The 144179-nt window shown below is 36.4% G+C and overlaps 1 long non-coding RNA gene across 1 annotated transcript; it reads right to left on the reverse strand.

The window, feature by feature from the left end:
- Positions 1-38673: 38673 nt before the first annotated feature.
- LOC123583601 lies at positions 38674-102928 on the reverse strand. Its single transcript, XR_006704973.1, has 2 exons — positions 102454-102928; positions 38674-39276 (listed from the first exon to the last, which is right to left on the reverse strand). It is a non-coding gene; the product is annotated as an uncharacterized LOC123583601 (long non-coding RNA).
- Between the last annotated feature and the right edge of the window lie 41251 nt (positions 102929-144179).

Raw genomic sequence — 144179 nt, forward strand, 5'->3', positions numbered from 1 at the left:
TATTTTTCTGTTGTTGTTTGCCTTTATTTTTAGATACATAAAGAGCTTCACTTTCAAAAAGAGTGAACCCTCAGTCTGTTTTCTGTAAACACATGAAGTAAAGGCAGAATAGGAATATGTCAAAGATACTTGTTTAATTTACAATAGGGCTGTCATAAGACTACTAAGAATTTGATGTATTATACCATAGTCTCTTTCATTTTATGGGGTTTCTTTGTAGAAAAGAAACATTACTGTCTCTTCGTGGGCTTTTACTACCTTTTCAATCTACCAGCCCTGCCACAAACATCAGATTACTGTAACTTAAAAAAATATTGTTCCCTTATAGCACAATTCATGCTTCTGCAGATTGTGCAGACTGCATCCTTTATGGATTATACTCCTGAGATAGCACATATGTGGTTAAATTTTCTACAGCTCTGGCACTCATACTAATTCTCTTGCTTTGGCTGGGTTTTGTGTTCAAGGGATTTAGAAGCATGTTTTTCCCCCCTTCACAAATAAGAACATGCATAGCAAATGTGGGTATTTGTTTTTATAAAAATATCTAGATAAACCCATGCCTATAGCTGTCCATCAGCAGTGTAGGAATCAGCCTTAATCTCTCTAAGAGCTCACATTTTTATTTGCATAAATTCCTATTAGTAAAAATAGAATAATCAGTACTTCTCTTTGGAGGAAAGAATTATACACCTAATGAAACTTTGTATTAAATATAAAAAAACGTTAATAAATGTACAGATGAAAAGTATCTTAAAATCTATACATTGAAATAACTTGTGGCCCAGTACCCATATTATTAGACCATCTATATTTTGTAATTCACACCGTGTGATACCTGACTGTGGGTATAAATCTCATTTCATAGGAAAAAATAAACTTCCAAGGGAAATATCAATTTCACATCTTGCTTTCCAAAACTTTACTGTATATAAAGTCATTTATAATTGTCACTGGTGAAGTCATCATCATTTGTTTTCCTGGTGTCTGTGGACTGGCTAAACCCCTTTTGCTTTTCAACTTTATATTCACCTTTTCCTGTTTCTTCTGGAGAGTGAGCAAAAGGAACTTGTAAAAGACATAAAATGAGTCATCCTTCAACAAAAGATTTCTCCTGAGATGGTACTTGTGAGTGTAAATTGCCTTCTTTCTTGTCCGCTCAGAATAAGGACTAAGGGCTGTTTATTCTCTCTACTGCTTTCACTATTGTGCCTATAATCTCCCCCCTCCCCATCTCTGTTAGTTTAGTAGATGGCAATTATGTATTGTTTTTCTAGGTGCCAATTTAACTGCCATTTTGCTATCTCAGTCGTGGGAGGCAATTGTGTATCCTCTGTCTTTTGAAAAGGGTATATATAATCTGTAATTCTATCTATTACAATGGCAAGTGGGTGGTGTCTACAGCAGACTCTCATTTTTCAAAATAAAATGATATATGTGTTGGATGTCCAACTGTTAAGTGAACTAGAAACTTAAAAAAGTCAGAAAATCAAACGATACATTATTTCAAAGTTTCTTTTTTGTTGTTTACCATAAAGAGAATCACATGGAATTTATAGTGAGACTGTATAGAAAGTCAGATATACATTTAAAGTACCATGAAAAAAATTTGCAAAGGTATTTATCTTTAGATAAGCAAATCTGGTATATATTGATTAAAAATTATATTTAAAGTTGAAGATTGGGGCGCCTGGGTGGCTCAGTCGGTTGAGCCACCCAGGTGGCTCAGGTCACGATCTCGCGGTTCCTGAGTTCGAGCCCCGCGTCGGGCTCTGGGCTGATGGCTCAGAGCCTGGAGCCTGCTTCCGATTCTGTGTCTCCCTCTCTCTCTGCCCCTCCCCCGTTCATTCTCTGTCTCTCTCTGTCCCAAAAATAAATAAACGTTAAAAAAAATTAAAAAAAAATAAAATAAAGTTGAAGATTGCCCTTCCTTTTTATACTTATAACTTGACAGCATGACATAATGAATTTTTTTGTTCTTTTTTGTTTTGCTTTTTTAAGAAGATGAGTTGACATAGTTTAGTACAGGCGTCTGTAATTTTGAGAGCAAAGAACCACCCAACGGGTGCATCATGTCTCAGAATTGTTTTATACTTGGTTGTTGGCGACTAGAAATAAGCACTCTGGAATAGGGAATTATAAACACTCCAGCTGGTGTTCTAGCAAATCAACCTCTCTGAACTTCAATTTTCTAATTCTTAGAATGAGCAAAAATACTTTTCTCGTAGGGTTATTGGGATGATTAAGGGATACTTAGAATACAAAACACTTAGCCCAGTTCCTAGGATAAGTTAAAACGTGATATAAATCCTCTATCTGTGGTTGTGAGATAGTAGTGATGAAATGTGAGAGAAGGATGGCAGAGGTCTTGATTTTACACAAGATCAGAGATGTAAGGAAATATGACCAAGGTCACCCAGTTGGTGGCAGAGCATTGCTAACTCTCACTTAGATCAGTACTTTATGGTATTTTACTATCTTACTCTGCAGGATTTTCCACCAATAACTCAGAATCCCATATGCTGTCATCATAGTGCTGCTATTTCATGATAACTTTGTAAATGGCTATAATCCTGGCTGCAGCATTTTTGGTTATAAGCAGTGAAGAGAACAAGTGAGAATTTCAAAGAGCAATGGTCTCTACTGCTCAGTTTTCTTTCAGTGAATCCTTGGAATTTGATCTGTGTTGGGCTCAAAGGCCAATCAATAGCAACTAGGGACTGGGGAATGGGTTCAGATTCCTTAACCTGACTACTAATGTACATTACCTCTGATCTGAGGCTAGTGAAGAATATTGTTCTACTTTTTATATATCATTTAGACATTTTATGTAATCTCAAGAGAGAAATATTTGTTTTCATTTGTAAAAGGAAATCAGTTTTTGACTCTAGAAATCCTTGATTTGTTACAACTCATTACTGAAACATTTAAGTATAGTAATATCAGTACTTTAAAGGCAAGTTTATATCTCTGTCTGGTGGTGTTGGTTTGGATTGATTCACGATAGGTACTAAAATAATTTACTTACAGAGGTCTCATCAATCCGTAGTGCTCATTAATTCCCTATATTAAATGAATACCGAGTAGTTTGATATATAACCATTCTATCCAAATTATGTCCTACAAAAGTTCATGATAAAAAAAAGCATTGTATTTAGGCTGTATTATTTGGTTAGAATACTTTCTGCTAATGGGGTAATGGAAAAGTCCTAATCCCCAAAAGTTTAAATAGAAGAAACTTACTTTGCCACGTAGAGTAGGGATGCTCCAAGGTCAGTTAATTAGGAGATGTAGTGAAGTCATCAAGGACTCAGTTTCTTTCTATCTTGTCTCTCTGCTATTTTCATTATGGTGGCTTCTTTCCCACATGGTTACAAGATGGTTGCTATAGTCCCAGGTATCACATGGAGATAAAATATCCAGCAGCAGAAATGGGGCTATGCTTTCCTTGTGTCTTTTTCTGACCATAGAAACTTCTTCCAGAAGCCTTTCTGTAGATTTGTTCTTCTGTCTCATTGGACAAAATCACATGTGTCAATGCCAATGGCGAATGGAACTACTATGATTGGCTAGATTATTCAGGCTCCACTTGTGGCCTAGGGCAAGGACCATTATTTGTTAGAAAGGAAAGGGGCAATGACTGTTGGATAGGTAACCGAGAATGTCTGATATATTAGAGCGAGCTTGACAATAAGTGATGGTAAAACTAGGAAAGAAAAGAAAATAATGGAGAAGTCTGAAAACCATAAATAAAGTTAACGCTTATCTTCTAATTTATCTGGAGGAAAAGGAAAAGAAATATAACTTAATTGTGCCATCTAAATGGTTTCTTGTTCTGGTAAATTGTCCTCCTGCTGTTGATGAAGACAATTATTCCATTCACATATTAGAGTCCTGCTAGCTTAATAGATCCCTAATGAAATTAGCAGAGAGTTTGTGCTTCATTATGCAACTTTATAGGCAAAAAAAAAAAAAGTTATTAGAGACACCTACAATTATTTTCATGCTATGCACTTACATGTTTTTATTTTGCTTTATTTTTTGTTATTAAAGACCATTTGTCTGTGGTCTTTATAAGAATCCTTCATTTAAAGAGTTGCAAAATAAATTGTATCTTGTGGGATTTTTTAAGCACTTTCTAGCATTAATTTGGCATCAGTGTCTGAAATGTGTGGGTGTGGGTGGGTGTGCGTGTGTGTGGTCATCACAGTAGTAGTGAGAATTTGAAGGCAGACTATTAGTGTTTTCAAAGCATAGTAGTTTGGAGTGTGCTTATTATCAAAAGTAAAATAAATGTCTGTTCTATGAAGCCTAAGACATTGAAGATGAAGCTAAGGCACAGGAAAGTGAACATATTCACACATAAGTGAATCCTGGAAGTAGAAAAGTAGAGAGAGATGGGTGGTTAGAGGGTAAATTACTTGGTAAGAGTTAGGGGATATGGCTAATGCAGTGTGACCAGGATATGGGAAGATAGGTTGGAACAGAGACCAGTAGAAAGTCAAGAAACTTGACAGAATTTAATCTTGATAAAATGTGGTCTCAGATATGCCCTGTGTTTTTAGAATAGAAAAAAGAAAAAGGATCTAGATACGTTTTTGGTATATGTTCAGTTTTCTTCTCTAGACTTTCTTTGTCCTCATTATCTACTCATGTTATAAGACTTTGCTTTCCCTGATCCCATTGTATCCTGTGGTTTCTTCATTGTAAGCTTACCATGCTCTATTATAAACATTTGCTGGCTTGTTTTTATACTTCCATGGACTTTGGGAATAGTGCTTCTGCCTCCTTATTCTGTTTCCAGTATGCTGCAAAGTATGACATAGGTATGTAGTCTGAACTCAATAATGAATGAATTCCTACACTGATGCACAGGTTCTAATTGAAGAAAATAAACTCAAAATATGATATCCTCTTCATGTTTTGTCTTCAGTTTTTTCTTATAAAAGGATCTTTGACCTAGATGTTACTTTTCACCTTTTGAGGTAGATTGACATCCCCAGTTATTAGCTTCCTTTTAATCTTGTCCTGCAAAATCTGCAAAGATTTTGCAAACTCTTACTTTTGAAAGGTTGATCTATTTAATTATCTTAAAGTTGGGCCACTTTAGCAATTTTCTATAGACAATAGAATAGGGAAGAGAGCCATTGTGTCAATTTGGATCCTAGGTCTTAAAAAAAAAAAAAAAAAACAAAACTCTTCTGCTCTTTCTTTGAGCCCTGTACCTGCTTGTGAACAAGCCTGGGCTGGTCTGATGGAGGATGAAGCATCATGTGCAGCCCTCTTACCACTCCTTTTCAACATCATACTAGAAATTCTAGCTAATGCAATAAGACAAGAAAAGGAAATAAAAGGTATAGAGATTGAGAAGGAAGGTATGAAACTGTTCACAGATGGCATGATATCTATGTAAAAAAATATGAAATAATAACAACAAAAAACTCCTGAAAATAATAGGTAATTATAACAGGTTTATAAGATATAAAGTTAATATACAAAAGTCAACCACTTTCCTATATTCAAAAATGAATAAGTGGAATTTGAAATTAAAAATGCAATACTATTTATATTAGTGAACCCCAAAATAAAATAAGTATAAATCTAACAAAATGTGTACAAGATGTATATTGAGAAAACTTCAGCACTCTGATGAATGCAGTTAAAAGAACTAAATAAATGGAGAATTATTCCATATTTATAGGCAGAAGACTCAATATTGTCAAGATGTCAGTTTTTTTTCTAAGTTGGCCAAAGATTCAATGCAATATCAATTGAAATTTCAGCAATTTATTTTGTAGATTTTGATAAATTGATCCTTAAGTTTATATAGATAGACAAAAAGTCCCAGGATAGTTGACACAATATTGAAGAAGAACGAAGTCAGAGGAATGACAGTACCCAACACCAACACTTTCTATTAAACTACAGTAATCAAGACTGTATGGTATTGGTGAAAGAACAGAAAAATAGATCAATGAAACAAAATATCCCAGAAATGGAACTGTATAAATATAATCAATTGGTCTTTGATGAGGAGCAAAGGCAATGCAATGGAGCAGCAGAGATAGTGTTTTCAACAAATGGTGCTAGAATAACTGGACATTCACATGCAAAAAAAAAATAAATAAATAAAATAAAGACCACAGACACAGACCTTGCACTTGTCACAAAATCTTACTCAAAATTTATCACAGACCTAAATGTAAAACAAAGTGATAGAATTCCTAGAAAATAACATTGGAGAAAATCTAGGTAGGAGGAAATCTAGATGACATCAGTCATGGCAGTGATATAATGCTAAAGGTGTTCTTTAATAGAAATCATTGATAAGCTAGACTTCATTAAAATTTAAAAAAATCTGCAAAGGACAATGTCAAGAGAATGAGAAGACAAGCTATAGACTGCAAGAAAATATTTGTAGAAGATGTATGTGATAAAGGATTTTTACCCAAAATATACAAAGAACTCTTAAAACTCAACAATTAAAAAAAATATCCCTATCAAAGAATGGGACAAACAACAGACACTTCACCAAAGAAGGTATAGAGATGGTAAATAAGCATAAGAAAAGATGCTCCACATCTTATGTAATCAGGAAAATTAAAAGAACAATGAAATGCCACTATATACCTATTAAAATGGCGAAAATTCAGAATAGTGACAACACCAAATGCTGGCAAGGATGTAGAATAAAAGGAACTCTTGTTCATTCATTGGTCATGGGAATGCAAAATGGTACAGCCACTTTGTAAGACGGTTTGGCAGTTGGTTGCAAAACTGAACATGCTCTTATCATACAATCCAGCAGTCATGCTTTACCCAAAGGAGTTGAAAACATATCTACATGAAAACTTGCACATGGGTATTGGTAATAGTTTCGTTCATTCCAAACATGGAAGCAAAGAAGATGTCCTTCAGTAGGTGAATAAATAAATAAGCCATGATACATTCAAACAATGACTATTGTTAGTGGTAAAAAGAAATGAGCTATAAAGCCATAAAAAGGCATAGAAGAACCTTAAATATGTATTACTAAGTGAAAGAAGCCAATCTGAAAAGACTACATGCTGTATGATTCCAACCATATGATATTCTGAAAAGGCAAAGCTATGGAGATGATGAAAAGATCAGTGGTTTCCAAAGGGATGGGGGAGATGAAAAGGTAGATCACAGTGGATTTGGGGGCAATTAAAATACTCTGGATCAATCCATGTCATTATAAATTTGTCCAAACTTCTAGACTGTACAACACCAAAAGTGAAAAATAATATAAATTATGACATTTGGGTGATTATGCATTAATGTAGTTTCACTGATTGTAACAAATGTGTCATGATGGTGGTAGAAGTTGATAATGGGGGAGGCTATGCATGTATAGAGACAAGAGGATGTATGGGAAATCTGTCCCTTCCCTCAATTTTGCTGTGAACCTAAACCATGTCCAAAAAAAATAGTCCTAATAATAATAATAATGATAAATCACATGAAGGAGGATCCAGTTGTTTTGTCTGAGGCAATTCTGGGTCAGTCTTTGTTGATCAAACCCAAAACACACAATGGTGTGATACATTTATTATGTTTGAGAAATGTAAGCTCTTATTTTGTCCCTGTAGATTATTACACCTAGAATTTCTTCTCTTTGACAAAATATGCTTGTATGACCAATTTTGGTGGTATGTATATTTCTAATTATCTTTGTAATCCTCTCTCCTCCATGTGGTGATTGATAGGATTTGATTGTCAGCCATCTAGTTTAGTTTATATATACATTTTTACTCAGAAAAATGTTGCTGTCTTCATGGTTTTAATTAGGTGCAATATGCAGATAACTAATTATAGGTACATTTATAACCACCCTTCTTTAACTATATATATAAAATCTACTCAACTTCCAGTCTTGTGTATTCCCTTAGTAGATCAAACTCAACATGGACAACGGTTCCTAACCTATTTCTTTTTCAAGCAACCCTATTATTGAAGCTAATCACCCTATAGTTATTTTTGGCCCTATCCTCTCTTTCCACAGAGCCCTACCATTAATAATTTTAAGCTGTGTCCTTCCTTTTTAACAAAATTAAATATAAAGCTTTTATGTATTTTCATTGCCACCTTTCTATTATAAGGTAAGTTTTTTGTTTTCTTGTCCATAATTTTGTTTCTGAAACCTCTAATATATTCTATATACTATTGCAGTGATCCTACTGTATTATCAGGGAGCCAAAGGAAAAATAAAGGAGTTAACATTCACTGAGTCCCCCACTCTGGAGGGGATGCTGGGCTGCATGTTTTATTCACTCTTTTATTCAGAAATATATTTTTTAAATGTTTATTTTTGAGAGAGAGCACAAGTGGGGGAGGGGCAGAGATCGAGGGGGATAGAGGATCCAAAGCAGGCTCCATGCTGACAGCAGAGAACCCCATGTGGGGCTCGAACTCACAAACCATGAGATCATGACCTGAGTTGAAGTGGGACACTTAACTGACTGAGCCACCCAGGCAGACCAGAAATGTATTTTTTAATAATAACTACCAGGAAAATTGTGGTTTTAGGTACTAATAATAAAAAGATGTATTGTGTGAAACGTATATAATTTCTGACTTCACAGAGCTGTTAATTTGCTAGGTGAGAGACAGACAATGCCCAAGTAAACAAGCCAACAAAAAAAGGTTTTTTAAAAAGAAGGCCAGTTATAAGATCTGGGTAGGAGTACATGCCAAACTCTTCTTATACCCAGAGAAATGATAGTAAAAATATTCTTAAAAAGTTAACTAATACATAACCACTTTTCAGAATGAGAAAGTAAATTCTCCTTGGACTGAATATTGTGAAAACCACCCATGTGGAGTAAAGCAGGTAGGAGTTTCCACAGTAATCTATGGATGGCACCTCAGATGTCTGCTTCATGAGGAACTGATAGGGCCAAACTCTGTGGTGAGCCACCAAAGCGTAGGAAAATTCTATTGTGAAGAATGAGCTCACAGCCCCAGATCATCAAAGAAGTAATGAAGATCAATGTTAAAAAAAGCATTACACAGTAAGAGTAGAGGAACTTGGGCCTAAGAAAACAGAAGAAATTTCTGTACCTGTTTTTGAAATTTAATAGACAAATGGACAAGGATTAGAAACAGAAAGGAAATTCCACATATAGCTAAAAAATAAGGAAGAGATGCTCAAACATATGGTACTTGGAAAAATGAAAATTAAAAAACAATGGAATATCATTTTATACCTATCAGCAGGAAAAAAAAATAGGATAAATACCAAGTATCATTTGGGACATGAGACTATAGGAACCCTTGTGGGAATGTGGATTGGAGCAGGCATCCTGGAGGGCAATTCTGCAGCACTTGGTCACAATAAATAATGACATTTCCTGTGTTCTATAAACTCCTGGACTTTTCCCACCCAGGGCACCTGGGTGGCTCAGTCAATTAAGTGACTGGCTCTTGTACTGTCAGCACAGAGCCTGCTTGAGATTCTCTCCTCTCTCTGTCTCTTCTCCACATGCACGTGCGCTTGTGCTCTCTCTCTCTCTGTCAAATAAACAAACATTAAAATGTGCACGTATATTTGTTTCAGGCTTGTTAGTGGTAGTGGGGATCACAAGGCAACCAATAGATCAAATACAATAGAATAGTGTGTAGCACTTAGGACCAATGGCTAGATGGACAGAAAACAACATCATTAGAGTTCTAAAACATGTAGCTATAAAAAAGGCAAGAAATCGCATGAAGTCTGCAAACCAATAGCAGTTATGTAAAGTACACATCCATACCCACGAAATAGCACTGCATATTTAAAAGGACACAGATAGTTATAGAGATACGTATCTAAAGCATTAGAATGGCAGGGGCGCCTGCATGGCTCAGTCAGTTGAGCGTCCAACTTCAGCTCAGGTCATGATCTCACAGCTCATGGGTTCGAGCCCGACACTGGGCTCTGTGCTGACAGCTCGGAGCCTGGAGCCTGTTTTGGATTCTGTGTCTCCCTCTGTCTGCCCTTAACCCACTCTAATTCTGTCTTTCTCTACCTCTCAAAAATAAACGTTAAAAAAAAAATTTAAAGCATTAGAATGTCAACAGAGAAGGGCATGGAGATGGAATTGGGGAAGAAAGGGAGTTTAAAAAGAGAAAACAGACTAAAAATAAAAAATAAATGGTCTGATTACTTTAAGCAATAAAAGAAGTAATCATTTCTAAGAAGAACAAGAGATTAGGAAATTGAACCAATTAGAAGTTCTGAATGTGAATATGCACTTGAAACACAAAGTACTGTGAAGGGGACAAGTCATATGCTCTCATAGAAAATAGTGGTGGCAATGTAGGAAATGGACTCTACCTGGTGAGAAAAGGGCTCTCTGAACTGGCAAAGTTTAAGCCAAAACCAGTAGGGAAGAGAAGCAACCAGCCAAGTTAATACTCTTGAGAAGAGCCTCCTAGACACACAGGTAAGTCTGTTCTAGACATTGAAAGGAAAGCGTGGCTGGAGTGAGGTGAGCAGGAAAAGAGTGGTCTAAGAGAAATAATCACAGGTTAAGGCATGTAAAGCCTTTAGATTTCATTCCAGTTATAATGAGAAGCCCTGCACAGTATTAAGCAGATGTTAAGATTTGGTTTACATTTTTAATTTTTAGGAGTTTACTCTGATGAGTAGAATAGAGTAGAAGGAAATGACAGAGGGAATAGGAAACTGGTTGGGAAGGATTCCATGAGAAAGATGATGTCTCATAGGGGTGGCCACGGAGATGGAGACCAACAGAGACAAGATATAATTTGGAGGTAGAATGAACAGGGATTACTGATGGTCTCATTGGGGAGATGAAGGAGAGGGGAGAATTAAGGCTTTCAGGTTCTTAGCTTACCATTCAATAGAGAGGAAGAGTAGGTGAACACATATTTTGAGTTAAAATCAAGAATTTGATATTGGATAGACTACCTTTGGCCTCTGGTGAGATATCCAAGTAAAGGTGTCAAACAAGGTATTGGATAAAAGAGACAAGAATGAAAAGAATATATTTAAACTAGAGATGTAAATAGGAGAGACAGTTTTCATGTAGACCATAGTTAAGCTATGGGAAAGAGGAGCCAGACCAAATGTTTACAGGGGAAAAAATAACAGTTATGCAGCATTCTCATCATTTGGATGTTTAGTATAGGCAGAGGAGCTCACTAGTAAGGAAGACTGAACATGGGTAGCCAAAGTGGCAGGAGGAAAACCAGAGTATTTCACAAGGGAAGGAGCTGTTCTCTCTGTCAAATTCCCCTGAGAAATAAAAGGAGTACATAAAAATGGGCCCGTTAATTTGGCAACATTGAAGACTTTGGTGATCTTAATAGGAGTAATTACATGTTGTTTGAGGGACAGAGTGGAATGGATTGAGGAGTGAATGTAAGACAAAATGGAGACCTCTGTAGACAACACTTTGGAAGTCTGAGTAACTGGGGAATAGGTACAGGTAGGGAATGTCGGCTTGAAAATAGTGGTCTGTTTAAGAACATTTACAAATTGATTCGAAACTCAATACTTTGTTTATTCTAGCCATATCTGTTCACTCATTCTCACAGGCCAGGCTGAATGGAAGCATTTAGTTTCCTCAAGTAAGATGATTACCAGGGCAGGGTAATAATTTAGCATCCCATAAAACTAATATTCTTGAAGTTATCTCTTCAACACTGTTGGGAGTGGGGTCTACAACAAAGATTTTGTTTGCTTGTTTCATTTTTATTCCGGCTAGGTATTTTCTTCTTCTGTGGGAGTAGGATCAAACTATATGTTGAGACTTGAAGAAGTTGAGACCTGAGTTCTTGGCATCATATTTATGATTTATCCTGTTGACAAATTAGGGACTCCTGTACATAGACATTAGGACAGTTTCCTAGCTGACCTATCACCTTAATATAGCTTTCTTATCCTAGTTCCTTTGCTTTTCGTTTTATGGAGATAATAGGACCATCTGCAAGATCTCATCTTCTCTGCTCCCTCATGCCCTTTTGACTTATATAATTTCTTCCACATCTAGGTTTTCCTCTCTGACCCAGCTATGTTAATGCCCCCCTTTCTTTGGCCTTCTGCCCTTCTTTTTGTCTACGATATCTATTTAACCATTATGTTTGTACTTTACTTGCAAATGTTTTAATATTATTTTTATGTACCTAAATGAGTACTCATTTTTAATACCCAGTGATGTTTTTGATTGGCTCCTGAGGAATTTTTAGGATTGGCATTTATTTTGGCTTTCTCTGTGACACCTATCTATACCCATGTATTTCCTCAGAAAGTATACACAGTAGGTGACATCAGATATTAGACTAGAAAGGAAATTTTGTATAATGACTTCTTTCCCCTTGTGTTATTTACATTAAAGAAATTTAAAGACAATTTACTTATTTTCCTCTCACATCCAAAATGTGTCATGCTGACTTCTTAGTAAAAACAAGGAACAAAAATTTGATAAATTTTTGAAAATCTGGAGTCATGCAGACCTGCTTTAGAACCCTACTTCTGTCTTTAACAAGCTTTGCAGCTTAAGGTCATGTTCATTAATCTTTCTGATCCCTGTTTCTGTCCAGTGGAAATAATAACCTATTCTTGTGTGATACATTAAGTTAACTTTGAAAAGCTCATAATAAGGGTGATCACCATGACTTATTAATTACCATGAAAATAGTAATAAAACAGTCAAAAATTTTGGTTGCCCAAATTGAAATTAGGCCCCCTGGTCTCTCCAGCTTTATGCCTTTGGTATAATCTGGGTGATTCAGATCAAAGGGCTTATTTGACCTATTTTTCAACTTAGGTAGGAATTTTCTCACAAACACAGTGCTTTTTACCACTTGAAGAAATTCAATATGTTTCTGTTGAACTGAATTTCAAGTGATCATTTGGTCTGCAAATGTCTATGTGTGACCTGATGTTAGCATTTCTCCCCCCTGCACTTGTCCCTTCAAAGATGGCTTCTCACTAGGGTATCTAGGGAAAAAAACCTGTATGTATCACGTCCAGTTCTAAGTCAGTTCTATGCTATACTTTGATCTGGTCTATGCTAAAAACCTGGGTTAGTACTGGAATCTTCTCACAATTTCTTTACTACCATTTTTCTTCTTATGATGCTGTTACCACATTGACTCTTAATGGAATGAATGTGGCAAAGCCTCTATTCTATTTTATCTTTACTAATTCTAATTTACCATTTTAAAGTCTAGATAGCTATAACAAGCTTAATTGAGGAATTGATAGAGCTACTAGAAGTTACTATGTGGGAGATACAGAAATACATTTTAAATCTAATTTTGAAATATCATAGTACTCCTAAATAATGGCAAGATAACAAAAAGGTTAAATCTATTTTAGATCTTACAAGTGTACTACAGAACCTTATTGTTCAGGACCATTTCAAAGTATTTCGTTTATGAACACTTCTGCATGTAAGTCTCCATCCCCCTTTAGAAAACCCCACTCTTGTCCTTGTTCCTGTTAAGTGATATAAAAGTTTCCCAGAAGTCTGTGAGACTGGGTTTTAGCCCTCCAAATCTACTTCTTTGGAGGACTCTCTCCAATGAGATATACTCATTCTTCTCCATGGTTTTTCAGTGTCCAATGGGTTATGCACACATGCGTAAATACAAGTGGTAAAACCAAAATCCATGTTACAAATGGAAACATTTTCCTCACTTTGATTGTAATCCCATGGAACCACCCTTCAACAAATGGGGGAAAATGAGTCTTTATGTCATTATGTTGAGCAGTGTTAGGCATTTTTTTGTTTTTTTTTTTCCTATTGTGTTTAGGTTGTGTCTCAGTCTTTCCAGTACAAAAATCAGGAATTAGAAAATTGTATCATTACTTGGTGGGCAATGCTTCTTAACTGTGCAAAACCTCTGCACTAACTCTGAGCTTTTATGGATCTTTTTCTTCCCTCCCTCCCTCCCTCCCTCCCTCTTTCTTCATGTCAGATTGATTCTTGGGTTATGGTAAATGAAAGAATGACTGCATAATCATTATCTCTCATCCAAGGAACCTCTAGGAAGTTGGAAGGATGTTTTAAAGGAAGTAATCAACTAAAATTTTACCAACTGTAGCTGTAGAACATATCAAGAAAAAAAGATCAGGACTCACAAAACAAATTATTGTGATAAGATGTCATTTATTGTAGAAAATCTCAAAAAATAGGTTTCTAGACACATAAAGAAGAAATAAAAATAAATCGCATGGTGAAGATATAAAACCACTGTGAACATTTTGGTGAACATTTAGGTCTACCAAACTATTATTTTTTTATTATCTGTATGAAATATTGATCAAGTTATATTAATCATTTTATAATTCAATTCTAAATATAATCACAATGATTCTCACATATTAAATATTTCTGAGGACTTGATTTTTTGAGTAGGACATTCCATTCATAAGTATGTGCTGTGATTTAAATTATTTAATCATTTATTCCACAATTAGAAAGTTTTTGAGGGCTAGTTTACTTTACCAAAGTTCATTTTATATTTACTTTTACCACAGTAGTTGACTTGGTATCTTTGAGTCATTTTCTTGCAAAATAGACAATTGAGAATTTGAGAAAGTTGAATTTATGACTAAATTCACAGATCTTAGACCAATGAATAAATTAAATTTAATAAAAAAACAAGTTTAACTTATGGTAACTTATTTCTACTAGTAATTTTCTCTCGACTCTGAAAAATAGGAATTTCTATAAGTGTAAATCATCTTCATGTTTGTGTGTGGGGACCTTTGAAGCACCTTTAAAAGTAAATATACCATGGGGTACCTGGGTGGCTCAGTTGGTTAAGCATTCGACTTTGGCTTAGGTCATGATCTCGTGGCTTGTGAGTTCAAGCCCCAGGTCCGGCTTGTGCTGACAGCTCAGAGCCTGGAGCCTGCTTTGGATTCTGTGTCTCCTTCTCTCGCTGCCCCTCCCCTGCTCACGCTTTCTCTAAAAAATAAATAAACATTAAAAAAAATTAAATATACAAGAAAAAAAACAAGGAAATGTTAGTATTTTTCAGTGGGTCAGGAATAATAGAGCATGAATTGAGCATAATAATTTTTCGTTGTTGAGAAGATTCAATTTCTTTGTTGGTCATTATGTTGGTCTTTCCAGCAGGTGGCGTTATTACACTAAAGAATCAAATAATATAGGAAGTCATTCTATCAATAAATGAAAGGAACAGGGAAAGGAATTATTACTTATTGAAGTCTATTAGGTCTTGGTGCTTTTATGTGTGTAATTACACCTACTGCACACAGTGACCCTTATAGACAAGTATTATTATAAACTGAAGCTGAAAGAATTAAAGGCATTTAGTGTTCACAAAGCAAGTAAATGACAGGTCCAGGATTATAATCTAGATCTGGCTGATTGAAAATACCTGGATGCCTACTATAATGAAAATATTCTTTCTATAGAAATAACTTAAATGAGGTTGATACCTTCCAAAATTCAGTGGGGTGGGGGGGGGAAGTTTACAGTTGTGTTATTATTTTAATGAATTAGTCTCAAATTTTAAAAATTGTGGAGAGGTATTTCAGTCCTGGTGGAGCAAAGACCTCTGAAAATCTATTCTTTTATAAAAGCAACAAGAACACTGCCCCTACCCCCGAAAAGTGAAAATCAGTGGTGTTCCCTGGCACCATGGTAGTTTTGAAAACCAGCAACCTTATAGCCAAAATAGTTGTGAAATCCAGCAATTTAGAGATAATTAGAGGAAGTATGGGTTTGAATATCTCCCAAATGCTCTATTTCAAGAGTGTTGTCAATATTTGACCTGTCTAGCAGATCCCTGGAAAAGCTCTTCGCAGAATTTGTTTGTATTCAGTCTGACTCGGAGCTCACTCAATGGGAGAAGCTTTTACCTCTGGAGTCTGTCAAAAATCCATTAGCATAAATTATTTAGCTTCATAGCTACCTGAGAAAATACCAGTTGACCAAAACAAGAATCTGAATGTAAAAAGCCTAAATGAAAATTCAGGGAGATAGAATGTTCACAGGGAGCTTTTAGAAGCTTGAATTTATTACAGGAAATCTTAAAGTCCATATGCGTGTGAGAGCTATAAGCATACCTGGACAGACCTGAGATAGCACTGATTTCTCACCTCTGGATGAATGTAAAGTTCTACACAGGCTGGAAGCAAAAACTATGGTAGAGTTGTAAATTGCCAAGCATTGAAGTTTTGCCCTGATATACACAGAGAGACCAACAGCAAATAGCAAGAGATTTACTGGCTCAATGTATTTAAGGAAATATGTCTAGTCATTAGCTTGCCATTCAGCTAATCAAACAGACTTCAGTGGCTGTGGTTATACACACACACACACACACACACACAAATACAAATAAAGATTATAAAGAATTAGTTCAGGAAAATTCCAAGAAAACAGCAGCTAATACTACAACAAAAACAACAAACAGCAATGGAAATAAATACTTGGAAAGGGGGAATCTCATTTTTAAAGTTACCACATTATAATGTCATAACACCAGTTTTTGTCAAAAACATTAAAAGGCAAGGAGAGAACGGGGCAATAGCATCCATACAAACGGGGGAATCAATCAATGAAAACTGTTTATGAGGGAGTCCAAATGATGAACTTAACAGAGGTGGAATTTTACTATGAATAACTTTAGAGAACTAATGGAAACCATGTCTTAAAAAATTAAAGTATGGCAATGATGTCTTGCAAATAATAGTGATTCAATAGAAATTATAAAAATACCTAAACAGAAATTACAGTATTAAAAGTTAATACTAACTTAGCATTATTTTACTATTTTAGTATTTAATATTAAGTATTTAAAAGTACAATAATTGAGATGAACATTCATGAGAAGTACCTAACAGCACATTTAAATTGGCAGAAGAAAGCATCAGTGAATGTGAAGATAGGATAGTCTAGGCAACCAAAAATTAGAGTGAATCAAAAGTCAGAGCCTCAGAGACCCATGGGACACCACTAAGAATACTAACATGTAGGGGGAGGAGTCAACATGGTGGAGAAGTAGGGATACCAGAATTTCTCTTGTCTCTCAAACAGAGCAGTATTGGTGTCAGAACACTTAGAATTCCAGCGATCCAAGCTATAGTCTGACAGACACATCTCCAGGGGCATTTGGAGACAGCTGGATGGTTCAGAGGTTCATCTTTATAAGTGGGAGAGATAAAATAGGTGCAGTAGATGTGGAGAGCCACTTCAGTGGAGAAACAAAAGGAAGAGAAAGAGAAGTGGTAGAAGTGTGGGATTGTATTTGGATAAGAGAAAAACCCCTCTGGATCACAGTCTGGAAAAGGAAGAAATTGAAGAGAGCCAGTTTCTAGTTTGCAAATAGCCTTAGGAGCGAGGATCGGAGATTTCAGGGTTGGTGGGGACTTTCCTGGACCTGAGCTGCTGTGGTGCATTTGCCAGGTGAGGGGGTTGGGGAAGAGGAGAGCCAACCTCTGGCTTGGAAACAGGCTCTCGGGGTGGGGGTGGGGGATGCACTGCGAGAAAGCCATTCCTAACAGTTCTGTGAGAAGAGGGTTTACTGACCCTCCAAGAACAAAAGACCTTGCAGGTGCCAACCAGAGGCCTGTTGTTGGCTGGATACAGTGGCGCTATTTTAAGGCCTTGGATTTTTTTTTTTTTTCAACGTTTATTTATTTTTGGGACAGAGAGAGACAGAGCATGAACAGGGGAGGGGCAGAGAGAGAGGGAGACACAGAATCGGAAACAGGCTCCAGGCTCTGAGCCATCAGCCCAGAGCCCGACGCGGGGCTCGAACTCACGAACCGTGAGATCGTGACCTGGCTGAAGTCGGACGCTTAACCGACTGTGCCACCCAGGCGCCCCAAGGCCTTGGATTTTGAATCCCAGTTGAGGGCTGGGAAGGTGGGGAGACTGTGGAGCAGGGAAACCGGGCCTGCCTGCCCATTATATGTATTTCCCCTCTGTTCTCATTGCTTAATTAGGGATTTTTACTATATTCCTTTTACACCTTTTCTGTATCTCCTTTTTTATCTTCCTCTCCTCTTTCTGGATTAAGCCCTATAAATTCTTTGATTCTCTGCCTGGTCTTTATACCCATCCCTATCACTTCTCTCTTAGTTTGGAACAGGGTTTCTTTCTACCACCCTATCCATCTTCTCCCAAATCAAAGCATACATGGTGGGTGGTCCAATCCACCACTATGAGTAGTGAGATAAGCAGCCAAGACACAACAACAGAGTGCATGTAACATACTCAAGAAACATTTCCTGAAGTACCAGGCCCTGGAATGTGTATGACCCCTTTTTAATATAGTAGTACTCATGGGTGCAGGACACATAAGCTATTAAAACATGTAAAGGACAGAAAATTTGCCAAAATGATGAAACAGAAGAATTTTTCTCAAAAGAAATTCCAGGAAGAAATGACAGCCAGAGAATTGCTCAAAACAGATATAAACGATATATCTGATCAAGAATTTAGAATAATAGTCATAAGACTAATAACTGAGATTAAAAAAACAAAAACCAAAAAACATGGAATACAGCAGAGAATCTATTGCTCCAGAGATCAAGGAACTAAGAAATACTCACCACGAATTAAGAAATGTTGTAAATGAGGTGCAAAGTAAATTAGATGCAGTGACAGCAAGGATGGGAGAAGCAGAGGAGAGAATGGGTGAAATAGAAGATAAAATTATGGAAAATGAGGAAGCTGAGAAAAAGGAGAGAAAGGAAATTACTAGGCCATGAAGGGAGAATGAGAGAGCTAAGTGAGTCGATGGAATGAAATAATATTCATATCATAGGAGTTCTGGAAGAGGAGAGAGGGGCAGAAGGCTTATTTGTACAAATTATAGCTGAGAATTTTCCTAATCTAGGGAAGGAAGCAGCATCCAAGTCCAGGAGACACAGAGAACTCCTTCAGAATTAACAAAAACAGGTGAACACCACAATATCTCATAGTGAAACTGGCAAAATACAAAGGTAGAGAATTCTGAAAGCCAGGGACAAATGGGCCTTAACCTAAAAGGGTAGACACATAAAACTAATAGCAAATTTATCCACTGAAATTTGCCCTTCCAGAGCAGTGGGGTGCAGGCAGGCCAGTTTTCCCTGCTCCACAGGCCAGAAGGGAGTGGTAGGAAATATTCAATGCACTGAATGGGAAAACTATGCAACCAAGAATCCTTTATCCAGCAAGGTTGTCATTCAGAATAGGAGAGATAAAGGCTTTCCCAGACAAACAAAAACTAAAGGAGTTCATGACCACTAAACCAGCCCTGCAGGAGATCCTAAGGGGGACTCTGTGAGTGGAAAGCAGCAAAAACTACAACGGACCAGAGATAACACCACAAGCATGAAACTTACAGATAACACAATGACACTAAATCCTTATCTTTCAATAATCACTCTGAATGTAAATGGACTAAATGCCCCAATCAAAAGACATAAAGTATCAGAATAGATAAAAAAAAATCCATCTATATGCTGCCTACAAGAGACTCATTTTGGACCCGAGGACACCTTCAGATTGAAAGTTTAGGTCTAGAGAACCATCTGTCATGTTATGGGATGTCAAAAGAAAGCCAGGGTAGCAATACTTATATCAGACAAACTAGATTTTGAAACAAACACTGTAACAAGAGATGAAGAAGGGCATTATATCATAAGGGATCTCTCCATCAAGAAGAGCTAGCAATTATAAATGTTTATGTCCCCAATGTGAAAGTAACCAAATGTATAAATCAATCACAACCATAAATGTATATATAACAATACCATGATTGTATTGTAGGGGACTTTAATACTCCACTTACAACAATGGACATATCATCTAGGCAGAAAATTAGTAATGAAACAATGGCGCTGAATGACACATTGTACAGGATGGACTTAACAGATATATTCAGAAATTTTCATCCAAAAGCATCAGAATACACATTCTTCTTGAGTGCACACCAAACATTCTCCAAAATAGATCACATGCTGGATCACAAAACAGCCCTCACCAAATATAAAAGGATCATACCATGCACATTTTCAGATCATAATGCTTTGAAACTTGAAAGCAACCATAAGAAAAAAATTTGGAAAGCCTGCAAGTACTTGAAGGTTAAAGAACATCCCACAAAAGAATAAATGGGTCAACCAGGAAATTAAAGAACTTAAAAAATATATGCAAGCAAATAAAAATGAAAACACGACAGTCCAAACCGTTTGGGATGCAGCAAAGGCAGTCCTAAGAGGAAAATACATTGCAATCCAGGCCTATCTCAAGAAGCAAGAACAATCCCAAATACAGAATCTAACCTCACACCTAAAGGAACTAGAAACAGAGCAGCAAAGAAAACCCAAAGCCAGCATAAGAAGAGAGAGAATAAAGATTAGAGCATAACAGACAACATAGAATAAAAACAAAACAGTAGAACAGCTCAATGAATCTAAAAGCTGGTTTTTTGAAAGAGTAAACAAAATTGATAAACACATAGTGAGACTTATCAAAAGGGGAAAGTACCCAAATAGATAAAATCATGAATGAAAGAGGAGCGATCACAACACCACAGAAATACAATTATTAGAGAATACTATGAAAAATTATATGCCAACAAGCTGGACAACCTGGAAGAAATGCACAAATTCTTAGATACCCACACACTACCAAAACTCAAATGGGAAGAAATAGAAGACTTGAACAGACCCATAACTAGTGAAGAAATTAAATTGGTAATTGAAAATCCCCCAACAAGTGGGAGTCCTGGGCCAAATGGCTTTCCAGAGGAATTCTACCAGACATTTAAAGCAGAGTTAGTACCTATTCTTCTCAAGTTGTTCCAAAAAATGGCAACGGAAGGAAAGCTTCTGTTCTCATTTTACGAAGCCAGCATTACCTTGATTCCCAAGCCAGACAAAGACCCCACTAAAAAGGAGAAATATAGGCCAATATCTCTGATGTACATGGATATAAAAATTCTCAACAAGATACTAGCAAATCGAATTCAACAGCATATAAAAAGAATTATTCACCATGATCAAGTGTGATTCATTCCTGGACTACAGGGCTGGTTCAATCTTTGCAAATCAATCGTGATATGTCACCTTAATAGAAGAAAGGATAAGAGTCATATGATCCTGTCAATTGATGCAGAAAAAGTATTTGACAAAATATAGCATCCTTTCTTAATAAAAACCGTCAAGAAAGTTGGGATAGGAGGTACATACCTTGACATCATAAAAACCATATATGAAAGGCACACAGCTAATATCATCCTCAATGGGGAAAAACTGAGAGCTTTTCCCCTGATCAGGAACAGGACCAGGATGTCCAGTCTCACCACATAGTGAATTTAACATAGTACTGGAAGTCCTAGCCTCATCAATCAAGCAACAAAATGAAATAAAAGGCATCTAAATTGGCAAGGAAGAAGTCAACCTTTCACTTTTCACAGATGACATGATACTCTACATGGAAAACCTGAAAGACTCCGCCAAAAAAATCATTAGAACTGATATATGAATTCAGCAAAGTCACAGGACATAAAATCAACGTACAGAAATTCATTGCATTTCTATACACCAATAATGAAGCAACAGAGATATCAAGGAATTGATCCCATTTAAAATTGCACCATGACCCATAAAATACTTTGGAATAAATGTAACCAAGAGGTAAAAGATCTATACACTGAAAACTATAGAAAGCTTATGAAGGAAATTGAAGAAGACACAAGGAAATGGAAAAACATTCCGCGCTCATGGATTGGAAGAACAAATATTGTTAAAATGTTGATACTTACCTAGAGCAATCTACACATTCAATGCAATCCCAGTAAAAAAAGCAGCAGCATTCTTCTCAGAGTTAGAACAAACAATCCTAAAATTTGTATGGAACCACAAAAGGTCATGAATAGCCAAAGTAATGTCGATAAAAGAGAACCAAAGCTGGAGGCATCACAATACCAGACTTTAGCCTGTACCACAAAGCTGTGATCATCAAAACAGCATGGTATTGGCACAAAAACAGACACATAGACTGATGCAATACAATAGAGACCCCAGAATTGGACCCCCAAATGTATGGCCAACTAATCTTTGACAAAGCAGCAAAGAGAATTGAATGGAAAAAAGTCTCTTTAGCAAATGATGCTGGGAGAACCAGACAGCAACATGCAGAAGAATGAAACTGGACCATTTTCTTACACCATACACAAAAGTAAGTTCAAAATGGATGAAAGACCTAAATGTGAGACAGGAAACCATTAGCATCCTGGAAGAGAAAACAGGAAACAACCTCTATGACCTTGGCCACAGTAACTTCATACTTGATACATCTCCAAAGGCAAGGGAAATAAAAGCAAAAATGAACTATTGGGACCTCATTAAGATAAAAAGCTTCTGCACTGCAAAGGAAACAGCAAAGCTAAAAGGCAACCGATGGAATAGAAGATATTTGCAAATGACATATCACATAAAGGGTTAGTACCAAAATCTATAAAGAATTTATCAAACTCAACACCCAAAAAATAATCCAGTGAAGAAATGGGCAGAAGACATGAATAGAGGTTTTTCCAAAGACATCCAAATGGCTAACAGACACATGAAAAGATGCTCAATATCACTCATCAGGTAAGTACAAATTAAAACTACATTGAGATACCACCTCACACAGGTCAGAGTGGCTAAAAATTAACAATTCAGGAAACAACAGATGTTGGTGAGGATGTAGAAAAAGGGGAATTCTCTTGCATTGTTGTTGGGAATGCAAACTCGTGCAGCCACTCTGGAAAACAGTGTGGCAGTTTCTCAAAAAATTAACGATAGAACTACCCTACAACCCAGGAATAGCGCTACTAGGAATTTTTACCAAGGATACAGGTGTGCTTATTCATAGGGGCACTTATACCCCAATGTTTATGGCAGCTCTTTCAACAATAGCCAAATCATGGAAAGAGCCTAAATGTCCATCAATTGATGGATAAAGAAGATGTGGTTTATATATACAATAGAACACTACTCGGCAATGAAAAAGAAAATCTTGCCATTTGCAGCAATGTGGATGGAACTGGAGGGTATTATGCTAAGTGAAATAAGTCAGAGAAGGATATCATGTTTTCACTCAGGTTGAAATGGAGGAACTTAACAGAAGACCATGGGAGAAGGGAAAGAAAACAAAAAGTTACAGAGACTGAGGCAAACCATAAGAGACTTTTAAATACAGAGAACAAACTGAGAGTGGAAGGGTTTTGGGGGGCAGGCAAAATGGGTGATGGGCATTGAAGAAGGCACTTGTTGGGATGAGCCCTGGTTTTAAGTGATTAATCACTCCCGAAGCCAAGAGCACACTGTGTACACTGTATGTTAGCTAACTTGACAATATAATGGGAGTCCCAGAATGAAAGAAGAGAAGGAAAGGGGTAGGAAGAATATCTGAAGAAATAATGCCTGAAAGCTTCCCAAATTTGATGAAAAATATGAACCTACACATTGAAGGAACTCAAGAAAATCCAAGTAAACCTAAAGATATTCACATGTAGACACATTGTAGTCAAACTGTAGGAAGCTAAAAACAAAGAGAAGCGTCTTGAAAGCAGGAAGAGAAAAATGATTTATCAAGATATCTTCTGTAAAATTAACAACTAACAACAAGGAAAAGGATATTTGAACAGCAATTAAACCAGTTAGACATAAATGATATCTATACGTAAAGAACAAGCTAAACCCATAGGTGAGTAGAAGAAAGGAAGTAATACAGGTTGGAAAAGAAATAAATGGATATTGAAGGCAAAAGAGAGAATCCAGAAGACAAATATTTGGTTCTTCAAAAGATCAACAAAAATTACAAATTATTAGCTAGAATAAACAAGAAAGAGCTAGGCTTGTTACTAGAGTCAGGAGTGAAAGTGGGTATCATTACTGACATTACACATCTGAAGATATTCATAAGAGACATTGTGAACAACTATGCCACAAATTGCATAACCCAGGTGAAAAGAAAAAAGTCCTTAGGAAGATACAAACTACCCAAACTGACTCAAGATGCAGTCTGTGTTCACAGATCAGAAAGCTTGTTAAGATGGCAATACTCCTTAAATTGATCTACAGAGTAAATGCAATTTCTATCAAAATCCCACCTGCCTTTTTAAAAAAATGGTCCTGACAGTCGTATGGAAATGCAAGGAAGCTGCCTTTTTTGAAAAATTGTCCTGAAAATCATATGGAAATGCAAGGAATCTAGATCACAAAAACATCTTGAAAAAGAACAAAGTTGGAGGATTCACATTTCCCAATTTCAAAACTTTCTACAAAGCTAAAATAATGAAAACAGTGTGTTTACTGGCACAAGGATAGATAAATGGAATAGAATGTACATTCCAGAAATAGCTTCTTACCTTTGTCAATTGATTTATAAAGAGTGTCAAGACAATTTAATGTGAACATAATAGTGTTTTTAACAAATGGTTCTGGGGCAACTAGATTTTTATATAAAAAAATGGACTTGGATCCCATGTCACACCATATAAAATATTAACTCAAAATAGATCAAAGTCATGCATTTACAGCCTATATAGCTCTTGGAAGAAACATAGGAGAAATTTTTCATGATCTTGGGTTAGGCAATAGTTTGTTATATTATAAAAAGCACAAGAGACAATATTATATGTCAACTATACTCCAATTAAAAAAAAATTAAATGCATGAGACAAAAAAAAAAAAACCTGACTCTACCAAAATTAAGAAAAACTTTTGTGCTTCAGAGGATTCCATCAAGAAAAAGTGAACGGGCAATGTAAAGAGTGAGAGAAAACATTTGCAAATCATTATCTGACTTAAAAGATTATGTCTAGAAGGTAAAACTCATCAAACTCAAAAATAGACAACCCAATTAAAAATGGGAAAATGTTTTGAATATATTTTTCTCCAAAGAAGATATAGAGGTGACCTGTAAGTACATGAAAATATGCTCATCATTAATTATTAGAGTACTACAAATTAGAAGCACCATCAGAGATACTATAGCTTGATAGCTAAACAGTTCCACTCCTAGACATATAACCAAGTGAAATAAAAATATGTGTCAATACAAAGCCCCTGTCAACTGATGTTCAGAGCAGCATTATTCTTACTATCCCAAATGTAAACCACTCAAGTGTCCATCAACTAATGATTGGATAATTAAAATAGGGTATGTCAATAGAGTGGAATATTATTCGGCAATAGACAGGAATGAAGTGCTGATACATGCTACAGCATGGATGAACTTTGAAAATATTATGCTATGTGAAAAAAACTAACAAGAAAGACAATGAAAGACAATATATTGTAAATTCCACCAATTTGTCCAGAAGAGGCAGATCTATAGATCCAGAAAGAAGACTCATGCCTTGACTTGACATGTGGAAAGAGAGCATTGGACCGACTGCTAATAGGTATGGGATTTCTTTTTGGGTTAATGGTTCACAATTCTGTGACTACACTAAAACACACGGAAACGGACACTTTATTCTTTAATATATAATTTACTGTCAAGTTAGCTAACATGCAGTGTATACAGTGTGCTCTTCGTTTTGAGGGGAGATTCCCATGATTCATCGCTTATATACAGCACCCAGTGCTCATCCCAACAAGTGCCCTCCTCAGTGCCCATCACTCATTTCCTCCCTCCACACCCTCATCGATCCTCCGTTTGTTTTCTGTATTTAAAAGACTTTTATGGTTTGCTTCCCTCCCTCTCTGTTTGAAACTATTTTTTCCCCTTCCCTTCCCCCATGGTCTTCTGTTAAGTTTCTCAAGTTCCACATATGAGTGAAAACTGTTACTCATTTTTGAGAGAGAAGAGAGAAAGCGGGGGAGGGGCAGAGAGGGAGAAAGGGAATCCCAAGCAGGCTCCATGCTGTCTCCACAGAGCCTCATGTGGGGTCAGTTTCAGGAGCTGTGAGATCATGATCCCAGCCAGTATCAAGACTCTTGCTCAACCAACTGAGCCACCCAGGCACCCCTGAAACATACACTTTAAAAGAAAGTGGACTTTATAATTGTGGGTATTATCTCAGTAAAACTTATAAAAATATATACCACAAATGCAGGGGTTCTTCTCAAACAGGCATAAAGTGTCCCTATCCTTTGGGATGTGTAGAAAGAATATCTAGCATATATTAAATACTTTCTTTGGGTAAATGACTTTACACATGCTATATCTCTTAAAATGACCATCTTTGTCTTTATTATCCTTGTCATTTTACGGATAAGGAAATGTATGTTAGAGGTTAACTACTTTCCATAGGGATACATAGTAAGTGCTAGAGCCCAAGTCTGTCTTTTTTTGCAAAGCCTATATACTTTTTGTCCTCCATTCTTTGGTTCATTGAAAAGATGTTTCATTGTTTTCATCATGTTGTATGTTGTTATGTACATATGCATGTTTTTGCTCTAGGAAGGGTGATATAGAAGCACTAACTGCTCCATGGGGCACCTGGGTGGCTCAGTCGGTTGAGTGTCTGACTTTGGCTCAGGTCATGATCTCACAGTTCGTGAGTTCGGTTCGTGAGTTCGAGCCCTGTGTCGGGCTCTGTGCTGACAGCTCCGAGCCTGGAGCCTGGTGCACAATCCCCACTCATGCTCTGTCTCTCTCTGTCTTAAAAATAAGTAAATAAATAAAAAAGAAGTACTACTCCCTTTTTGATTATTGGCAAAAACAAGTTGAGAAGAAAATGTGCATTTTCTCTTCTCACACCACTTTATTAATTGCTAATTTCAAAGCTGGCCAGTCTGTTTGGTGTACTAAATAGAATTGGTGCTGTGTCGACAGATGCTTCTTGTCTGTTTGTAAACTGAAATTGGACTCCCAAATAAAGAAGATGAATGTTTCAGGGGAGGAGATTTTCCTTGCCATAAAAATAGAAATTTGCTCTCAAGTTGGTTAATAAGGTAGGCCTTCACTTCCACAAAGCAGTTTAGAAAAGCATGAAATAATCTTAATTTTCAAATATGTATATGCATTGGTTTTGGAGTTGGTATTGTCATATTAAAGTTGAGCTGGTTTTGGGGGGTACCTGGGTGGCTCAGTCAGTTAAGTGTCAGACTTCACTCACGTCATGATCTCATGGTTTGTGAATTTGAGCCCCTCCATTGCGCTCTGCACTGATAGCACTCACTTGTTCTCTCCCTCTCTCAAAAATTAAAAAAATAAAAATAAAAAAAAAAAGTTCAGCTGGTTTTGAGAAAATTATATACGTATCTATGTGGGGTTTGTTAACATTTTTCAATTATAAAAAAACATTACATTTAGTATTCTTGTAAGAGGCAGACTACCTTAATACATTGATAATGATTCTCCGTCCAGAATGTTTGAGGAACAGGGTACTTACTCTCCCTGGGTCTCATTTTCTAAAACGAAGCACTGTATTAGCTAGTCCTGAGGGTCCTTTCCAGCTCTTTGATTATCTAACACTGACTAGCATACAGGCACACCAGCAAACCTGCCGAGAATTCCTCAGAATCATTAATGATTATTCATGGCAAGGGAAGCAGGGGTAACATTGACTCTGAAAGCCGATCCTTCTCACTGTAGAAGTGCGCTCTTGTGTTACAGTGTTTTTGTATATGAGAAATGCCACCTGCCAGTACGTGAAGGTCTCTGAGCACAAGGTATCGACTCAGTGCCCTTCATGTTAAAACATCTCCTGCAAGCCTTGCACAGTGTACCTGTGGTGAGGGCAGTAGTATGGATGCTCATATTGATGTTTTTTTAGAGCGTTTGCTACACATTTCCAGCTTGATCTTTGTATCTTACCAAAAGATTCATGACAAATCAAAGATATCTTTTTTTTTTTTTTTTTTTTTTTTTTTACTATAGATTATGGCTGTTTTGCTTTTAAGCACAATTTTTTGAGATACACTAAACTGAAAGTCCTTTCCTTACTTTTCATATATCTTTAGTGCATTCTATGGTAAAAAAAAAAAAATATTTGAAAGAAGAACAAATGTATGCTAATATTGTCTCATAAAGAAAAATTATAATTGTTTCACAGAATCACAAGGTTTTTTTATTGAACCTCTTTTTGTCATTGTAGGACAGATTCATTTTTAGGGATATAAACTAAAAATTATTCATGAGTTCTCTACCAGTATAACCAATAGTCTAAATTTAGTACAATAGGTTAAAAATTTAGGACAATATTTTAAATTTAACTTTATTTTTAATTAGCAATATGAGATAAAGATAGATTATTTACATTATTTACAACTCAAATTTACTTAAAACGTTGTTCCTTTTGTTTCAGTTCCAAGGATAGTTTACCCTAGGACCGGGAGGAGTCAAGGTTGCCAAAATGGACAACCATATACTGGAAAGGGTTGAACAGGATTTCTAGAGACTAGTCTTTTCTGTTGCTGGAAGTAGTAAGAGCTAGCTATGTTCTAAATTATTGTTAGTTATAACTTCAACAGCTTCAAGAACCAGAAACCAATAGCACCAAACTAAAGAGACACCATTTTGAACCTTGGAACTGTTTAGAATTCACAAACCATGCTGTTCCATAATCACATCTTATAGTTAAAAATTTTTTTCCCTAAGGTAATAAGAAAAATATACACTTAATGCAAAAATTTTGGAAAATACAAAATAGAGAAGAAGATTAAAAATGTTCTTGCTAACATTTTGGTATGTTTCATTCTAGCTATGATAGTCTTTTAATAAGCTTTTGTACTTTATGAATCTGGCCTGTGTTTGTGAGGAATTTTGCCAAAACACTAATGTGAGGTAATTCTGGGAGAGTTGTATCAAATGATTCTATATACTTACAGAAGGCTGTGTCAACACAAAATGAACAAACCTTTTAGAGTTTCTCAAAAAAAAAAAAAAAGTTTTATTTGAGCCCAACTGAGGACAGCCCTCTGGGATACATCATCTTCACAAAGAGAGTGCTCCAGAAAAGAATGTCTAATACAAGGTTACATTTTTTTTTTTTTGTTGTTGTTACATCAAGAGTTACAAATCCTCATGATGAAGGACATTTCAGAAAATTACAAACTTTATCTGATTCGTTCAGTATGTGCCGAGTTGCAGGCTTCAGAAGTGTGGAAACAGAATTTAGGGAGATTTTTTATTCTTATCTTTAGTTTGAAATGTTTCTTTTAGGTTATTTGCTAACAAAACAGATGTACAATGTGTGCTCAGGGCTGAAATAGAGCCTGTGCTTTGAAGTTTGGTAAAGTCATTTTGACCTTGGTAAAAGTATAGCTTCCCTGGGAGCCCAGGGGCAGGGCCCACAAATATTAAAAGTTGAAAATTTCTTTTATCATGTGTTTACAATCCAAGAAATGTATGATAACACCTGGTTCATCTATTTTCTGGGCCTTTTATAGTACAAGCTTCTGGGTTGTTTACTTGGGAAAATTAGGTGCAGTTAATGGGCTATGCTTTACAAGGTAGGCAGATACCTTGGCATATGGAGAAAAAGATACTGTAAAAACCAGCACGGGATAAACACAGGCAAGGATGTCTGGAAGGAAACAAATGTTTAAGCAAACCTTGAGATGTTGTCCTGTAATTTAGAAAGACTGTTTGAACTGTGTATCAGACACGTCTTTTTCACTTTCTCAGATTTTTATGATCTCATGTGTGTGTCACCCTTGGCCACTTGCTCCACCTCAGTCACTGCTATGGTGACATACTTCATGCAGGCTGAGTGATACCACTGCCTGAAGCCAGCAACCGTATACCCAGACTCAGACATTCCCAAAGAATTAAACATGCAATTTGGTAAGTATTATTTGGAGCATAAAAGAACACTACAGGAGGCAAGGAAGGTTTTACCAGGACTTGAAAGTTTAATTTCAGAGTTTATCAGATGAACAAATTGGAGAGGAAGGATTGCCATGGAGAAGAGGACAGACCTCGAGCTCAATTAGAAAGTTGTTGCAGGGGCACCTGGATGCCGGTTGAGTGTCTGACTTCGGCTCAGGTCATGATCTCATGGTTTGTGAGTTCAAGCCCCAAGTCAGGCTCACTACTGTTCATGTGGAACCTGCTTCGGATCCTCTGTCTCCTCTTCTCTTTCTCTCTGCCCCTCCCCCACTCACGCTCTCTTGGTTTCTCTCTCTCTCAAAAAAAAAGTTGTTGCAATAATTCTCATACCAATGAAATAAAACTATGAGTGGCTTGGGAAATGGAATAAGAGAAGTAATCTGAAACATAATTATGTGATAGAATTGACAAAATTTATGAGCTTTGAAAGGATGTAATAGGAGGTGAAAGTAGGTGAGAAAAGGAATAGCTAAGAGGAATCCTAGGTTCCTGGTTTAGGCAATTAGGTTGATAATGCAGCTATTAATCATGGTATTTAGGTAGAAAACTCTTTAGGTTACAGTGGTAGTAAGATCATTCTTTGATATTTTACATTCATTATGCTTGTAGCATATCCAAGTGGAAGTCTGTAAGGGGCAGTTAGGCTTTAGAGAGAAATAGGGGGAAAGATTAGAGCTAGGACCTTTGACTTCCAGTTAATTGGAGACTGGGTCTGTATAGGCATGGAAAAGAGAATATAAAATGAAAAGGGGTATATAACCAAGGATGGAAATTCTAGGCAACACTAACATTTATGGTGCAGGAAAAGGAAAGTGAAGTAAACTAACTGAAAAGAAGTAAGGAGATGAAAAGATAATGAAATGACAGAGAAATTATTTAAGAAGTGCTAGTATCCAAGGAATTTGAGGGTCTGTGTTCTCATGATAAACTGTAAAATTCTAAGACCAACAGGAATTGCATATTAAGATAAATTATTCCCAGTTCTTGTAAGAATACTTCAGGATATCTGTTGCTGGTTATGGAGGGGCCTTCTAATAATATCGGTTTCTTAGGTTTGAATACTTAGTGGCATAAACCAAGTGTTTTCCATGAAGCTTTTATACGGTCTCTGTTGGTGACTGGAGGCTTCTTTGTGTTACATTCCTATCACACTTACATTCACTTGACATTCAACAAATGTTGATAGAGTGCCCACCCTGTATGAGAGATAGGATACAGTGGTGAATTAAAGAGGCAAAGACACTTGTCCTTGAGAGCTAACATTCAAGAGACAGAACGAAAAATTAGCACAATACATGTTTTTATACAGGGTGATAAGTGCTATGAAAAAACTAAAATGGAATAAGTAAGATCAGAGGTATAGTGGGCAGAGAGGTTTGCAGCTGGGCAGTTTGCTATATTAAATAGTGTGGGGATCTCACTGAGAACGTGAGGTTGATCAAATACAAAGAGGAGAAGGAGTTAGCCAAGTGGATACATGAGGATGGAGTATTCCAGGCTGAAGAAAAGATACAGCAAATGCTCAAGATAGGTGCGTGTCCAGCTTGTGTCGGGATCTGGGAGAAGATTGTGGATATAAACGGAATAAGCAGGGAAGAGAAGGTAGATTACATAGGGCCTTGTCTGACTCTTATTAGCAGTAAGAAAAGAATCATTTGCAGGTTTTAATCAAAGGAGTGACCTGATCTGACTTGCCTTTCAAAGGATTATTTGGCTGCTCTGTTGAGAATAAATTTGCCTGCTTTTTTGGAGACTTCCATGCTTACTTCTTCTCTGTGATGCATGAAAAGAAATAGGAGACCTAGGAAAAGATTACATACAGATAAAAGATGATAATAATTTCAGGGTGGTATCAGTGAAATAGTGAGAAATGGATGGACTCTGGACGTATTAGGTATATAAATTCTACAGTGTTTCCTTTGTAATAATGCAATCTTGTATAGTAGTTGGCTGTTCCAAACATTTGGCAAAGGACCTTATGAAAAAAATATTTTGTGAGGTGTTTTAATCTAGTGCTAATATGTTACAGTCAAATTCACCTTCTTCCTAAAATTTATCCTAACTGGCATTGCAATTATTGCTGTTTAAGTCACTAGACTCGGTAAATATGTGTCTGTTGGGTTTCCTGGTATGTAAAAAAGATGACTTATAAAGTGATAGGAATTATACCTGTAGTTTTTCAATGGCTTTAAATCTCACAGATTCTGTACTTCAAATCTCTGAATATCTAAATAATTATCTTGATATGACTCTCTAGGTTATGCTGGTCCAGTTGGTATACTTTGCATGTTGCAAACTATAGTCATTTTAAGTTAATGCCTTTAAATTATGAGACATGTAGTATTGTATTATTACTGGCCAAGGCCTTTGTGAGAGGCTGTTATGAATGCAAAATTTGGTTCAATTAAGAGGCACATTTGGATGACTTCATAAATATCGATTAAAATACATGCTGGTCCAAGAAAATTACAATTTCCATGGTTTGAACAAATAATGCAGTTCTGCAACAATATTGATTTTATTTGCCAAATTTGAGTTTTCTTCAACAGATAGTATTTGAGTGCTCTTCTGTTTAAAGTTAGACGTGGCACCGTATTGAATTGTCCAATTATCTTTTAACGGCATCTTTACTACAAAACAGGTATGATAAGCAAACCTTCAAAGCAAGTGTTTTTACTTTTATTTTACTAAAATAAAAATAGTAAAAACCACTTTTGGCTAACAATCTAAATTGTTACAACATATAAGCAAATGAGCACAATGTATATGTGCATGTACATGTGCACACTGATGAGTGTTTGTGTACACATACACATATACAAGCCCATGATGTTTAACTGTATCACCAGCTAATGGAATTAAGCTCAACATAGCTATTAAATTTGTATCCATTGTGTCATGTGTTTTCATTAAGTACAATTAAATGATGAGATGCATTGGTTTTCTCTAGTTAGTAACTAAGGCCTATATCTCACATTTAACCTGAATATTATGAATATCGGTTTTTGATTAAGGGCATGACAAATGTATCATTTGTTTTAAGGTTAAAAAGAGTAGAAATTTAAAGATGTTACATGAATCGGCAGGTCACATTTCTTGTGGTTTGTAATATTATAAGCGACTGAATTATTTAATTGCCTACATTTTACTTTCTGAGACAGATTTTGCAATAGCATGGTTATCAAGGAATAATATTAAAATTTTGAGTTAACTTTTTGTTAATACCTCCATTTTGTTTGGGTAACAAAACAGAGCTGGAGTGAAAAACAGCTATTTTAAAAACACAACGGAAGGTCACTGCTCTGCCCCTGTGGGAGTGGCGTAATTTCTCTCCTAAAGTACCTGGACATTTTTTAACAAGACACCTTGAGAGACCTCTTTCTGTTGGAAAACAAGAGCCCTCCAGGGTATGGTTTGAAGGAGACTGATGGCTGGACTGCTCAGCATAAGAAATAAACGGTTACTTGAAGGTGGGAGTGACCCAGGAGAGAAAAAGAGAGGGTCAGAAACACAATAGCAGGTAGGGGACAGTAGAGAAATATCAAGACTGAGAAATTCCTAGGAGAGGGATGATTAAAGGACTGTCCTTGTTTTTGGTGTTGAATATCGGGAGCGTAATCCTCCACATCTTGCTCTATCACACACATCTTTAGTAGTGTCTGCTCTATACACAAATTTCTTGACTGAATGGTGTTTGACAAAACAAAGGAAAAGGTTGTATATCTGTGATGGTTGCTGAACAGAGAAAGGAGAAGAAATATGTTGGGTCAAACATAAGTGAGAATTTAGCAAGAGAAGAAATCAGAATTAGAGATAACAAAAGGCAAGCTTCCAGATTTGGGGAAAATTCTCTCTTAGGAGATTTCTTCTCCCTGGACATGAGATAGGAATTAGAGGAAATCATAAAGCAGAGGATGACCTCAGCTGATATCTGGATTATATTTGCCTTGGTTGTTGCTTTGAATCTTCACACAAGTCACTTCTGTATTCAAAAAACTTAACCAACAATTTTGCATGTAGAAGGATTTGTTCTAACCCCATTAATGGAGGCAGCTTGGCATTCCTGGGCCCCTTGCAGTTTGGGAATCTCTGAGATTTTTCAAACATTCAAAAATTCTAACAAAAATTGAATAGCTTCTCATGATGAGGTGACATGAGCTAACGAATCTGTCAAATATCTCCTCTGTAATAGAATTATATCCACTCAGTTGATAATTGTGTAATGGTATCTCATGCCTATCAGAAGCTCTGATTAGCAGTTAGATGTCTTTGAAGGAAAAGGAGGAGAAAACAATTATTAAAAATTTCAATTCTATTTCTGCTCCTTCCTCCTGGGTGAGGTGAGCTTTTTCATTTTGAAGTCATCTGTGTTCCTTGAGCAGACAATAAGACTACAGAACTGCAGCAAAGACAGAGGTCTGTTAACTCCTAAACCCAATCCCTTCTTAGAAATCTATTTCACTGTGAAATGGGTGGAAATGGCCCAGCTGTCTTGTTAACTATAGGCAGCTTCTCAAGGAAGTTAATAAAACTCTCAATAGAAGCATCTACAAACTTATGGTGGTGGCTGCAGACACAGAGCCCTTGGAGATTTCTCACATCTCCTATTGTGGTTTGAAGAGTGTGCTTCAAAGGACCTGAGATGATCATTGTCTAGTCACCAGCAAAAAAAAAAAAAAAAAAAAAAAAAAAGATATGTGCAGCCAAAAATATTCAGGCCATCCTGCAGTCCTGTTGTCTAAAACACGGATCTCAGCCAAATCTCTTACCGATTTCCACCCTTCCAACACTGCCAGAGAATTATGCAATATGCATTGTCTTTGAATCAGTCATTGATGTTTTGTTTTGTTTCAAGGTTCATTCTTTAAAACTGTAGTCCAGAATCTGACTAATTGATTTTTTTAAATTTATATTTATAAATGATTTTGGTGGATAAAGAACACTTTTTTTTTAAGTTTATTTATTTGAGAGAGACAGAATGCAAGTGAGGGGAGAGGCAGAGAGAGAGGGAGAATCCCAAGGAGGCTCCTTGAGGTCAGCACAGAGCCCAATGTGGGGCTCAAACTCACAAAACCATGAGATCATGACTTGAGCCAAAATCAAAAGTCAGATGTGTAACTGACTGAGCCACCTAGGCACCCGTTGATTTTTTTTTTAAATACAATTTTCACACAGCTATTTTAAACATTAGGTAAGAACTAGAAAGCATCCTTGGCCTAGGAAAGATATCTGGTCACAGTTTTCATTAACTAGCTTTTATTGAACACCTATTATGTGTGAAATTCAAGAAGGTGCATAGTGATACTTTAGGGACTATTTTCACCCTCTAAAATTTGACGGCCTTGAGAATAAGCATCATCAACTTAAAAATATTTTAATGTTTGTTTATTTATTTTGAGAGAGAGAGCACTAGCAGGGATGGGCAGAGAGAGAGGGAGAGATAATCCCAAACAGGTTCCATCCTGTCAGCACAGAGCCCCATGTGGGGCTTGAGCCCACAAACTGTGAGATCATGACCAAGCATCATCAACTTTTTATTCTTTGCCTGACACAGTGTTCCATACATGTGAGATGGATGAGGAGGTTTCCTTTTTCCTTTCTAGAGACTTAGGGAATGAGACTTTGAAGGAAGAGGAGGAGGGACAAGGTATTAAAATGGAGGATTTGGGGGAAAGACTGGCCCCTGGCTACAGCCAACAACAGATCTTGAATCTGAGGAAATATCTTTGTGACAATTCGTTACCTCATTTGGGACATTTCTATCAACTTGTAGAGCTCTTAGAAATGAATCCTGCCAAAATATAGATCCTTCACTGAATCAGAAATAGAGTGTCAAGTGACTCATTTATTCTTGTGAGTACCCTGGTTAAGAATTATATTCTAATTTGGAGGTGTTTTTCAATTTCTGTGATCTCTTTCAAAACATGTTGATAGAGTTCATGGAGAAAATTCATTAAAAAGATACTTGAAATCAGCAAATCTGACTTCATCACTAATTAGCAGTGTCTGTGCTGACATCCCATTGATGGTGTTTTGAGGACCATAACATGTTAAAGTTTTGTTATAAATTTTAAGGTGCTGTAAAGGTTCAGATCTTGCATATTATAGAATAGTAGTTAAGATCCTGGTACTTGAAGTCAGATCCTGGATTTGAGTCTTATTTCTGCCTTGTGTTAATTGTATAGCTTTGGGCATGTCATTTAGCCTCCCTGAGGCTCAGTTATTTTATTCCCTTGACACCTACTGAGTGTCAGGTATTATTTATAACCATGGTATTGTTTTTTCTGTTGCAACTTGTTTTAAGGAAAATTTATTCTGTAAAATAATATAAAGAATCTTGTGCTGTCAGTCATTTTTTGGGGCAAGCATATAGGGCTAGTTTTCTTGGGACTGCATTATAAGGTGATTAATAGCATGATTTTGAAAAAAACCCAAAACATCTCAGAACAAAGAGTAGAGAGTCTTCTATATTGGGTAAAAAACAACAACAACAAAAAATAAAAAAAAAAAACAAACAACACACAAAAAAACAAGAAAACAAAAACAAAAACATTACACTAAATTTGTCTAAGTAAGACGTACACAAAATTCTACTGTGGTACATAAACTATTCAAACAACATGCATTAACATCTTTTCGTACGTAGGGACTTTAGGAAAGAAAGAGTTTAGAGTAACAGCCAAGTTATTGTATATTTCCTTACAGATAAAATACTGGCAACAAGGAAATGAACGCAAGCAAGAAAAATCCTGCCTGTGCCGGCTGAGGTGTCCAGAACAGCCCTGTTTTCTGTACTGCCAATTGTGGTAAGTAATGGCTGTGGTACAGGCAGTGGTCTGTGTGCAGAATACTATTTCACCTGTCTGGTTTTATGGAATTGCTGGAGAGCAAGAAAGCAGCTGTGTTTAGGGAAAGGTCTTGGATGTGAGCAAGATTGGCGTTAGAAAGGTTTTGTTTGACTAAGAGGACATATTATTGACAATATGTGAAGACAATTATTCGGGTTGCCCTGAGAATCTACATAAACGCGGACTATGAAATAAAATTGAAGAATCTTGAAGAGTTATGTGAGACAATGGTCTCAGATTTCATGGCTCTTTAGTATGGGAAGTGTTAAGGAAAGAATGGAGTTATATTATTAGGCAGAAGCTCTGTCAAGTAAAGCAGCATGTGTTTTGAGGGACAGTGCCAATTCCTGGTAGATTTGACAATATTCTCTGATTTTTATAAAAAATCAAAATCTTCCAAACTTCACAAAAGACGAATTTCATTGTATTTAAAAAAATTTTTTTAATGTTTATTTCTGAGACAGAGACAGAGCATGAGTGGGGGAGGGGAAAGAGAGAGGGAGGCACAGAATCAGAAGCAGGCTCCAGGCTCTGAGCTGTCAGCACAGAGCCCGACACGGGGCTTGAACTCACAAACTGCGAGATCATGACCTGAGCCAAAGTTGGTTGCCCAATAGACTGAGCCACCCAGGTGCCCTCTTTTTTTTTTAAATTGAACTTGACATGTTTAACTGATATGAAGGTGGTAACTAAAAAGAACTCTCAATTCAATATTAGGAAACATCATTGCCCTTTTAAAATGCAAATAACCATTTTGTTTCCTTAGTCTCCCTCATTCCTTCTTTGATCTGCTTCTTAAAGGTGGATGATTCCCATTTTTTCTTCGTAGTCTCTCCATCTTCCTTTTTTTTTTTCCTAGTAATTACATTGTCGTTTAAACATTATGTTAAATATTCAAGGCACCATTAGTTATAAACAATTAAGAAGGCATGATTCTTTGCCCCAGGGTTCATGTGTTAGGACAGAAAGGTAAGACAGTTTGTAATAATATAATGTGATAAAGGCTACGTGATTTGGAAACACAAAAGAGGTGACATTTGAAGTTCCATAAAATCTAAATGAGTCTTGAAGAAGGGAGCATTTCAGGAATGGGGAATGTGCAAAGACTTAGCATGGGGTGTGAAAATGCATAGTGTCTTGGGAGACCCCTAAGTCATTTTGTGTGTTTGGAATATAGAATGTATGTTGGAATGTGCAACAGCTGAAGCTAGGTAAGTGGTTAACTAATCATTTTCTATGTTATCCTGCAGGTAGTGCAGAGTAATAAGAGGTTTTTAAGCACTCAGTGGGCTATCTCATTTCTTTTCATGGCTTAACCAGCATCCCTAAGTTAGTTATTCCCAAATCTTTACCTGCAGTTCTGACTTTGTTCCTTAGTGTCATAATCATATTCAAAACTGTTGCCTTATTATTATCCTGCTGTTACTCAAATGAGTCCACTCAAAAGAACTTACTTTGCTCCTTTAAATTCTTCCTTGATTTCTGCTCTGTTTCATGTTGCCATTTCTCTCAAGTCAGTCAGGCTGAACATCTTAGTGCCATTTTCACCTTTCCTCTTTATTTCCATTTCCTCATAGTCTTTTGTTAACCAAACCCTATGGTTTTGCTCCCAAGCACCTCACACCCATTTCCCTATTTCTGTTCCTACTGACACTTCTACAGGGCTCAGACTCTCCTTCCTTCTCATCCTGACTTTAACAATGACTTTAAATGACTTTAACATTAACTTTAAATGATTTGGTTATTTTCTTTTTCATTTCTAATCCATTTTGAATATAATGGCACCAGAATTTTCTCCCAGAAATATGGATCTCATAATTCCTATGCTCAAAAACATTTAATGATTCTTCACTTACGGAATAAAGTACAGATTCCTTAGGGTCACATTCAGGGCCCATGATCATCATCTGTGTTTTTTCTTTCTAAAAATATCTTCTTCCCATTTCCTTCTCCTTTTTCTAATCTTCCTCATAAGTATTTCTTGTCATAAATCCATCATTCTTGGTGCCACCATAATATCAAAACAAAACAAAACTCTTCTTGCATATCTTACCTTATATTAAACTTTATTCCTTTAATTGAGTATATGTTTTTAGAAGAAAGAGTATATTTAGTTGTCTATTGCTGTGTAACTAATTGCCCCCACATTTAGCCCCTTAAAATAACACACATTTATTATCTCACGGTGTCATCGGGTGAGGAATCAGGTACAGTTTAACTGGGTCCTCCTGCTCAAGTCTCTCAACAAGGTTGAAATCAAGGTGTCAGTTGGAGCTAGAATCATCTCAAGGTTCAGTTGTGGGGGGGTGGGGGGTCTGCTTTTGCACACTCACTTGTGGCAGAATTCACTTTCTTCCAGGTTGTTGGACCAAGGGCCTCAATTTCTACCTTGTTGGTCAAAGACCGGCCTCCATTGTTTGCCATATGGGCTTCTCCATAGGGTAGCTTTTAACATGACAGCTTGTTTTATCAAAGAAAGAGGGAGAAAAGGAGGGAGGGACAGACAAAAAAGGAAGTCATAGTCTTTCATAATCTTATCTTGGAAGCGACATCCCATCCTTTTTGCCATATTCTGTTCGTTAGAAGCAAACAGAAGTGAAATGAGGTGAAACCTTCTCGCTTCATTTGGTCAAGATGGTCACAACCCGCTAGAGAGAGAGAGTATAGTGTGAGGGAGATTACCCCATGATACCATTTTCTTGAATTTCACTTGAGGTCAACAGTAAAAGTACACACTGGAAACCAGTTCCAGGTAATTTCTAATTTTTTTCAATATTTTAGGTTTCTTAATTTTTATGTAGTTGTTTCTTTAAGCATTTTAAAATGTAAGGAATTGCTAAGTTTGAAGTGATTTTTCTCTATAAGGTATAAATTTGAGGTATTAATAGTTTTGAAATTTAATATTGTTTACTTAAAAGCTTTAGAAATACTATGGTTTTCTTTACATTAGTTTAAAATAGTTAACTTTTTATGTCATCTTTAATAATAAGCAAAAGAATATTTTGATAGGTATTATAGGCCCAACTCTTGGGGACTATTATTATATTATAGCTACTTCATTTTATAATTCAGAAATATTATACTTTGACTCCAATGAATTATTTTTATATGCCTTTTCAATGTTATAAACAGATTAAGAGAGTATAATGTGAAGAAGAGAATAAATTCCTTTAGAAATATTCCTGGTTTCGCTTAAGGTTTTATTCATTACTTGGTTCAAAATAACTTTGGCTTGATCTTTTTCTATGTGTGTATGATCTATTTTTGAGATGTTTGAGACCAAAAGAATAAAGCTTAAGTTCCCAGGAGCAGCCAAATAATTGCATTTTGAATTTGTAAAATCCTTTCTTTTTAAGCTGACAATAGTGATGAAACATTTGCATTTGAACCTAGCAGCATGTAGATTTGAAAGTTTGTAATGAATAAAATTGTGAATTAAATGAGGGAGAGAAATGTTACTCTTTTTAAAAAACCTTTAATGGAACCATTAAATATGGATTATAAACCAATTTATTTTTCAAGCAACACGTTACATTATCAACTTTTTCAGATCTTTATAAGTTTATTCATGTATTTTCTTCCCTAAACTTCTCTCTTCAGGAGCAATTTTAAATGAATGTTTTCAGTTCTGTTTAGGAATATATTATCAAGTCCTAAAACCAAGCCTGGTTATATATATTTGCCTTTTGTACCTCTTTCTCAATTTGAGTTTAATGATAAAGCCCATTTAGAATTTAAGAATTTGGAAGATAGCACAAAAATAAATTTTAAGTTGATTACAGGTAATGCGTATTTTACCACATTTCCAACTGTTTCTCCCTAACGAGAGATTAAGGACAATGTCAAATATGTACTAAATTTGATACTTCTTAGTGGAAAGTGAAAAATTTTTTTCTAAATATTAATGGTTACATAGTTACCAAATTATCAGACTGGCTTTGAGATACATTTGATCACACTACATTTTGAAGAAACATAAGAAAAAAAAAAGAATATCCATAAAAATCTGTGTTGATTTTCCTCAACTGACCTGACAGTTCAGTTGTTCAAGTTGATAAGATTAGCTAAGAGTATAGAACATATATGAAATATAAAGTTTCAAAAACAAATATAGTATTTTTTTGACAATGGATAGTTTGTCTTCATCCATTCTAAGAAGACATAAATTAATTGTTTTGAAATGTCATTCAACCAGATACATTCAAATTTATTTCAAGATTAGGAAAGCATATCAAAGCAGCATAAAGCTTGGCCAAATAATTCCACCATTCCCCAATTTTAAAATATCAAAATGATTTTCATAGCCTAGTGAGTTATTTATAACTCATTCCCATTTATAAAAATGGGAAGAATAACTATAAACTGAATAGGTATGAATTAGAAATAAGAAAAGGAAGCACCATGGCGAGACTATGAAACTATTTATTGTATTTCCCTGTGGGAGTTACATTGCTGGGAATATGATTATAAGTATGATTCTAACCTTTATTCTCCACTGAGAATTTTGTTATGGCATGTGTTCATACATGTATACATAATCAAAATGTGTAAATTGCTAAAGAGGGTACAATTGACATCACACAGTTCAGAGACATGGAGATAATTCATCCAAAAGAATCTGGTGGTAACTTGGTTTTATGAACTATGTATCAAAAGAATGTGGTAATTCAGTACCAATGACTAGCTATGTGATCTTGGACACATTACTTAGAATCCCTAAGCCGGTTTGACATCTGCTAAAGACATACAATCATAGCTTATCTCTCATGGAGGCTGTGGGGAGTTAGTAAAAATAATATATTGCATTATGACTAGCCTAATCCATGATAAAAGTAAGCATTCACTAAATGTGGGTTATTATGAGTCCTTTCATCCACAGGTTTTATTCAGCACTTACATATGCCATGCAGTACTCTAAGGTCTGGGGATACAACAGTCAACAAAACAGATGAATGGGAAAGTACAGTGTATATAAATAACCAAGATCAATAAGTAAAATAAATGCTAGATTAGATACTGATAAATACTTGCAGAAGAATAGGGCAGAGAAGAGAACTAGAAAGTACATTGAGATAGAGGTTGTAATTTTGAATAGTTTGGCTAGAGAAGGCATCACTGAAATTATGGCATTTTAGTAAAAACCTGAGGGAGGTGAGGGAATAAACCATGGGATGTTTGGGAGAAGAGCATTCCAGGGGGAGGGATTGGGCATGTACAAAGGCCCTGAGGTGGGAACAATAAGGAATCTATGTGGAGTGAGCAAGGGTAGAAGAGTAAGAGATGAGATAAAGAGATAATGGGGGCCAGATGTTGTGAGCCCAGAAGAAGGCTGCTAAGACTTTGACTTTTTCTTTGAGAAACTTGGGAAGCCATTGGAGGCTTTTGAGTAGAGAGATGTGACCTGTGATTAACAGCATCACTCTGGCTGCTGTCTTGAGACCAGGCTGAAGGGAGATGGTTGGAAGGCTATTGTCAGTCTAGGTGAGGGATTGTGCGTTAGAGATGGTGATAAACAATGGAGGTTGTGAGCAGTGGTAGGATAATTGATATTTATTGAATGTTAAGACAATAGGTTTTATTAGAAGATTAAGTTTAGAGTGTATGAAAGAAGGGTCAAAGATGACCCAAGGTTTGTGGCTAAACAACTAAAGAGTGGCATTATTACTGAGAAGGAAAAGATAGAGTGTGTATGAGCAGGGAAAGATCTGAAGTTCAATTTGATGAATGTTATGTTTGTGAATTTTATTAGACATTTAAATGAAGTTGTGGAAATGTAGTTGGATTAATTCCACTGGAATTCAAGAGAAAGATCTGGGCTGGTGGTAAAAATTGTAAGAGTCTTATGCATGCAGATGGTTTCTAAAGCCATGAGACAGAGTGAGATGCCCAAGGGAGTGAAGTGGATAAAGTAGAAAGATGAGGAACAAGCAAAGAAAATTGAGGGTGAGGATATTGAGGTAGGAAACAAGACAAAACAAAAGACAGGATGATATGCTAGAAGCTGAGAGAGGAGGAGTGAGTGAAATGCTAATGGGTCGTGTAAGCTGAGGACCAAAGAGTAACCATTATATTCTACAACATGGAGGTCATTGGTGACCTTATCACTAGTCTGATTGATTCTGCCCTCATCCAGCTGTTGTAACCTTTTTCTGAACCATTTTTTTTTATCTGTTTTTTCTGCTTCTGGACTCCTGTTCATCACCTACTCTCATATAGGTTTTGATTATATTGTAAAAGACTTTTTCTGTGTTTTCATTGTGTCATGGAATTCTGTCTTCACATCCTGGTGCCTTTCTGTACATGGGTTTATATAGCTCTTGTGAGTGGAGACCCTGTTCCACTCTGCCTTTGAGATTCCCTATGATTGTTCTACATACAGTATTAGCATTAGCATTAGTATTAGTATTAGTAATATAGTATTAGTATTAGCCTTGTTTTATTGCCACCTGCTGCTTGTAACTCAGCAGTTTTGTTTGTTTGTTTGTTTATCTTTAAGCAAAAACCTTTTGTCTTCTGGTGCTAATGCTATTCATCTAATTACACGGCCTGTTACCGCCTCAGTACCATTATCTCCTGGCATTCCAAACTGCTACCCACAGTTATTGGATATTTCGCTGTTGTGAGTCTCAGGCGATTTGAATAATTATAAATGGTCCATTAGAAGAGCTCATAGTTTGTCAAGTGTTTATTACACCATACATACATCCCTCATATTGTCTCTAAAAGACAACACTCGGGACACCTGGGTGGCTCAGTCGGTTAAGCATCCAAATTTGGGTCAGGTCATGATCTCACATTTTGTGGGTTTGAGCCCCACATCGGGCTCTCTGCTGTCAGGACAGAGCCCACTTCAGATCCTCTGTACCCCCCCCTCTGCCCCTCCCCCACTTGCACTCTCTCAGAATAAACTTAAAAATAAAAATCAATAAAAGACAACACTCATTTACATTTATACAGTCTTCTGTGACTTACATACACATCTCATTAACTTTAAAAATACACATTTCATTGAGAGCAGATGTAGAGACAAGATACTTGATACATTACAAAAGAAAATTCAATTTAGTTCTATAAAAATATACTAAGTACCAAATACGTGCTAAAGTTTAAACTAGGTGGTAAAGCTTCAGAATGAGTAAGACAGGGTTTTTGCCCTCAGGGAGCCCGTGGGGTGTGTGTGTATGTGATGTGTTGTGGGCTACACAGCACTGAGATAGGCTAGAGACAAATACATGGTCAGAATCTGATGCTTGTCTGCTACGTGCATGAAGAATTCAGGTGATCTAATTAATTTTAACCTGTCTTTGTTGGCTACTTCAATACCTCACACCTTAGCTATCTTTAGTCTGGTTCCCCTCTGTTCCTGGCACTAGTTGAGAATTAGGTGAGTGGCATAGATGTGGGGGTGCTCTTGCTGACACAGGGTTTGATAAACACAGGGACTGGGAGGAAGGAGAAAAGGAAGGCTTGGAGTGGGAAAGTACTGACTACTGAGTCAGAGAGGGGAAAAAGTGTCTTGAAGTTTCCTTCCTCCTACACCTATGAAGAGTTTTGAGTCAGAAAGAGAAGTGCCTGAGGAAGAGGTCAGTAGAAAGCAGCAGATAAAGAAGACTTAATGGAAACAGCTGGTAGGGAATATAGGTATGAATAGGAACATGGCTGGTCAGAGGCAGACTGAGCCTTTTACTGTAACTCCTTTTATTTTTTATTTTTTTTAATTTTTTTTCAAGATATAAAGTTTATTGTCAAACTGGTTTCCATACAACACCCAGTGCTCATCCCAAAAGGTGCCCTCCTCAATACCCATCACCCGCCCTCCCCTCCCTCCACCCCCCATCAACCCTCAGTTTGTTCTCAGTTTTTAAGAGTCTCTTATGCGTTGGCTCTCTCCAACTCTAACCTCTTTTTTTTTTTTTTCCTTCCCCTCCTCATGGGTTTCTGTTAAGTTTCTCAGGATCCACATAAGAGTGAAACCATATGGTATCTGTCTTTCTCTGTATGGCTTATTTCACTTAGCATCACACTCTCCAGTTCCATCCACGTTGCTACAAAGGGCCATATTTCATTCTTTGTCATTGCCATGTAGTACTCCATTGTGTATATAAACCACAATTTCTTTATCCATTCATCAACTGTAACTCCTTTTAGAGACTGCTTTGTATATGCTAAGGACTTGACATATAGTTGCTAATTTTTTTAAATTTTTTAAAATCTTTATTTATTTTTGAGAGAGAGACAGAGTGTGAGCAGGGGAGGAGCAGAGACAGAGGGAGGCACAGGATCTGAAGCAGGCTCCAGGCCCCGAGCTGTCAGCACAGAGCCCAATACGGGGCTTGAACCCACGAACTGTGAGATCATGACCTGAGCCGAAGTCAGACGCTCAACCGACTGAGCCACCCAGGCGCCCTATAGTTGCTAATTTAATTATTGTTAGGATGCTGAGTATATCTCCACTTTACAGATGGACATTTAGAGATTATGTAACTTCCTCAAGATCACGTAATCCTGAAGTGATAAGCCATGACTCTGACACAGCATCAGTATGCTACAGCGTCATGCCATAGAGTTAGCTCTTTATCATACTAGTAATGAGGGAAGGGTACATGATTCAAGGGTCCTTGAGCAGGACACAGCATGAATGAACAAGTAAACTTGATGGGTATCATCTGTGTGTGGAGAGGAAGATGGCTTAGGGGCCATTTGGTGAAAGGAGCTTAGCTCTGAGGACAGTCCTGCCCATCATTCTTCCCTGAAATGATCAGTCCTATTCTCTTATTCCCACATGAAACAAATAATTTCATCTGAATTTGGAAGATTTGTTGTTCAGTTTTCTTCCGCCACCAGTAGATGATGTTACTGTGCATTAGTTGTCCATATGCATGTATGAAGTCTTCTGTTGTGTTTCTTGTCCCTGGAAATGAAGCACTTTTCCATGACTTGTATGTGAAACACTGATTCAAGGGTGTAGATGCAGAAAGCCTCTCTTGGCTTGTTCTCTGATGCCACACTGGGGACAGACTGTTTACTCAACTGTTACTGAAATGGTATTCTGCTTCCAATTCCAGTATTGTTCCATGTGAACATAGCTTTAGGATTTGATTCCTTGTGGAATGGGGTGAATGATACCACTCAAACCGCCCAATCTCTACTCTGCACCCCTCAGGTAACTCTTAAAGGCAGAATATGTTTTGCATAAAGGTGGAAGAATAATGGTTGGAACCTGTGTAGCGTGGAAATAGGAGAATGTTCAAATCGCTTCTCTCCTAGACCTGTGGTACTTTGGGTACTAGAATTGTGCAGTCACCATCTATGAGGCTACAAGAGAGATGGTGACACTGGGTGAGTGAACATTGTGATACAGAAGTAGAAGCAACAGGCAACTCATCTCAAAATCCAGAGGTTATCTGCCCCTCTTTTGTTACCTTTGTTAGGAAGTTAGTTTTTATAATAGGAGTCTGAGATATATTTTCTAATTGTCAGCATATACTGTATGACATTAATAGTGTTTTTCTGAGGGGTGCCTGGGTGCTCAGTCAGTTGGGTGTCCAACTCTTGGTTTTGGCTCAGGTCATGATCTCACAGCTTCGTGGGTTCGAGCCTTGCGTCAGGGTCTGTGCTGACAGTGAGTAGCTTGCTTGGGATTCTAACTCTCTGCCCCTCCCCTACTCACGCTGTGTCTGTCTCTGTCAAAATAAATAAATATACTTAAAAAAAATAGTGTTAATCTGAAAGTCAAGGTCAAATCACATTAGTTTTAACCTACTCTATGCAGAGAGTATTCAGGACAACTGAATACTGTTGTAATGGATGTTTGTTCATTTTTCTAACCTTGATTATCTTTACAACAGTAACGCAGCATTGATTTGACTTTCTGTTTTGAACTGATATTGTTAAATCTCTTAAAATGTCTTTTGTTATAGGCAGTAAAACATTTAATAAACATTTTTTAAAAAGACAAAATCAGAAACAAAATATGAAATAAAATCAGTATAAGATCTAGGTCTTATACCAGGGTCAGGGACAAAGTTCAGTTCAGTAGAATTCAAGTTATTTTTATAATATTGTCCTTTACTTTGTGAAATGTGTATGTGTTCCTAAGAAACTGCATATGCAGTGCCAAACAAATGTTTTAAAATTGGAGGACAATGTTCATGGAAGAAAAATCAAATTAGCAACAAGTTTTAATATTTTTAAAGCATATAACTTGAAAAGGAAGGTTATGACCTTGTGTAAAAGTATATACAGTATATTAGAAACATCTTAATATGTGAACATATTTAGCTACCACATAGCTGATATTTTTTAAATAAATTTTTAAAATTGAGTAAAAATACTCAATTTTGATTTCATGTATGTTTCTTTTTAATAAAGGGGATTTTTAAAAGTATGGTATTAAAGCAATGAAAAACATATATATGTCTATGATAATGCTGCAGTGTGTTTCTGGGTACTTCAATGAAAGTTAACAAAAAGTTAACAAGGGCTTGCGGCACAGCAACTAACCAATGGCCATTAAGAGACCACATTTAGCTACTCTGCAACTGGTGTGGCCTGAATGAATTTCAGAAGTGCACTTTTATAATGATGCCATTTTTAGAAATGCAATTATTGCATAACTTGACATCCAAAAGTAAGTGAATGTAATAATTTTTTTTATATGTAAACACACGCTCAGTTTCGTCATATTCATGAAAATAAGAGAAAGAACACTGGACTAAAAATGTGGCAGCCCTTATTTGTAAGCGTTTAGACTACAGAGAAAATATAATAGGATGTAAGGTCGCTGACACGATTCCCAACTCCTGGCGTTCATATCCTTGTGGTGTCCCTCTCCTTTAATGTGATGGGACCTGTGAATTACTTCTTATCAATAGCATACACAGATGTGATGGAATATATGTGATTATATTACATAAGATGTAACTCTGGTCTTGCTGGAGTCACTCACTCCCTTGTTGACTATGAGGAAGAAAGTTGCCACGTTGTGGGTTGCCTATGTTGAAACATCCATGTAGGAGGGAACTGAGTGTGGTCTCTGGCCAACAGCCAGCATGACTGAAGCCCTCAATCCTACAACTGCAAGAAACTGAATTCTGCAAAAATGGAATGATCCCATTCTGCAAAAATGGGATCATTCCCTGGTTGAGTCACTTATTAGACACCACAGCACCTGCCAATGCCCTGATCCCAGTTGATGAGACTCTACCCAGAGGACCTAGATGATATGCCAGTCCCTGGCCCACAGAAATGGAATAAATGTGTGTTGTTGTAACCTAATATGTTTGTTAAACCTAATATATGTTTATATTTATATCTACATCATGTCTATGTCTCTATGTATATCTACAGCTCACACGTATCTGTATTAGTGAAGGTTTTCCAGAGAAGCAGGACCAAAAGGATGTGTGCATGTATGTATACCCAGCATATATGTGTGCATCCACATATCTGGAGAGATTGATTGATTGATGTACCTTAAGGAATTGGCTCTCATGTTTATGGAGGCTTACTGAATCTAAAATCTCCTAAGTGTAGGCCAACAGGCTGGAGGCTAAGGGAAGAATTATAGTTTGAATTCCAAGACAGTTTCCTGGAAGAATTCTTTCTTGCTCAGGGAGGGTCAGTCTTTGTTCTCTAAGGCCCTCATCTGATTAAAAGGGGCTCACTCACATTATGGAGGGCAATCTGCTTTACTCAACCATTAGTTTAAATGTTAATCTTATCTAAAAGAACACCCTCACAGAAACATCCAGAATAACGTTTGACCAAACCTCTGAGCACCATGGCCCTGCCAAGTTGACACATGGCGTCAACCATCACAGCATGCAAGATAGAATCTCTAGAAAGGGATATAATCTTAAACCTTCTCTGCATGTGTGCTATCTACATAAAACAGCTAAGTGAATGAATGGAAAATAAGAGCCCACAAATTAAGATAGTTCCAAAGAACACTACACACTCCATCAAACATGAGTAAAAGTGAGATTTCTATCAAATATAAATTGAAACAAGTGTTTTTGTATAAGTCTTCACTTGTGGATAAAGTAATAGAAGGATATTTAAGGACAGTGATATAAAATAGCAATGTCCGTTGGAAAGAAGAAAAAAGTAAATAATAGAAATGTCTTTAAGTGGAATAAAAATAATAAAAATCCTAAATGTGATCAATTTACAGATTAAGCTGATTACAGAATAATAAGAGGATATTAAAAATAAAACTGGAGGGTGCTTGGGGACTCGGTTCAGCATACAACTCTTGATTTTGGCTCCGGTCATTCTCTCACAGGTTTCTCTCTCCCTCTTTTTCTGCCCCTCCACCTGCTTGCATGCATGTGTTCTCTCTCAAAATAAATACACTTAAAAAAAAAAAAAAAAAAGACCAGGATTGTACCTGATCAGTACTTGGACCCAAACCACTTCTTCTTATGTGCAGTCTGGGATGAGAATTATGCCAACCTCTGACTACCTCACCTTTTTAAGAACCAATTTACTCCAGTTCAACTGAAGTCTGTGGATCTTGCATTGGAAATTGGTGCTGACTTCAGGAATTGTGTTGATACCACTATTCAGTGGTAGCTCTTTGAATACTACACTGTGGAGGATAGTTTGTCTCATGCTTTGAGGCCTGGGTCTGTGGAGCAGCTGGGGCTTTATAGCTACTTATTCTGTGTCTGATGGCTGCTTTTGAAGAGTAAGGAAAGATGTGAGATGCCTCTTTACTTTCCTGCTTAGTACCAACTCTTGCCCAGGGTTCTATTGCTTCTGGTCACCTTAGTTAATGCTTTCTTGTAATTGAATTGACTTTTCAATACCTGTATAGAATGCCTCATTCTTTGTCCTTCCTCAGCTTTATAGTGGCTTGTCCTCACAAATCTGTTTTCTCTTTGAGATCACTTGCTGTTTACTTTCATATGTCTTGTGGTAGTGCTGGGGGTGGTATGGTTTTACCTCATTCTGGAAGCCAATGCCAGGGACATATCTTTTTGATATCTATTGGATATCTTTTGGAATCTATTTTTTTAGCCTCTTGAGTGATAATCCAATGGTTGGAATCTGAAGATCAGTAAACTTGAAATAATACATACTCCAATAACTATCCTAAATAAAAAACTTAGAGCTGGTTTTCCTGAAAGCATTATTACTTTATATTTTCCTCTTGAAACCTTTAACAATTATACATTGCCTATTCCTGAGATATGATGTGAAATTTATACCATGTTCCCTGCTCCTGTTATTTTCTGGAATGTTCTTTTCCCATTCTTTCACCTCTTTTAATGTGTGCACGTGCACACACACTTAATATACACATCCACTTCCTCTTTCCTTCCCTCCTTCCCTTTGTCTCCTGAGAGTGCCACCTAATCTTTAAGGTCCCATTTCATTTTCCATGTTCTCTATGAAGCCTTTCCAGATTCCCTTAAGTAAATGTTACTCTCTTTTTTTTCAACCTTCATTGGTTGATTTGTTCCTCTTTTATGGTGCTTCTCTTAGTCTTATATTAGTGGTTTGTTGTCTTTATTAGACCATAAGCTATTTGGAGGCAGGGATTGGACAGTTATGATCCTTATATTAGGATTTGGATCAGTGCCTTGCACATAATAGATAGTAAATGGTTACTGAATTAAAATGAATGAACTCCTTTAAGCTGTGGTGGAGGCCTTGACAAATATGACCTGATGTTCTATCAAAAAGGATATCTGGGGCACCTGGGTGACTCAGTAGGTTGAGCATCTGACTCTTGATTTTGGCTCAGGTCATGATCTCACGGTTTGTGCATTTGAGCCCCTAATTCTGTTCCACGCTGACAGTGTGGAATCTGCTTGGGATTCTCTCTCTCTCTCTCTCTCTCTCTCTCTCTGTGTGTGTGTGTGTCCCTCCCCTGCTTGCACTCTCTCTTTCTCTCAAAATAAATAAATAAACTTAAAAAAAATTAAGAAAGGGATATCCAGTACACTTGGTCATGTAGTTTTCACTCGTATGTGGCAAAATGAGGAAATAAGGTGGTGAGTTTTCCATAAAGCTAAATTTATTTCACATATAGGAATGTCTTTTCTGTTGCTATCCTTCCTGCCTATTGAGAATTAAAATTTATCCTTTCTTTTGTGTTGGTGGGAGGTGCTAGTTAGAAGAACAAAGGAAACCATGTGTTAGTCTTTCTCATTTTATTTTCTTTTATTTGTTATTGATCAGTGATATATGAAGTTTTAAGAACTTGTGATCTAGGGTGTTTGTATATTCCAAGGTCAGCAAACAAAAGGGTTGAGGGATTCTGGTGAAACTAGATATGGTGAAAAAACAATGAGCTAAAATATAGGACAAGTAGTGGCAGCAGTAGCATCCTCTCCACTAGTTGTGTGACATTCGTGTCAGCCCTGTGTAGTTATAAGATTACCTTTCAAGGTAGTTGTGAGACCCAAGTAGATAATCAAGTTGTGTAATATTTTTGTTTTTAGTGTAGTCTACAAGGAAAGGATTGTGTTAGTTATTGATAGTGCTTCTTTGTATCTTTAGTGTCAACTCTACTTCCTTTAGAGCCCTCTATAACCCAGAGAAAGGGCATGTCTTTCCTAGAATCAGTATTACAAATTGTTCCTCATCCTTCTGGTGACATTGACTTGATTACATATCATAAACCATCCAGCAGGATTTTTATTGTCAGATTAAAATGAAATAATAGTGTCAGCATCAGAATGCCAGTGGTAGATATTTGTATAAGTGATTCCAGCTGAGAGGTTATATGGACATTGTTTCAGCTTTTGCTGTGCTCTGGTAGGGTGAAAGGTGAACTTTAAGTCTGAAGCACCCTTATGAGGATATTCTATATGAAGGATTATTTCTGTAATGAAAAATTGCCTTTCACTTTGCACAAATCACATTGAATCAACTGAAAGTGATTGTATTAATGCCTTAAGTGATTGCACATCTACTCTGTGAAGATATGTTGCCAAAATATGCATTGCAGGGATACTTATAAAATTCCAGAGTACAGTAGGGTTAGAGCTAGAAGGGTGAAAGTGGCCACTTATTCCTCTCTTCTCTGTCATTGTCATTGTTATTTAAATCAAACAAACAAACTGCACAGGCCGCACACATTTTAGAGTTGATGAAATTTATCTCTTGTCTCCTCTATCTTCCCTTAATGCCTGAATGCAGTTTCCTGTAAGCATTAATTATTACTTTTTTTTTCCTTACCTCCCAGAACCAGGGGTGCTCTTTGGTTTTGTAAGGACTGCTAATTAGGCCCCACCCCGTGGTGGTTCCTTCGAGGAAGTGAATGCCACAGGCTCCTGAATGCACCTTTTATCCTATACTTCTGGTCTAGAAGAACCATACTTACTTACTTACTTACTTATTTTTTAACGTTTATTTATTATTGAGAGACAGAGAGAGAGCATGAGCATGGGAGAGGCAGAGAGAGAGAGGGAGACGCAGAATCCGAAGCAGGCTCCAGGCTCTGAGCTGTCAGCACAGAGCCCCACGTGGGGCTGGAACTCACAAACCGGGAGACCATGACCTGAGCCAAGTCGGACGCTCAAGGCACTGAGCTATCCAGGCGCCCCATAAAACCGTACTCTGTAGGGCAGTTGATCTCAGCTAGATGTTAGGAAAAAGAGCAATAAAATAAATTCACATTAAGACGCCATTGCTAATAGCTAACAATGGGTTAGGCATCTCAAGTTCTATTTGTAAGACCCAAAACTGGACTGGCCACTATTGAAGTCATCTAAAGTCATCCGCCAGAGACTAACTTAATCCTACTTGAGATGTAGCCTTTGTTCCTGAGTTAAGATTTGAATGGATCACTGAGTAATAAACAGAGGATGTTCTGCATCTAAAGCAAATTTTGTTTGTAGAGAAGGTCCTTAAACTGGAAGATTAATGGGAATCCAATCTAATCTCCTAGTAAAGACCATATGAGAATCCTTGCTGGGATTAAAAACAGTAGTCTGACATGGGGTCCTGGTCTATGTCCATTTAAAACAGGTAATAGAAGATCAAAAGGAACAGAAAGGGGATAAAGGATAGGGAATTGATGATTTTGTATGTATCAAGTCCTTAATTATTATTTATCAAACATATATTAAACACAGAGTAGGATACTAGGGTTTCAAAAGTGAAAGACTTGGTTCCTAAGCAAAGGAAGCTCACTCTCTAGGGAGCAGGTCTACAGCCAGATATTTACCTTATAAATGTTGATACATGCTGTGATAAAAGTAAGTACAAGGTATTCTGAGTGTTCAAAGTAGTACCTAGTTTAGACTGGAAAGCTTTTATTTGGTATGTTAACATTAACTGAGTTTTAGAGGCTGAATAAAGGTTAACTAGAGGAATAAAAAAAGATCTCTTCCATTAGCTTGTTCCTTATCTTAATTAGAAAGTCATTAACGCTGAATTAGTCCATTTATTTGTTTTTTTTTTTTAAGTATTTTCTAAGCTCACATGCATATTGCAGGATAAATTAAAGTTTGAAAAGCAACTGGAGCAAAAAATAAAAAGCTTTCATATTCCTTTTGAATGCCCAACTGTGTGTGCATTTTGGTAATTATAGGCTCAGTTACTCATGTGTGCATTTCTACCAGTCCGGCAAATGATGGTTAAAGGAGACGAGCATAGTAAACTCAGAAACTATCTTAAGTGGCTCAACATTCATTAACTACAAAAACTCTAAATTAAAACAAGTGAGGTAAATTATGAATATGAATTCAAGATGTAGGTATGGATGTGCAATACAATACCTAGTAGGAGTTCTCATACCTTTTTGGGTTCATAGTAATGCGCAAAAACGTTATAGAAACTTCATGATGAAATTTATGTCTATCTAGAGAATCACTTTTACTGAAAGATTTAGGAAAATATAGTTAATGGTAAAACAGAGATACAAAGCAATCCATATTGAGTTGAGATAATATTTTTATGATATATAAATCTATATACACACATACACATGTATTTCCTTTACTTCTGTGGTTTATTTATGAAGAACAATTTGGGGGAAAAAAACCCAAAAGACTAAAAGACAGAGGGGAATGGCAAAACTATCAGGTATGAGACAGCCTTAATCTTTATTGAATCTCTGTTTCCTTCATTGTTCATGAATATATGCAAAGTACTGTTAGATTCAGGGTACAAATACTGCATCATAACTCATTTCTCACTCCTTGTAATTGCTGCACTTTAAAGGTCTTTTAGAAAAGAACATTTTGACTTCTCTCAACTCTCTTGGCTGACATTTGCTTTCACTCCCTCTTTTTTTTTGTCATTTTCAGTCATCACAAAGGCTGATTGAAAAAGTATGAAAAAAAATAAAGCAAGACTGTTCACCTGGTGTCACTCACACAACTAACTCTTGGCCTAAATTTTTCATTTTTGAGTAGATTATAACATGCATAACTTTGACATGATCCTGAATATATCTGGGGATTTTTAAGGAACAAAATAACAAAGCAGGGATAGCCACTCCACACTCTTTGACCCAGGGGCAACATGTTCCATTAGCTTAAAGCTATTGACAAAAGCTTTAAGCAGGCATGGGACTGAAAGCAGAGTATTGTGATGTAGTCTTGCTTCTTTCTACATTTGTGCTGTTGAGTTTATTCCATTTGACTCTGATGACCAGTGTCAAGTACCTTTTTTATAATGTATGCAGAATTAGTGATGCCAGAGTTGGGCAGCTCTTCTTGGTTTGTACCATTTTCCAACAATATCTCTCCTATCTTGTTCTAGGTCTTAAAAAAGGAATAAAAGTAAAGAACAGGGAATATAAATATTTACTTAATTACAAAGAAGTTTCTTTGCTTTCCTTCTCCTTCATACCAAATATCTATACTCCCAATTCAAGTGCAGAAGATTAAATCTGGCTGTGTATTCTGCCAAAGCAATGCCCTTATAACGTTTAACATTACATTCGCAATGGATGAATCCCTAAATTCTATGCCTGAAACTCATATTACACTATATGTTAACTAAGTGGAATTTAAATAAAAACTTGAAAAAAAATTTGGCAGTGATTAAGAAGATAATTCCATTCAATGTAACATCATAAATTGTCAAATTTATTCCTAAGTATTGTACTAAGAGTACAAGACTTGTATGATGAAAACTGTAAGACATTGTTGAAAGAAATAAAACCTAAATAAATAACAATATATCTCATGATATTGGATTGGAAGACAATATTGTTAAGATGGTAATTCTTCCCAAATTAATCTACAGATTCAACATAATCCCTTTCAAAATCTTACCGGACATTTTTGCAGAAATTGACAAGCTGGACTTAAAATTTATATAGAAATGCAAGAGACTCAGAATAGCCAAATAATCTTGGAAAAGAACAACAGTGTTAGATGATTCAACTTCCTAATTTCAAAACTTGCTACAACAATAGAAGAAAATGTAGAGTAAATTTTCATGACTTTGAGCTAGTCTATGGTTTCTTAGGTGTGATACCAAAAACACAGGTGAGGAAAGGAAAACAGAAAAATTGGACTACATATATATATATATATATATATATATATCCATATACATATATATGTATATGGATATATATATGGATATGTGTGTATATATATATATATATATATATATATATATATATATATTGCCATCAATAAGGTGAAAATACAGCATAAGAATGGGAAAATGTGGAAATCATATCTGTTAAGGTCTAGTATCTAGAATATATAAAGAACTCTTAGAACTCAACAATGAAAAGATAACCCAATTTATAAATGTGCAAAGGAGAGGCGCCTGGGTGGCTCAGTTGGTTAAGTGTCCGACTTTTGATTTCGGCTCAGGTGGGGATCTCAGTTCAAGCCCCATATCAGGTTTGGGATTTTCTCTCTCTCTCTCTGCCCCTCCCATGCATGCTCTCTCCCTCTCATATTCTCTCAAAAGTAGATAAATAAAATTGGCAAAGGATTTTCATGGATATACTTCAAAGAAAATATACAGTTCACAAACCTATGAAAGGATGCTCATGGGGCTCCTGGATGGCTCAGTTGGTTAAGCATATGATTTCAGCTCAGGTCATGATTTCGCAGTTTGTGAGTTTGAGCCCTGCATTGGGCTCTGTGCTGACAGGTCAGAGCCTGAAGCCTGCTTCAGATTCTGTGTCTCCTTCCTCTGCTTGCACTTTGTCTCTCTCTCAAAAATAAACATTAAAAATTTTTTTTTCAAAAGAAAGAAATTGCTAGTCATTAGGGAAAAGCAAATTAAAACTACAATGCAATACCATTTCAAACAACTATGATTACTAAGATGAAAAAGATAATAAAAGTGTTGAAAAGATGTGGAGAAATCGGAATCATCAACATAGCTATTGGGATTACGAAATGGCTAATACCACTTTGGGAAAACAGTTTGGAAGTTCCTAAAAAAATTAAACCTAGATTTATTATATAATCCTGCAATTCCACTCCTAGATACATACCTGAGAGAAATGAAAATGTATATCCATTTAAAATCTTAAAGAGGAGTGTTTATAGCAGCATTATTCATAATAATCAATAAATGAAAACAACTTAAATGTCCAACTGATGAATGCATAAATAAAATTTGATATATGTGTATAATGGAATATTATTAGGTAATAAAAAGGAATCACATATTGATATATGTGATGAATTTATGAACTAGAAACTTAGGCTAAGTGAAAGAAGAAAGTTGCAAAAGGCCACATATTGTACAACTCCATTGATGTGAAATGACCAGATTAGGTAATGCATAGAAACAAAAGGTAGATTAGTGGTTACCAGGGACTTGGGGGGGTGGGGAGCGAGGAGGGAGTTGTAGCAATCTGCCAATGGTTAGAAGGGTTATTTTGAGGGTGATGAAAATATTCTAAAAACCATTGAATTATACACATTAAAAGTGTGAATTTTATGGAATATGAATTGTATCTCAGTAAATCTGTTATAAAACATGTAACAAAAAAGATTATATAAAAATGAGATTAGGATAAAATTCTTTTTTTCTAAGAGTTTACAAATGTATTTGTATTCCTTTTTTCATTTTGATACTGATCCTTCTAAGCGGCCTGTGAGTTTGAATAGCACATATTATGGGAAAAGAAACATACACAAAATAGTTTACTTGTCCTATTGCAAAATTTACTTGGTTTTATACGTAAAGCTGTGTTTTGCAAATCTCTTGCCTCCTTTAAAAACACATAATTTGATATATCATGAGTCTCCTTTATTCTGTTTAATCAGATTTAAAAATACATTCTAACTTTAAAATACTATAAGGCAGCTTAGTGGTCACTTAATTATTTAACTGAAAGGCCAGAATTATTGACAGTGAAGGCCAGAAGAGTTAGATTCCAACACTTAAGCACATAATCAATTAACAGATCTGCGTCTAGATGCTGGGTATTGTTGTAAGTCTAGTGAAAATATCTAAATTTGAATCTGCGAGTTGTCACTTATTAATTGCTCCATTTGTAACACTGACCTAAACACTTTGAAAGTGCTTTTGTTCAAATTAAACAAAGTATAGATAATTGATATCATTGTTAGAGAACTTCTAAATCTTTTAAAAGGGGAAATGTCACATTAAATTGCCAACATGACATATACTTATCATGCTAATACACCACAGATATTCATTTTTCCTCATTTGTTTAAATCCTAGTATTACCACTTATTTACATTCAAGTAGGTTAACATACAGTGTAGTATTAGTTTCAGGAGAAGAATTCAGTGATTCATTACTGACATAAAATACCGAGTGCTCATCCCAACAAATGCCCTCCTTAATGCCAATCACCCATTTAGCCCATCCCTCACTCAACTCCCTTCTAGCAACCCTCAGTTTGCTCTCTGTATTTAAAAGTCTCTTATGTTTCCCCTCCCTCTCTGTTTTTTATCTTATTTTTCCTTCCCCTTCCCTATGTTCATCTGTTGTGCTTATTCCATATCTGAGTGAAATCATGTGATATTTGTCTTTCTCTGTTTGATTTATTTTGCTTAACATAAGACACTCTAGTTCCATCCACATGGTTGGAAATGGCAAGATTTCATTCTTTTTGTTTGCTGAGTAGTATTCCATTGTGTGTGTGTGTGCATGCACACACACACACATACATACCACCTCTTCTTTATCCATTTATCAGTCAATGGATATTTGGGCTCTTTCCATAATTTGGCTATTGTTGATAGTGCTGCTCTAAACATTGGTGTGCATGTGCCCCTTCAAATTAGCATTTTTGTGTCCTTTGAATAAATCCCTAGTAGTACAATTGCTAGGTTGTAGGATAGCTCTATTTTTAATATTTTGAGGAAACTCCATAATGTTCTCCAGAGTGGCTGCACTAGTTTGCATTCCCACCAACAATGCAAAAGGTTTTCTCTTTTCTCTGCATCCTTGCCAATATCTGTTGTTTCCTGAGTTGTTAATTTTGGCCATTCTGACAGGTGTGAGGTGGTATCTCACCATGATTTTGATTTGTATTTTCTTAATAATGAGTGATGTTGAGCATCTTTTTATGTGTCTGTTAGCCATTTGGATGTCTTCTTTGGAAAAGTGTCTGTTCGTGTGTTTTGCCCATTTCTCCACTGGATTTGGTTTTTGGGTGTTGTGTTTGAGAAGTTCTTTATAGATTTTGGATACTCTTTATCCTATATGCCATTTGCAAATATTTTCTCCCATTCCGTCAGTTGCCTTCTAATACTACCAGTTTTTAGCCAAATGATTTTTTTTATTTTAGGAAATGATGACATGTCATTTCAAATCCTAGTATATTAGCTCTTCATTTACATTTTCTTTTTTTTGGTTTACAGTAATGAAGTCATGTTATAGATGAGCCAAGGCATAATGAGGTCATAAACATATATTTGCTGCTTAGAGAACAGCTTATTTTGAATTTAAATATCATTGAACCTCATAGATCCAACATATACAAATTAAATTCTTAGATCCTGACTGTGGAAAGGATAGCACTTTGGCCTAAAGCCTCCTCGACAGAATAACACTTATTTCATCAGTTTGTGCATTTCAAGCTTTATTACTTTAAGAAGAAAAAGCACTAACATTTCTATGGCAGTGCCTCAGCTATGAAAGGAAGAAGCAAGTTGGTTTTCTTTGAAAATAAAGTCAGCACAAACATCATTTGAAATCTTGACATGGACTTTACCAATGGAGCCACTTTATGATAAAGATGCATCTATGACCAAAAAGAAACATCCTATTCATACTTTATACCCTTAAAATGGAATGTACTCTGGAAGCACGTGAAAGAAGACAAAATACGTAAAGAAAGGAAGTGTATCAGGTAGCAGAATGTTGCTGTGGTGGTGAAGGAGGTATAAAGGCGGATCACTTCAGTCTGTAGATTTTCCTTCAAGGGTTAGAAGTGTTAGTGGAGCCATGGCATTTTTAAGTGGTGTGCCTGTGTGTGTATTCTCAGATGTACAATGGAAAAGAAATGTGTGTGTACATATGTATGTCTTTGAAAATTAGACAAGTTAAGTATTAAAAATGTTAATATTAAACATTCATATTTAAAAAATGAAAGCACAATAAAATATTACACTGAAATTATATTTAGAATGCCCTTAAAGTTATATTTAGAAATACTCCCACATTTATGCATATCTTAGTATTTCAGAAACCCTTATGCTTTTCATAAATGGATGCTAATAGCGGATGCTTACTGAGCACACTAAAGAGGTTAGACATCAAATACTTTCAATGTAGGATATTGCAGTCAACTGTTTTGACTAACTTAAAAGTTTACAGCTGCCATTGACTTTTGGAATTGACCACATTGGCCAATTTTCTTTATATTTAGTGTTGTTGTAAATAAATATAAATAAGTTCAAATATGCAGGTTTGCTTTCTTAATCTATTGCTTATATTTTTCTGTTGTTTCAGTTCTTTATTTGTTGCTGTTATTTTATTTTGCTTTTTTGTTTCATCCCTGTTTGTGTTATCATTCTAGTATTGTTTACAATGGCAGTCCCTTTTGAAATATTTCGCTAACAAGGTTCCCTAAGGCATATTTATTCTAGCTTCCTCTTTTTTCAAACATCATCTTGCTTGTGTTCAATGAAATCAATATAGCTAGCCGATTCTTTCAATATTCTTCATTGTCATGGAACTCATGTTTCATTCTAGAGTTTTCAACTTACACCTCTCTTTTGCTTTCCTCTCAAATGCACAGAGATGATATGATTCCATCAAAGTTCGTATGTTGAATGCATGTATGCTGAGAATGGTTTCCTTGGAAACACAAATTTGAAATCCTTTATATCTGCCTGCTTACCAACTAGTGGATTGACAGCTGTTTCTCTGTAGAAATTGTCAGTTTATTTCAGAACACTATGCACATTAATAGTAAAATGCACAAAAAAATCAGAATTGCTTCACTAGATACAGTAATGAGGAAGAGAAAACTTGATGTACTTCACAGATAGAATAAAACATTTGTTTTAAAACCTTAAAAATTTTATACTGGAGTATGAACTTTTTCTTGGTCTCTTCATAAGGAATTTGCATTCATTTAGATGGATTTGATGGCATAAAATGATTTCCCATTTATTTTTGTCTCTTACCATCATTGATTAAAATAATGGGATTTTTACTGATGCTTTTTAAAATTGGGTTCTTATTGGAATAAAGTACAATCACAATTCATGCTTATACAACAAAAAAGAACTTGAACTTGAGTTCTTATGAATTTGTTTATAGATTAAAAACAATGTGAAGTTATTTTAGCCTTTCTTTACCCATTTCATGGAAAAGATATACATGTAAAAGTGACTTTAGAAAACTAGATAGACCTCCTGGTGTTTGCATAGGATTCTTAATTTTGTAGCTTTGATTCTAGCTTTTTCCCTTTGTCCATCTTTGTTATAAGCTATTGGCTAGACCTTATTCTTTAATAAATTATAGAATACAATGTCAGTTTAGAAAAAACTTAATGTCAAGTGAGATAGTGTCTGTATAATACAAAATAATAAATCATTTTAATAAACTTAAAAATGCCAAACCAGTTAATAAAGAATCTTCATTAAAAAACTCTTAACAATCTATATATATATATTCATGTTTCATCTATCTAAAGTGGGAGATAGACCAAAAAGCTGGCCCAGATTTAAAGACTGGTAGAAATGACAATGAGAGCTTGGCTGTGAAAATTTTAAAAGAGTGGTATTTAGTGGATTTTGGTCCATTTGCAGTCTTTCATTTTGGTAACTCATTTTACTGATCTCCATTAAGAACAGTTTCTTTAAGCTTAAATTATGGAGACCTTTAAAGGTCATTTCTCCTGAGAATAATTTATCTCTCCCATTTATTTTCATATAAACTCATAAAAGATACACTTTGTTTACAGAGATTCTCTCTCCTAAGTTTGGAGAGTATTTTCCTTAATATTCTTTCCTACCAGTTCAGCACACTGGCATATACTGTTCTCTGCCAAACCCGGACAGAGAACTAAGTACCATGTATGTTGGGTTCAAAGTTCTCAATTGCCTTTTTAACCAGCTATGCAAATGTCCTTCCATCTGGGGATCCTAGATGATTTATTAAGCCCCGAGACTGCCTTACTTTCTCTTTAACACTTCTAATATCTCTGCTGCTGGGTAGTTGTACCATTACTTAGGATCTCACCAGTGCTAAGCAACTTATAGGCAGAAGGGGAAGAGAATTGGTGCCTACAGTCTGAGCTTAATGAGATATTCATAATGCTGCATTCTATGACTCTAAATACAGAGGTTTTCTCAGCTACTAAAAACATATCCAGGCAGGACCTGGTTCACACCTGATGTTTCTGTGACTCTATGCTACTTCTTCTCCCATCATCCTTTGTGACGGTCATCCATAGTTTGCATTGCCAGGGCCCTCACAAAGTACCAGTAGGACCGTAATCATTACAAGACCTCAGAGCCTCCCTATAAACTTGACACTTGACTTTTCATAGAGAGTAAAGTAGCGCAGTCTTTCTCTGCTCTAGAACTGGTAACCTGAATTCATTCTCTCTTTGTATCCTTCAGTCAGGTGTTTTTTTTTTTTTTTTTTTTTGTGCTGGGAAAGGGCCTGAGACTCCCTTCTGAAGATCCCTACTTGTGATTCAGTAGAATAGCCAACAAGTTTGGAATAGGGCCTAGCATGTGCCACAGAAGGATGAGGTGGGGCTTACCAAGTCATGCTGTTCCCTCCCATCCCCTGGATTGGGTATCCTTAACCATGGCATTGTTAATCACATTATCTAGTCCACATTAGTTTTTTTTTTAATTGTGATTTGACATATAACATTAATTTCAGGTTTATAATATAACAATTTGATGTATGTATACATTGCAAAATGATTACCACAATCAGTCTAGTTAACACTGTACCTAGTTACAAATCTTTTGCATCATGATGAGAAATTCTAAGATCTACTCTTTTAACAACTTTCAAATATACAATACAGTATTATTAGCTATTATTACCATCCTGTACATAACATCCTCAGGACTTATTTTGTAACTGAACGTTTGTACCTTTTGATCACCTTTGCCCATTTGATTCCCCTACCCCTCACATATGGCAACCACCAATGTGATCTTTGTATCTGAGTTGTGTGTGTGTGTGTGTTTCACATATGTGTGATTTCACATATAAGGAAGATCATATGGTATTTGTCTTTCTCTAACTTATTTCACTTCGCTTAATGCCCTCAAAGTCCATGTGTGTGTTGTCACAAATGGCAGGATTTCATTGTGGTTTTTTTTTTTTAATAATGCAGTAGTAATCCACTGTGTGTGTGTATCATATTTTCTTTATTCATTCATCCATTGATTGACTCTTAGATCTTTGCCATGTCTTGGCTATTGTACATAATGCTGCAGTGAACATGAGGATGCAGATATCTTTTGAGTTAGTGTTTTTGTTTATTTTGGTAAATATCAGGAAGTGGAATTACTGGATCACATGGTAGTTCTTTTGCAATTATGTGAGGTACCTCCATACTGTTTTCCAAATTGACTGCAACAATTTACATTCCCACCAACAGTGTTTTCCTGTTACTTATTCTCTATATCCTCACCAACATTTGTTATTGTTTTGGCTTTTTTGATAATAGGAATTCTTACAGGTGTGAGGTGTTCTCTCACTGTGGTTTTGATTTGCATTTCCCTGATGATTAGTGATACTGAGTACCTTTTCAAGTACCTGTTGGCCACTTGTATGTCTTTGAAGAAAGATCTATTCAGATCCTCTGCCCATTTTTAAACAGATGCTTGCTTTTGGTTATTGAGTTGTATGAGTTATTTATATACTTTGGATATTAGACCCTTATCAGATATATGATTTGTGAATATTTTCTCCCATTTAGTAGGTTGTCTTTTTATTCTGTTGATGGTTTCCTTTTCTGTGCAGAAGCTTTTTAGTTTGATGTAATCTCACTTGTTTATTTTTGCTTTTATTTCTTTTGCTTTGGTGTCAAATCCAAAAAATTCATCACCAAGACTGGTGTTAAGGAGCGAGGCAGAGGGAGAGCACAAAGATAGCACCCTCCCTCCAAGGTCTATGGAAAAGATTACAGTTGGCTCTTAGGTGTGTGTTTAATTAGAAGCCTGCCCCTCAGGCAGCAGCTGTGAAGATAAACTAATAGGTTTCTTTCACAGAAAAACTGGGCATTTCAGTCTGCTACTTCTCTGCTCTAGGAGGTGGCTACTTAGGAATTCTTTCTCCATTTGTTATAGTCCTATGGGACCTATGAATGTAAACCCAACTGGCCACCAGAGCCAGACAATCAAGGGGCATCCCCTGGGTGGCAGCTGCAAAAATCAGGGCACCAGAAGTGTGCACAATCTTCTTCCCTGGAGATATCAGTGACCTGGAGTGAGACAGAGGGAGATAGCAAAGATGATACCTGTGGCTCTCTGTCTTTGAAGAATATTTCAGAAGGCCCCTAGATGTGTGTTAAGTTAGATGTTTGTTCCTTAGGCCTGAGGCTTAGGATAAGCAAATAGGTCTCTATCACTGAAAGACTGTGTGTATCAGTCAGCTGCCTCTGTACTGGACGCTGGGAGATAGCCAGGTGAGCCTGTGGCCCTTTAAGAACTATTTCTCAGATTATTATAGCCTTGTGGGTCTCATGAGTGCAAGCCCCCTTGGATTTCAAAGCTAGATGTTTTGGGGACTCATTTCTTAGGCACAGATCTCAAAAATTGGGGTTTCAGACATGGGGTTTAAACCTTTCACTTATCTGGGAGCAGCTTGGAATTTTGAGTTCCATCTAAATAGTGAGTTGCCACACAGAGTGTGAGGTTTACAGTGAGTTGGTGTCTCTGCCTCTGCTACCCATTTTGTTGTAGGTTTTTTTCTCGTTTACCTGATGTATAGGGATTGCTCAGTTAGTTTTGGAGTTTCTTTCAGAGGAAATTTTCCCTTATGTAACTGTAATCTCATTGTGTTCATGAGAGGTCAGTTCCAGATCCTCCTACGCTGCCATCTGGAAATGGAACCCACATTAATTTGAGTTACCTATTAGGCCCAAGTGGAGTGAGACATTACTTGGAACTGTGGTCCAAGAGAGAACCTAGGAGGGAGATTACCACTGCTTCTAAGAACTCCCACCCAAAGCCCTCCAAGAAGGGAAGCCAGAAAGGGGAAAGGACAGTAAACCTAAACTTCTGGGCTCTCAGATCCATGGGCATTTGTATGAATCCCACCATAGTTGAAGAATTTTAGGGGAAAGATCCAGCTTGTATCCATAATCATCCCTGCATGTAGGCCCTGACCCAAGCCTTTATAACAGGCTTACCTTACCTAGGCTTGGGTGTTCCACACTTGCACTCTTCTGAAAATTCTTCAAGATGATCACAATTTAGTAGCATTGAAATGATGGGTGATGGCTTAAGGGAGGGATTTGGCAGAGCTCTCAAATCTCCTGTCTTAATAGGCTACTTTTTAAATAACCTGTCTTCTCAAAAGCCTTTCCTTACATTCCACAGATCAAGTGATCTTGCTCCTCCTAGTGGGAGTCAGATCTCTGGAAGCCTGGTGGTCTCATCCCTATATTAGCCCTTTCTTGTTCTGTATTTATCATTCCTATTGACTAAGAAGACTAGGGCCAGATCAACTCATCAGTTTTGTGTTTGAGAAATGGCTGCACCAATATTTAGGATTTGGTTTATGTCACTTTTAGTTTGGTTTACTCTTATACCTATACTCAGTGAAAAAGATAGGCAAAAATATACTTCAGGAGGGGCGCCTGGGTGGCGCAGTCAGTTAAGCGTCCGACTTCAGCCAGGTCACGATCTCGCGGTCCGTGAGTTCGAGCCCCGCATCAGGCTCTGGGCTGATGGTTCAGAGCCTGGAGCCTGCTTCCGATTCTGTGTCTCCCTCTCTCTCTGCCCCTCCCCTGTTCATGCTCTGTCTCTCTCTGTCCCAAAAATAAATAAACGTTGAAAAAAAAATTAAAAAAAAAATATACTTCAGGAGTATTAAGTCTTAGTATTTCACTTTTTTTTTTTTTTTTTTTTTGAGAGAGAGGGTGCAAGTGAGTAAGGGGCAAAGAGAGGGAGAGAGCGAGAATCCCATGAGAGGCAGAGGGAGAGGGAGAGAGAAGTGAGGCTCCTCCTCACCTGATGTGGGACTTGAGCTCACCTGAAGCAGGGCTTGAACTCATGAACTGTGAGATCATGACCTAAGCCAAAGTCAGATGCTTAACCAATTGAGCCACCTAGGCTCTCTCCCTTTGTTTTTCTTGAAGTTTGCACATCACAGTTTGGTGGTTTCTGAAACTTATGCAGAGAAAAGCATCTTCCAAGCCAGTTGAATTTGATGTCTTTTATACTATTTTAAGTTAGTGTGGAGTATGTACCACTTGTTTCTACCTATTGTCATTTAAGAGAATTCAGGTATATTGTTCCAAGCTATATTTCTTACAACATTATCAGGCCTACACAAGATGTAGTGCCGTGAGCCTGGCCATGGCTTATCACACATGACCACCTTGGACCAGTCTTTGGAAAGTAGGGTCAAAGGGATTGCTTTGGAATAAATTAGGATTAACTGTGGAGCTGGGTTGTCCAATTTTACTTGGAGCATCATACCCGGCAATGCTGGAGATGAATGGATTCTTGATAAAATCAGGAAAGGAAGAATTCTGGAAGGCAACCAAATGAGCATCGAGGAGCTCTGCTTGAGGATGAAGAGTGCTGGTGCTTGTTTTTAGGCTCAAGATTCTTACCCACACCCATTCTGGATGTGATGTTCAAGTGCTCCTCCAAATTTCAGCCATATTTCTGGTGCTTTCTTCTTCAGAAAAGGTAGGAAAACAGCATTTGCTCCTCTTAGTTGTAGTATTCTAAAGGTTCCTAATGCCTTTAGGGTCACAGAGAAGGGAAGCCTCTCTTTTAATTTTATAAGTGTACTTTTATTCAGAAGATTGGGCCAGGATGGGTTCTGTGATCAACATTTAAGTTTTGCAGACTTGGTTATATTTATAAAATATCCAGTGTATTAGTAATGCCATAGTACTTATATTTGCTACACCATATGCATATGTTCTCTATGTATCATTGTTTCAACCATATATAGATGTTTTCTTTAAATGAAGTGTTTAAATTATTTTACATGAATTTATGCTTTAAAGAATAAAATTAAAGTATATACATACACATGTAACTACACATGCATGCAAAGCATACCAAGACTTAACAAGAATTAAGAAGACACAGCAATCTTGGGGTACCTGGGTGGCTCATTTGGTTGAGCACTGACTTCAGCTCAGGTCATGATCTCACTGTTCATGAGTTTAAGCCCTGCATCAGGCTCTGTGCTGACAGTTCAGAGCCTGGAGCCTGCTTCGGATTCTGTGTCTCCCTCTATCTGCTCCTCCCCAGCTCACACTGTCTCTCTCTCAAAAATAAACAAACGTTAAAAAAATTTAAAAAAAGACAGACATCTTAAAGGCATTTACTATACCTTGAAATGTAATATATTTATTTTCGTATAGTTTTGGATTAATGGGACTCTACATTTATGAAAAACCTTTTATGTGTTGTTCAAATTTATTTTTTGTTTTCTTAGCAAATAAAATGGTGGCAATTTGAAAGTAGGAATGATTAGAAAGAAATGAGCAGAGCCTAGTAAAAGAGGGGGTAGAAAATGCAGGCTTTCTTATAGCTGAAATGATGGAAAGTGTATGTGAAAAGTATGTTCAACTGGTTTTTGCCCTTTTGTTATTTGTTATCTATCTCCTTCTCAGCTATATGTATTTCTGATTTTTTATACTATTTTTTTTCCAGGTGAAAAACTTTGATTCCTGGGGTAAAAAGATTCCCATTCTTGTAGGTAGTATTAAAATGGATTATCATAATCTTTTACTTTTATTGTTGGTATCTTTGTAGAAGCAAATGTAAATAAAAGGATTTGACATTTGTAGAAACCAAATACCTGAAATGACTAACAAATCCTGTTTACAAACCTGAACTAAAGCTGAGACCAATCTTTTCTTTTCTTTTCTTTTTTCTTTTCTTTCTTTCTTTCTTTCTTTCTTTCTTTCTTTCTTTCTTTCTTTCTTTCTTTTTCTTTTTCTTTCTCTCTTTCATTCTTTGGCTCAACTCTTCTTTTCTTGCATTCTTCTCTTATAAACTGTATTATTATAAAAAGATTCTTAATCTCTGAATTGGTACTCTTCCTGTGATTTTGTAGTAAAATCAGATTTTGTCTTACAGTCACGACTTTGTGAACCATTTCAAAGATGCAAACATGAAGCCATGAAGACTGAGCATAGAGATAGAATGGATTTACTATTGCAATCAGCTAAAACACACTCAGGTTTCTTTGACATTTAACAACATATAATACTTACCTGCAAAGTAATTCGACATAAATAGTATATGGTTTAAGAATATGACTAGATTAAACCTTTGTTTTAAACAATTCAATCAATTTAAAATTCTGTTTTTTTATTTCTAGGTCATTTATATATAAAAATAATACTATGTTAAAATTTGTGTCTGATTCAATGTACTGCTGATCAATTTTCTCTTATCTCTGACTCTATTTTATGTGTCTCTCTGGTCTCGTGTTTTTCCACTCTTATGTCCTGGTTGGTTTTCTCCCCTTGTAACACTGTATTCCTCCCTTAGCAGCATTCCTAAGTCTCTTCTGTCCTGTGAGGTTCCTGGGTATAGCTGCTCTCAACTCTATACTCAATATATCAAATATACATTGAAGGTGTTCTGTGTTTTGGGCTTAGGACACAGGAAAAAGCTGATCAGCTTACCATGGGGTAAGTTGGCTGTGTATGGCCAGCCCAAGGATGCCGACACAACTGATACAATTTGTGGCAGAGGAAACAAAGACTGGGCAGGGTGGTACAACTTGAGCTAGATTTAGGGAAAGGACAGCCAAGCAGCAATTATTCAGAAAACCATCCAGAAAGGAAGCTGAAAAATCACTAAAATGAAACAGAGCTGTTTAAGCCAAGTTTCCACACATAACTCCTTACATAACTGGAAAAATGTAATTTGGCCACACTCCTGCCAAAGTACAGAGTGCCCTTAAATGGAAAGGAAGAGAATAAAAAAGTATTCTCACAGTGTTGAGACATAGGCTAAACATTTTCTGCAACCTACTTGCAGTCTGCCAAAGTCAAAAGCTATAGCCTGCTCCAATTCTGAGCTTGAAGAACACCTGGTCTACTGTAGTTTACTTGGAATGAGTGATTTTCATAAAATTTATCTTAAATCTAATTTCTCTAATATGCTTCCCAGCAAGCAGTCTGGTTTATGCCTCTTCAAAATAAAACTGAAAAGAACTACAGAAAGACAGGAAATGTTTCATTGAGTTTTTTTGTTTTTTTGTTTTTTTTTTTTCTCCATAACCTGGATTCTCCTTAACCAGTGGAGAAGACCTGGGGAGCAAATTTGTTTTTATATACTATTTTTGTTAATGCAAAAATCAGCCACCTTTTCTCTCTAACAATGTGAAACAGACATTTGAGGAATGTAACTTTAAATGTAGTAATGTATTAGCTTTCCGAGGTGATATTTATGAAACTGGGAGAGAGAAAAAGCCAAATCTTAGTGATGGAGCTCTGCAGGAACTCTATCGATGTTCAACTGATGAGAAAATAAAGGAGAAAGAGGAATCAAAAATTGCATAAATTGTATTTTTAATTATGATAGCTCATAAAACAAGCATATTGTAGATTCACCAACTTATAAACAACATTAATCTATTAGGGTAGATGTTGGGATTGTTGAACTAACACAAGTTATATCAGACTTAATGAGAGAAGATAAAACATGTATGGGGCAGTGAACCAAAAGTTCAGAATTAAGGTTGGTTATGTAAATAAAGATCTGGGGAAAATACATGTAAAGGCCACAGTTTTTAGTTATGGTTTCAATGGATTTCAGTGGTTTCAGAATGACACATTTTCCATATTTGTCAGTCAAAAACTATTTAATGATTACTTACTGTGTGCCAGATACTGTTTAAAGAGATTACATTGCCCTGGATTTTCTGGAATTGATAAGTGATAAAGTAAAATAGGACATACAAGGGAAGGGAGGAGCTTTAGTTAACATGGTTAAGAAAGATGTCTTTGAGAAGGTTGACTTGAGTAGTATGGAGTCAGTTGTGAAAAGATTCTGAAGAATAGCATCCATAACAGAAGAAATAGCAAGATCAGGGGCCCTGGATATGGGAATGATATTTGCCTATTAAAGGGATAGAAATACAGAGACTGTGGCTGGAATGTAGTGAATACAAAGAGAGAATAGATCAGAGAGGTAGGCAAGGGCCAGATTATATAGGATCTTAGAAGCCATAATAAACTTTTATTCTGGTTGCTATGAGATGCCATTGGTGAGTTTTTAGAAAGAGAGGAAATAGTGATAGAAGGCCCTCCCCTCCCTGAAAACACTGAAGAGGATGAATCACTGGGGATTTTGAGTGGGAGACCAGGAGATTTGTTAGGAAGTTAACATGGTATTCCAGGTGAGAGATGAGATAGTTCGCATTAGGTTGTAGCAACAAAAAAAGATGAGAAATTACCCAATTGGGGATGCACCTTTTCTTTTTTTTTTTTTTTTTAACGTTTTATTTATTTTTGAGACAGAGACAGAGCATGAACGGGGGAGGGGCAGAGAGAGAGGGAGACACAGAGAGAGACAGAGCATGAACGGGGGAGGGGCAGAGAGAGAGGGAGACACAGAATCGGAAGCAGGCTGCAGGCTCTGAGCCATCAGCCCAGAGCCTGACGCGGGGCTCGAACTCACGGACCGCGAGATCGTGACCTGAGCTGAAGTCGGCCGCTTAACCGACTGAGCCACCCAGGCGCCCCAGGGATGTATCTTTCAAGTAGATACAGGAAGAGTTAGTGATGCATTAGTTGATGGGTGTGAGACAAAAATAAAATGTACTCCAAAGGTCAGCCCAAGTTTTTACATTTGAGAAAACATATGAATGTTGTGCCATTTATTGAGATAGGAAAGGTTTGAGGCTTAGTACATTTTCTAGGCTAGAATTTATGTTTTACTTGGGCTTTATTAGGTTACAATGATGATGACCCTTAAGTAATTAATGAATCTGGTGCAGAAGTGAATTGACCAGTCTGGAGATATAACTTGGAAGATCATCGGCATAAATGTTATTTAAAGCCATTTAATGAAAAGTTGCCTATGAAGACAGTGCCAGAAAAGGGTCAAAACGAGTCCTCAGGGTCAGTCCAACATGTCTCCCTCACAAGGGGGAAGGAGAGGGCAACAAAGGCAACTAAAAAGGTGTGTGCAGAGAAGTGGGAGGAAAATCAGAGAACTGTGATTAACCAGCAGTACTTGAAGATTTTTAATAAAGAGAAAAATATCAAGCATGTCAAAGATCATTAAGAAGTAGAAGATGAAGTTGGGGTTCTAACCACTGGCGAATTACCTCTTTTTCTGACATGATAATCTCCCCATCGTGGACTGCTCAATTTCCATCTGTTGGTGGAGCCCTGACTCAGTAAGAGGGAAGCAATCCCTTCTCTAGATCGATCAGTAATTCATGTTATTGCGGGTCTTATTTAACCTTCTAACCTATTGCCTGTTTGTTGCGCTTGCTCCTCAGTGACTAGGGTGACTATATGTCCCCATTTGCTCAGCTAAGTCTCAGATAATGCTTTTTAGTGCTTCATTTTCTGATCAAAACTGTGTGATAAATTGTATGGTCACCCTGTCATCAATCCTGAATGAGTCTGAAGCACCAGGGGCAAGGACTCAGTTATAGGGAAAATATATTCTGCTTATGGGAAGTGCAGAAGAGTTTTGTTGCTTTTGACTTCAAAGCAGCTGAGTCCTGTGAACGCTGTAGAGATTTGGTGAAATTCCAGAGGTGAGTGGAAAGTGAGAAGTCTGCCCAGGCCCAGTGAGATAGGGTTTTCCAAACTGCACTTCAGTGAATGGAATTGAGGGTTAAGGAAGGGATAATCTTATGTTCATATTTCTCATGCACAGGCTCAAGACTCAATTTGGCTCTCAATTTGGATTGGTTTCAGTGCCTCCCAGTAGTTTTCATGTCATTGCACATATTGAACATGATAGTGTATTTGCTATCCTTTGGACTAAATGTACCAGACTATGATATGCCTGGAGGACACAAGTACTCAGTACATGAGAAACCCATTCACAACACGGGAATGAATCATAGCATGCTACAGGGGAAAATGCATGAAAAGACATCTTTCAGGTGAGAGGGTCCTGAACAATTTTACAAGAGGCAGGGAAAACAGCCACTATTGACCTAAGACTGAAAATGCCTGCTCATGAGAGGGTGGACACAGTGTTTCTAAGTGGAGCCCCACTGGATTCCATACTGGAAGGGATTGTACTTCTTAAGAAAGAAATACATTTCGAGTTAGAATTAGTGTCATCTATCACCATTATACATTTCCCATAGATTGAGAAAAGACAGTAATGTTTCCAATGCTAGTCTCTACAAAAATAAGTTGTGTTGGTAGATTCCTACCCCTAAGAAGATAAGATAAACCAGCATAATCAAAATCTTTATGGGCTAGATCTTCCATGTGAGTTTGTATTCATAGCTCTGCATTATTAAAGCAAACAAAACTGTTGTAAACTGACTCCAAACTGACTTTCTACCGACTTCTGAGTTTCTAAGCATTGGTCTCTATGAACTATTACCTGTTATAATGGTTCTATGGGCTGGGAATTGGCTTCTTTTCTAAATTTGAAGGCTATGGGCCAGAGTTGCAAAAATCTTGTGTCTTACGAATGCTTTGAACTCTTCAAAGTAAGACTCAAGAGAAATTTATTATTGAATAATTCAACAACGTAATTCCTAAAAGACTATACTGATTCCAGTGAAAGAGCAAAAGCTTCAGCTGCCAAGAGAATCCTACCTGGAACAGCTGAGACGGGTAGAATTAGGAGGTTGGGAGGGGGTAATTATTAAACGTTAATTCACAGAAGCAAGATATTTTGAATTTGGACATCATTTGGGACTTTAAATTTGGGCTTTAACTTGTAAAATTTAATTTTTAGACTGTTTCTCCCAGAAAATTTTATAATGGAAGAAATTTTATATTCAAATTTTTAGCATCTTTTATACTGGTGATATTTTGTTGTTGGAATCTCTTGATATTATCATTTTATGTCATTGCAGAACACTCTAGTAGGCCTTATTGAACAGTGTGGTTGGATGTAATTCAGGATGGGAAATATCATAGACAGTGAAATTTTAGGCCTTGAGTGCAAAGTTAGATATGTTACAGAGGATTTCTGATTAACCTTTGCTCTAACATACTTCCTTCAGTGAAGTAATAGCCTTCTGCAATGCGCATCTGCTTGAATGAGACTTCATACTGCCCATGTACCCTTGCCAGCTGACTGTTTTGTTGCTATTTAAAAATACACTCTGATTTGGGATTCAACATGAAATTATAGCTAATGGCCCTTTAACTCAAATACATGCAACTCCTGACATTAGACTGTCCTTAATGTGGTTATATCAAAGTACTTAGCGTGGTTATTAACCCATGGACTTAATTGCATTATGTAGCTTTTTATTTTAGTCAGACCTGGACTAAACTATTCCTTCTCTTCCTCGATATATCCCATTGCTATCCAAGACCTAACCCTGACACTGATCACATGGTTGTTCTGCCATGATCTAAGCCTTTCAGTGTAACCCAAGCCATAGCTTAATGTTGTGTGTTTATATCCAATCTGGACTTCTTGAATAAGGCAGTTTGACTTGGCTTATAAAAATGTTGATTTATAGGAATACATGGAATAAAAAGCTGAAAACAAAAAATAAATCCATTGTCTCAACAAAGCAGTATTTTTTTCTCCCCAGTAGTAAAATAGTAAGAAATTTTTAAAAATTAGGAAATTCCATATATTTGAGATCATTTATCATTTAATAGATGTAATAATAGAACAGCAGAGCTGCCAAAGATTTCTCCCTTCCTATTTCTTCCATTTCTCTTTCTACAGAGCTGGGGTGCAGATTCAAATCCATCCGGCTTGAGAACCTGGGCCCAAACCTCTGTGATTCATTACCTTTCTCTATGCTTTATTCCACATGACCTGCCTCCTCCTTCTGTACCTTTTATGAATTTATTCCTAAGGGTGGGAGACTGGTTTCCTTGAACCAAATGAGAATAGTGAATACTATACAAACATCAAATGCCAAGTGTCATGGAGCATAACTTGGAGGTAAACTATAGAGCCAGGAAAACTCTGGTTACTTCAAATATTATGTTTTGTTTTTTTACCTTGGATCCCATGCAGGCTGAATGCAGACTTCAGTTAGCAAGATCTGGGTTTCCTTGCCAGATCTTTCACTTATTGTGACCTGTGGAAGGGTACTTAAACTCTTAGACCTTCAGTCTCTTCATATATAAAGTGAGGATCTTGGTCTGTTTTCCATAGGGTTTTTGTGAGAATTAAATGAAATGATGCTTAGCACAATGCCGGGCACTAGTAAGAGCTCAATAAATGGGAAACATAAGAGTGACACTGCTCTGTGTTCTGAAAAATATGTTGGTTTAAAGTCCATTTTTGAGGAGTATGCTTCCTTTTCTTCATCCTGGGATGTTTTTGTAAGAAAAGTTCCATTAGATGGAGAATTTAGTTCCTCAGGGAGCAGTGAATGCTGGTGCCAGTGCTTACTAAAACTAATCACCTGCTGGGCTTTGTTAGGGAATTATCATTATAAAAATGAGAGGCAAAGAAATCTTCCCTCTGGACCAGACTCAAACTAAATTTTTGTGACTGACTTAAGGCAGCAGGTGCTCATTTCATGCACTAAAATTTTCCTTCCTTCTTTCCTCCTCCCTTCCTCTCTTCCTCCTTTCCTCCCATCCCTTCCTTCCTTCCTTCCTCCATCCCTCCCTTCCTTCCTTCGTGAGATAAGCCATACATACAGAAATACCACAATTTAATAATCCATTTCACTTTCTTTTGACTATGACCTTCAGGGTTCCTTTATAAAAGGAATAGGACAACTGTGAGTGTTTACGAAATAAAAGCTCTATTATAAAAATAGACTTTACACAAATATGGGAGTAACTTGCAAAGTGAAACTCTAGAGGGGAGAGTTCAGGGATAAGGAAGAGAGAGAGTGTGTCACTTAACAGATCTCTCCTTAAACAGTGTCACAAATAGCAAGTCAAAACTTGCAGAGGAAACAAGAAAGACAAACACATCTAACCACCAAAATGGGACACAAAGAAGGAGCTTGTGGAGAGGTCTGTGAGTTAGGAAATACCAGCATTTGGTGGTAGACCAGGTGCCAATTTGATTAGCAAGGCCAGCAAGTGGAAAGACAGGCTGAACATGAAATGCAGAAGAGAGAGAGAGCTGGGAGCCATTGGCACCTCTACATTTCTTTGTCTATTTACTACCTGACCATAATGATCTAAGAATAATGGCAGCTGCTTTGCTTCTTCCTTCCAAATCTCACAGAAGCCCTTCCTTTAGCCACATTGAATTTGTTGAATTCAATGTGGTGAATTCTCAACCACATGAGAATTCCCTTACATGGCAAAATGGATTTAGGACTTTGCCAGCTATGAGTAAGGTTAAGGACTGTGAGATGGGAAGATTATTTTGGATTATCTAGATGCGCCCAACCCAATCTCATTCCTTTAAATGGAAGAAACTTTCTGGGATAATCAAAGACTGAGTTTGACTATGTAAGAATGATCATAGATATGCCACGTTGCTAGTTTTGAAGATGATGGAAGGAGGCCATGAGCCAAGGAAAATGGGTGGCTTCTAGAAACCAGAAAAAGCAAAAAAACATATTCTCACTATAGCCTTCAGAAAGGAATGCAGTCCTCTTGACACCTTGAGTTTAGCCCAGTGATGCCTTTAAACTATAGAATTACAAGAATAAATTTGTGTAGTTTTAAGCCACTGAGTTTGTGGCAGTTTGTTACAGCAGCAATTGAAAATCAATATGCCAGTTTCTTCTCCTGTGGACAATATTGCTATTCTCATGCTTGCACATGCTTGTACCTTGAGTCCATTTATACAAGGTTATATACAGTATAGTTTTGAATCATATTTCTAGAAATGGAATTGCTGGGTCCTAAGATATATTATTTTCAAATTGTATTCCAAAGTGACATTAACTCTTTATAAAAACAACAGCAATTACCAAAACTTGTTGGGATTTTGATTGGGTTTTCATTACATTATTGACCATTTAGCGGACATTTACCATTTTTGTATTATTAAGTCTTCTAACTTCTTCACAAAATCTTTCTCTCTCTTATACAAGTACTCAGTAATTTTCAGTAAAATAATAAAATGTTATAATTTTTCGTACAGAAGTCATACACAAATTTTTTTCTTGGCATTTTATATTTGTGTTCTTTTAACTTATCTATTAAAAGTTGAAGTAAACCTGCTGTTTATTGCTGGAATATAAATAGCATTGATTGATACATATTGATTTGGAATCTACTGATCTGTCAAAACTTGTACATATTCAATTTGTTTTCAAAACAATTAAAAGTTTTCTTCACAAACCATCATATCATCTGTGAATCATGATAGGGTGATAAGGGATTTTTTTTTTCTATTTTAATCTGAATAAAATTTGTTCTTCCTGGGGCACCTGGGTGGTTCAGTCGATTAAGCGTCTGACTCTTGACTTCGGCTTAGGTCATCAGGAGGGCAATCAAGGTCATGTGTCAGCTTGCACTGGGTGTGGAGCCTGCTTAAGATTCTCTGTCTCCCTCTCCCTATGCTCTCCCCCCATATGCTTCTCTCTCTCCCTCTCTTGAAAAATGTAATTAATGAATGTTGAATTATATCTGTCACTTCTTTTCAGCACCGTTTACATGATGGCATAACTTCTTTTAACCTGCTAATGTGACAGATAATATTAGTTGATTTTCTTATACTAAATTAACCTTGCATTTCTGTGATAAATCAAATTGGTTCTGCTATACTATTCCTTTTTTATTTTGTTGTATTTATTTTGAGAAAGTTTTGATTAGGACTTTTATATACATATTTGAATTAGAGTAACCTGAAAATTTCTTTTTTAGCATTGTTCTTTACAGGTTTGTAATAAGAATTGTAATAGCTTCACATAGGGTAAAGAGCAGTGTTTCTTCATCTCTGGAGAAGCTCTTATAAGATAAAAATGACTTTTTCTTAAATGTCAGAAAGTAAGTTTCGAGGGAGATTGGCCATGGAAAAATAGGAATATCCCATTCTTTCTTCAATCTAAAAATGTCTCTTTTATCTAAAAAAATAATTCCTTACATAAGTTATTTATGATATTCTCTCATCTCTTTAATATCAACAGCATCTATAATTAGCTCCTCTTCCTTTATTCCTTACAGTGGTTATTATCTGTGCTTTCTCTTTTTGTTGATCATTTACTAGAGAGTTTTCATTTATTTTAGAACTTTAGACAAACTAATTTTGGCTTTAAACTTTTATTATATGTTTATTTCTGTTTCATAAATTTATGTTCTGATCTTCATTATTTACTTCTATTTGGGGGGATTTCGTGTACTGTTTCTAAATTTTTTTTTATTTATTTAATTAAAAAAAATTTTTTTTTCCAACGTTTATTTATTTTTGGGACAGAGAGAGACAGAGCATGAACAGGGGAGGGGCAGAGAGAGAGGGAGACACAGAATCGGAAACAGGCTCCAGGCTCTGAGTCATCAGCCCAGAGCCTGATGCGGGGCTCGAACTCACGGACCGCGAGATCGTGACCTGGCTGAAATCGGACGCTTAACCGACTGCGCCACCCAGGCGCCCCTGTTTCTAAATTTTTTACATAGATACTAAGATCACTGATTTTCAGTCTTCTTATTTTCTAGTGCTTACAAGTATGCTTATAAATTTCCTAGCCAGGTAGAGTTTTAGCTATATGTAAAAGGTTTTGGTACTGAAGAATTTTATTTAAAACATTTTTTCAGTTATGATTTCTTCTTTGAGCCCTGACTTATTTAATGGTTTCTTAATCTTAAAAATATGTGGGTTTCTAGTTCCTGTTTGTTATTGATTTTAGTTGCATTGAAGCTAGAGAACATGCCATGTTGATTTCAGCCCTTTGAAATTTCTTGAGATTTGTTTTGTGGTAGGAGTATATGGCCAAAATTTGGATATTTACAAAATTTATATAATGTATACACAAAGTTGCGTGTGTGTGTGTGTGTGTGTGTGTGTATCCCAACTGAAGTATATGCATTAAATATATGTCTCTCTCTCTCAATGTTGTGTATGTATATATATATATATATATATATATATATATATATATATATATATATATATATTTCTCTCTAACTGGGAAATATGAATTCAAAGGTTGATTCCTAGAGTTTTACTGCAGTATTTGTGGTTAATAATACCTTATAAGGTCAAGGTCCCCTCTAATAAACTTTAAGAGCGGTCTTACAGTGATGTAATTTCCAGGAAACCAGATTTCCAGGCTGTGGGTCGTTTAGGGGTCATGAAGTTTATACTTTTGGTGAATCTCTTGAATTTATTGATGGTAGTCTTGAGTATACACATGTAATGCCCCCGATTTTGAATCTGAGAGACCGCCAGGAGGCCGATACCTATGCAAATGCACGAGGGTTTATTTGCAAGCTTGAGCTTGGGCCCAAGTATACCCGACACAGCGGAGCAGGGACTTGGACCCCTAGGTTAATAGGCATAGCAGTTTTATAGGGAACAGTGGCCAATGAGATTGTAACACACACAGAAAGTTGCATAGTCATGTCAGTCCACACGCAGGTGGCCAATTGAATTACAATTTACCCTATAGTAACTGTTTGAACTAGCCTATCACTCTGGTCAGAATTGGCAGGCAAGTTTGGCAGGCAAAAGGCGGGGTTTGCATTCTTTGGCGGTTAGGGGTTCTGCATTCCTATTTGAGCCGGTTTCCAGTAAGGGTGTGCTCAGCGGCTTGACTAGGGTGGGGGAGTGTCTTAAGCAATAAGCAAGTCATGTGGGGGTTATACATGAGATGGTGGGTGCAGCACAAAATGGAGTTAGTCTTGGTCTGCTTGTCCAGGGGTAGGGGATTTTTGTTAAATTCCTTGGGTCCCACACACATTGAATCTTTACCATCTCGGTCTGTATTAGTCTATAAAAAGGCAGAGTCAAGGAAAGGGTGAGATCCATAGATACATGGGGCATCTGGTAACAGGATCACTGTAGTAAATACCTTTAGAAAAAAGACATCTAAGAGGGTTTTATATGACTATCATATTTACTTCAACTACCGTCTGCATTTAAGAAATTATATTGCTTCCAGAGTGTGCAAAAATTTTATGAACCACCTCAAAAGCATATCTGTACAATCTGTACACACATTTGTATTCTTATTGCGATTGACTAAAAGGTCCAAGTAAGGACTACAGTTTCACTAACTTGTGTAGATTTGGCTTCTGGCAGAGGGTTAGATGTGAGCAGGACTGAGCACATTAGATTTATAGTCAATTTAGTAGCCTCCTTGTGGTCAATCTAGAAGAAAAATGGTGAGTGTTTTCAGTCAAGAGTAAGGTATGAGTAACCTGAAAAATCATGAGATAAAATACATATTTTAAAATGAATTCAACATAGGCTCTAGTTAACTATGCTGCTGCTGCTACTGCACATGAACTAGAAAGGCAAGCGTTAGCCCTGGGGTCAATGAGAGGCTATGATGAATAATAGGTTTATAATCTCCGTTGTGTGGGACATTCAAAACTTGACCTGATCTTCCAGGTACAAACAGGGGGAGCGGGGAAGATTTATAGTAATTTGGGAGTTTAAAGGTGGGTCTTTTAAAGGTAGTCCTTTAGATGCTCTAGGGTCTACTCAAGGAAAGGGTTTAGATGTTTCAGGGATTATCACATCAGAAGGCTGTGGAATCCAGTATCTATAGTATCCCATGGGACCAAGAACTGTGTTTAGCAATTATCCAGGTAAAATCATGAATAGCTGCCAGTCTTTGAAGGGAAAGAGACTACCCATTTTGTCTGAAGTTATAGCCTAGTTAATACATGTAGGTCTGACAAAATTGGAATTCATAGGTAGATACTTTGTGTTTCTTTTATGGTAGCGTTATTCTCAAGTGAAGGGAATTAAATTCTGTAAGACTCTCAGCATAACAGAAGATCATCAACATATTGTATATAAGTGGATTCCTGGGAATTGGATGTCTGTAAGTTTATGATCAAGTATTTGTAAGGAGTAAGAAGGTACTTCTGTAAATTCTAGGGCCTAACTATTCAAGCATATTGTTGATTTTCTCAAGCGAATGCAAACAGATACCATAAGGTTTGGATGTAAGTATATATTAAAGAATGCTGGGTGTAGATCTAATGCCATAATGTAAATAGCTATGTCGGTGCGCAAGGATAAGACGATATTGGGGCTGGGGATCCCTCAGAAGCAAAGAAGCACAACCTTTCAATGGCTTTTAAAACTTCAACAAAGCAGTAGCTGTACCTATTTACCTTTTTGGTGGGTAGGACAGGGCTAATACAAGGGCTAATACAGAGACTAATGAGTTGTTTTAGGGGATACACAGATATAATGCACAACAGCTCTTGAGTATTCTCTCTCTCTTTTTCTTAAGTGTGTTTGTTTATTTTGAGAGAGTGCAGGGGCACGTGTCCAGTCAGGAGAGGGGCAAAGAGAGAGAAGGATAGAGAAACCCAAGCAGGCTCTGTGATGTCAGCACAGAGCCAGAGGTGAGGCTCAAACACGTAAACTGTGGGATCATGACCTGAACTGAAAGCAACAGTCAGACACTTAACTGACTGAGCCACCCAGGTGCTCCAAGTATTCTCTCTTTTTAGTGGGTATTGGGTGAATTTCACTAAGGGCTCAGTCAGGTCGGTTGAGGTCATTAAGGGTTCGGTCTCATTTATGTGTCTGACATCTGAACTGTTTTTACCACAGAAGCTCCTGGAGACAAATTCAGAGAGTGAGAAATCAATACAGGAGGTTTCATCAAATTATAGACCGAATTTTTGTCCAGAAAGTGGCTGTCTGATCCAAATTGAATACATAATCCCATTTTTAAAATAGATTTTGTCCTAGCACATTCACTGGAGTGAAATCCCTAAGCAGAAAAGCCTGATGACTATAGTGCAATATCCCAGACAGACAGGAAATAGATGAGTTGAGAAGTTTGAGGGGTATTTGAGATTCTTAGCCCTGAAATATTCTTGTTATTCCAAGGAAGGAATAACACTACAGTCATAAAGTCAATTAGATATAGAATATATTAGTTATGCAAATTGCATGGAAAGATTTCCTTTTCTTTTTTTTTTATTTTTTTTATTTTTTTATTTTTTTATTTTTTATAATATATGAAATTTATTGTCCAAATTGGTTTCCATAAAACACCCAGTGCTCATCCCAAAAGGTGCCCTCCTCAATACCCATCACCCACCCTCTCCTCCCTCCCACCCCCCATCAACCCTCAGTTTGTTCTCAGTTTTTAACAGTCTCTTATGCTTTGGCTCTCTCCCACTCTAACCTCTTTTTTTTTTTTTTTTTCCTTTTTTCCTCCCCCTCCCCCACGGGTTCCTGTTACGTTTCTCAGGGTCCACATAAGAGTGAAACCATATGGTATCTGTCTTTCTCTGTATGGCTTATTTCACTTAGCATCACACTCTCCAGTTCCATCCACGTTGCTACAAAAGGCCATATTTCATTTTTTCTCATTGCCACGTAGTATTCCATTGTGTATATAAACCACAATTTCTTTATCCATTCATCAGTTGATGGACATTTAGGCTCTTTCCATAATTTGGCTATTGTTGAGAGTGCTGCTATGAACATTGGGGTACAAGTGCCCCTATGCATCAGTACTCCTGTATCCCTTGGATAAATTCCCAGCAGTGCTATTGCTGGGTCATAGGGTAGGTCTATTTTTAATTTTCTGAGGAACCTCCACACTGTTTTCCAGAGCGGCTGCACCAATTTGCATTCCCACCAACAGTGCAAGAGGGTTCCCGTTTCTCCACATCCTCGCCAGCATCTATAGTCTCCTGATTTGTTCATTTTGGCCACTCTGACTGGCGTGAGGTGATACCTGAGTGTGGTTTTGATTTGTATTTCCCTGATAAGGAGCGACGCTGAACATCTTTTCATGTGCCTGTTGGCCATCCGGATGTCTTCTTTAGAGAAGTGTCTATTCATGTTTTCTGCCCATTTCTTCACTGGGTTATTTGTTTTTCGGGTGTGGAGTTTGGTGAGCTCTTTATAGATTCTGGATACTAGCCCTTTGTCCGATATGTCATTTGCAAATATCTTTTCCCATTCCGTTGGTTGCCTTTTAGTTTTGTTGGTTGTTTCCTTTGCTGTGCAGAAGCTTTTTATCTTCATAAGGTCCCAGTAATTCACTTTTGCTTTTAATTCCCTTGCCTTTGGGGATGTGTCGAGTAAGAGATTGCTACGGCTGAGGTCAGAGAGGTCTTTTCCTGCTTTCTCCTCTAAGGTTTTGATGGTTTCCTGTCTCACATTCAGGTCCTTTATCCATTTTGAGTTTATTTTTGTGAATGGTGTGAGAAAGTGGTCTAGTTTCAACCTTCTGCATGTTGCTGTCCAGTTCTCCCAGCACCATTTGTTAAAGAGGCTGTCTTTTTTCCATTGGATGTTCTTTCCTGCTTTGTCAAAGATGAGTTGACCATACGTTTGTGGGTCTAGTTCTGGGGTTTCTATTCTATTCCATTGGTCTATGTGTCTGTTTTTGTGCCAATACCATGCTGTCTTGATGATGACAGCTTTGTAGTAGAGGCTAAAGTCTGGGATTGTGATGCCTCCTGCTTTGGTCTTCTTCTTCAAAATTCCTTTGGCTATTCAGGGCCTTTTGTGGTTCCATATGAATTTTAGGATTGCTTGTTCTAGTTTCGAGAAGAATGCTGGTGCAATTTTGATTGGGATTGCATTGAATGTGTAGATAGCTTTGGGTAGTATTGACATTTTGACAATATTTATTTTTCCAATCCATGAGCAGGGAATGTCTTTCCATTTCTTTAAATCTTCTTCAATTTCCTTCGTAAGCTTTCTATAGTTTTCAGCATACAGATCCTTTACATCTTTGGTTAGATTTATTCCTAGGTATTTTATGCTTCTTGGTGCAATTGTGAATGGGATCAGTTTCTTTATTTGTCTTTCTGTTGCTTCATTGTTAGTGTATAAGAATGCAACTGATTTCTGTACATTGATTTTGTATCCTGCAACTTTGCTGAATTCATGTATCAATTCTAGCAGACTTTTGGTGGAGTCTATCGGATTTTCCATGTATAATATCATGTCATCTGCAAAGAGCGAAAGCTTGACTTCATCTTTGCCAATTTTGATGCCTTTGATTTCCTTTTGTTGTCTGATTGCTGATGCTAGAACTTCCAGCACTATGTTAAACAACAGCAGTGAGAGTGGGCATCCCTGTCGTGTTCCTGATCTCAGGGAAAAAGCTTTCAGTTTTTCCCCGTTGAGGATGATGTTAGCTGTGGGCTTTTCATAAATGGCTTTTATGATCTTTAAGTATGTTCCTTCTATCCCCACTTTCTCAAGGGTTTTTATTAAGAAAGGGTGCTGGATTTTGTCAAAGGCCTTTTCTGCATCGATTGACAGGATCATATGGTTCTTCTCTTTTTTTTTGTTAATGTGATGTATCACGTTGATTGATTTGCGAATGTTGAACCAACCCTGCATCCCAGGAATGAATCCCACTTGATCATGGTGAATAATTCTTTTTATATGCCGTTGAATTCGATTTGCTAGTATCTTATTGAGAATTTTTGCATCCGTATTCATCAGGGATATTGGCCGGTAGTTCTCTTTTTTTACTGGGTCTCTATCTGGTTTAGGAATCAAAGTAATACTGGCTTCATAGAATGAGTCTGGAAGTTTTCCTTCCCTTTCTATTTCTTGGAATAGCTTGAGAAGGATAGGTATTATCTCTGCTTTAAACGTCTGGTAGAACTCCCCTGGGAAGCCATCTGGTCCTGGACTCTTATTTGTTGGGAGATTTTTAATAACCGATTCAATTTCTTCGCTGGTTATGGGTCTGTTCAAGCTTTCTATTTCCTCCTGGTTGAGTTTTGGAAGAGTGTGGGTGTTCAGGAATTTGTCCATTTCTTCCAGGTTGTCCAATTTGTTGGCATATAATTTTTCATAGTATTCCCTGATAATTGTTTGTATCTCTGAGGGATTGGTTGTAATAATTCCATTTTCATTCATGATTTTATCTATTTGGGTCATCTCCCTTTTCTTTTTGAGAAGCCTGGCTAGAGGTTTGTCAATTTTGTTTATTTTTTCAAAAAACCAACTCTTGGTTTCGTTGATCTGCTCTACAGTTTTTTTAGACTCTATATTGTTTATTTCTGCTCTGATCTTTATTATTTCTCTTCTTCTGCTGGGTTTAGGCTGCCTTTGCTGTTCTGCTTCCATTTCCTTTAGGTGTGCTGTTAGATTTTGTATTTGGGATTTTTCTTGTTTCTTGAGATAGGCCTGGATTGCAATGTATTTTCCTCTCAGGACTGCCTTCGCTGCGTCCCAAAGCGTTTGGATTGTTGTATTTTCATTTTCGTTTGTTTCCATATATTTTTTAATTTCTTCTCTAATTGCCTGGTTGACCCACTCATTCGTTAGTAGGGTGCTCTTTAACCTCCATGCTTTTGGAGGTTTTCCAGACTTTTTTTTGTGGTTGATTTCAAGCTTCATAGCATTGTGGTCTGAAAGTATGCATGGTATAATTTCAATTCTGGTAAACTTATGGAGGGCTGTTTTGTGACCCAGTATATGATCTATCTTGGAGAATGTTCCATGTGCACTCGAGAAGAAAGTATATTCTGTTGCTTTGGGATGCAGAGTTCTAAATATATCTGTCAAGTCCATCTGATCCAATGTCTCATTCAGGGCCCTTGTTTCTTTATTGATCCTGTGTCTAGATGATCTATCCATTTCTGTAAGTGGGGTGTTAAAGTCCCCTGCAATGACCACATTCTTATCAATAAGGTTGCTTATGTTTATGAGTAGTTGTTTTATATATTTGGGGGCTCCGGTATTCGGCGCATAGACATTTATAATTGTTAGCTCTTCCTGATGGATAGACCCTGTAACTATTATATAATGTCCTTCTTCATCTCTTGTTACAGCCTTTAATTTAAAGTCTAGTTTGTCTGATATAAGTATGGCTACTCCAGCTTTCTTTTGGCTTCCAGTAGCATGATAAATAGTTCTCCATCCCCTCACTCTCAATCTAAAGGTGTCCTCAGGTCTAAAATGAGTCTCTTGTAGACAGCAAATAGATGGGTCTTGTTTTTTTTATCCATTCTGATACCCTATGTCTTTTGGTTGGCGCATTTAATCCATTTACATTCAGTGTTATTATAGAAAGATATGGGTTTAGAGTCATTGTGATGTCTGTATGTTTTATGCTTGTAGTGATGTCTCTGGTATTTTGTCTCACAGGGTCCCCCTTAGGATCTCTTGTAGGGCTGGTTTAGTGGTGACAAATTCCTTCAGTTTTTGTTTGTTTGGGAAGACCTTTATCTCTCCTTCTATTCTAAATGACAGACTTGCTGGATAAAGGATTCTCGGCTGCATATTTTTTCTGTCTAGCACACTGAAAATCTCGTGCCAATTCTTTCTGGCCTGCCAAGTTTCAAAAGAGAGATCAGTCACGAGTCTTATAGGTCTCCCTTTATATGTGAGGGCACGTTTACCCCTTGCTGCTTTCAGAATTTTCTCTTTATCCTTGTATTTTGCCAGTTTCACTATGATATGTCGTGCAGAAGATCGATTCAGGTTCCGTCTGAAGGGAGTTCTCTGTGCCTCTTGGATTTCAATGCCTTTTTCCTTCCCCAGTTCAGGGAAGTTCTCAGCTATTATTTCTTCAAGTACCCCTTCAGCACCTTTCCCTCTCTCTTCCTCCTCTGGGATACCAATTATGCGTATATTATTTCTTTTTAGTGTATCACTTAGTTCCCTAATTTTCCCCTCATACTCCTGGATTTTTTTATCTCTCTTTCTCTCAGCTTCCTCTTTTTCCATAACTTTATCTTCTAGTTCACCTATTCTCTCCTCTGCCTCTTCAATCCGAGCTGTGGTGGTCTCCATTTTGTTTTGCATTTCATTTAAAGCGTTTTTCAGCTCCTCATGACTGTTCCTTAGTCCCTTGATCTCTGTAGCAAGGGATTCTCTGCTGTCCTGTATACTGTTTTCAAGCCCGGCGATTAATTTTATGACTATTATTCTAAATTCACTTTCTGTTATATTATTTAAATCCTTTTTGATCAGCTCATTAGCTGTTGTTATTTCCTGGAGATTCTTCTGAGGGGAATTCTTCCGCTTGGTCATTTTGGATAGTCCCTGGCGTGGTGAGGACCTGCAGGGCACTTCCCCTGTGCTGTGGTGTATAACTGGAGTTGGTGGGCGGGGCCGCACTCCGACCTGATGTCTGCCCCCGGCCCACCGCTGGGGCCACAGTCCGACTGGTGTGTGCCTTCTCTTCCCCTCTCCTAGGGGCGGGATTCACTGTGGGGTGGCGTGGCCCGTTTGGGCTACTTGCACACTGCTAGGCTTGTGATGCTGGGGATCTGGCGTATTAGCTGGGGTGGGTAGGCAAGGTGCACAGGGGCAGGAGGGGCAGGCTTAGGTCGCTTCTCCTTAGGTGATCCGCTTCAGGAGGGGCCCCTCTTCCGTGGGCCTCTCGTCTGCGCTTGGCTCCGGTGACTCCGTTCTGCTAATCCTCTGGCGGTTTTCTGGGTTATTTAGGCAGGTGTAGGTGGAATCTAATTGATCAGCAGGACGCGCGGTGAGCCCAGCGTCCTCCTACGCCGCCATCTTCCTGGAATCTCAAGATTTCCTTTTCATGGTAAGGGCAATTTTGGGCAGAACAGAGATGATTTATTCTTACAGGATGTTATTCTGTTAGACAAATCCCCCCACCCCCTTATTGATTGATTGATTGATATTCTTCTCAGTTAAGGCAGAGTTAATGTTCTTCCATTGTTCTTTTTCTTATGATATGAATGTGTTTTCTTCTACACATTCAAGAGAGGTGACCTTGTTGCTTAATCTGAAGAGGTATTAATTTGGTCTGCAATTTTTCTTTTTATGTAGTCCAAGTGTCTTCAGAGCTTTTTGTTTTGTTTTTGTTTTTCTAGGGTGTTTTTTTTTTTTTCTTTGCTAGCTTTTGTAATTCAGACAGGAAGCAAATGAACATCTTAATCTTCTGTTTCCTTATTAAATCTGCCACTTCAGTTTTAAAACCATCAAGCAAGATGCATAGGTAGTTATAATGTTTTCTCTGATTGAGATTAGTATAGTTTCTAAAGATGGATAAATTTATTTTTCCTGTTTACAGGACCTGATTTTTGACCAATTTTTATAGAAAAGACTTCAGGGATAGCAGCTAAGAGATCTTATACTCTTTTATGTCCTTTTTATCATCCATTTATGTTCATATTTCGATCAATGCTTTCATATAATTCTTTAATCAGTCTGTCCTCTTTTTTTTAATAAAACCAGATTTTTTTTTTCTGGGTCTTACAAGGAGATATATTAATTGGTAAAGATCAGGGAATATCAAATTACATGATTCAAAGAAAAATTTCAATTCTTCATTAAAATTTTGTTTTTCAGTGTGAGTTAGAAAAGTTGATTCTATAGGTCTGAACATCATCAATATTTGAAGGTACAATTCCACTGGAGTTGGGGTGATGTTCTTCTCCACTTACCCTTGAAGATATTGTGAGGAGTTATGGGTCAGTAAGAGGGTTATGTATATGAAGGGTCAGTAGAGGGAAGAGAAGAGGGTCCAGTGAAGGGACAGCAAGAGGAACAGATCAAGGAGGGAGGAGATAATCAATAAACAGGAGGCAGGCCCTGAGTTGAGTCAGGAGAAGAAGAGAGTTTAAGTTTGGATTTTAGATCCTGATGTTCTTATTAGTCTTATTTAAGCAGTTTTAAAGAAAGAAAATTTAAATTTCTGATTTTTTACTTTAAAAATATTTTTTAAATGAATGTAGAGTTGACACATAATATCATGTTAGTTTCGGGAATTCAACATAGTGATTCTACAATTATATACCTTTTGAAGTGCTCACCACAATAAGTGTAGTTACAATCTGTCACCAGACAACATTATTGCCTATAGCCCCTATGCTGTACTTTTCTTCCCAGTGACTTATTTATTGTATAGCTGGAGATTTGTACCTCTTAATCCCCTTCACCAATTCTGCTCATCCCCCCACTTCCCTCCCCCTGGGAAACCACCAGTTTGTTCTTTATATTTATGAATCTGATTCTGTTGTTTAAGTTCCATTTTCAGATTCCACATAGAAGTGAAATCATATGGTATTTGTCTTCTTCTGTCTGATTTATTTCATTTAGCATAATATTCTTTAGGTCCATACATATTGTCACACATGAAATTTTTCTCTTAAAAGCCTCTTCATATAAATTTGTTGTACGCTGACAATAGCATATTTGGAGTCTTTGAGTGTCCACTACACAGTGGATTGTCCTATATATGCATCTCAGGTGCTCCAGGGTGGCCACTGAAACTCTGAATTGTTCTTGGGAAAATCCTGCCAGAATTTCAAGCATTTGGTGCCATTTGGCCCATGACATTTGTACATGTAGGAAAACTTAACAATGATGGCAAGTTCATTGAATGACTACAAATTGCCCATTTTGAAATAACGATAATAAATGGTAGACAAGCATTTGGGTCCTGAGAATTTCAGGACTACTCCACCGCCTCATTCAGAACTCTGAGTAGTGAAACAAATAAAAGGTTTTCACACAGGGAAATTAAGAGGAATAAAGCTTACACAGTGTGTATGCAAGAGTGAAGCCCTAGTCAGGAGCACAATAGACTCATTGTTCAGTCATTAGGACTTAGGAAAAATGAGTAGGGGCAAACATATATGTTCAAGTATGCAGTGTGTAACTGGAGGTTCTTATCTTTTTCTACTGCCTCAGAACTTTTCAACCATGGCTGCTTATGAGAATAATCAGAAAAGCTTTAAAAATATGATTATTCTGTCTCTGTCTCTCAAAAAAAAAAAGTTAAAAAAGGGGGGCTGCACCTGGGTGGCTCAGTTGGTTAAGTGTCCGACTTTGGCTCAGGTCATGATCTCATGGTTTATGAGTTCAAGCCCTGCGTCAGGCTCTGTGCTGACAGCTCAGAATCTGGAGCCTGCTTCGGATTCTGTGTCTCCCTTTCTCTCGGCCCCTCCCCCACTTGTGTTCTGTCTCTCAAAAATAAATTAAAAAAAAAAAATGAATATCAAGCACTGCCCTAACCCCAGAGTGATTTACAATGTTTTCTGTTTTTTTTTTTAATTTTTATTTATTTTTAATACAATTTATTGTCAAATTGGCTTACATACAATACCCAGTGCACATCCCAACAAGTGCCCTCCTCAATGCCCATCACCCACTTTCCCCCCTTCCCCACCCCACCCATCCACCCTCAGTTTGTTCTCTGTATTTAAGTCTCTTGTGGTTTGCCTCCCTCCCTCTCTGTTTGTAACTATTTTTTCCCCTCCCCTTCCCCCATGGACTTCTGGTAAGTTTCTCAAGATCCACATATGACTGAAAACATGTGATATCTGTCCTTTTTTGACTGACTTATTTCGCTCAGCATAATACCTTCCAGTTCCATCCATGTTGCTGCAAATGACATGATTTCATTCTTTCTCTTTGCTAAGTACTATTCCATTGTATATATAAACCACATCTTCTTTATCCGTTCATCAGTTGATGGACATTTAGGCTTTTTTCCATAATTTGGCTGTTGTTGAAAGCACTGCTATAGATACTGGGGTACACGTGCCCCCATGCATCAGCACTCCTGTATCCCTTAGGTAAATTCCTAGTATTGCTATTTCTGGGTCATAGGGTAGTTCTATTTTTAATTTTTTGAGGAACCTCCACTCTGTTTTCCAGAGTGGCTGCACCAGTTTGCATTCCCACTAACGGTGCAAGAGGGCTCCCATTTCTCTACATCCTCGGCAGCATCTATACTTCCCTGGTTTGTTTGGTTTAGCCACTCTGGTGTGAGGTGGTATCTCAGTGTGACTTTGATTTGTATTTCCCTGATGATGAGAGATGTTGAGCATCTTTTCATGTAACTGCCATCTGGATGTCTTCTTTGGAAAAATGTCTGTTCATGTCTTTTGCCCATTTCTTCACTGGATTATTTGGTTTTTGGGTGTGGAGTTTGGTAAGTTCTTTATAAATTTTGGATACTAGCCCTTTATCTGATATGTCATTTGCAAATATCTTTTCCCATTCCATCAGTTGCCTTTTAGTTTTGTTGATTGTTTTCTTTGCAGTGCAGAAGCATTTTATCTTGATAAGGTCCCAATAGTTCATTTTTGCTTTTAATTCCCTTGCCTTTGGAGATATGTTGAGTAAGAAATTCCTGTGGCTGAGGTCAAAGAGGTTGTTGCCTGCTTTCTCCTCTAGGGCTTTGATGGTTTCCTGTCTCACATCCATTTAGGCCTTTCACCCATTTTGAGTTTATTTTTGTGAATGGTAAGCAAGTGGTCTAATTTCATTCTTCTGCATGTTGTTGTCCAGTTCTCCCAGCACCATTTGCTGAAGAGACTTTTTTCCTTTGGATACTCTTTCCTGCTTTGTCAAAGATTAGTTGGCCATACATTTGGGGGTCTAATTCTGGGGTCTCTATTCTATTCCATTGGTCTGTGTGTCTGTTTTCTGCCAATACCTTACTGTCATGATGATTATAGCTTTGTAGTAGAGGCTAAAGTCTGGGATTGTGATGCCTCCCACTTTGGTTTCCTTCTTCAGTGTTACTTTGACTATTTGAGGTCTTTTGTGGTTCCATACAAATTTTAGGATTGCTTGTTCTAGCTTTGAGAAGAATGCTGGTGCAATTTTGATTGGGATTGCATTGAATGTGTAGATAGCTTTGGGTAGTATTGACATTTTAACAATATTTATTCTTCCAATCCATGAGCATGGAATGTTTTTCCATTTCTTTGTATCTTCTTCAATTTCCTTCATAAGTTTTATATAGTTTTCAGCATACAGATACTTTTACAACTTTGGTTAGGTTTATTCCTAGGTATTTTATGGTTCTGGGGGCAATTGTGAATGGGATCAGTTTCTTTATTTCTCTTTCTGTTGCTTCATTATTGGTGTATAAAAATGCAACCGATTTCTGTACATTGATTTTGTACCCTGCAACTTTGCTTAATTCATGTATCAGTTACATGTCTTTTGGTGGAGTCTTTCAGGTTTTCCATGTAGAGTATCACTTCGTCTGCAAAAAGTGAAAGTTTGACTTCTTCTTTGCCAGTTTTGATCCTTTTATTTAATTTTTTTTTTGTCTGATTGCTGAGACTAGGACTTCCAATAATATTATAAACAACAGTGGTGAGAGTGGACATCCCTATTGTGTTCTGATCTCGGGGGGAAGTTCTCAGTTTTTCTCCTTTGAGGATGATATTAGCTATGGACTTTTCATATATGGCTTTTATGATGTTTTAGTATGTTCCTTCTATCCTGACTTTCTTGAGGGTTTTTATTAAGAACGATGTTGTATTTTGTCAAATGCTTTTTCTGCATCTATTGACAGGATCATATGGATCTTATCCTTTCTTTTATTAGTGTGGTATATAACATTGACAATCAACGTTTTTTAACTCCCTCACTTAGCTCCCTAAGTGACTCTAATATGTCTCAAGAACCTCTGCAATTCACCAAGCTTCTGCAATAACTCAAACAATTCTCCTTTAAATGGGAAAATCTGGTTTGGGCTTTATATTTTAAAAGTCTTTGTTCTTCCCCACTGGTTTGATAAGTCAGTTCTTTGACAAGTGTATTATCTTTGTGTGGTTCACCCAAGGAATCTGTGAAAACAGTGTGAAGATTTACAAATGAGGAAAGCTAAGAATGAAAGTTTGGCAATGATGTCTCTTTGAATATTTGAGCCATTCAGTGCCAGAGTAACTTAGCAAGATCATGGAAGTATACTTTGTTATTTATATAAATTCAAGAGCAGAATATGGTCTAATCTGTTCAACTATTTGAATTTCAGCCCTGAAAAGAATGTCTCTAGATATTTATTTTGGTGCTGATTTTGACTACACAGGATGGATGGTCTTACTAGTTTTTGTTAATAAGCTCTTCTGACAAATGAATTATTTTTAAAATTGTAAATTTTTAAGAAACACTTTTAAACATCTCTGGTGGCAAAGGAAACAAAAGGGAAAATGAACTATTGTGACTTCATCAAGACTAACAACTTCTGCACAGTGAAGGAAATAATCAACAAAACTAAAAGGCAACTGACGAAGATGGGAGAAGATATTTGCAGATGATATATCTAATAAAGGGTTAGTATCTAAAATATGTCAAGAACTTATCAAACTGGACATCCCAAAACAAATAATCCAGTGATAAAATGGGCAGAAGACATAATAAACATTTCTCCAAAGAAGACATACAAATGCCTAGCAGACATATGAAAAGATGCTCAACATCATTCTTCACCAGGAAACTACAAATCAAAACTACAATGATATACCACCTCACACCTGTCAGAGTGGCTAAAATTAACAAAGGAAACAACAGATGTTGGTGAGGATGTGGAGAAAGGGGAACCCTCTTACAGCTGGTGGTGGGAATGCAAACTGGTGAGGCCATTGTGGAAAACAGTACAGAGGTTCCTCCAAAAGTTAAAAATAGAACTACCCCATAATTCATCAGTTGCACTACTAGGTACTCACCCAAAGGATATAAAAATATTAATTCGAAGGGCACATGCACCCAATGTCTATAGCAACATTATCAACAGTAGCCATATATGGAAAGAACCTAAATGTCCTTCAACTGATGAATGGATAAAGAAGATGTGGTTATATATACAATGGAATATTAGTCATAAAAAAGAATGAAACGTTGCCATTTGCAGCAACGTGGATGGAGCTACAGTACATTAGGCTAAGTGAAATAAGTCAGTCAGAGAAAGACAAATACCGTACGATTTCACTCATATGTGGAATTTAAGAAACAAAAGAGATGAACATGAGAGAAAGGAAAAAAAAGATGGAAGAAAACTATAAGAAACTCTTAAATGCATAGAAGAAATTTTATATATTAATTAAATTAAATTTTTATAACTACCATAGATGTGAGAATGCCAGAATATGAGAAATAAATATAAAAGAGATTTTGTTCTTATTCCCTCTGTAGTGATCAGGAGATGTGTTCTCTCTACTTTATGTTTTCTTTTTAAAATTTGGGTATTGAGTCTCCCAGTATAGAAGGCATTGATGACACATAGGCCCACTATTCTAAAGGCACTGAAGTAGTATAAACCAAGTTATGTATGTCCTGGTATGCATTTAGTATTTTTTTCCTTTCATATTCATTTTGCTGTGTTACAGGTACCTGTGATGAAGTATTTCATAGTGTATTTGCTCTAACAAAGGACTGTTGTTCAAGGACCACCAATCCCTAGTCTATACGGATATAAAATCTTTAGTAACAATTAAAGAATATTGTTCAAAAAGAATGCTGCTCATTATATAAATATTCTATGAAATTAAATTTAATAATTCCTACATAAAGTTTAGCATGACAAAAGTAAAGCTGTTTTAATGGATAACAGCCATTCTTTTGAAAATTAAAACACTGAGAAACTTAATGAACCTCCCTCCCTCCCCCTTCTCTCTCTCTCTCTCTCTCTCTCTCTCTCTCTCTCTCTCTCTTTCTAGACTTTTGACTGAGTTCTGCCCAGTAGGATATGGTCCGAGGTTATGTGCCCTGCCATGATAGTTTTATGTGTTTACTTGACTAGACCCTAGCATCCTATGATTTAATCAAACACTAATCTAAGCTTGCTAATGTTTTGTGGGTGGGGTTAACATCTAATCAGTTGACTTTAAGTAAAAGAGATTGCCCTGATTGATATGAGGATATCTAATCCAATCAGTTGAAGGCCTTAGGAACAAATTTCAGTTCCTCAGAGAAAAAGAAATTCTGCCTCAAGATGGAGTCAATGCTTCCCTGAGTTCTAGCAGCCTGACCTATGGATTTTAGACTTGTCAGGCCTGCAATTGTGCAAGCCAATTCCTTAAAAATAAATCTCTTATTTTATTAAAATTATTTATTAAAAAACTTTTGTAATGATTAGAGAGACAGAGCACACTGGGGGAGCAGCAGAAAGAGGGAGGCACAGAATCCAAAGCAGGCTCCAGGCTCTGAGCCTCAGCCCAGAGCCTGATGTGGTGGGGGGTGTGACCTGAGCCAAAGTGGCAGGCTTAATCAACTGGGCCACCCAGGAGCCCCTAAAATTATTTAAATCAATTCCTGATTTGCAGAACAGAATTATCCCTCATTGCAGAGATTTGGACTAGTTTTTAACATATCACAACAGGGAATTATTTTGTACATAAATTTACATTTTTAAGGAATACAGAAAAGGTTTTGAGATTTTTATTTTTGAACAGGAAGATTGAATATTTACTAAAACTTTATAGCTGGGCATATTGACCAAAGAAATAACATGAAAAGATTCAACACATTATTTCCCCCTTAAATAAATTCAATGAAGCAGAGTATGAATAAGTGTGTAGTTTAGTTAATAGTAATGTATCAATGTTAATTCCTTAGTTGTGACCAGCTGTACTAAAATAATGTAAGATATTAATAGGGGATCTGGATGAGGGATAAGTGGGAACTCTATACTAAGCAAGTTTTTGGTAATCTAAAATTACTCTAAAATTAAAACTTTACATTTTTAAAGTCAAAGCAAAGATGGCTAAAAAAAAAAAAAAGAAGGAATGCAATTTAATTAAATTTCAAGAATAAATCCAACTAGCAAATAGACCATAATTCTTGGCAGAGAGGATCATAAAATCTCTATTAAAAAAATAGACAAGTATAGTATCAGGAATTTGGTAGTCATGCAATCAGAACAAAAATATAAGATGATATTTAGTGTTTCTGATACAAGTTTTTCTCTGTCTTCCCTCAATAGATATTTAGACACAGCCATAATGTTCAACTTTGCCTTCTTTAGCCAAGATTCTTGGGTAATAGATCTCCCTTCTCTGTTTCCATGGCAGACCATCTGCCTTTTGTTCACAAAGTAAGTTTCTTTCCAAACAGAGTGGTTAAAATAAATTGAGCTTCCTTTTAAAACATTATAGTTCTTTCAGTTCTACTTCCCTAAGATTATTCTCAAACCAGTGTTTTCAAGTTTGGGTTGTTTCCATCTCTTTTTCTTTTTTCAACAATGTTTTGAAGAGCACTTTTGTATATATAGCTTTATGTACTTTCCAACTAATTTTAACTATAATTTCTTAGACTCAGGCCAAGAAATATATAAGGATTTTGGTGCATTTTGTTAAATTGTCCTTTGTATTTGTTTCACTTCACATTTCCAAAAGCAGTGGGTAGGAATGCTCATTTCCTGACACACCTGGCAATTTGGTTTCACCATTAATTATGTTTTTGAAAATGGGCAAATTAACAATGGTATCTCTTGGTTTGCCATTTCTCCCCCCTCCCTGTGAATTTCCCACTTCTGTTCTTTGCTCAGGCATTCTGATTTTCAGACATCAGTTTCTGTAATTTGATTAATTTGTGCACAAACTCTTCTTTTAGTGCTGAGAAAATCTGCCCTCTGAGCCTAAAGGCTTACACAGTGGTGAATTCACCTAGCAAGCCATCTTGAGACCCTGACCTCCTCAGGCAACACATTTCTTTTTTAAACCATGGTCCTCGACATTTAAAATTAAAGAGGAATCACTGATTGTTGCCTTTCTATTGTGCTGTACACTTAATGACTTCTTCAAACCTTAGTGCCCCCTCCTTTTTTCTTCACCAAACTCAGAAATAGCTTATTTTCACCATTAGCCATCTGCCAACTTACATTTTTGTCCCCTAGAGCTCATGCCCATCACCACTTTGGGCATATTGGGCATTGGGTAAGTGAGGCCATTTCATTTTAATCTTCACTCTGCATGTGCCAAAGTGTCCATTCTTCTCCAACCTCCATTCAAGAAACACGGTATATTTTGGTTTTCTCTCTAAATATATATATATTTTTAAGTTTTTGAAAACATAAATAATGTTAATTCAAGCTGTTTCTTCAGAGCATATGTGTTGTAGTAGGGTTTTGTTTTAGTCCTTTAGCAGAAAGACTGAACTAACATGCTAGATTTTGCTCATTCTTCTTTTACTCTCAATAATAATAAAATTTATGTCTAAAAAGCTTTTCTCAAAGCTCTTTCTTTTAGGTCTTTTGTGATATATATATATATATATATATATATATATATATATATACACATACATACATACATACATACACATATATATATACACACACACACACTCATACACACACATACATATATATATATATATATATATATATATATAAAATCTGTTTCTCTAACCCCTTTCCCATATGGATTTTGAAGTCTTATGAAATTCCTTTTGATATTTATCTCGCCTTCCCTCACCACTTTATGTACGTGACTAGTAAGGAATAATAATTCACAGAATCCCAGAAGTTTCTCAGTCACTGTCTTGAAGCAGAATGCTATTTAAATATATTTCGGAAGAGCTGTTTGTAAAATGAAAATGAATGTCATACCAGGCTTTATGGATGTTCTATTGAGAAAATAGATTTAGCCTTAGAAACCGTAGTGTTACCATTTTCAGGTATTGACTGAGCTGTGGCAAATCTCCATCCAAAAGAGATCATGTAAATGTAACACAACAGGTCAAACTTTGCAACCATTCAAAGCCCGAGTTTTGTGCTGAACCAGAACTAGCAAGGCATAGTTACCATCTATACTATGTCCTCCTCTCTTTTACAACAGTGGTTAAATTAATCTCTGACTAAGCATTAACCTTAAGAAATTTTCAAGGGAGAGTATTATTCTAGCATGGTGGGCAACTTTTATATAATTTTCATTTGTCCTCATCTGTCCTTTCCTGATGTACTTCATTTTCCCATGCTTAATCTTAACACAAACTATGGCATTAAGACTTGCTTAGTTATTGTGATTGGCAGTTTTTTGGCTTAGGGACTTTAAGCACTTTAAGTAAATGTAGTGAAAAGTTAAAAATAAAGAAATATAAATATAAACATAAATAAATTATGTATATATATATAGGCATTACACTAATTGAATTATAATTATATATATATATATATATATATATATATATATATATATATATATATATATATAGGCATTACACTAATTGAATATCACTCCTATCAGGTCAAATGGAGTGTTTAAAATTTTTTTTTTTTTCAACGTTTATTTATTTTTGGGACAGAGAGAGACACAGCATGAACGGGGGAGGGGCAGAGAGAGAGGGAGACACAGAATTGGAAACAGGCTCCAGGCTCTGAGCCATCAGCCCAGAGCCCGATGCGGGGCTCAAACTCACGGACCGCGAGATCGTGACCTGGCTGAAGTCGGACGCTTAACTGACTGCGCCACCCAGGCGCCCCATCAAATGGAGTGTTTAAAAAAAAACAAAAACTTTAATTATTCAAGCTTAACATTTAGGTGCACTGAGTCACAAGTCCTGGGTTTATCTGGTATATTTCAATAAAATCGAGAGTGTCCTAAAAAAAAAAATGTTCTACTTCTAGGAACCCTTGGAATTAGGCAGTCTATGATTTCATGCTTTTCTCCTGTACTTAAGACAGTTATTTTTCCTGGGTCTTTACTTCGAAGCCTTCTGTGTCTTTCAAAGTTTTTAGAATACAATAGAAATTGCATGTCTTTTCCAAAGGAAGTTTTTCCCTTTAGCTTTGTTAAAAAATTATATTAGGTCACCTTTTATAGAATTCTATCACTTACTGTATTTAACTATTTTAAGCCTAGGAAAGCCTATCACTAAGACATCATGGAGGGTATATCAAGGGGGAATGCAAGCTATTATCCTAGACCAATGTGACTATTCTCTTTATTATTGTCTTTGTCTTATATCCTTTCAGCCATTTTAGATGAGTGAAAAATTAGAGGACAGAAAAGGTTGGAAAATAGGATCAGATCTTCCAGTAGGAATAAAAGATCCAATTAATTAAAAATAATTTAAAACTTTTCAGAAATTACTTATGTTTTAAAATAAGCCTAGGGACACCTGGGTGACTTAGTAGGTTAAGAGTTGGACTTCAGCTCAGGTCATGATCTCATGGTTGGCGGCTTCAAGCTCCATGTGGGGCTTTGCGCTGACAGCGCAGAACCTGTTTGAGATTCTCTCTGTCTCTTTGTCTCTCTCTCCCTCTCCTGCTCATGTTCGCTGACGCTCTCTCTCTCTCAAAATAAATAAATAAACATTAAATGAGCCCAGATGGCAACTTCTCCTGGAATTCTTTCCTTTCACCATCTGATAATATAAAAGACCTTTATAAAACTCAGCTTATATTTATCACAACTCAATTTGATTTTAATTATTTGTTTCTGTTCATTGAGTGTGGTCTGTATCACATATGACTGTATCCCCAGCTTCTAGCACAGCACTCTTATATGGTAAGCACCAAACAAGGTTTTATAATTAAAAGTAATGGTTTTTAAGGGCTTTTCTCTCCGCCATGACATAATTGAGTATAGAGTACTACCTATATGGAATCCTTATTTAATCCTCTTATACAGCTTAAGTGGGAGGTTTTATTATTGCCCCATTTTTATGATGATAGACAGTAAAGTGTCTTACTAAAAGTCATATAATGATTAAGCAGTAGCATTAAGATTCAAAACAAATAAGTACTCCCATCCCTAATAACCACCATTGTATACTGTTCCTCAGTGAACAAATGGTGCTTCCTAATTTTGACTAGAATCCTAAGATGCCTCAGAAGTCTAATTTTGATCCTTAGCATATTTAGAAAGTAAATATCTGATAAATGCTATCAGATAAAGCTGCAGCAATATTGAGAGGTCTCCTCTTTTACCTTTGTTGGACAAGCTAATGTGGAATTAAAGATCTGAGAGCTGGGCATCCAGAAAGAAGAGAAATTTATATATATAAATATTACATATATTTATATGTATACATTTATATAATATATATGTTATATATATGTTTATTTTTTTTTATTTTGAGAGAGAGAGAGGAGAGAGAGCATGAACAGGGGAGGGGCAGAGACAGAGGGACAGAGAGAGAATCCCAAGCAGGCTCCATGCTGTTAGCGTGGAGGCTGATTTGGGGCTCAAACTCATGAACTGTTATATCATGACCTGAGCTGAAAGCAAGAGTCCAACATTTAACTGACAGAGCCACCCAGGCTCCCAGGAACAGAAATTTTAACAGAAACATGGTTATCAGGTAAATCTGATAATTAGCCCTGAATACTCAAACTTTTCTGGTCAACTAATTTCTCCTACATGATTTTAGCATGCGTGCATGGTTTGCATACTTTTAAACTTCACATCACATCAAGGGCCTTTACTATTCTGTGTTTTAGTGTAGTTATCATTGTATTCCTCTTGACCTTTTCTTAAGCTTTCAGTTTAAGTGCAAACTATATCTGGTGAGAAATTTAAGTGGAAATCATTTGGAGTTATAGTACCTGCAATGCCTCTGAAATACATTAAAAAGAACAATAGCCGTGATAAAGTATTCACAGCTTCTAAAAAATGTATTCATTTATGTCTGCTGAGCATTGCTGAACAAGTTTATTTAAAGTTAAATTACCTTTATATTTCCTTGCTTCTGTTCATTTCAAAGCAGTAGGATACTATAGCCAGACTTCCCTTGAGCAACCAAAAAGTGAGAAGCTATATAAAACCCAGATATTTAACTGATTGCTTCAAACAATTGCTTTGAAAATTCAATGGTGTTTTTGATGAAAGGCCAGCAAGTAAAATGTTCTATCAAGCCCATTCTTAGGGAATAAATTTTCAATCATTCATCTAATTTAAGGATATGAATATATTCAGAAAATCCTCAGATGAATTTATGATGCAACCTGAAAGCACAAACAGCATATTACAAAAATTACAACAAATAGGGTTAAAAGGGACGTTAGTACCACAATGCCAAAGGAGTTCTGTGTGGGTTCCTAATTAACCCTTTAACTGCATTGTGTCCTTTGCGTTTGCTCATGAGGTGGCAGCCGACTTCATGCTATGCAGAATGGTGATAACTAAGCTCTATTGTACAGTTCTCTAGGCGGCTACTTCTTTAAATTGGACTGCCAGCCGGCAGCTGGGAAGTCAGCTCTGCAATATTTTAAAACTGACAGACTGGAGAAATGGGTGATTAGAGCTCAGCACGTAAAGTATTTCATTTTGAGGGGCAGTTTTTCAGAATTTTCTCCTTTTTAATAGTGAATATAAGGAAAGTCACTCTTCCATTATTTGAAAAACAACGGAATCATCTATTAACTTTTTTGCTAATAATTTAATTTTAAATATTCCACTCCAGTGTGTTTAAATTCACTTGTGGTAAGGATGGCAGTAACAATCCAATTGGAAAACTGGGTGAACCACTTTTAAAACACACAAACCTAATTATTTGATTAAATAGTATACATTTCTTTGGAATTCTGTTTTGTATTAAAAGAATAGGATAAGCTTTTTTTTTTTTTGGAGTATGTTTTGAAAATTGTCGAGATTTTCCTGTTCTACTGAAATCTTATCAGCTAATGTAAATAAACCTAGAGACAAATTTTGACTTTGTTTTTTATCCTATGCACTTGAGAAGGTTTAATATCTAGGTCAAGGTATTGTGTGACTCTGAAAGTAACTTTTCCCTATTTTATGTGCAAAAATGAAATGACGTTTTCTTAAATTGTCAGCAAAGGCAATGGGATATGCATCTTTATTAGAATGCTGCAGTCCTAATGAAATTTGAGGCAGATTAATGAAAACTATCAAATATGACATAATCTTTAATCTGGGAGAGAAAATATTGTATAAAAACTGATTCATGTAAACATTGAATATACATAAAATTGATAAAGAAAAGGATAGTTTCATACCTGCCCCTAAAGGTTTGGACTTTATTCTAAACTGTAAACACCTCTAGCTCACCTATAGATATGAACATTATTTACATTCAAGAATGGCTAATAAGTTTTTGAGCATCCATCTTGAGTGATTAAGGCTGTTTTGACACTAGTTCTAAAATTATATTCAATATTAATGCCATGTTGTTGTAAGTCTCATATAACATATATATATAACATATATATGCATACAACATATAGACATATATATGTATATAGATATATATATATACACAAATTTAAGTGTCATATAAAAGTAAAACTTTAAACTTTATTGATATTTTTAGGTTAGTATTTTTGATTATTTTACCCTTATTAGGCTGCCACTTAAGCCACTGTTTGCTGGGGTTATGAATTTTTCCTCTATCAGTTCTATTGTAAGTAAAGAATGGCTGGTCAGAGGGAATTTGTATTGCACCAGATTGAGTTTGGTTAGAGGATGATCGAGGAGAGTTGATCTGAGTTGACTAGATAGACCAATTGAAAGGACGTGATCTCAGGATGGGGCCCTCTGTGTCCATCCTCCTTTCCTCATCTGGCTACCGTGGCCATGCAGCCCTGACTGCCCACTTAACAGTATGGATCATTAGACAAATGTGTACTAGGTTGTTTGCAGTCATTCTCCATCTATGGAGCAGACGTATATAAGTCCTATACGTCTTATTCCTAAATAAATGGAAAAAGCATGATAACTTATTGTAATGCTCTTCTACAGAATGGTCATCAGTCATAAGAGTAAGCCTTGAAGGAGGCACCTGAGTGGCTCAGTTGGTTAAGCATCTGACTTTGGCTTCGGTCACGATCTCATGGTTCATGGGTTTGAGCCCCGTGTCAGACCCTGTGCTGACAGCTCAGAGCCTGGAGCCTGCTTCAAATTCTGTGTCTCCTTCTCTCTCTGTCCCTCTGCTGCTCGTGCTCGGTCTCTCTCAAGAATGAATAAACATTAAAAAAAAAAAAAAAAAGTAGGCCTTGAAGTGGATGTGGCTGTCTCTTATGCAAACAAAACCTCAGGGATATTTGTTCACTTTTTAACAGAAAAGTTTGAGAATGAGTGGAAATTATGAGGAAGATGTGCATGGTCATTTTTAATAGAGTGGTGTTAAGAGTTAATAAGCTGTGAAACAATTAGATGAATGGCTTTGGGCTTGTTACATAATTTTTTAAAGATTATTTTACCATCTGTCAAGTAAGGATAATCATAGTATCTGACAGGATTGTTGTGAGGATGAAGTAAGGCAATATTATAAATTCCTTAGCACGATGCCTAGTAGAGTAAGGGCTCAATAAATTATTTAAAAATTTATATAATGTAATAATTGAAATCAAACAAACCAAGAATAAAAATAGAATCTCAGGCTTTATACACGAAATGTAATTTCTTAAGCCATCACCATATGTAATTATTTCCACATAATCTCACAGAATGAAATAACAAATATTTTTATATCTTTAAATGTTGTTTTCCCCATAAGATTGTCATTTGAGAGAAGACCGACAGAGTTTCCCAAACCAAAAATAAATAAGTAAATAAATAATAAATAAAATCATCCTTTTAACTATATTTTTCTTCAGATATACAGTTTTAACTACAAATGCAGAATATTACAGAAGGTATTCTACCTTTTACCATGGTTTTTCCAAACATAGTGTCTATTTCTTCTGAGGAGTTGGTGTATTAGCAATGAAGTATATTGTATTTAAATAGTAATCATACATATATTACATAAATATGTATGTACACATACATGTATATGTAATATATATATATATATGTATATATATATATAATGGCTATGTGAGGTTTTCTTATAAGGCTTTGATGTTAGAAGGAATTTCCAAAAGTAATTATGAAATTCATTGCTTTTCTTGGTATGATGTTTTTATGCCAAAGTTATAAAACATTTCGGCTGTCTGTAACAAGTCAGCAATGTATGATTTAATTTCTATTTTCATTTCTTTGTATTTTTAGGCAAAGAATTTCCTATTTAAATCAGATAAGTATTTTCTAATGTTCTAGGACTTTACTTAATTCACTGGGCATATGGTGGCTTAATTCACCTATTCATCTCCCGCCCCATTTCCAGACCTGTCCTAATAGCAGTCACTGTTTTCCTCATCTTCTAAACTGAGCATCTGAGTCTGCGTCTCCGCTTAAAAAAGCAAAAACAACCCTGTAATAAAATATCCAAGCTGCTACGGGAAATGATTAAAATGCTGTAAACAGACTGAGGACACATCTTTTTGTATAATCTTTGAAATTGAAACAGCTATTGCTAGTTAAAAGGATAATTTCCTTCTGCTTGCCTTCAAAGATTAGTACTATATTTCAAATAGTAAAAGAGAAAGATTCTTACCTTGCTACTTTTGATTAGGAAAGGCAATTGTGGGCAGATGAAAGATCAGAAAAACCTCTATAAGATTCTTTCTTCAGAGGTAATGGAACTTGGGACCTTTGAACCAATTAAAGATGTTTTTCATTTTAAGATTCTACTTCTCGGGTGTTGAATATCAGTTCAAAGCTGGGTTGAAAATCAGAGATGTGCACAAATCTCATACTGGCTCAAGCAGGTCCAAAATATTCCAGCAACTCACTGAGGCATTGAAAGCCATGTTTTCATCTCAGTCTGAGATTCTTAAGCTGCCAAGAAACTACAGGGGGTGGGATTTTATCCCAAGATATCATTCATAACACAGATGCCAGAGTCAGCCACTGACATCCCTGGCTGGTTCTGTGGAACTCCAGTCAACAGCTGGCTGCTTGCGCTGCCAAAACAATCCACAATATTTTGGGCTTCCCAGCTTTGCAGAGAGATGGGAAGCATATAGTCATTCCATTTCCACTGTTGTAACAAAAGCCAGAAGATGCCATTTAAAAATGATTTGCAGCTTGGAAGAAGGAAGATAAACTATCAGTGGTATAATCATGGTCACCAATAGCCTGTGAGCAAATAAGGAAAAGGAGTCCCCCTCTTAGAAGACATAGGCTCTTAAGAGCAAGGCCGAGTCATCAGATGTCATTTTTGTGTGAAAGAAAATATGCCTCCTTCTGTAGGCAGAGAGGAGAGCTTTGTGCACTCCACTCACCATATGACCACTGTAGGTGGTGAACCTGAATCTCATAGGCCTCTAGGGCCCAGATGAATTTCTTTTTTAGGAAGTATTGATGCAACAATTATAGTACCTTTGGGCATTCTTAACTTATTTACCCAGATTTGCTCTCATCATCATTGCTCAGATATCCACCTTTAAATATCAGAAGGGAAAAGCCCATCAATATATGTGGTTTTCCCCCTAGGTAACACAGATCCTAAATATCAGGTGCATGTAAGAACTAGGATTCCAACATGATCTGATCTGTTATCATACAGTCAGCTTTACTTTAAAAATGTTCTGGGTTTATAAGAAATAATTAAAGGCATGCCAAAATTAGATCCCTACGATCACAATAGTTTGTAAGATCAATGAAGGTGCTTGTGTTAGTCCTAGCTTACCATCATTTGCTGTGATATTGTCACAAAACATGTGTTTGATGAATCATTATTGGCAGAAAGAAGGAAGTAAGGAAAGGAAGGAGGGAGAAAAGGAGGATGGAAGATAAAGGGTGAAAGTTTTTTAAAAAGCTTTTAAAAGTGTGATATCATTTAGAAAGTAAAGCTGACTGGATTTTTTGAAATTTCTAACAGAATTCTTTTACATGCAGAAGATTAAAAGACAATTTTAATGTAAAAGATAGATTACAATTCTTGATCCACTTGTTCCTTTAAAAAATTTTTTTAATTTAATTTTTATTTTTTAAGTTTATTTATTTTGAGAGAGACAGAGACAGCATGAGCAGGGAAAGGGTAGGGAGAGAGAGAATCCCAAGCAGGCTCCACACCGCCAGTACAGAGCCTGATGCGGAGCTAGAACCCACAAAACCATGAGATCATGACCTGAGCTGAAACCGAGAGTTGGACACTTAATTGACTGTGCCATCCAGGTGCCCCCACTTGTTCCTGTTAAAATAATTATTTTCCTGAGTGGAAAACAAATGCACTAAAAACAAAGTAAAATATCATCTGGGTATACTGAGTAAAGCTCATAATATGGAGTGATAACAAAAAACCCACAGGCCAGATGGCTTATAACAAGAAAGATAAAATAGTTATTACAGAGATTAGATGAAAATCAACATAACATTATAGCCAAAAGCCACAGAATTGATGGCAGCAATAATACATTTAGAGAGGGGGAAAATAGGTTTTTAAATGTTGAAACTTTATGATTCAAAAATAATCTATAATTTAGTTTCCAAATAATCTAGTTCATTCAAATTTTTACTTTAAATAAATTATTTCTATTGATTACCTATTAACATATAAAGAACCCTGTTTAAAAAAATATGTGATCTGAACCACAAATCTATCCAGAGAATTGACTGGAACTTAGAGGTGTTAAAAGTGAGAATATAAATTGGCCCCTTAGACACAAAGCGAGAAAGAATCTAGGCTGCTGCTAGTGTTGTGGGATGTCCTGGGATATGATTTAATGCGTGAAGAAAATGTTCTTTGAAGAGACAATGAAAAACTAGTCTCAAGAGGGATTTTATCTATAATTGCATTTTATGTGCTAGAATTATGAGACAAAGGCAAGGGCACTGACAGAGTGTTGAGTGAGCTGAGGGCAAAATCTGCCTATGACCAGAGTGGCCTTAGGAAACCAGAGTTTGCCAAAACCACACAGTATGGGATGCTGCAGATGTACTAGTGTTTATTAATGATGCAATTGTGAGTGTTCAACATCTTTCCAATAAGAAAATTAAACTGGAACAATGTGAAGTGTCATGAGGAAATAACGATTATGACAGTGATAACAATTGTTATATTTGAATTAGGAAATTTCTTTACATTGATAAGTTGGGCAGATAAAAAAGTAATGGTGTGGAAGAGTGTGTATGTAGAAAATTGTTGTGCAGTAAGGCTAGTTGGTGACATATTTCAGCCACGCTGTTTAAAGCCAATAAAAAATTGTTTTCCATGCGCAGGGGGGTGGAGAATACCTTTTAATGCCAAATCCTGAAGAATAACCAAATTCTTGACTTTCAAGATGCTTGGACCCAAAGTTTCCCATATGCTACTATATTAATTTCTTTCCTTTGTGACTGAGATCTTAATACATTAATAAATTGAGTAGACATTCAACAACACTGTAAAAATAAAATACAGAGTCCTTACAGACAAAATTGACTCATACTAGAAATCTAGCTTTTATACAGAAGTCCCTTCAAATAGTAATTAGTGGGGATATTCTTCAGTGGAACATGATTTGCTTTACTTCCTGCTAGAGTTGTTTATATACATGAGCTTATTAGCCTATATCGTGTAAGCGTGTGTATGTCTATGTGGAAAGGGATGAAATGTTATTTTTTAAAATTGATTAAAGAAAAATCCTGAATCCATTTATGATTTCTCTTAAATTTAATGTCAGGAACACATTAAAATGTAAATACTTCATTTTTAAACTGATGTTTCCCCCTCTGTATCAGTGATGGCCTCTGGCCACCTCAACACAGAACACATTTGAGATCATAGCAATACTGAAATACCACATACTTTAGATTTATCCCATTGAGTAATTTGTATGCCATTTGTATTTTTTTAAATGTTTATTTATTTTTGAGAGAGAGCACTAGCAAGGGAGGGGCAGAGAAACAGGGGAACACAGGATCCGAAGTGGGCTCTGTGCTGACAGCAGCAACCCGATGCAGGGTTCAAACTCATGAACTGAAAGATCATGACCTGAGCCAAAGTCAGACGCTCAATTGACTGAGCCACCCAGGCACCCCAATATTTGTATTTTTGAGTGAACACTGCGTACTGGCACAGTATTAGATTCTGTGAGGACATCAAAGAAAAATTTTCTCAAATAAAAATGTAATGTAGCTCCTGAATTGGCCAACCTTTTTGGGACAGTAGCATGTTTGTTTGTTTATTTGTTTTTTCTAAAGATCTCAGAAAAGATTTTAGCTCAGGGGTACCTGGGTAGCTTAGTTGGTTAAGCATTCAACTTTGACTCAGGTCATGATCTCTTGTTTCGTGGGTTCAAGCCCTGCATCAGGCTCTTGCTGACAGCATAGAGCCTGGAGCCTGCTTTGGATTCTGTTTCCCTCTTTCTCTGCCCCTCCCCCGTGTGTCCTCGCTCTCTCTCAAAAATAAATAAAACATTAAAAAAATTTAAAAATATTTTAGCTCAGACCATCCTACCAGATGGAAGGATTGAATGGAGGCTTTACATGGATTTAGTAGAATGAGGGAGGAAGTTGGGGGAAATACCAAATTATCAGCACTTCATTGAGAGCAGGAAAGTCATGCCAGTTAAGATATTGAAATCCTGCAAAACTGGCTTATGACAAAGGCAAGAACACATTTATTTGTGATTTCTGTTCAACAGGTCCATGAAAAATTTTTGTTGCATTTGTACCGATACTAATGGCTGCCGTAGACCATTGGTTTGAGAATTCAAATCATATTCTCCCTTCTTATTCTTTTATAATTTGTTCAAATGTCTAAGGCAGAAGGTAAAGGTTGGAATAGGGGTTTATACTTTTTAAATAATCTGTGAGCCAAGTTAAATGTGTATTTTTAGAGTAACCACTAAGACTTATCAAGATAATGATTCTGGGTCTCATATAGTGGGAAAGAATAGATAAACTCCCTGTATATTAACACAAAATGGGATATAAAATGCACTCGTAGACAGGAACTATCTTGTGGATGTACATATTAACAAGACATTATGAGTACATTAAAACATTGGAAGGAGTTTAAGTAGAAGCACGTAATAGGCATTTATTCCCTAAATTATCCTCAGGGTTCAACAAGGAGGGTAAAGGAAGATGAGTCTGGAAGTATGAATGGGAGATTATAAAATTATGAGGAAATTTACTAAATTTTAGTAAAATTAGTATTACTAGGAAGGGTCAGAAGCAAGGAAGAGACATAGCAATCAAGTAGGTATAGACACCCAAGGGAGGAAAACTTACAGTCTGTAAGAGAATGTGTAAGTATAGTGTAAATATAGATTATTTGCACTTAGGACATTTTCTGATTTTCAGAATTCAGCTTTGGCACCTGAGTATAACCTGAGATTTTTTTCTTTATTTCTTCCATCACTTACATTTTCATTAAAAAAATTTTTTTAATGTTTATTTTTTATTTTTGAGAGAGAGAGAGAGAGAGAAAGAAAGAAAGAGAACATGAGCAGGGGAGGGACAGAGAGAGAGGGAGACACAATCTGAAGCAGTCTCCAGGCCCTGAGCTGTCACTACAGAGCCCGATGTGGGGTTCAAACTCACAAACCACAAGATCATGACCTGAGCCAAAGTCCAACACGTAACCAATCAAGCCACCTAGGCGCCCCTACGTTGTCATTTTTAAAAGCTGTAGTGATTGAAGTACAGTTTGATAAAACGTTCTTTTCTAAAGTTGTGCAGCCAAAAGCTGAACCCAAAAATTTCTGTATCTCCAATAATTTTGCTCTAAATACTTGGGAAAATGAACTCTTGATTTGGATTAAGAATGGGGATGTTTCTGGGAATAAAGAGCCACTTGTTACTGTCTCCTGACCAAAATCAAACCAAGTAGTCTGAGACATGCTAGTGTCCATAAGAAGGCCTGTAAAAAAAAAATAATATAGGAGGAAATTTTCACTATGTATTCCAATAGAAAACTCTAAAATAAGATTGTTGTTATGATAATGGATCTGCTATACTGGATTGTTTCTTAATTCAGTATCTGCCTTAAATGACCATGTTGTTGAAGCTTTAGACCTGGAGTTAATGGTGAGCTCTGCAATAATATTTTATTCCTGAAAATGAAATAAGACCACTATTTCTTTTGATATAAGATGTTTTTAACTCAAACGTATTTTTTTAGGTAACTATATATTTTTTAATTTAAGTCAAAGTTAACATGTAGTGTAATAATGATTTCAGGAATAGAATTTAGTGATTCATCACTTACATATAACACCCAGTGCTCATCCCAACAAGTCCCCTCCTTAATGCCCATTTCCCATTTAGCCCATACCCTCACTCACCTCCCCTCCAGCAACCCTCAATTTGTTCTCAGTATTTGAGAGTCTCTTATTTTTTGTCTCCCTCTCTGTTTTTATCTTATTTTTGTTTCCCTTCCCCTATCTTCACCTGTTTTGTTTCTTAAATTCCACATATGAGTGAAATCATGATATTTGTCTTTCTATGACTGACTTATTTCGCTTTGCATAATACCCCCTAGTTCCATCCATGTTATTGCAAATGGCAAGGTTTAATTATTTTTGATCACGAAGTAATATTCCATTGTAAAAAAATACCACCTCTTCTTTATTCATTTGTCAGTTGATGAACATTTGGGCTCTTTCCATACTTTGGCTATTGTTGATAGTGCTGCTAAAATATTGGGGTGCATGCGCCCCTTCGAATCAGCGCTCCTGTATCCTTTGGATAAATGCCTAGTAGTGCAGTTGCTGGGTTGAGGGATAGTTCTATTTTTAAGTTTTTGAGGAAACTCCATACTGTTTTCCAGAGTGACTGCACCAGTTTGCATTGCCACCAACAGTGCAAAAGAGATCCTCTTTCTCCGCATCCTCGCCAACATCTGTTGTTGCCTGAGTTGTTCATTTTAGCCATTCTGACAGGTGTGAGGTGGCATCTCATTGTGGTTTTGATTTGTATTTCCCTGATGATGAGTGATATTGTAGCTCATACATATTAATTACATTTTGTGATATTTTATTTTTTCCTGCCCCAAAATTTTATTCAGAAAAATGTATTATTATAAAGTTAAGATATTCATTTAGGGGCGCCTGGGTGGCTCAGTCAGTTGAGCGTCCAACTTCGGCTCAGGTCATGATCTCATGGTTCGTGAGTTCGAGGCCCGCATCAGGCTCTGTGCTCAGCTCAGAGCCTGGAGCCTGCTTCAGATTCTGTGTACACGCCCCTCGCTCCGCCCCACCCCTGCTTGTCCTCTATCTCTGTCTTTCAAAATGAATAAACATTAAAAAAAAATTTTTTTTAAATTCATTTATTGGGGGATTTAGGTGAGGACAACTTACAGTTGTAGTATTTATAATAAAAGTGATTCCAAGCCTACTTTCACACTTCATTAGATTGGAGAAAAAGAGAAAACCATAAATTATACATATTTCACAGACACATTTAGAAGAATATAATACCAGAGGTTTTTTATGATATCAGAAATTAGGTTCCAAGGGAGGGCTGTTGGAATGGATTTTTGAAAGTCTTAAGCCCTAGAACACATGCATACTGTTACAGTTCATGGTGAAGTGAGCTAATAAATGTTTTGGGGGTCATGAGTGTACAAAATTGTTGCCCCTCCCCAAGTTAGAGTGTAAGAGGGTGAAAGGGTCTTCTTTTGGGTTAACTCTGAACTAGATATAAACCTTCATAACTTTTTGATGAAGAGAATCACCAGGCTGCATTTATCTTCTCTATTAGCTACATTTCTTTTCATCAGTACCACTTCTTCACCCTGGCCCTGCTCCCAACCCATGCAATGACTTTACGCAAATCCTTAATTGGGCATCACGCTGAATTGTTTCATTGCATAATATCCCATTATCTTCTGGAGAATTTTCAAGAGCATAAAGTTAATAAATAGAAGTTGTGATTCCTATTTCTAAAACAACACTATTAACAGGTGGATTTATTATGAAATAACAAAAAGCTTAAGCTTCAGATCCCTTTGCTTCCCCCTGATAGAGGCCCTAGTAATATATTAATGTAGTTGAATAATTTTATAAATTAAAAGAAATAAGTTTAACTGTAGTTAGTTAAGACCCATGATCTTTTATCACACTTTCTGTTCATTATACTTTTCCTTTTCTCAGGTGGTATTTTGTAATGGTATGTTTGGCTTGCAGCTAAAGGGGAAGAGGAGTTTAGTGGGATATATTTGTTTTATAGTCATTTTGTTTATAATTACTGCTTGCTATCCTGGTGTAAGAACCACTCACTGCTCTGCTTTACCTGGTTTTTGTGAGCCTAAGGTGCAGGGCCAGAAGTCTCATTGCAGTATGATAATGGCCCACGGCAATGGAAATATATGGTTAGTAGAAGAGAAACTGTTTTAGCTGTATGACAGCAGAAGCAATTTATGGAACTATTTCCAATTATTAGCACATTTTCTAATGGGTGTTGTGATTCAAAGAATATTCAATATTTGTTTCAATATAACATAAAATGCTGTGAAATTGTACAGTTTATATATGAAAGAAAGGAGATTTTCAAATTTGACAACAATCACAGTTAAATATTAATAAGCTACAAACTGAAACATTTCTAAATTATTAGTATTAAAAATTAAATATAATAGAAATTCTCTTTTATTTTTTGAATTCAAATATAATTAACATGCAGTGTTATATTAGTTTCAGGTATACAATATAATGATTCAACAGTTCTATACATTACTGAGTGCTCATCATGATAAGTACTCTTAATCCCCTTCACTTATTTCACCCATCCCCCCACCCACTTCCCCTCTGGTGACCATCAGTTCTCTATGTTGAAAGTCTGGGTTTTTTTGTCTCTTTTTTTTTCTTTGTTCATTTGTTTCTTAGATTTCACATATGGGTGAAATTATATGGTATTTGTCTTTCTCTGACTGATTATGTCACTTAGCCTAATACCCTCTAGATTCATCTATGTTGTTGAAAATGGCAAGATTTCATTCATTTTTAGAGTCAAGTAATATTCCATTGTATGTATATACTACATCTTCTTTATCCATTTATCTATCGATGCACACTTGGATTGCTTCCATGTCTTGGATATTGTAAATAGTGCTTCAGTAAACACAGGGGTGCATGTATCTGTTTGAAATAAATTTGTATGCCAACCATGCTGGAGAAAAGAGTGTTATGTCTCAAAGACTAAATTTTCTTTTGATTCTATATACTATAGAAAAATGAGGTATTATAATAATTATAATAAAGGATAGTAAGAGTGGAAAAGTTTGCTTGGAAGTTGATAGTAAATGATTTCTAATAGGAAAGTGTCTTGTGTGTGCTCAGAGAGAGAAAAGTCTTCATTTTCATATGTGACTTAGTGATTCTCTTCTAGGAAACACTAGATCAAAAATGTCTATTTACCCATATGCATCTTCAGAAGAAGCAAGCATTGATCTTAGTAGGATTATGGAAGAATATTTGAAAATGAAAATGAGAATCAAAGAAAAATGATGCCAGAATAAAATAGCAAGAAACAACACTTAAGAAGAGTAAGAAAAAGTTGAATAAATAAAAGTTGGGAAATAAATGAAAGTACACATTTCATACTTTTAGGACAAGCCAATTTTAAGTGGGACAGAAAAGAAGGTAGACAGAAAAGAAAGAAAAGAGTAGCATTTTGAACAACTTTGGAGATTAAATGCAAAAGTCAGGAAGAATCAGTAAGCCAGTACTCAAAACTACAAAAGTCTCCATCACTGAGATGTGTCAGAAATAACTTACTAAAGAACATGATCACTAGACCTGTGTGTACACATGTCTTTTGTCATTTTGTATCTTTTTCACTTGGGGAATAATCCTAGAAACACAATGCTGGAGAACAGTAAATGCATGTATAATTGCAGATATTGAAAAGCTTCCCTACTTAAAGGTTGCACAATTTTAGATTGTCACTGGTGATCTTTGAGAATGCCTCTTACTCCTCAGCCATACTGCATGCTGTCAAATTTTTGGGTGTTTGAATATCTAACAATTTATATTTCATGGCAATTTTATACATTTCTCTTATAGTGAGCAAGGTTGATCATCTTTTAATATGATTAAGAGCTATTGACATTTTATTTTATTGAAAGCTATATATTTTATATCTCTTGATCATTTTTATACCAGGTTATTGATTCTTACCGATTTTTTCTAGTTCTTTGTGTAATTAGAAGTGTTGATTTTTCTTCTATAATTTAAGGTGCAATATTTCCCCTTAATTTGTTATATATATATACTTTGCTCACAGGATTTTTTTGACAAGTAAACATTTTTTTTTATTTTTATGTAGTTAAATTTAACTTTTATTTCCCTTATTGCTTCTAGATATTAAAGAAATAGAATTAAGAGAATTTTGCCATTCAAGTTTGTAGAGAAATTCATTTACATATTCTTTTAGTATTTGTATGGTTATTTATTTTAAGGTTAAATATATGAATAATTTGGAATGTATCCTGGGGTATGAGATGAGAAATAGATCCAGCGTTTTCTTTTTGGTTATTTACAAGCCATTTATTTAAAAAAATCTTTTCCTTGATAATTAAAGAAACCACCCTTATCACATGTGAAATTTTCATATGCAATTGGGTTTATTTCTGGCATTTTCTATTCTGTTCTATGGTTCCTTTCTTATATTCAAGTACCAGTACACAGTGTTTTAATTATTGAGAATTTTGTTTAATGTTTGATAAAGCTACCCTGCCATCATTTTTTCGTTTTTTGAAGGGTTTCAGGATGTCCTAGCTTATTTTTCTTTCTTTTTAAAAATTTTTCTTTCAAAAAAACTATGAATCACATTAATTTTTTTTTAAATTTTTTTTTCAACGTTTATTTATTTTTGGGACAGAGAGAGACAGAGCATGAACGGGGGAGGGGCAGAGAGAGAGGGAAACACAGAATCGGAAACAGGCTCCAGGCTCTGAGCCGTCAGCACAGAGCCCGACGCTGGGCTCGAACTCACGGACCGCGAGATCGTGACCTGGCTGAAGTCAGACGCTTAACCGACTGCGCCACCCAGGCGCCCCGAATCACATTAATTTTTACATTAACAGGAAATACTAGTATCTTTCTTAACTTCCAAATATTGTCATACCAAAGTTCCATAGATGGATGACTTACTTATTATGTCATAGTTCTGGAAGTGGAAATCCAAAAATCAAGGTGTAGGTAGGTCTATACTTGCTTTAAAGTCTCTATGGGAACATCCTTCCTTGTCTCTAACTAGTTTTTGGTGTTTGCCAGAAACTTTGCAATCCTTCATATTCCTTGGTTTTGTAGACTCATCACTCCAATCTCTACTTGTCATCGTATGGCTGTCTTTCTGTGTGTCCCTGTCTCTCCAGACTCCAGTCATTGGATTAGAAACTCTCCCTAAACACTGCATCTCCAGAGACTCTATTTCCAAATCAGGTCACATTCATTCACAGGTTCCAAGTGTTAGGACTTTTTAGGGGACACACTTCAGCCCATAATAGTATTTTGATGATGTTGTCTTACTACCTCGGAAAATGAGGTACCAATTTATTCACTTATTTCACTATTATAAAGGAGTCCCCTGTGATATCTTCTAATGTTTTTTATATGTATGAAGCTTTTTGAGTTTTGCATATTGATTTATAGCTTGCCATGTTAATTGGTCCAACTATTTGTAGTAAAATGAAAGTATACAACTGTAGGGTTGAAGCATCTTATTGTTGCAAAATATTATTATTTTGCTTTCTGCATTGCAATTGTAAAGTCTCTCATCCTTTCTTTTCTCTAATTGCACTTGTGGATACCTGTAACACAATGTTTAAGATTAGCGGAGATATTGAGCAGCCTTTCTTTTTTCCTGACTTCAGACTTTTTCATTAAGATGCTAGAAGTCACGATAAGGTGTGTGGGTGTGTGCACATGTGTGCATGTATAATATTTGTACGGTAAGCATTGCTATACTTTTCATTGTCAGAGTTTGAGAATTATGTTACATTCATCACAAAAAGGAAATTTAAATACTTTTTCTATGATCTAGAATAATTAGCATCTGACATAAAAGCATTTCTTAACAATAATCTACTATAAAGCCACTTGGGCCTGATGCATTTACCTGGGGGAGCTTTTTCACTACTTTCTGTGTTTTCTGTTGTCTTTGTTCAGTTCAAACTTTTTGTCTCTACCAGAGTCAATTTTGGAAGGCATTTTTGTTAAAAAAAAAAAAAAAAAAAAGCAATTTCTTCTGTTATCAACTTGATTTGAATGGAATTGTGTAAAATGAAAAATATATTCCATCTTAACAATATTAAGTCTTCCAATCCGTCTGAACATAGAGTGGTTTTCAACGTATTTAGGTCCTATTTAATTACATATTTATTTAATTACATTTAATTACTTATTGGTAATACATCTTATACATCTTTAATTAAATTTAATTTTAAGTATTGTTTTGCTGCTCATGTGAATGGAATTGTTTTCTTAACTGCATTTCTTATTCATTGTTAGAGCACAGAAATAGATTATTGTATATGAATCTCATATCCTGCAACTTTGCTAAATTCATTAATTAGTTCTGGGAATATTTTTAATTTATTTGTTCTTCAAGATACAAATATCTTCTTTCCTTCGTTCCTTCATTCGTTCCTTCCTTCTTCTTCCTTTTCTTCTTCTTTTCTTCTTATTTACTTTAGAGAGAGATCGTGAATGGAGAGAGGGGCAGAGGGAGAGAGAGAGAATCTTACATACTCTCCACGCCAATGCAGAGCTTGACATGGGCCTGGATTCCAGGAGCCTGGGATCATGACTGAGCTGAAATCAAGAGTTGGCGCTCAACTGACTAAGCCACCCCATTGCCCCCATTCTTCAAGATTTTCTATGAACAACATCATGTCATCTGTGAATACAGATAGTTTTTCTTCCTACCTTTGAATCTGAATACCTTTTATTTCTCTTTTGCCTAACTGCTGTGTCTGGAACGTCCAGGTGAGAGTGGATATGTTGCCTTCTTCCTAATTGTAAAAAGAAATAACTCACCTTTTCACCATTAAATATAATGTTAGCTATCGATTTTTCATAGATAATAATTAGGGTGAGGAATTTCTTTTACTCTCACATGTTTTTAAGCATTTTTACAATAAAAGGGTGTTAGATTTTGTCAAATGCTTTTTCTGCTATATTGTCCTTTATTCTATTAATTTGGTGATTACACTGATAGTCACATATAAAACCAATCTTACATTCCAGGAAAAAAATTGGTCATGGTAAATAATCTTTTTAATATGTTGCTGGATTGAGTTTGCTATTATTTTGTTGAGCCTTTTTGCATTTATATTCATAAGGAATATTGGTCTGTAGTTTCCCTATGACCACTTTGTCTAGTTCTGATATCATTGTAACACTAACTACAAAATAAGTTAGGAAATGTTAACCTTTTCTAATTTTTGGAAGACTTAGGTAGGACCGGTATTAATTGTTTTCTAATTTTTTGATAGAATCCGCTTGTGAAGCCATCTGGATGTTGGATTTTATTGTGGGAAGTTTCTCTTTTACTGTTCTTTTGCTGCTGTGATCACATATTTAGTGGCTACAAAATCACAACTTTGTTATCTTACAGTCTATTAGAAATAGACTTATTAGATATTCTACAGAATATCTTACAGTATATTAGAAATCCAGCACAGGTTTTGCAGAGCTACAATCAAGGTGTTGGCAGTGCTGCTCCCCCTCTACCACACTGGAGGTTCTGGGAATTCAGAATTAATTTCCTTGTCTTTTCCCGTTTCTAGAGGGCACCTGCGTTCCTTGGCTCATGGCCCTCTTCATCCATCTTCAAAACAAGCAAAATTGTACCTCTCTGATCATTTTTCCATTTTTCATATCTTGGTCTAACTCCAGTCAGAAATGGTTCTTCGCGTATAAGGACCTACATAACTAGATTAGAACTACTGATTGGTGAGATAATCTTCCCATCTCAAGTTCCTTAACTTAATCATACATGCAGAGTCTCTTTTTTTCCATGTAAGACAACATATTTACAGGCTGCAGGATTTAAGACATGTGAATTTTGGAGGGACAATAATTCTGCCTGCCACATTTACAATTACTTAATTTCTTTAAATGTTATAGGTCTATTCATTTTTCTATGTATTTCTGAATCTGGGTAATTCTTGTGTTTCTAGAAATTTGTACATTTGATATAGATTATCGAATTTGTTGGCATACATTTTTTCATGTTATTTTATTATAGTTTTTAAATCTTTGAGATTGGTGATGATGCCCTCTCTTTCGTTTCTAATTTAATAAATTGAGTCTTCTCCCTGCCTCCATCCTTCCCCCCCCCCCCCTCTCTCTTTCTCTCTCGTTCTTTCCCTTTGAAAAAAATTCTTGGTCAATCTGAAACCTTACTAATTTTGGTGATCTTTTAAAGAAAAAACCAAACTTTTGTCTTCATTGAATCTCTTCATTATTTTTCTACCTCTATTTCCTGTGTTTGCACTCTGATCTTTATTATTTGTTTTGTTTGAAAAAGGTTTAGCTTGCTTTTCTTTTTTAGGTCTTAAGATAGAAGTTTAGGTTAACAATTTGAGATATTTTTCTCTCTTTTAAGGCAGAGATTTATAGCTATAATTTCCCTCCAGGAGATACTTCAGCTGATGTAAAAAAAAAAAAAACCCAAAAAACATGTTTTATTACTGTTGTTGTTTTGTGGTGAAAAATTTTGTATTTAGATTTAGCTAGCTGGACACAGTTTAGATGATCCTGATTTTGTTGGCAAGATCTGATGCATCATGGTGAGGAGCCAGTGAAACATGTGCCTTCTCAACAGTGGGCCTGATTAGGGTGTTGACTTTGTCCTTGACAATGTTATAGAGCTTCTTTGTTATTTTTTTTAAATATGAAATTTATTGTCAAATTGGTTTCCATACAACACCCAGTGCTCATCCCAACAGGTGCCCTCCTCAATGCCCATCACCCACTTTCCCCTTCCTCCCACCACCCATCAGCCCTCAGTTTATTCTCAGTTTTTAAGAGTCTCTTATGGTTTGCCTCCTTCCCTCTCTGTAACATTTTTTTCCCCTTCCCCTCCCCCATGGTATTCTGTTAAGTTTCTCAGGATCCACATAAGAGTGAAAACATACAGTATCTGTCTTTCTCTGTATGACTTATTTCACTTAGCATAACACTCTCCAGTTCCATCCACGTTGCTACAAAAGGCCATATTTCATTCTTTCTTATGGCCAAGTAGTATTCCATTGTAGATATAAACTACAACTTCTTTATTCATTTGTCAGTTGATGAACACTTAGGTTCTTTCCATAATTTGGCTATTGTTGAAAGTGCTGCTATAAACATTGGGGTACAAGTGCCCCTATGCATCAGCACTCCTGTATCCCTTGGGTAAATTCCTAGCAGTGCTATTGCTGGGTCATAGGGTAGATCTATTTTTAATTTTTTGAGGAACCTCCACCCTGTTTTCCAGAGAGGCTGCACCAGTTTGCTTTCCCACCAACAATGCAAGAGGGTTCCCATTTCTCCACATCCTCTCCAGCATCTATAGTCTCCTGATTTGTTCATTTTAGCCACTCTTGACTAGTGTGAGGTGATATCTCAGTATGGTTTTGATTTCTATTTCCCTGATGAGGAGCGATGTTGAGCATCTTTTCATGTGCCTGTTGGCCATCTGGATGTCTTCTTTAGAGAAGTGTCTATTTATGTTTTCTGCCCATTTCTTCACTGGATTATTTGTTTTCCGGGTGTGGAGTTTGGTGAGCTCTTTATAGATTTTGGATACTAGCTGTTTGTCCGATATGTCACTTGCAAATACCTTTTCCCATTCTGTTGGTTGCCTTTTAGTTTTGTTGATTGCTTCCTTTGCAGTGCAGAAGCTTTTTATCTTCATGAGGTTCCAATAGTTCATTTTTGCTTTTAATTCCCTTGCCTTTGGGGATGTGTCAAGTAAGAAATTACTGCGGCTGAGGTCAGAGAGGTTTATTCCTGCTATCTCTTCTAGGGTTTTGATGGTTTCCTGTCTCACATTCAGGTCCTTTATCCATTTTGAGTTTATTTTTGTGAATGGTGTAAGAAAGTGGTCTAGTTTCATCCTTCTGCATATTGCTGTCCAGTTCTCCCAACACCATTTGTTAAAGAGACTGTCTTTTTTCCATTGGATATTCTTTACCGCTTTGTCAAAGATTAGTTGGCCATACTTTTGTGGGTCTAATTCTGGAAACCCATAATTTTGTGGGTCTATTCAATTCCATTGGTCTGTGTGTCTGTTTTTGTGCCAGTGGCATGCTGTCTTGATGATTATAGGTTTATAGTAGAGGCTAAAGTCTGGGATTGTGATGCCTCCTGCTTTGGTCTTCTTCAATATTACTTTGGCTATTCAGGGGCTTTTGTGGTTCCATACAAATTGCAGGATTGCTTATTCTAGCTTCAAGAAGAATACTGGTGCAATTTTTATTGGGATTGCATTGAATGTGTAGATAGCTTTGGGTAGTATTGACATTTTAACAACATTTATTCTTCCAACCCATGAGCATGGAATGTTTTTCCTTTTCTTTGTATCTTCTTCAATTTCCTTCATAAGCTTTCTATAGTTTTCAGCATACAGATCTTTTACTTCTTTGATTAGGTTTATTCCTAGGTATTTTATGCTTCTTGGTGCAGTTGTGAATGGGATCAGTTTCTTTGTCTTTCTTTAGCTTCATTATTAGTGTATATGAATGCAACTAATTTCTGTACATTAATTTTGCATCCTGTGACTTGCTGAATTCATGTATCAGTTCTAGCAGACTTTTGGTGGAGTCTGTTGGGTTTTCCATGCATAATATCATGTCATATGCAAAAAGTGAAAGTTTACTTCATCTTTGCCAATTTTGATGCATTTGATTTCCTTTTGTTGTCTGACTGCTGATGCTAGAACTTTCAACACTATGTTAAACAACAACAGTTAGAGAGGACATCCCTGTCATGTTCCTGATCTCAGGGGGAAAGCTCTCAGTTTTTCCCCATTGAGGATGATATTAGCTGTGGGCTTTTCATAAATGGCTTTTATGATCTTTAAGTATGTTCCTTCTATCCAGACTTTCTCAAGGGTTTTTATTAAAAAAGGATGCTGAATTTTGTCAAATGCTTTTTCTGCATTGATTGACAGGACGATATGGTTCTTATCTTTTCTTTTATTAATGTGATGTATCACGTTGATTGATTTGCAAATGTTGAACCAACCCTGCATCCCAGGAATGAATCCCACTTGATCATGGTGAATAATTCTTTTTATAAGCTGTTGAATTTGATTTGCTTGTATCTTGTTGAGAATATTTGCATCCATATTCATCAAGGATATTGGCCTGTAGTTCTCTTTTTTGCTGGGTCTCTTTATGGTTTGGGAATCAAAGTAATGCTGGCTTCATAGAATGAGTCTGGAAGTTTTCCTTCCCTTTCTATTTTTTGGAACAGCTTGAGAATGATGGGTATTATCTCTGCTTTAAATGTCTGGTAGAATTCCCCAAGGAAGCCATCTGGTCCTGGACTCTAATTTGTTGGAAGATTTTTGATAACTGATTCAATTTCTTTGCTGTTATGGGTCTGTTCAAGTTTTCTATTTCTTCCTGTTTGAATTTTGGAAATGTGTGCGTGCTTAGGCATTTGTCCATTTCTTCCAGGTTGTCCAGTTTGTTCGCATATAATTTGTCATATATTCCCTGACAATTGCTTGTATTTCTGAGGGAGTGGTTGTAATAATTCCATTTTCATTCATGATTTTATCTATTTGGGTCATCTCCCTTTTCTTTTTGAGAAGCCTGGCTAGAGGATTTATCAATTTTGTTTATTTTTTCAAAAATAACAACTCTTGGTTTCATTGATCTGCTCTACAATTTTTTTTAGATTCCCTATTGTTTATTTCTGCTCTGATCTTCATTATTTCTCTTCCTCTACTGGGTTTGGGGTATCTTTGTTCTGCTTCTATTTCCTTTAGGTGTGCTGTTAGATTTTGTATTTGGGATTTTTCTTATTTCTTGAGATTGGATTGCAATGTGTTTTCCTCTCAGGACTGCCTTCGCTGCATCCCAAAGCATTTGGATTATTGTATTTTCATCTTCATTTGTTTCCATATATTTTTAAATTTCTTCTCTAATTACCTGGTTGACCCATTCATTGTTCAGTAGGGTCTTCTTTAACCTCCATGCTTTTGGAGGTTTTCCAGACTTTTTCTTGTGGTTGATTTCAAGTTTCATAGCATTGTGTTCTGGAAGTGTGCATGGTATGATCTCAATTCTTTTATACTTATGAAGGGCTGTTTTGTGGCCCAGTATATGATCTATCTTGGAGAATGTCCCATTTGCACTGGAGAAGAAAGTATATTCTGTTGCTTTGGGATGCAGAGTTCTAAATATATCTGTCAAGTCCATCTGATCCAATGTAGCATTCAGGGCCCTTGTTTCTTTATTGATCCTGTGTCTAGATGATCTATCCATTGTTGTAAGTGGAGTATTGAAGTCCCCTGCAATTACCACATTCTTATCAATAAGGTTGCTTATGTTTGTGATTAATTGTTTTATATATTTGGGGGCTCCCAAATTCGGCACATAGACATTTATAATTGTTAGCTCTTCCTGATGGATAGACCCTGTAATTATTATATAATGCCCTTCTTCATCTCTTGTTACAGCCTTTAATTTAAAGTCTAGTTTGTCTGATATGAGTATGGCTCCTCCAGTTTTCTTTTGGCTTCCAGTAGCATGATAAATAGTTCTCCATCCCCTCACTTTCAATCTGAAGGTGTCCTGTGGTCTAAAATGAGTCACTTATAGACAGCAAATAGGTGGGTCTTGTTTTTTTTTATCCATTCTGATACCCTATGTCTTTTGGTTGGATTATTTAGTCCATTTACATTCAGTGTTATTATTAAAAGTTATGGGTTTAGAGTCATTGTGATGTCTGTGGGTTTCATGCTTGTAGTGATGTTTCTGCTACTTTGTGGTCCTTGCAACATTTCACTCACAGAGTCCCTCATAGGATCTCTTGTAGGGCTGTTTCACTGGTGATGAATTCCTTCAGTTTTTGTTTGTTTGGGAAAATCTTTACCTCTCCTTCTGTTCTGAATGACAGACTTGCTGGATAAAGTGTTCTTGGCTGCATATTTTTTCTGTTCATCACATTGAAGATTTCTTGCCATTCCTTTCTGCCCTGCCAGAGCCAGTAGATAGGTCTGCTACTACCCTTATGTGTCTACCTTTGTAAGTTAGGTACTGTTTATCCCTAGCTGCTTTCAGAATTCTCTCTTCATCCTTGTATTTTGCCAGTTTCACTATGATATGTTGTGCAGAAGACCGATTCAAGTTACGTCTGAAGGGAGTTCTCTGTGCCTCTTGGATTTCAGTGCCTGTTTCCTTCCCCATATCAGGGAAGTTCTCAGCTATGATTTGTTCAAGTACACCTTCAGCCCCTTTCTCTCTTCTTCTTCTGGAATTCCTATGATACGGATATTGTTCTGTTTGATTATTTCACTTAGTTCTCTAATTCTCCCCTCATACTCCTGGATTTTTTTATCTCTCTTTTTCTCAGCTTCCTCTTTTTCCATAATTTTATCTTCTAATTCACCTATTCTCTCCTCTGCCTCTGCAATCCATGCTATGGCCACCTCCATTTTATTTTGCACCTCATTTATAGCATTTTTTAATGCCTCATGACTATTTTTTAGTCTCTTGATCTCTGTAGCAATAGATTCTCTGCTGTCCTCTATGCTTTTTTCAAGGCAGAGATGAATTTTATGACTATTATTCTAAATTCTTGTTCCATTATATTGCTTAAATCGGTTTTGATCAATTTGTTAGCTGTCGCTACTTCCTGGAGTTTTTTTGAAGAGAATTCTCCTGTTTCATCATTTGGGGTAGTCCCTGTGGTGGCTCCAAACTGCAGGGCAATTCCCCTGTGCTGTTCGGAGAAACTTGTGGTGGTGGTGGGCGGGGCTGCAGTCAGACCCGATGTCTGTTCCCAGCCCACCGCTGGGGCCACAGTGAGAGTGGTGTGTACCTTATCTGCCCCCTCCCAGGGGCAGGACTCACTGTGGAGTGGTGTGGCCCCTGTCTGGGCTGCTTGCACACTGCCAGGTTTGTGGTCTGCTTTGATGGGATCTGGCCAAGGGCGTATTAGCCCTGGGGGATCTACAAGATGCACATGGGCAGGAGGGGCAGGCTTACCTAGCTTTGCTATCAGTGGTCCCCCACAGGAGGAGCCCTGCAGCACCAGGAGGGAGGCAGGCTGGAGGAATGGATCCCCAGAAGCACAGCATTGGGCACTTGCGTGGTGCAAGCAAGCTCAGTTTTGGGAACTGGTTCCCTTTGGAATTTTGGCTGGGGGATGGGAGAGGGAAATGGTGCTTGCCAGTGCCTTTCGCCTCCTCCTGCCCCCAAGCTCCGTCTTTCCGGGGCTCAAGAACTCTCCCTCCTGGCATCCTCTCACCCTCCTCTCGCCCTCCCTGCTCTCTGAGAGCAGAGCTGTTGACTTTTAACATTCCAGATGTTAAGTCCTGCTGGCTGTCAGAACTCATGCAGTCCGGCCCCTCCGCTTTTGCCAGACTTCGGGGCTCTGCCTTGCCTGGTGGACTGCCCGTCCACTTCCCGGCTGCCTCCCACCAGTCCATGTAACACACACCACCTCTCCGCCCTTCTTACCCTCTTCCGTGAGTCTCTTATCTACGCTTGGCTCTGGAGTGTCCATTCTGCTAGTCTTCCGGCAGTTTTGTGGGTTATTTAGGCTGATGTAGGTGGAATCTAAGTGATCAGCAGGACGAGGTGAGCCCAGCATCCTCCTACACTGCCATCTTCTGTCAATGTCATAGAGCTTCTTCACAGTCTCATTGGTGCTTGTTGGCCATGGCATCCACAATGAACACACGTGTATTGTCTTTTGTTTTCTTCACGACTAACTTGGGAGTCAGGGGGATCTTGATGATAGCAGAATGGTCAAGCTTGTTTCTCCTGGGGGTGCTCTTTTGAGGATATTTGGGCTGCCTTCAGGGATGCAGTGTCTTGGACTATGGGCAGGTAGATGATGCATGGATCTTTTTTTGTGTGTGACTGTCGACTCCTTTTAGCACTGCTTTGTTGGCCTTCAAAGCCTTTGCTCTGGCTTTGGGTGGGGCAGGGACTTCCTTATTTGCCTTTGGGACCGTCTTCATGAAAGAGATTTCAGATGCCATAAGTTTTAATGTATTTTTGTTTTTATTCATAGCAAAATATTATCCAACTTTCCTTGTGATATCTTCTTTGCCCTATTGGTTATCTTTAAGTGTGTTAACTTCCAATATTTGTGAATTCCTCAATTTCCTTCTGTTATTAATTTATAATTATACTGTTGGCAGGAAAGGTATTTTATATGATTTCAATCTTTTGAAATTTCTTGAGTCTTATTTTATGGACTAGCATAGGGTCTATCCTAGAGAACGTTCCATGTATAACTGAAAAGAATGTGTATTCTGATGCTCTTGAGTAGATGTCTTATTTCTAGTTGGTTTATAGTGTTGAAATTTTCTGTTTTCTTATTGTCAAATATTAATCTTATGGAGGATCCATTTGTTGGGACAAGTCACATACCACAAAGAACACTGGTTTTGCTGATATTCCGCCATTTGTCTTGAATGAGTGGTCCTGGAATTATTGTAATCTTTTGTTAATTTCTAGAGTATGAAAGTGATGCTTTTCATAGTTTTTCCAGTGTTCTTCCTTCTTATTGGAGGAGTGTGTATGTGTGTGTTTGTGTGTAAATACTTCTTTTGGACATTGTCTATTTCTTTCCTACTACAACCAATATTGAGTCTTGGCCTGTCCCTTGTTGCTTGGCCTGTCCCTTTTCCCTTACTATCTTTATGACTTAAGCAAATTCTCAAGCCCTGTTTCAGAATTTCTATTTGTAAAAGGGGTGAAATAATACCCACTCATAGAACTCTTGTGAAGACAATACATCAAGCGATTAATAAAGTACCTGAAAGCAGTACATGAAAAGGAAATGATAGCTTTTAGATGTCACTAGTTAAAGGAACCCCTCTATTTTTCAACAGAGGGATGATACAGAAGTTTCTTTGTGTCCAGATTTCCAGACCACCCAGACTGTTTAGTGATGCTTATTTTAGTGTACAGTGAGAGGCACATGTGGTGCTTGGTCTGTTTCTCACACTTGTGAATTGTGCTGAGTCACTGGTTATGTTCAGGTGGATATTTACCTGCCCCATTCACTGTGGAAGCTGCTGGACACACAGTGTGAGAACTTACAGGTTTTACCAAACAGAAAAAAATTTATTGATTGTTCTTCAGGATTGACAGGTTTGTTTTTTTTTTAATTTTTTTTTAATGTTTATTTATTTTTGAGACAGAGAGAGACAGAGCATGAACGGGGGAGGGTCAGAGAGAGGGAGACACAGAATCTGAAACAGGCTCCAGGCTCTGAGCTGTCAGCACAGAGCCCGACGTGGGGCTCGAACTCACGGACCGCGAGATCATGACCTGAGGTGAAGTCGGCCGCTTAACCGACTGAGCCACCCAGGCGCCCCTTGATAGGTTTTTTTAATGCATTCTACTTTCTATGGTTTATTTGTCAGAACATATTGGCAGTTGGATATGATCTGCTAATATGCATTCCTGAGTTACCTTATATGTCTGGTAGATTAGCCTTGGTCTTTTATAATTAATGTTTGCCAATAGTCTTGTTACACATGCAAAACTTGATCATTTGTCATTTTTAGTGACAGTTCCTCCCCTTCCTATTTTCCTTCTCTCCCTTAAGTATAAAGTTTATAATAGGGAATTCCCTGTCTTTCATTGTAGAAGTCAGAGCAACTCCATCAACTCTCTTATAGAAAGAATATGTGCATTTGATATGGACTTGCTCTTCAGAACATTTATGTCTGGGATTCAATTTGTAGCAGCTGAGGCAAAATCAAAGTGCTAGTTAAAATCTGTCCATTTGTGAACCCAGCAGTTTGCAAAGTAGTGGTGGAAGCATTGTTCTGGGTAATTACTGGTTTTGGCCTTCTAGAATGGCTTCGGTTTCTACTCATTTTCCAAAATGCTTCTTTTTAGTTAATGTAGCTATAATTGGCCCCATTGCATAGAGCTGAGAATCCTATTAGATGACAAGATTTGCATAATCTGGCCCAATCTTCTTGGTAGCTTCATCATTTTGCCTACCATTCTAGCTTAAATACTCTGTGCCTCAGCCATACTGACCTTCATGCTATTGTTTTAAGTGGTAGGTTCACAGTTTTGAATTACATCTGTATTAGTTTTATACTATTGACATAACAAATTACCACAAAATTAATGGTTTAACCAATGATTTTTTTTTTTTTTTTTTACAGTTCTATAGTCAGAGGCCTGATCCAGATATCACTGCACTAAAACAAAGATCTAAAACAAAGCTGTCCAGAGGGTTCTTCTCCTTTCTTGAGGCTCTGAGGAATGATTATTTCCTTGCTCATTTGAGTTGCTGGGAGGATTCAGTCTCTAGTGGTTGTAGGACTGAGGTCTCTGTTTTCCTGCTGGCTATAAACTAAAGGTCATTCGCATCTTCTACAAGGTCACAGAATTCTTTGGCTACTGGTGCCCCCTATCTACCTTCAGAATCAGTAATGGCAGGTCAAGTCCTTGTCATCTTTCGGAGTTGTCTTCCATCATTGTCTCTTTCTTTGACCATAGCCAGGAAAGGTTCTTCCCTTTTAGGACTATGTGATTCTATGTATGTATAATACAGGATAATCTCCTCATATCAAAGGCCATCTTCTTAATCACATCTGTAAAGTCCTTTGGCCATATAAGTTGACATATTCACAAGCATCTTGAGGGACCATTATTCTACCTAGCACAGTCCACTTTTTTGCCTCAAAAGATTCACATTTTTCCCACATACAAAATACATACAGTCAAACTCAATATCCACCCCCCACCATAGTCTTAATGCACTGTAGCATCAACCCTAAGTCCAAAGTCTTGCCTAAACCTTATAAGCTGAAAAATCTCAAATATCATTATCAATATCATCCAAATTAGGCATATGCGAGACTGTGATAATCTGTCTTTGACGTATTCTCTTCCCATCTGTGGACATGTGAAACTAAATAACAAATTATTTTCTCCCATAATATATGGTGGGACAGGCATAGGATAATATTTATAGACATTCTGGTTCAAAAAGAGATAAAATGTAAGGAGAAAGGAGTCACCAGTCCCAAGAAATTTTGAAGTCTGGCACACTCCATTAAATTGTAAGACCTGGGGATAATCCTTGGTAGTTTGTGTCTCCATCTTCTAGGCTCTACCCTCTGAGTCATTCTTCTTTTTTCATTAAAGAAGCAAATGTTGGCAACTGAGTGTTTTATTAGCCTATTTCCTGCCCTTAGTATTTGGAAAGGAGGGTGGTGTGGTACACAGCTATGGCCTTCTCTTGTTCGGTACTTCTTGTCCCTTTTGGTCTAAGCTGGTGGTGTCTCTGCTTGTGTAAAGTCTCCTGTATATGTTACTGAGATTTATGCCATTAGCAAGAGGATTGTCCATTGATCTTTCCTAGATAATCCTATTCCTATTTTTGGCTTTTGCTGAGATGGCTGAGGAATAGTGCCCTTAAGCTTCTTAGATCCTTTCCTAGGTTTAAATGAGATCCGTGATCCACACTTTTAGTCTGTTCAGAACCTTTCATGTAATTGAATACGCTGATTCTTTGATCTTTCTGAGGCAAAAGGCAAAAGACACACTCCTGGTTTTTTTGTTTTGTTTTGTTTCTTTTTGTCTAAAGCATGCTTCCCAACAGTGAATCTCTTAATTTTAGCATTTTTTGTAATCTGGATAGTCTGAAAATTTCTCAAATCATGAAGTTCTTGTTCCTATTCACTTAACATTTTTCCTCCTAAATTTTCACATTTTTAATATAAGCCTCAAGAAGATCATTCAATACTTGCTTGGAAATCACCTCAGCTAAATATCCAAGTTCAAAACTTACAAAATCTGTTTTCCATATAACTGCAGTAAACCAAGCTTTCTGCCACTATATAACAAAGGATTACCTTTACTCTAGTTTCTAGAAACATGCTTCTCATTTCCTTCTGAACTGTCACTGGAATTACCTTCTGGGTTGATTTTCTAACAGTTTATTCTTGATGATTCATATATCCCCTGAGGAAATTTAGATTTCCCCTACAATGCTCCTTCATCTTTCATTCTGAGTCTTCAACAACGTGTCATCAATATCCATATTTCTTACAACAGTCTGTTCAAATTATGCTAGACATTTTCTGTCATGCTCCTTATGACAGATGAATGAGAAAAGAAATATTAACAAATTATACATTTAAAAAATGACAAATACTGTAAGCTTCTGAAAATTCAGAAAATTAACATACTATTTTTGTTAATGAACTGCCTAAAAAAACCCTGTAATACGTTTCTTCCCCATCACTTGCTAACCTGTTTTGTAGTTATCTCATCATATTCCAATAATTGTATATCAATTATATTGGAGAAAAGAAAAAGATAATTTGGTTATTTCTTTAACATCAATGATTGATATTTTTTCTTATTTTCATATGTTTGAAATGTTTCTTTAGGAAATGTCTTATAATTAGAAATGCCATGTAAAATTTTAGAACTATTGTAAGTTGGTAAAAGCTTTTTCAATTATTTTCTTATCTGAATTGTAAGATTTCAGGGCACATACAGTTTTCCCTTGTATTTTCCAATCTTAAATAATATTTGAACTGTTAATGGTCATTAACCAGTTTGTCATTGATTCATTACATCTCTATATTATGGGGATTGTTTTATTGTTGTTAATGTCACTATTTTGTGTCAACTGAGAAGTACAGTTAAATATACTTCCAATAGGTTAATATTATTTCACTTCATGAACTGGGTTATCAAAAAAATACAAGAGCCTATTCAATATAACAACCATTTATTTAATGATGGATATATTTATATAGGAGCTTTATCATTGGAGTATATATATTTTAGGTCATTCAGTTTCAAGGTTGCATTTTTGTAAATCATTTTAAGGAAAAGTAGTCTTCATGAGAGCAAGATACAACAGATATACTAAGATATGACCTCATATACTGGAATGCATAAAATATATGACCTCATACATAGACATACTCCTTCTTTTTGTACTTCTACAGATGCAGCAATTCTGATAAATTTTATTTTGTATCCTCATAAATATTTGTTGTGATCATAATTGTATAAACTACATCAGTGAATGTAAGTAGGATAGAAGTGAACTTCTGTTTTGAATCGTTGGCAATAAATGTGGAATCTGTTACCAACAATCTTACACATGTGATTAGTAGAAGAACTTTCCCACAGACTAAAATCTGGTTCAGTAAATTTCAATCCCCTTTCTCCTTTCTTACCCATGGTTTTATTTCTGAATGCCATAGAATAGGTGCATTTGCACCCCCCACCCCCTACCCAGCTCTGTACCCTTATGTCACAGTGCTAGATGAATCATCACATCAGTAGTTGTGAGAATGGAGACTAGGAGAATGGCTAGCAATAAATTAACTATACATGGAAGTGATAAATATATACCATCAGTCTCAACCTAATTATATTCTCAATTTAAACGATCTTAAGATGGATCCCAGAAGTATCTGCACCCATTCCAATACCACCAAGTAGGAGGAGAATTACAATGGAGGGGAAGACAAAATAAAGGGAAATAGTAGTCAGCTGATTTTAGTTAAAATATTTTACTTTGGCAAATTGTACAGAAAGATATGAACACGTGAACATATTTTTAGGACCTCTTCTAGGTCTTGGAAGGGGCATAGGCAAATAAGGGGCCATAAAGCTTCAAGGAAATTCTCTCTTCTGAGAAAAGTGATCCATCCTAGGTGTTCTGTTATTCAGTTGATGGCAACTCCATTTTTCAAGTAACTCAGTCTGAAGAATTTGAAGTAATTTTGACTCAGGTCATTCATTCAGTTTATATATTTATTAGTAAATCCTTCAAGATATACTCAAGACTCCAAACATTCCTTCCCATCCCACTCTATCATTGTGATCTGAGCTGCCATCAACATTCATTTATATTATTTTAATAACTTCCTAATTCAACTCTCTTATTTTGCTCTTACTGCCTTTCAGTCTACTATCAACATGGCACTTCAGGTGCTATATTTAAAATTCACTTACATGTAAATCAGATCATGGCACTTCTCTGCTTAGCACCCTTCTATGGAATTCTTTCTTAAAGTAAGAGCCAAAGTCATTATTGTCACCTATAAGACCTCCTTGATCTGACCCCCTTAGTTCTTGACCTCATCTCCCATTACTCTTTCTCTCCCCTGTGCCATTGCAGCCATGCTGGCCTCTTCACTTCCTGACACATGCCTGGAACTCTTACAGCTTGTGGTCTTAGCCCTCACCGTTCCTACTGCTTAGAGGACTGTGTCCAGGTATTTCCAAGTCTTGTTTTCTCGCTTCCTTTAGGTCTTTCCTCAAAAGAGAGAGAGAGAGAGGGAGGGAGAAGGGAGAGAGGAAGGGAACAGGGTAGGGGCAGAGAGAAAAGGGAGAGAGAATCCCAAGCAGGCTCTGCACTGTTAGTGCAGAGCCCACTGCAGGGCTCAAACTCACAAATAATGAAATCATAACCTGAGCCAAGATCAAGAGTCGAATGCTTAACCCACTGAGCCACCCAGGGGCCCCTCACCCTCATCTTCTGCCACAGATTCTTCAGATTTCTTTTCTTTTCTTAATTTTAGTAATTATTATTTTCTAAATGTGTATGTGCTTTATTTTTTTTTTGTTTATATATTTTTTTCATGTATAATCTGCATTTGCTCCATGAAGCAGATATATTTGTCTATTTGTTTACTGTGCCTCTCCCTGCAATGGCTAGAAGGGTGCCTGACATAAGTAGGTGCTCAATAAATATTTATTAATGAATATTCATTGAAAAGGAATGAATTTTTGACCTGGGGAATACATAGTCATCTTTTGTTTATCAACATCTTGGATTGCTCCCAAGTCCTTCAAAGTAGAATTAATAGTATTAATGTGTTACAATAGTATTCTGCAATACTGATAATCCTGATGGAATTGTACCTAGTTGTTCAGCATTCTTCCTTAGTCTTTACAATATTAAATTCTCTTAGGTCAGGGTCTGTGTTTTGATCATTTTCATATTCTGAGTGTATAGTCTATTGAGTGTAACTGGTGAGAATTTGAATAATATTCATTAAAATAATCTTAAAACTAAGTGAATATATTGGCTAAATGATAATAATAAATTTTATTCTGAGGCATAAAGGTAAAGGCTGTTCTCTCTTTAAGGGAGAAGTCCAGATTAAAAAAAAAAAAAAAGAGTTGACAAACCAGAATCTTTAATTGGGAAACCCAAGTCAGAGAATCCTTGGAGTTCTATGCTCAGCAAGAAAGTAGCACTTAAGTAGCTACAGAAGTTACAATCAGAGAAGAGTCCATAATGGATTACTCAATTAAACCAGCTGTTTAGAAATCCTAAAGCATGTAATAAAGGCACTCGGGCCTAAAAGGCCTTTAGTATTTTTCATGTCAATGAAAAGGTGAGAATAACTTGAAATGTTCTGGAGATCCTTTTCATTTGTGGATTGCATTCCAGAGAAGCATCTCTCAAAGTGTCTAAAGAAAATTTTGTTCATAGGATATTGATAAGGTTATGTAATAATAAACAAAAAGGGCCTATTAGGTGAAATTAAGTTAAAGTTATTTCTTTACTGCAAGATTTCCTCCAGCCTTTAATATGTGTTGTGATTCACCAAGAAATGGTTATAGAAGCCCTCAGTCTCTAAAAGTTTTTGTTTACAGAACATTTTTATTTTTATTTTTTCTTTGGCACCTTCTAAATATATTTTAGAGGTGTCACCACAAACAGCAAATCTTTATGGGACATATGGTTTTGGGGAAAAGGTGTCCATGACAGAGACCCTGGCATTAAGTAATGTTCTTCATGGGTTGACACCATGTGCTGTGACAATAAGAACCAAGAAGAACCAACTTCTATCACACAAACATTTACCAGTCATTCAGACCTACTGCTGAGTCATGTATTTCATGTTGGTACAGTTCTTTCCATTTAGGAAGACATATCAGCTGATAGTTCACAGGATCTTCAAGTGCTACCACAAGTTGAGTCATTCTCTCTATGCTACTTTATACCAGAGTAGTTCCCCTGTGGATTCTAATGGTTTGAAACTACTGCAGTCCCTTTGACAAACACTGTAGGTATTTTCAGCCACTGTCATCAAAATATTTTGCAAATGTGAAACATTTTTCTGCTAACCCTGGTTAGTACTATCTGCATTCTCATTACATTGTTTGGCAGAGGCTGCTTTTTTCCAATGGAATGTTCTCTGTATCTGGAATATTCTTTGTATCTGAAATATTGCACAAGACGGTACAGCAGCTGTGTGAAAAGCTGGTTGATTTCAAAGTCATCTCCAGCCTTGTGATTGTCCAAGTTCCAAAATAGAATGAGTATGATTATAGCCTACATAAAAGGTTACAGGCTTCAGAAGGGCTGGCTCCAAATCAAATGCCAAATGATGCCACCATGTATTGTACTTTAGATTCGTCTAAAGCTGAACATATAGAAAACACTTGATTTAATTCAACAAATATTTATTGGGTACCCATTATATGCAAAATAGTTTGTTTCATGCTAATCCCTGGAGCAAAATAACAGTCTCAAAGTTTAATCATCAAAGCATTTATTGGACGCCCACCAGGATGCTTCCTTTCAATACCGTTGTAATTCTATGTAGTGAGCATTCAACCAAGCCATATGAGCAGCGAATAGAGATAATTGAATGAGTGTAATTGGGAGAGGATTAGTACTGATGACCTCCCACTCACTGTAATTCCACATCGGGTCCCATTTTGATTACATAAGGAACATCAGACATGGTTTTGACTGGGGTGGATTCTGACCTGAATATGCCAGGAATTGTATCAACTATAGATCAATTTCCAGGTAATTGGCAACTGAGTGATTAAAACCAAACAGAGAGTGAAAGGTTTATCTAAGCCAAGGTTATCATTTTCAAGAGCTAGGAGGGAACATAAGAGATAAATCCAATGTTATGAAGGTGAGTGCTCAAATGAGTCCAGGTGTGAAGAAAGCATGGAACTGTCAGATACCATGATGCAATCGGGAAAAGTTTCAGGATTGAAAATGGAATCAAACCATACTCGATATTTGATGAATATCAACAATTGAATGAAGAGATGAACCCAAGTAGTACTAGAAACCAAATCAGAAAATCTAGGAAAAAAAAAAAAAAACGAAAGAAAACAACATGAGCAAAAGTTAATGTGATTTGAATGACAGGAGAAAAAGGAACTAGGAAGAGGAGAACATTAGAGTTTACTTTTTTTTTTTTTTTTTTTTTTTTTTGCTTCCATGTTGAGATTAATGCAAAAAAAGTCTGGCTTTAGAGATTCCTCTGAAAGTTTAGATATAAGACTAACAGATATGATTTTATTTTCTTTCCTGAAAATGGGCCCCTGCAAGAAGCAATCTTGATGGCTGTACCATTTCACCAGCCAGACAGAAAAGAACTAGGGTCTAAGGGGTTTGTCCCATCTGTTCCAGTTCGTTTGGGGGTGTGGTAAAAGACTATCCTAGAGAATTGAGGTCAGAAATTTCACTCAGTATCCTTTCCTCACCTATATTTGAATGCTTGACCACTTTTTCTCTCTTACTGGAGGAGGGTGGTGGCTCTGTGATAAGGTACATAGATGCTTGTAGAAGAATAATAAGGATCATCTCAGGCTTAATTTCAACGGTGTGCTCTAGTCAAAGTGAAAATTGTACCTAGATCTATTTTTGGCAACAAAGATACAAAGATTGTATTGCCAACATGTATCATATTGTGAGTGTTTTTAGTATATGATGTCTGCATTCAGAGAAAGGTGAGGGGTAAAAATTTAATTCCCCTAGTATTTGATTAAGGTATATTATTACAATTCAAAAAACATTAATCAATAGCCCTGGAAAGCAAAATGAGTATTTATCTTCATCATAGAGCTTACAGTTTAGTAGCATAACTATATAATTCGTAAAAATACCTTAAGTATTATAAAGGAAAGCTAACCTAGTCTGGTGAGTTAAAGAAATCCTTCCTGAGTAATCAATAGTCACACTGAAAGGTAACAAGCCTCATAGTTTGGTAACAAGCAAGTTGTGATGGAGTGTACTTTTTCTAGGACAGTGGTTACCTGCAAATATACATATAAAATGAATAAGCTGAGCAAAGAAAACTTCTTGACATCAGAAAAAGTCATAATAGCTTCAGTGAATAAAAATCATGTGAAATGAGTGTGATGTTATCACTATCAGTGGGACAAGCCGATAGTAACTAACACTCATGGACACTTGTAATATGTCAGATGTTTCTTATACTTTAATGTATTTGATCCTGTTCATATAGAAGAACATATCTTCTTCTATAGATAGAAGGCTGCTATCATCCCCTAGGAAGAGGAATGGATTTTCTTAATGCTGATCGTCTAATTCTGTTGGGACTGCTTTCAAATACAGGTCTGATTTCAAAGCTCATAACATCTTTATCCCACATTTCTTTGCTTGTGCCTCTTAAGTACACAAATAAGGAGGTGAAAAGAGTTTAAAAGTTGTAGAGCAGATGCCCTTTGGGCTTCACATCGCATCCCTTGGCCACCTCTGATTTCAGCCTGAAGCAGTAGTCCAATAGTGCCCTTCAAACACTCATGCTTTCCTGCCTCTGAGCTTTCCCTGAAACCATGGGAAGTTTCTCAGCTTGGGTGAGTTTGTGGGGGTTATAACGCCCCTTGAGTAACCCTTATCTAATGGATGAGGTAGTCTAGTGCCTAAGGCCCCAGTCCTCTTCCCTTCCTCAGAGGGCCTCTGGGGGACTGAGACCCAGCTGTCCACACAGGTAACCAGCTCAGTAAGACATACTTCATTTTTCTTGCTTTTCTGTCTCATTTTCTCCACTCCTTCGCTTTAACTTCCTAAGATTATTTCCCAAATAAATCACCTGCATCTCAGTTCTTGTCTCAGGTTTTTCTGTCAGGGGAATTCAAACTAAGACAATGGTTTTAAGCATTGGGTTTTTAATAACAATTTTACACTGCATTCTTGTTGGCATCTGTTAGATCTTCAGCAAAGAGTAATATGTTATGACATTCTACTTGTGTTTTACTACCATATGGGAGTCCTCAGGTACTTCATTTAAAAAAAAAAACAAGAGCAAAACATGCATAAAATATGGCATAAAATCTGAAGGAAATTCAGCTACCAAAGAAAGTACCATTGGAAACATATATTATTATATAAACTAAACTGCATAGTTAAAAATATTAAAGGGCAAATTCTAATAGTACTAAGTATATTTATGAAGCCACCATTGTAGCCAGAAAAATTATTTATGCCAACCCCATGGATTTTGTATAATTGCAATGATATTTATTTGACCATCTCACTGATATTATAAAATAAAGAGTAACTTCTTATAAGCCATTTTTAATGGATACCTCTTGTAAATAAACTTTAAAATGTAATTTGTGTTATTTAATTCAGCGTGTTGTATATATGGTAGCAATGATTTAGAATTTATCTGAAGTGTAATACCTCATGATCTTGTTTCCTTATAAAATGCCACATATTTTTCAGAAATAGTCTTCTAAGCTTTCTATTACTCACATATATTTCAGAAGCAATTGCTGTAGCAAAAGGTTAGTCTTTAAAGGGTTTCTATGTTTTTCTGTATCCTTAAAGTGTCAAATATGGGGACCTAGAAAAAGCAAACATATTGTATTGAATGATCTATCATTCATTGGAAGGTGATGGATGGGGTCAGATTCATTCAGGCAGTAAATTCACATCCATTTTCTCAGAAAGCTTTTTGACATAGTTTTGGAAGTCCTCTCTTTATGTAAAATATTATCTCCTCCTTCCTGTTGCTCCTGTATTTCCATTTCCTCCTCCTTCATTTAGAAGGCCATGAAATTTTAGTTATATTGAAGACTTTTTAAAAATCAAACACATCTGATGTGTTTAAAGAAAGCCAGTGTTTTGATAATCTAAAACTTTCCAAAGAAAATGAATTACTTTATGAGTTGTCTTCTCATAAAAATCATTAAAATGAGTTAGAAGCAAAGGTAATTATTTGTTTCACACACTGAGAAACAGGTGTAGATGCTATTTGGAGATCCAAATGAACATGCCAATTAGTACATTAGGTTTATGTGCAAATGTAGTCTCACTTAATTGCTATGTCTCAGAAAATTTGGCTTTTTTATAAAGTGAGATTTGGAAAACAACACTGCTATTCATTCAGATGATAGGAATGCTAATGGGTGAATATAGAATGTCCACACACTGCATCTGGACCTTTTTGGAAATGCCAAATTTGCAATGCCCTGAGTTCTGCCCTGGGTTAACACTTTGCATTATTGCATGTTCCACTGAGGTTGTGATCCTGCCCAGAGCACAGAACTACAGAAAGCATTTCTGATAAAAACATACTGGTGTTGACGATGGGAAATAGAGAAAAATATGATGTGTTATTTTGGAGGAATTTAGGCAGGAAAGGGCAGAAAAGCAATGCCTCTCAGATCTGATCATGTATTTCAACAGAAATAACAAAAATTAAACATTTGTTTTATATATCTGGCTGTGGATTAGTGTTAAGATGCCTGATTTTTCCCTTATATTTTTATTTTTAATCTAATGGAAAGGGGGGGGAGGCTAACTTTTGAATGCTCTTATCTGATGTATAAATTGTGATATTTTTAGATCAGGAAGATTATAAATATTCAGCAGAATGAGTTTCCATGAAGCCAGCAATGTATGACAATTTATTATTTAGAAATATTTATGCCATGTAGGCTATTATTTATGGTAATAGGTTAGTGATCTAGAAATGGCACCTCTTATGAAAAATGCTGGTGCTCCAAAAAACCAACCACTTGTTTGAGCTTCTCCGTGCTTTGTTTACAACAAGAGGTTAGAAGGGGCTGTTCTGGAAGTGATAGGAAAAGACATGTCATTTTTTCCTGAACAAATTTATATCAGTTATACATACTGTGTTTGCTCAGAACTTTTTGCTACAAATAATTTGAAATAACTTTTAAATATTTTTGACAATAAAAAAATAGGAAATTAGTTATAAAAATATATAACAGAAAGCAAGAAACAGACTCTTAACTATGGAGAACAAACCAATGGTTGCCAGAGGGGAGCTAGGGGTAGGGGGTGAAATAGGTGATGTGGATTGAGGAGAGCACTTGTTGGGATGAGCACTGGGTGTCATATGTAAGTGTTGAATCACTAAATTCTACACCTGAAACTAATAACACATTGTATGTTATAACTAACTGGAATTTAAATAGAAGCAACAACAGCAAAACCAACCCCAAAGTATAGAACAGAACATGCTAGTAGAAATTAATCTAATCTAATCTTACTGTTCAGGGGATTGTAGAAGCTGGTATACGTGGAAGTTGTTACCTGGCCTGTACAGAAAACAGTATTTTATTTTATTTATTTATTTTTTTTTTTTTAAATTTTTTTTTTCAATGTTTATTTATTTTTGGGACAGAGAGAGACAGAGCATGAATGGGGGAGGGGCAGAGAGAGAGGGAGACACAGAATCGGAAACAAGCTCCAAGCTCTGAGCCATCAGCCCAGAGCCTGACGCGGGGCTCGAACTCACGGACCGCGAGATCGTGACCTGGCTGAAGTCGGACGCCCAACCGACTGCGCCACCCAGGCGCCCCAGAACAGTCAGTATTTTAGAAAGATCCACCATGTAATATGCAGAATGGTTTTTTTCACTCAAAAATATTAAGCATCTCCTTCACTACATCTTGGGAGAAATGAAAGTAAGCTCAACTCTATACTTGGTTCTGCCATCCCTCAACAAACTTGAAGGCATATTCACATGAATAAAACTGAGCATCTGAGAAGAAGACATGAAACTATAGGAGCAGGCTGTGTAATCCACACACATGAGAAATAAACTTCTATTATGTAATTAATATTCTTTTCAAGGCAGTTTTTTTCCTCCTCATAACTTCTTGATTGAAATAATGACCATCTTTTCTCTGTATTCTCATTATCCTTTGACTGACTGACATTTCCTAAAAAAAAAAAAAAAGAAAAAAAGAAAAGAGGGCTTTTAGCTTTTCTTGGTGTTTATGGCTTGACTGTCATACTCTTTTGGTCTAATTAACTGCACACAGAATGAGAAGAGCTTAGAGTGTTGTTATCATCAGTAAGTTAATATAAGTCTCTTCTGTTCAACATCTAAATGAATGTATTTTTGTTTCCTCTAGTATTGTTCCTAATCCTCTTAATGTTACACATGTGCTTTTGCTTGTTGTTTCTCTCAGCTTAGAGTTAAGTTTATGCTTCCTAGAAAGGAAATATTTGTTGGGGAGTTAAAAATGTAGTAAACAGAATTTACAGTGGGTTTGAAGTTTGATATCAGTGATACCCTTCATTAAAGAAAACAGATTTAAATAGCTATGCAGTCTATATTAAAACTTTGTATAAGGTCTGAATGTCTGTAGCATTTATTTGCCATATTCTAGAGTCACAAGTAAGCATTTTTCAGAGACAGGACTTTGTTCTGCTGGTGTAATAGTCCATTTTGTTAGCCATAGGTTCCCAGCTGCTTCTTAATGAGATACAAGCATAATTCAGAGAAAAATAGACTAGGAAACCAAGACTATTAGAGCAAACAGTGTAATAAGAGAGAGGAAAGAATATGAGCCACAAAAGGATCTTTTTATCAGGGTATCCTGTGGTATGCTCTGATTGTAGGCAGACACAAACTGAGATCCAACATTACATTCAAAAGTTACCGACTGTTTAATTGTCAACTTTATGATGGCGAGAGGAGAGACTTAAAAATTCTTGGCAGCTCTTAGTAAAAGTCATCTTTACCTTGATATTTTTAGTGTTTTAACTTTTTTCTGAATAGTTAAAAAGGTTTTTGATGGAAGTTGTTTGATTTTTGATTACTGTCAAGAGTGCTTAAGCCCAATAGATAACTTGGAAATAGTGTAATTTATCAAATGTTACAAATTGATCATTTTATCAGATATTTTCTGGGTTTTTAAGTATGTGATCACCCACAGGTTAGATTTAACACCTGATCAATGCCAAGTATATTTTATTACGTATATAAATTGCCAAATAGATAAGCAAACAGAATTCTACTCAGCTGAAAGATGCTAGAGTATGCTATGTCTCATTTTGTGGAAGAAAGTCTTCATGGATGTCATCTAAAGCGAACAACGGCACTTGGAGGAGCTCACTGAGCACAAGCATCCCACGCACAATAAATAGCTTAGCCCTGAGCAGGTACTAGGAGATATTATAAATGGACAGTCCCAGGGAGATATCCACCTTTCAAATTATGATGACGTTCAATGGAATTATATAATAAACAGTTTCAGCTGAAATGAAAAGCTAAATACACAATGGACTGGAATCACATAACCCATTTTATTGGAAAGATATTTTTAAATGCATACAATCATCTAGCTACTCATTGGTTTTCTCAGGAGGCTATGCATTTGCTGTGAAAAACTATGAATGACTAACCCATTAGAGGTAATCTAAATTATTTAAGAAAATTTGTCACCCATTTCATAAAGAATGTATGTGAAAACTATTTTCATTGTATTCGTCATGTATAAGATCTGAGGTCTCTCCTATTTGACAGTATCAACTTAAATTGAAATAAAAATGTTCTGTTTCTCATACCATACCATACATACCATATATACCTATATATCCCCACACATTAATTAGCATTCTTTGTAAGATTTATTGAGTCCTTTAATTTTTATGTATCCCATTTCTTTGGTGAAGAAGACCAACAACTCTGACATAAAGTGTCATCCAACTCATCTTTATGCAAATAAGGGGAGTTTTACCTTTAATTTCCAAAACAGATGGTTGTTTTCCCTGTAAGAGCTCTAGAATGGAAACGTTATGATTTTTTTCAATAGCAATTTCATCATTTAATCACCTTTATACAAGGTGTATATTTTTCATCTTTGTATCTAGTATTTAAAAATCTATGTTATAGGTTAACCCATTTTCCTTTGACTCTGAACTTTATCTATCTAGGAAATAGCAGCAGAGGCCCCTTGAAACTACTCTTTAAGTACTTGCAGACAGTTTTGTGTCCCTTCAGGTGAAATGCTTCTGTCATGCCGACCATTTTTTGTGTGTGGAGAAGTTCTATGTTGTTGCGGTATATACTAAATAATTTATTCAAGTGGTGCCTCTCATTGTGAAAAACAGTTTTTTTTTCTCTTTTAAAACACAAATCTTTATTGTATGCTTTCAATAGTTCTAATTTAGTGTGATATTGAGCTACCCTTGAACAAAACACAGAAAATGAGATACTCTTTAGCAGTAACTTCTAGAACTGAGAAAACAGAGGATAGAATGTATTATAAACATTCCTAAACTGTATTTTTGAACTTTCTGGAAAAGAAGTCTTCAGTGTTTAAGTAATTGGTAGGGTGTGTGGGGGCCAGACAGTAATGATGATTTGTTTGAGATTTGAAACCTTTATATGAGGATTTATTATACATGATGGTGTGGGGTATCCAAGGACATGAAGTGTCTATACATGAATGCTATATGCCCATGTCCTTGTAGCTAATTAAAAAATTGGTGGAGAGATTTGGGGGAGAGTTATTTGAGGCCTCATATTGTGCACATTTGGTGTTTTAGTTCTAGTCATGTGCTTTCACTGAGGAGAACTGATCAGAGTCTGGTTTTATTTAGTTCATGTTTCTTGTGAAACATGAACTTATTTGGAATAAGCCAAAAATATACTTAAACACAGTCAAAATGTTGTCCTATTGTCAATATATCAACACTATTAACTTAGTTTAAAAAATAATTATGCGGAACAAATTTGAAGAAATCCACTGCTGATATACAAAAATTATAGTATGTTATTCATAAAAACGACAAAAAAGTTTTAAAAGAGCATCCATTAAAATAAAGATACTCTAGAGGCACGGTTCAAATAAATAACTTTGCATCTTAAAGTTGTTTAATTTCTAAGCCCCTAGACATAAATTGGATACAAATTGAGAAAGCACAACCACCTAATGTATAACTTGTCAGATTTGGATGGTTTCTATACTGACAAAATAATTTTTTAAAAAGAAACAGAAAATGATTCTTGCTCAGAATCACAGAGATGGCTGATTATTTATACATGCAATAGAATATATATGATGGTTTGAAACCATTTCTATTTAGGATTATAGTATGCTCTGATGCTTTTGCAGATCATGTGCCTCAGTTTTTCAATGAAGAGTTGCCTCTGGGTAGTGCTGGGACTGCTCTGTTTTAATAATCAGCAGCAGCAGAAAGTTAAGAACCATTCCCATTCGTATTTGGTCAGACCAGTCAAAATGACATAAAATAGGGTTTACTAAAGTAGTCAGTGTCTCTGGTTTACCCTGTTCTATTAAATGACATGACAAGTGTTTTAACAATACTAGCTGGAATAATTGTAATCATTTTGTAATCAGATGTTGAGACTCACATGGCATGATGTTAGAGAAAAATATAAACAAATATTTTTTGAGTAGTACGTTTAAGAGCTTTTTAAGTCTGCTTGTTGTGTGCAGGCCCATTATATATACTTGATCAAATTCATTTATTTTATGTGTTCATTGATACTGCCTCATTCCTAAAGAACTTGAGGTTTGTGTACTTGATTCAAAACCAAAAACCCATACATATATCTAGTACTCTAGCCAGAAATCCTTTTGTTATTCATTCAGAGGTAATACTTTGGCCCCATGTGTGTAAGAAGGATTTTGGCTCTCTGTTCTATTACATTGATGAGCTTTTCAATTCCTATAGTCTGCCTCCTTGACTTTCCCAATAAACTATCTTCAAAACAGAAACTACAGATTCAGGAAGCCCTTTGATATCTTCTAACAATTTGAATGAAAAAAAATTCTTAATACAGTAATGCTTTTCTTCAAGAATAGGTTACCCTATTTGAAACAAGCCTAGAAAAGGTATAATAATACATGGAAGCTGAGCAGGTGTTTGTCTGGAAAGTTAGGTTTGTGAAATCATATATAATCTTATCCTCATTCTATAACCTCACTTAGAGATGTTCTGATTAACGATGTAGCTCATTAAAACTGCTGTGCATGTTACTTAGACTTTTTGGAAATTAGTCACTTTACTATAATACTGACATTGACTTCCTGAGGTCTAAGTTCTACTTATGACTCTGCCACTTTAGTGACCTTGAGTAAATCTTTTCATATTTAGTGGCCTGTGTTTCCATATCTTTAATAAATTATTAATTTGAGGCTGTGTATGTGTCTTTGAGATTGGTTTTGCATATAGCAATTACTAAGTAGAAACTGATTTAAGTTTAAGAAATCTTAAATTTTTGAAGTTCTAAACAAAACTAATTGTTTAGCTTTAAACTTGGACAAGGGGCGCCTGGGTGGCGCAGTCGGTTAAGCGTCCGACTTCAGCCAGGTCACGATGTCGCGGTCCGTGAGTTCAAGCCCCGTGTCAGGCTCTGGGCTGATGGCTCAGAGCCTGCAGCCTGTTTCCGATTCTGTGTCTCCCTCTCTCTCTGCCCCTCCCCCGTTCATGCTCTGTCTCTCTCTGTCCCAAAAATAAATGTTGAAAAAAAATTTTTTTTAAAAAATAAATAAACTTGGACAAAATGTTTATTCTACTTCCAAAATACAACATATTCTAGTAAAACTGTCAAAGGTAGCTGAATAATATTTTAGAACTGTGAATTATTTACCGTGTGTAAATATAGTATATGCAATTTCTCTTAGATATTTTAATTTTCTGATAGTCTCTCTAAAGCACTAAATCTTAAAGTCTAATATATGAAACTATAAATATGGTAAAATTCATTCAATATTCTAATAATTAAGATTGTTTAGTTTCAACTTAAAATCACAAGTTTAAATAATAATTTCAATTTTCTGGAGATAATACAAAAATTCAAAGATAAATACCGAATTCTTATTAAAATTGCTCTAGGCCTTCCAGATGGGGGTGGTCACATATTTGCATTTCAGTTGCAGATTAATTACGTAATTTTTTTGTTTACCCATAGACTCAAATCGTTCCTATGATTTGATTGTCTGTTTCTTTGACTCTTACAATATACAAATGCATTTTCTATCCAATTGTATAGTCATTTGCATTTGTTGAAATCTTTATTTTCTTATTTACGGAACCACACTGATTTTGCAGATTTTATAATAATGATTACATTTTAGATGTTTTTCATTGCTCCAGATGATTAATTATAACTTTCAAGTCATCCAAATTACATAAAATAAGATCATTTAGCAACACTTTCAGCATTAATATTTAACTTAAAAATTGATTGTGTTTGTACTATGCAAAGGAAAATTTCCAGGAATTTGGAGAAAGTTTCATCATGATGTAGTCTTTCAGAGAGCTAAACTTAAAGAAAAAATAAACCCCTTAAAGCGGAATTCAAGTACAAAAAATACATGGTGTTTCCACAGATAAAAAAAGGGTACTAATAGAATTTGGGGAAAATTTATTTATTGACTAGGTTTCCCTTAGACATCTTAAATAAAGAAGTTTATGGCTGAGTTTTGAAGAAACAACAGATAAGAGGGTGAGAGATGGTGTTATGGAAAACTTTAAAAGACCTTGAACAGGAGCACCTGGGTGACTCAGTCGGTTGGGCATTTGACTTGAACTCAGATCATGATCTCTCAGTTCATGGGTTCGAGCCCTACATTGGAGTCTGCACTGACAGAGTGGACACAGCCTACTTGGAATTCTCTCTTTCTCCTTCTCTCTCTGCCCCTCCCATTCTTTCACTCTCTTTCTCTTTCAAAAATAAACATTCAAATACGACCTTGGACAGGGGAGCCTGGGTGCCTCAGTCAGTTAAGCATCTGACCATTGATTTCAGCTATGGTCATGATCTTGCAGTTTCTAGGATTGAGCTCCAAGTCAGGCTCCATGCTGACAGCATGGACCCTGCTTGGGATTCTCTCTCCCTCTCTCTCTGCCCCTCCCAACTCACATACTCTCTGTCTGTGTCTTTCTGTCAAAAAATTAATTAAAAAATAAACAAAAGACCTTGAACAAAGCCCACAAGTTAGAAGATCACTAGATATATTGTGGGAACAAATGTGTAGAGAAGGAATGAGGAAAAATATTAATGAAGCATATAGATACCTCTATTGAAAATAATTTTGAATACTAGGCAGGGAGTGTGGGCTCCATTCTATATGTGGAAGGAACATAGTTCTGACAGTAATGGACTGGGTAGGTTTCTATGTAACCAGAAACCAAGAACTCAGGAAAAAGAGAGAGGTAGAAATATAAAATGAAAGAATTCTTCATATAGGGCTTTCATCAAAGTAGTGGAACATGGTGATTTTACAAGGAATAAAGTGGTAACAGAGTAGAGAGATCTGATCATTAAGATTCAGGAAAAGATGAGCAGAACGGACGGAGCTTCAAAAACTTCAAAAAGAAGAGTCTTCAAAATACCCAGATTTGAAGAAATACAGCCGTGTTTTGCAGAAGCCTAGAGAGAAGAAAAATGAGGGGTAGTGTGAGAGCGATTTCATGCTGTAGAGATGAGATCACACTTAGGTGGGATCAGAAACCAACTTCATGGGTAGAAGAGAGAAGAAAAATAGAAGCTGAAGACACAAATGCAGTGTTCCCTTTCAGTAAGTTTTGTGTTGAGGAAAATGAAAAGGATTGGATAGGAATTTTTGGAGGGTTCAGTATTTGGGGGGCAGTGGAAGAATGTGAGAATATTTGGAGGTAAGACCCAAGGACCCAGTGAGAAGGGAGTGATTGAATACGAAGAAGGAAGAACTTATGAGCAAATTGGGGAGAAGTTAAGGAAGAATACAGGTCTAGATAGAGGATATGTCAGGGTGGGGGTGGGGAAGTGATCTGAGACAGGACATCCACTTCTTCTAAGACTGGAGGGAAAAGAGTAAAAGGCAGGTCCAGATTCTGAGGAATTTGACGTAAAGAGAAAATGAGAAATTTAGGGAATTTGTATTAGTTGTACTCAGTGTTGTGAATGATTAGTCAAAAGAAAGGCATAGGTAAGAACACTTTTCCTTTCTATGCTTCTAGGAATAACTGTGTTCTGTTCCAACATATTTGAGAGGCAAAATTATATCCAACAATATATTTTATAATTGTTTATTAATGATTTTTATGGTACCTCTGGTGGAAATAATTGGGCAGAAACATTCTAGTGCTTAAAACTGAATTA

This window comes from Leopardus geoffroyi, chromosome B3 (genome assembly GCF_018350155.1).
Source record: "Leopardus geoffroyi isolate Oge1 chromosome B3, O.geoffroyi_Oge1_pat1.0, whole genome shotgun sequence".
Classification (NCBI taxonomy): domain Eukaryota; kingdom Metazoa; phylum Chordata; class Mammalia; order Carnivora; family Felidae; genus Leopardus; species Leopardus geoffroyi.